Source organism: Phoenix dactylifera, unplaced genomic scaffold (genome assembly GCF_009389715.1).
Source record: "Phoenix dactylifera cultivar Barhee BC4 unplaced genomic scaffold, palm_55x_up_171113_PBpolish2nd_filt_p 000492F, whole genome shotgun sequence".
NCBI lineage: Eukaryota > Viridiplantae > Streptophyta > Magnoliopsida > Arecales > Arecaceae > Phoenix > Phoenix dactylifera.
This window is the reverse complement of record NW_024067912.1, coordinates 1-144,179: the sequence shown is the minus strand read 5'-3', so window position 1 is coordinate 144,179 and position 144,179 is coordinate 1. Positions and strand designations below refer to the sequence as shown.

At 39.4% G+C, this 144,179-nt stretch overlaps 5 protein-coding genes, 3 long non-coding RNA genes and 1 pseudogene across 12 annotated transcripts; 2 read left to right on the top strand and 7 right to left on the bottom strand.

Annotated features, from left to right (window-relative positions):
- Positions 1–5,701: 5,701 nt before the first annotated feature.
- Positions 5,702–15,638, bottom strand: LOC103717717 (probable serine/threonine-protein kinase DDB_G0291350). 2 transcript variants are annotated; one of them, XM_008806205.3, is made up of 6 exons: positions 15,291–15,638; positions 14,193–14,335; positions 11,318–11,458; positions 10,047–10,232; positions 7,617–7,741; positions 5,702–6,123 (listed from the first exon to the last, which is right to left on the bottom strand). In XM_008806205.3, the coding sequence occupies exons 1-6, from the start codon at positions 15,499–15,501 to the stop codon at positions 5,886–5,888; spliced, it is 1,044 nt and encodes a 347-aa protein (XP_008804427.1). In that variant the 5' UTR covers positions 15,502–15,638; the 3' UTR covers positions 5,702–5,885. The 2 variants fall into 2 exon arrangements, with proteins under 2 accessions (XP_008804427.1, XP_008804428.1); XM_008806206.3 differs by having other exon boundaries at positions 14,193–14,332; positions 15,291–15,632.
- A 3,380-nt stretch (positions 15,639–19,018) lies between these two features.
- Positions 19,019–35,862, bottom strand: LOC103717719 (agmatine deiminase). 2 transcript variants are annotated; one of them, XR_605707.4, is made up of 11 exons: positions 35,482–35,862; positions 34,831–34,944; positions 34,661–34,756; positions 34,491–34,575; positions 29,778–29,833; positions 29,589–29,667; positions 26,468–26,602; positions 23,578–23,813; positions 21,909–21,996; positions 19,847–20,005; positions 19,192–19,525 (listed from the first exon to the last, which is right to left on the bottom strand). XR_605707.4 is itself a non-coding variant. In XM_008806207.4 (10 exons), the coding sequence occupies exons 1-10, from the start codon at positions 35,572–35,574 to the stop codon at positions 19,421–19,423; spliced, it is 1,158 nt and encodes a 385-aa protein (XP_008804429.1). In that variant the 5' UTR covers positions 35,575–35,862; the 3' UTR covers positions 19,019–19,420. The 2 variants fall into 2 exon arrangements, 1 of the variants encoding a protein (XP_008804429.1); XM_008806207.4 differs by lacking the exon at positions 21,909–21,996 and having other exon boundaries at positions 19,019–19,525.
- Positions 35,863–41,321: 5,459 nt separating this feature from the next.
- LOC120106224 (peroxidase 11) lies at positions 41,322–43,656 on the top strand. Its single transcript, XM_039119158.1, has 4 exons — positions 41,322–41,595; positions 41,899–42,090; positions 42,324–42,489; positions 43,117–43,656. The coding sequence occupies exons 1-4, from the start codon at positions 41,359–41,361 to the stop codon at positions 43,527–43,529; spliced, it is 1,008 nt and encodes a 335-aa protein (XP_038975086.1). The 5' UTR covers positions 41,322–41,358; the 3' UTR covers positions 43,530–43,656.
- Positions 43,657–50,799: 7,143 nt separating this feature from the next.
- Positions 50,800–55,590, bottom strand: LOC103722410 (protein NSP-INTERACTING KINASE 1-like). Of its 3 annotated transcripts, none has more exons than XM_026810521.2 (11): positions 55,162–55,590; positions 54,917–55,049; positions 54,680–54,751; positions 54,417–54,560; positions 54,247–54,318; positions 54,089–54,148; positions 53,603–53,700; positions 52,985–53,134; positions 52,503–52,844; positions 51,628–51,860; positions 50,800–51,517 (listed from the first exon to the last, which is right to left on the bottom strand). In XM_026810521.2, the coding sequence occupies exons 1-11, from the start codon at positions 55,295–55,297 to the stop codon at positions 51,197–51,199; spliced, it is 1,761 nt and encodes a 586-aa protein (XP_026666322.1). In that variant the 5' UTR covers positions 55,298–55,590; the 3' UTR covers positions 50,800–51,196. The 3 variants fall into 3 exon arrangements, with proteins under 3 accessions (XP_026666322.1, XP_008811184.1, XP_017701987.1); XM_008812962.4 differs by having other exon boundaries at positions 51,628–52,007; positions 55,162–55,587; XM_017846498.3 differs by lacking the exons at positions 54,089–54,148; positions 54,247–54,318 and having other exon boundaries at positions 51,628–52,007; positions 55,162–55,586.
- Positions 55,591–73,559: 17,969 nt separating this feature from the next.
- On the bottom strand, positions 73,560–82,770 carry LOC120106223 (H/ACA ribonucleoprotein complex subunit 2-like protein). Its single transcript, XM_039119157.1, has 4 exons — positions 82,528–82,770; positions 81,999–82,068; positions 74,977–75,082; positions 73,560–74,136 (listed from the first exon to the last, which is right to left on the bottom strand). The coding sequence occupies exons 1-4, from the start codon at positions 82,655–82,657 to the stop codon at positions 73,975–73,977; spliced, it is 468 nt and encodes a 155-aa protein (XP_038975085.1). The 5' UTR covers positions 82,658–82,770; the 3' UTR covers positions 73,560–73,974.
- Positions 82,771–100,957: 18,187 nt separating this feature from the next.
- On the bottom strand, positions 100,958–102,771 carry LOC103722412 (annotated as a pseudogene).
- Positions 102,772–104,372: 1,601 nt separating this feature from the next.
- Positions 104,373–135,400, bottom strand: LOC120106220. The gene is made up of 3 exons (XR_005508415.1): positions 134,800–135,400; positions 105,292–105,454; positions 104,373–105,125 (listed from the first exon to the last, which is right to left on the bottom strand). It is a non-coding gene; the product is annotated as an uncharacterized LOC120106220 (long non-coding RNA).
- Positions 131,620–138,024, top strand: LOC120106222. Its single transcript, XR_005508417.1, has 3 exons — positions 131,620–134,663; positions 136,084–136,117; positions 137,142–138,024. It is a non-coding gene; the product is annotated as an uncharacterized LOC120106222 (long non-coding RNA).
- A 253-nt stretch (positions 138,025–138,277) lies between these two features.
- Positions 138,278–140,153, bottom strand: LOC120106221. Its single transcript, XR_005508416.1, has 2 exons — positions 139,553–140,153; positions 138,278–139,460 (listed from the first exon to the last, which is right to left on the bottom strand). It is a non-coding gene; the product is annotated as an uncharacterized LOC120106221 (long non-coding RNA).
- Between the last annotated feature and the right edge of the window lie 4,026 nt (positions 140,154–144,179).

Sequence of the window (144,179 nt, the reverse complement as noted above, 5' to 3'; positions counted from 1 at the left end):
CCTCCCAGATGGCTGGGGCTCTCTTGCTGTGGAATCCTAGGATCTAGGAGATGGAATTGTTGTTGTATGAAAGCTGGGCCTAACTATTGTTTATGCCTTCTACAATTGTAACCAAGAAGTTGTATTAATCATTTCATAAACTAATGGATCTTCTTTGATTTTGTTTGGAGTGTATGTGACTAATGATTATACAAGAAGGAGAGTGCTATGGGATGAGATCTTCAACTTGACTAGATAGGGGTTTTCCACATTGCTAGCAGGGGACTTCAATTCTATTCTGGGGCCTCATGAGAAGAGGTGTGGTAACACCTATACTTACAAGATTGAGTTGAGGGAGTTTCGAGATTTCATTGATGTGAATGGCTCAGTGGACCTTGGCTTTTCTAGCCTAGGCCATTCTTGGTGTAATAATTGGATGGGAGGAGCCCGTGTTTGGGAGAAGATTGATAGGGCTATGGCTACGATGAGCTGGGTCCAGTGCTTCCCTACCTATCAGGTGCATCATTTCTCCCACATTGCTTCGGACTACTACCCAATGTTGATCAGCATGGAGGTGACCCTGGGCTTTTGGAATCCCTTCCAGTTTGAGAAGCTATGGATTTCAGACCCATAGTCTTGAAATATTGTGCGGTTTCTATCCGGAGGGATGCCATGTACCAAGTGACCCGTAAGTTGGAGCTCGCTAAGCACATGCTACAATGTTGGAAAAGGGAAGTTATGGGCAATATCTGCAGGTGACTTGATGAGATGGAGGCATTTATCATGGAATTGCAGGGGAGAGAGGATCGGGGTGATGGTTTGACTAAAGTGGAGCTAGCTGACCTCTAGGGTAAGCTTGCAGCACACCATGCTCTTTTGCAACACCAAGAAATATTTTGGCACTAGAAGTCGTGGATTCAGTGTATTAAGTGGGGAATAGGAACACCCGTTTCTTTCACTGCTCCACTATTATTAGGAGGTAGGGTAACCTGATCCAGGCGATGAGGGATGCTTCGGAAGATTGGATAGAGAAGATTGATGAGATCCGGCATCTGATCCTTAACTTCTTTAGAGCGCAGTAGTCGGAGAGCCTGGGGAAGTCTACCACACTTTCCATTCCTACCCTAGGTGTGGGGATTAAGGAGGCGGAGAACGCTACTCTCATTGAGCTTGTGTTCGCGATAGAGGTGCGAGAGGCATTTCAGACTATAGCGGATGACAAAGCTCCGAGGCCTAATTGATTTTCTCCGTTCTTTTTCAAAAGGTATTGGTCCATTATAGGATGTGGAGTAGTAGCGACTGTCCAGCTCTTCTTTCGATTTGCGTCGATATCTGATGCTTGAAAGAAGATCTTCATCACCTTGATTTCAAAGAGGCGTGATGCGTCGGAGCCCTGTTATTTCAGGTAGATCGGCCTATGTACTACCCTATACAAGGCTATTGCGAGGATCATGGCTACTAAATTGAAGCCAATTCTATCCAAACTTATCAGCCCCCATTACCCAAGAATTTTTGTTTGATCTACTTAGAGCTCTCTGTCGGCATGGTCTCATGGCAATCGAGCTCGACATGGAGATGGCTTACGACTGTATGAGTTAAAAATTTCTTTGGACCACCCTGGAGGGATTTGGGTTTCACGAGGTTTGGATTTAGTGGATTCTGAGTTGTGTGCAAGGTCCATTCTTCTTCATCCTCATCAACAGTACGCCCACCCCCTTCTTCCGATCTACTACTAGTCTTCGTCAAGGTTGTTCTCTGCTGTCGTATCTCTTTGTCATTTGTGCTGACACACTATCCAAAGCCCTGCAAGCTACGTGTATGCACCGGGATTTGGAGGCCTATGTGCTTGTTGTTGGTGCTCACTTGGTCTCTCACTTGTTCTTTACTGATAATTGCTTATTGTTGGCACATGACACCATGAGGAATGCGGTGGTACTTAAACATATCCTTGAGTACTACTATTTGGCTTCAGGTTAAAGAGTGAACCTGCATAAGTCTATGGTGTGCTTCAGCAAAAAAATCAAGCTGAGGGTGAGGCATGCGATCAGAGAGTGTCTTGGAATCTAGGAGTAGGAGGGCTCGGGACCTACCTCGGTATTCCTATAACTGGATGGAGGCTGCGAAGGATGGAGTGCTCCCACTTAGAGCAGAGCATCCAAGAGCGACTAGAGGGCTGGCAGTCTCTTTCTTTATCCATGATGGGTAGACTCATCCTGGCAAGATCGGTTCTTAGCTCCATATAAGTCTATCTTATGTCCAACACCATCATGTCTAAGACCATACTGAGGAGGATTGAGCAGCTGATGAGGAGCTTTCTGTAGGACTCCTATGGAAGCGGGCATGGTGTGCATCTTATGACATGGAGTGTGATATGTCAGCCCATTCAGGATGGTGGTCTCAGCCTTCAGTCTTTGGTGGCCAGAAGGAAAGTGGTGATTGCTAGACATGCATCAAGATTCGTGCTTGAGCCGGACAATCTATGGAGCATTATGATGTGGGCCAAGTATGACAGTTGGACCCATGGGAGGGATATCCGTGAGGATTGGAGGTGCTCCTTCATGTGGAGGGAGATCTGTGGTTACGCGGTGTTGATGATGGCTAACACAAGGTGGTTGATTGGGGATGGACGGAGTGTTGCAATTCTGGGTGATGCGTGGTTGGACGATCTTCCTCTAAGTCTTTGGCTGACCACTATCAACACTGAGATGGGGGATAGACTATGGGTCTGCAATCTCCTCAGCCCTGGGGGGAGAGGTTGGGACACTGGTCAGATCAGTGCCCTTTTCGGGAGCATCTTACAAAGAGAGTCCTTTCTGTTGCAGTCCTAGAGTCGAGGACTCTGGATGTGCGAGTGTTGCACATCTGGTTGGCGAGAAATGGTTGGATCTTTGGAGAGAGCAACCTACCTTTTAGGCTAGTGGTGAAGAGAGCACGGGCACAGTTTGCTGAGTTTTTCCACCTTCACCACCCGAGAGTTACTTTGATAGCTCGGGGCATCTAGGACTCTACACTTGCTCTTGTAGCATCTCGTTTGGTATTTATTATCTGGGAGCCCCTATCTCCGAGCTTCCTCAAGGTGAACTTCGACGGGTGTGTATTAGAGAGTAAAAGGAGGGGTGGCGTTGGCTTTGTCATTGGGGGCCCTGATTCTAGATTGATTGCAGCGGGTAGGTGCCAGTTAGTCTCTTGTTCTATTTCTAGGATGAAGCTGAGGGTTGCTTGGGCTGGTCTCAGCTATGCGCGGAATTTTCTGAGGGTCGACACCATTATGTTGGAAGGCGACTAGGCAACAGTGATTAGTTGGATCCAGAGATGGGTTGGTGCTGTGGGCTCAAACCCTCTGATTCATGACATTTGATGTTAGGTGGGTGGTTGCTCTACCTTTGTGGAGAAGCATATTTTCAGGGAGGCCAATGGTGCAGCGGACTGGATGGCCTCATTTGTGGCGGATCACTCGAAAGGGCTCCCATAGTCCTCGAAGGCTCATGTCCCCAGAGTCTTTAGGGATGTTATATTTTCTGATTTTGGGTCTGCATTCATATTGGGTCTGTGTAATACATCGTCTTAGTAACAAAAAAAAAAGAAGGAAAATAATTGAGCTAGTTTAAAGTTTAATCAGTTAAGAAAAGTTAAACTACAACCCCTACTACTTTACAAGCTTTAGGTGACTACAGTTGGTTTATCCTAGATAACATTTGAATCAGTCTCGACCGGAGTGCTGAGGGTAACTCATATTTAATTTAAAAGAAAAATTTAAACAACAATTTTTGTTTTATGAAAGTTTTATACTTAGGTTCCATTTTTTTTCCCTAACACATGCATTCACTACATCGCCTCGATGACATTGGCAACCTTGACCTTGATTCACCTCTAAATCTATCTACTTTCCCTTCTTCTTATTTTATCCTCAGTTCTCAAGGAAAGCTAATATTCTCCTCCTACTTAATTTTGATTAATTTGATCAAACATAGATTTATTTTTCTATAAACATGGCTCTAGTACTATTGCCAAAAATTATGAATTTTCACCTTTTCCCTTTAGTTTTCATTGATTTAATGACAATGGCATTCTTCTTTTAATCTTCTTATTTCTTTGTGTTTCTATTTGTTTTATATAACACATATGATAATTTTTTACGATTTTACTAGGTGGTGCATGATTTTTGTTATTTACAGAGGTGATGAAACCTAGAAATTTCCATGGCCATTGCTTTTCATTCGATTGGTTTTCTAGGGGTCCTACCTTTTGTAAATTGCTACATTCTATTTTTTAATATACTTTCCACTTTTCTATAGGAGAATATCATGTGCTAAGAGGATTTGATACATCTATAGCATATCTTCAAAATATATATTTTTTAAAAAATATTTAAAAATTTGTAGATCACATTTAACTTTTTTAGTTGTCATTTTACCACCAAACTTTTCTAACTTTTTTCATTCAATTTTTTTCAACATGAAGGTATCACTGGCCATAAAAATCATATATTAATAAGAGGTCTCCAAAATATATAGTTTTCTTTTATTTTTAGATATTTTAAAATTTACAGATTACATGTGATGCTTTTAACTCTAATTTTATAATCCTCAGCTTTAAATTCAGCACTTTGTGTAGATTCAGAAAGAAATTTCATGCAACCCTAAATCACCATGCATCTTTCCAATTTGAGGAGCTATATCAGAACTGGTCATCAATATCGTAATGTGTAAGAACTATATGGGATCGCTAGATGCATCGTTGTAACAAATCATGGTTCATAAACTTGCTGAGCCGACTCGAAACTCGCTAAGTCAACTCGGATTGGCAAAATCTCGATAATGGAAGGCTTGATTTCTGGATCGGATTTGACTCACTCGACTTGATGAGTAACTTGTGACTTGCTTCAACTTGTTTGACTCAGCTGAGTCTCAAATGACAGATATGTCCACAATTTAGCCAAGTGCTTTTAAAGCCGACACGTTCATCTAATGTTATAAGGGTAATATAATTATATGGGGTTATCATATCATTGAGAAACTAAAGAGATGTGCGCCTGGATCTTTCCAGTCAATGCCCCATCCCAAAAACTTTTCTAGTTCCCATTGTCTTGGGAGCTTCCTCTGCTTAGGCCAGCCACAAGAGGGCCTCTGCTACCTGCGGAAGCTGCCCCAAATCTCTTTTATAACCACGACCATCCCAACAACCACCACATAGAATGAAACTCTAAGCCTCTGAAATTCTTGCCATCAGCCCCAAGCTCAAATCAATCTAGCTAAGTTACTAAAATTTTCCCCCTTCTATGCATTGTCCTCTTCTCCTCTGTTAACTTCATCTCTTGCTGGAGTCCTGTTTTGGCATGACTCTATATCAGTGTTGCTGGGGTTTCAGGAAGGCAAGGACCAGTCCAGGATGGGGCGAGTTATATAATCATCCTTGTATTTTTGCCATGAGGGTTTGGGTTCACCCACGCCTTCCGGTTTCCTTTACTATTTAAACCTTAATGCATTTCCTGAAAACTATATTATTTTAATTTATAATTTATTACCGTCTTCATGTGTAAGGCGTATTAGCTGATTTTTGGATCAAGTTTTAGGATTTTTGAATTATGAAACCAACTTTTTTACCTAAATGTAATGGTTCTAAAATTTAGCTTGAAACTGCAAGGGGAATTTTATCAATCTCTTTCCATGGGGCATTTGGATTTCAACAAGGGAACAAAATTTAGATTTCAGAAGCAGAACACTTGCGTACGTTAAGTAAGATAAACTGAGATATATGTAATTATAATCTGCTGGAACTACAAAAGTAATCAATTTTGCATGTAACAGCATGGTGAAACCACTTTTAAGAGAGATCCACAAATAAATTTACATGTAAAGGGAGCTGCACTATAATTCACATATATTCAATCCAATAAAATAAAAATATTATGCTTTGGCTTGAGGCAAGTATTTTGAAATGAGCTTATCCACATGAATGATGATATCATCAATGTGAGGTCTGACAGCAGGTTGAGGCTGGAGCATCCATACTACAAACTGTCGGAGAGCGTCCGGATAAGGGGGATCAGGACCAGGGGGCCATTTTATCTGTGCATTGATAATGGCCAACTGCAAGCTGCCTCCAGATTCTCCGAGTGCATACTCAAAAGGAGAAACACCATACCTGCAAAGATCAGCAGAAACAAAGTCCACGAGTTTAAAAGGATACCATGCTTTTTGTTGAATCTAATTAATGATATAACCAAGTAACAATGCATTTAGTGAGCCAACTTTGCAAGCTACACATCAAATGTGAAGAATGTCGATCTGATTTCCATCTAAGTATAAGAAATAATATGACCTCGCATTTACCTTTTCTGATCTATAAGAATTACTGATGAAGAAAAATTAGGACATGAAAAGATCTGCTAGAAAAGTTTCTTTTTTTTAAAAAAAAAACAATTGGAGCACCGTCAATCATTCCATAGAAATGATGGAAGCATCTCCCATGTCAAATGACTTGCAGAAAACACCTTGCAAAGTTCGAGCATAGGACTTTCTCCCAATGAAAAATGGAGCTGATCGTTAGTCTGGCCTACGCTCAAGTTTGCAAAATCATCCAAGCGGCAAACAACTAACATATGATATACGTCAATCCGAGTTAAGGATATCTATGCAGTAACATGATTTGACAATTACAATTTGTTTCTTTCGAGGTATTGCATAACCAAGAACGTTCTTATGTATGCTTTACTCAAGTATGATAAGGTTTGATTAAAGTGGTATTTTTCTTCACTTGCACAATCACAGTATTTGTCCTCATAATAAGCAAAGCACTTCAATAGTACCATCAATGGAAGAAAGTTCCCTATCCTTCCTTTAGACATTATTTAATCTCTTTTATTTCTTCCCTTTTCTTTTCAATATTATTTTATTGTCAACCATCATCCCCCCCCCCCAAAAGTTTTACTCCTGTTTGTAACACAATTACCCCTATCAAGATTAGCAAATAGATTTCAACTAGGCAAGTCATTTTTGTTATAGTTTAGAACCTCTAATCATTTATGTAAAATGGTTGATCTTAATATTCTGTAAACTCTTTTTAATGTTTTTGTTCAAATGCACAAGTCCAGTTAAACATTAAAAAAATGGAGAGCATCTAATGATCATTCAAACACTTTGAAAAACAATGTGCCCCTCAAAAATTTGAAAAGATTTATATAGGTTGACAGACAAGTTGTGTTAACTTTCAACTCAGTCAAAGTTAAGTTTAGAATGACAGTGAATGCAATGTGATAGTGTATAAATGCAAATTTCAGATTTTGGAGAGATAGATAGGCATGTTCTAACTTTAGAAGGTTATATATGCAAATAAGAATTTTTTTGGGATGCATATGCAAAATCTCCAGCCGCCCGCCCATGCTACAAAACACCCTTGAAAGGGAAAAAAAGAAGTAGTTGTTATTGGGTCGTCTTTATTTACTGGTGCATGCAGAACATCAACATAATACAGTACAGAAACCATGCAGGACCCCAGAACATAAAAAAGAATAGAAGAAAATAATTTGTAAATAGTAAATAAATAAGAAAATCAAATGAATAAGTGAGTTGAGAAATATAACATACTCAGTGAAAATGTAAATGCTTAGAGAGTTAAGGAATCATAAAAATCCTTACATTATTGCATACAAAGTACATCCTAGTGACCAGATATCCGTCCTCTCATCAATGTCGGTGTAGCTCGGACAATCCCATAACTCAGGAGCTCGGAAAGGTGCAGAACAATGCTCAGCAGCCCATTCCTATACAAGATACAACCAAAAAACTAGTAAATAAACAGGTTAATTAATCAAGTCAATGCTGATTATACATCTCCAATGGGAAACAGATTATCTAGTAAAGTATTAAAGTAAAATCAGAAGCAGAAAATATTTCAAAGGTATCAAACACTGATTAGCTACATAGATTGGCTTTCCAAGTAATATCACTTTCAAATATAGGAAGTCTTGGTTTTGCATGCATGATGAAACCACCTACACATGGTGTGAACTGTGAACCAAACATATCCCCATTGTTCCCTTTTTGCGTGACCACAAAAAGTGCCAACAGGCATTTTATGACAAGAGGCATATCTCTGATGCATGCCAAAGGCAAAACAGTGGTAAATAAGATAATGGAAAAAAGCCGTGACACTTGGCCAACCAGATGAGTAACTGTAAAAGAAAAACATGACTGAAAATAATTAAAACTTAAACTAAAATTAATTAATTTAATCATCAACATGACCATCAGTGAAATATCTAGGAGTGCAAAAAATATTCAAGCAAACATGCTAGATGCAAATATTCAACCCAGCAGCTTAAGAAGGTGATTTGACTAGAAAGAACAACACCAATGCAACACCTCCCATTCCCCTCAAAAAAAAAAAAAAAAGGAAAAAAAAGGAGGAGAAGAAAACAAATGCACAGAAAGAAAGGGAAGGACAAAAAAAAGAAGCATGAATGTTATCAGGCTAATACTAAAATCTGAGGTTACCAGCTAGATGGAACTGGAAAGTGATCAATCATCATAACTGGTTAAAATTTCCTTGAGGTACAACTATCCAAGTTTTGGAACCACCAAAAAGCCAGACACAAATAAGTCCAACCTAAAAATTACTCCACAGATCCATAGTCACATATCAGATTGTCAGTTTTTATTTCAATTTTCTGGCAACCTTCTGATGATCCATTTTGATTTCTGGAAAGCTTCTCAACCACGAATAAAGATCCGGAATTAATTTCTAAACCTGAGATGTTTCCAAAGGAAGATCATATTTTCAGTAATCAAATCAGATTTGTGACAATTTGATGATGCTAACCAAGAAGTGTACCACTCAGAATGCATTTCTCAGTAAAGCACATCCAACTTTAATTTTTGGTAACATATGAGCCTATCATTTCAAGGAAAAGGATCTCTAGTGCTTCTGCAGTGGCCAGAGGATGACCAACTTAGAGCTTTGACAACATGAAATAAAAGCAAGTATTAAATCAATTGTGGAAATGCAAGTAAACCATCAACGAATTTAGAAGCATATATGCAACAAAATTTGCAAATTATTGTCATCCATTTAACATAGACGAGATGCATGACAAAAAAACGTATATAATATAAATCATAGAGGTGTAGTGTTGTGCTTGCCAACAAGAGATTATTCATGGACAAACCAAAAGGGACCAGAATAAGCTAATGGATAAAGTCTTTACACTTTACACAATCATTAAATATCATACTGTCCAACCTAATGCCCAAGAAAAGATATGGAAGGAAGTACAGGAGTGGAACTATCCTTGGTGCTGAATGTTATTTCAAGTAAATGGTTCACTGGATCTATCATACTGTAATGGCACAACATACAGGTACCGGGCAATCTCACCAAAGCAGAAAAGACAAAAAATTGTAAAATTTAGATTTCATGTCCATTACGATCACCCCAATAGTTGAAAGAGTGCTACAGAGAAGTTGATGAAAAAAGCAAATAGAGCTAGACCTTTTAATCTGAAGATGTTGCTCTCGTCAAAACTTGAACTCTTAGCATAAGGAGCAAGAAAGGACAAATTTTCTCTATGGGTTAATAAATAAGCAGGATCCTCTCTCTTTAGCTTTCACATAACTCATCTGTCACATAGGGATCAAAAACTTCTTGGTGCTCTGTTACTCGTATATATGCATTCAATCTCCAAGCAACTTCTGTGGTGAGAAGCTGCATATTTGGTTCACACCCATGTGACTGGGGACTCCCAATCATTGTTTTTCAACATATAAATATCATGAAAAACTCTTCCCAGGTATTTATACCATAAGTTTTAGGTACTAGCACAAGCAGAATAATAGCATTAGTTGTAGCCTTGTATGTAAGAAAAAAACAGGCCAAACAGGCTGTTAGACCAGTACACATCAATACAGCAAAAGTGATAAGTCCTCTTAATAGTCTGGGTGATGGAATAGAAACTTAGGGTGACAAGCAAGATTTGAAGGTGTGAACAATTTGATGGAGAATAACACTTGAATACTGTTCAAATAAAAAAAATATTCTTTTGCTTGAAAAGATAGAGTAAGGGTCCATACCTGCAATTGTAATGCCTCTGAACGAGAACGAATTTCCTTTCTTGCAGGCCGAGCACTTCCGAAATCCATTAAAATTGCAAGAGGTGGTTGTCCTTTTCTATGTGTTATGAGGACATTACCAGGTTTTACATCATTATGAGCATATGGAGGATCAAAACTGTGCATGTGCTTTAGCCCTGCACAAAGCTGTTCAAAAACACTCATTAACTGCCACAAACATCCAGTGGGTGCATGTAGATGCAGCAAGCATAACGACCAACATGCTACTATTGATAGCTCAAAAAGCAGTTTAACTGAAATGCACTATCTAAAAAACAAAGCCAAAAAACAAAATCACAGGTTCAATAGAGAAGAAATAAAATTGCAGTGCACATCAAAAGAAATCACTGTAACCAGTAAAAGCTTGAGATAATAATACCGCATTTTCTATAGATGTATGCATAAAATTTACAGCTGTATAAACTCAACGAAGTTAAAATGCCTTAATTTGAAGCAATGTTTAGGCATGGTGTCTTTTATCAAAATGTAAAACATTAACATGGAAAGATGATGCACTCTTAATTGTGTGATATGAAGTATACCAAGCATCATAAAATTCTATAAAGTGTAACGGACAACATATGTTAAATCTTCAGGTGCCTTGGTAACAACTAAATGTGAATATATTGTCATCTACGTATTACAACTATTCATCTATGTTGACCTTTCTTATCATTTTCTAAGCAAACTTCATTGTTCAAAGACGAGGCACGAATTGCATTAGTTACATCTCAACATGATGATATCCAGATTATCTGGATCAACCTTCTTATCAGAGCAACTTATGATTTTTCACTTTGTCAATCTTTTGATTTGCAATAATTTTACTAATTCAATTTAATTTGAAATTTTTAAGCTCATTAAGCACTTAGTCAATCCTAATTTCAAGCATTTGAAACCATATATGTCAATCACAATGATGTAATCTGCCCTACTTGAGCTTTTGGTTTCTTTATATATAAATTAAAGGTGCGACCATGCTCCAAGACTTGATTGCAGGGCAAATTATACCATGAGCCCACCTAAAATCTTGAAATAGCATACCCTCAAAAACCATGACAAGAAATTTCAATTGTGAAAGATATTTAAAAGATTCACTATTAAATAATAATGGAATATATTGATATGAACAATACATCATGCTGCTAATAATATTTATTCAAATTCTAATGCCAGAATTATGACATCCAAAAATAAATGAACAAATGAAGAAAACAGATATTGGGAGCCACCTGTTGGAAAATTTGCAGAACAGTGACTGTTGACAAGAATTCCTTCTTTGCTTGCATGACTTTAGCATTGTCCAGCAAAGTCCCATCTAAGTGAACTGGGAATAAGAGGTATGCTTCATGGTTCCATCCTCCTTGTGGACCCTAGAAGTATAATTACACACGATTGTTAAATAACTGTATGAAGTGTGTATAAGACAAACAAGATCTGGAGGTAAATTTTGTCCTATCTATGAATTTAGATAACAAGACAGATTCAAACACTGGCAATAATTATTTCTCTTGAATTGCAATGTAGTAGGAACTTAATCATGTAATGTGGATGATTTAAAGGAGCATTCCTTCATATAGAATAAGAAAATTAATCACTATATGGACTGCAAGAATACCATAGATTGGAAAAGAAAAAAAAATAACATAAACAAGGTCATCTAGATCTTTAGAACCATCTAACATGGCACTAACTGTAACATGACCTATTAGTATTGAAACTATATAGATTAGCATCGGGCCCAAGCACCACACGTGCTTAATACAAAAAAAGGGTATTATGGTTGGCTATGATGCCACCCCAGTCTAATCTAGATAGCTTAGTCAAATTTCTTAAAGAGAATAAAATACTCTTGGAGGAATCCACACAAGGAGGGGGTTTTTACATGTCTCGGAAGAAATAAATAAAGTGCATCTTGAGGAGTCCACCTGGAGAGGGGGATTTGCATCTCTCAGGAGAAATAAATAAAGTGCAACTTCACTTGCTCAGGAGCCGGTGAAGCCTGCGCGAAGCCTTTCAAGTTATATATTCGTAGATATTTGTGTGCAGGTCTTTATGTGGATAAATTCTCAATTATTAGTTAGTGAAAACTGGATTTTGCGGCAGCTGATGTCATCATAAAGTATAGCATTTTTTACTTGTACTGTAATGATTATAAAAAACAAATGTGAAACAAATGAGAACCAATTATTATTCAATAAGATGAATATACAGTTTTCCATAATGTTGATATAATAATTTATTAAAGTATAGCCTATCCCATTGATGACATTCATTAATCCAGCTATCTGAAAGTATTATTGAAAATTTAATGTGGAAATTAAACTAGTAAGCTAGACGCCGATACATAAGAATTACAAGGGTCTCTTATATGACAACAGAAAAGAAACAAAGGCCCCATGACTTCTGACTACTCAAGGAAGGGGGAATCGATACAAGTTCCTTCTTTGAAGTAAGTTTAGAAGTTATCTTATTCAAAATCCAAGAAAGATATTAGGGTTTCAGAGAAGCATAATATAATGCCTTCTCCAGAAGAGAAAAATATGATGGATATGCTTCAGAAAATATGATGGATATGCTTCAGTTACTTCAAGAACATATTACTGTTCTGGGGGTTAAGACCACAATATAGAAATTTGGGAGATATGGGAGTGTAGTTGGTGAAACAGGTGAGAAAGCAAAAATTTTTTGCTGATTATCAAACAGCAATTCTAATTTTAAGTAGAAAATAGCACTATTGACATCTTCCAGAAGAATATTTTCCACTAAGTAGCAGCATAAAAGTTGTGGCTAGACTTTCCCAGTGCTGTGTGTTGGCAGTTGTGGTTCTTATAATAATACTAAATTTTTTATTCAGAAAACAAACTAGCAACAAGTCTTGAAACCTTCTAATGATAAGTTGTAATACTGAACTGCTGGAATTTCTAGAACAATATAAAATCATGAGATCCCTGCTGAAAAACACTAGGAAGGCAATTCGAACTGCTTTTAGCAAGAGTAAGCATAGGATATACCTAGTCTCACAACAATGGCAAAGCTGGCAATCATTTTCAATTCTATAAGAATCTCGAAAGGTTGCTCCCCCATATCATAAGATTCCCCTGCAAACCAACTTGCATTCCAGTCTTTACAGCAAGCCGTTCTCTTCTCACAAGTTACTTTAGGGAAGAATTTAGCAACTATCTAAGATGCCGTTCACATCAACTTAAGACAAAAATGCTATACATCAGTACATTCTCAAGCTATGATAGATCAACTATAAAGCTGATTCTTCCAGTCAGTTGTTGACTTCTTAGTGAAAGTTATTGTATCTGAAAGCTTGAGTAAGATGTCTAAAGGACAATCTCTAGTCAGTGCTTAGTTAGTATATGCAGCATATGTAAGACAAAAATAAAACATCTCACATTGATTTTAGTTGTTTCAAATTTGTTAAGGTTGAAGAGTAATTTTTGTGAGATCATGGTGTAGAAAAAGGATATGGAAACTGTCTTAGCTGTTTTTTGGGTTCAAAAGGAAGAAAATACAGTTGGAGTCTTTAGAGGAAAAAATGGACGCTAGAAGATTTAAAAACCAGAAAAAGAAGCTTGTGAATGATCTTCAAGAGAATTATAGAAAAAATTAATTTGAAGATTCAGGTAACTGACAATTTGTTTTCATGTGCCATGCTTCACATGGATACACTGGCTCGAGTTTTTCTTTTTTCTAAAAAAAATGTTTTGTTGCGTAGAGGTAAGGCTTTTATTCCCTCCCTACTAGCAGTCTATCTTAATTTTTTGTTCATTACAACCAAACAGTGAAGGAATGATGTAAGGAAAAATTGTGATATATCAAGTGTGCTACAATCAATATTGCATGAAAGGAAAAAATGTTGAAAAGGTTGAACAACGTCGTGATTGCCAATCAAAAAGATCTTCATTTTATTGTTTAAAAGGAAGCTAAATAAGCCAAAGAACCAGGGATGATATAATAAATAAATGAATAACTTCAGGGTCTGGGTAAACTTCTTGAGAATGTTGTTGGGTTATACTGAACTGCCTATATGTCCCTCCCCCTCCCCCTCAAAAAAAAAAAGAGGACATGCAGAAGAGGACAATTCCGAAGAGTTACCTTAACTGCAATAATGGCATGATCGAGAAGAGGAAGCAGATTTGGATGATTAAAAAGAGAAGAAACATGGATTTCCTCCCTCACCAACTGTAACTGGTCCTCACTTTGAATAAGGACCTTCTTCATAGCATACGTCCCATCTTCTGAAGCAAATGTCAAGAAACTTATAAGAAGAATTCATAAACATTATAGTGGGCAATATTTTGCTGCATACGCAAGTATAAATCTTGAACTACATAGCATAATAAATGGCAATCAACATATGTACACAGATATGCAAATGCAAGCACATAGACAAACACACATAATGGTATTATAGGAAGAATATATATAAATCTAAAGAACAATTCAAAATGTCAAAATGGGATGCGAAGACTAAGAAAAAATTGATATCTGGATTTTTAGTTCCAATGATATTATCAGTTAAAATTATAGACAAGCCTAAATATTAAAAATGCAAATCTCATAATGCCATTACCAGAGAGATAATCTTCATTTTATGAAGGGAAGTTATAATAAGATATATTGTCAGAAAATGATGACCAGCTGGAGAAATTAAAAAAGATTAACTTATAGTTAAAAAAAAAAATTTGAGAGAGGGAACTGCAACTTTTCTGAGATAAATAGTACTGACAGTTGAGCAAGGTTTAAGAAGCCAAGTATATGATTAACTATTTATTTGCACTGAAACCTAAGAAACCCCTGGACTACACCATCTAATCAGCGTGCTCATGGACCAGTATACATCATTACTGTTAAAATTTTCACAAAAATTACACACTAATCATACATAGAGGAAATTAGAAAAACATAAAACATAAAAACATAAAAAAAATCATAATCAGATGCGGCAGCCAAACATCGGAAAACGGCACTGAAACCAACAAAATGATGTTCTTCCTGAAATACCACCAAATTACAACATATAATCACATTAATTAGAGAGAAATGAAACCCAGTTTCTCAAATTACAACTTGAAACAGAAACAATAGTTAAAATCATAAGAACACAATCAAGATTCATGACATCAACGCCAACCTAGCAGCAGAATTCAGCACTATAACCCCGAGAAATAGCAGGGAGACGGAAACCCCGACCTGAGACATGGGAAGGGGGCACGGATTTCTTGGCAGCGAGCCCGCCGCCTGAACGGGCGTCGGCGACGACCTCCTTAACGAGGTAAACGTAGGCGAATCCCCCCTCGCCGATCTGCTTCAGAATCCGGAAGCGGTTCTCGTTGATCCAGACATCGCCGCCCCCATTCACCGCGTTGTAGAGCGCGTTGAGCCCCGAGAAGGAGCATCCCATCTCTTCCCTCCTCCCTCCGATTGCCCGATTCAGCCTCGGTCGAAAGAGAAGATAAAGAAGAAGATCTCCCTCTATCTCCCTCTCTCCCTCTCCCTTCTTCCGCTCCCTGCGCCTGATTCTTCAGTCCCGAATTTTGATAATTTATATTTTTATGAATAATTATAATGAGATTATAGTTTTATTAAATGGATAATTTAAGGAAAACAATAAATATCTTTTTATTATTTTTTTAGGGTCGAGTCAACCCCAAGATTTGACTCTTCAATGCTTGTTCTTTAATTAATACCAAATTGTTATATAGGGAAAAAAGAAAAGGAAGTGCAAGCTGCTTGGATTTTAGTATTCCACCCCATGTGATATGTACCTATTGAGGATATCCTTCTTAAAAAATTTCTCAAATAGGTTTATTTAATTTTTTTAACCTACACAAATATTTAAAAATTTACTAGAATATAATTGATACGAGACTAAATATAATTCTCGTTGAAGAATATAATCATGCCATATGCTTAGGCTGTAGATGAAAAGCAGCATACGTGAATAGCTGCTCTTTTTTTTTTCTATTTAGTAGTTGGGAATATTCCATAATATTATGTGGGATGGCAGTCTTCTAAATGCGACGTAAAGACGAATATTACCTATTATATAGCCTTAATCACTAATAGTGGCGGTCCATCTATATGCGTCCATGTATACATATGGATAAATGGCTATATTGCACTAGTTTAAAAATGGTATGAACTCTACTAAATGTGGGCAATAGGCTTTATGCAAGCTTATATTATTTCTAAATTGCATCCTCATTGTTGGAAGCAACCCCTTGCCCTACACTTTAAGTTGATTGCTTTATCATGTTGCATCTTAGCAGGAGCTTGTTATTCTGTGTGCAACCATGGTGGGTAAAGTTTGTTGCCACTTGGATTGTAGAGATGTGGCAGAACTGAAATGGAAATGAATTGGTGACTTTGGTCTTTTAGAGTCATGCTCCATATGATTGTATTGGAGGAGGAAGATTTCATGATTTCGATGTTGAAGGAAAGACATGACTAAAAGGTACTCTACCCAACACTTGCTCTTCAGTTGTCAACCAAAGTAGCCTTCTCCATTAATTCTATGGTAAGTGAATGTTGCCAATTTATTAGGAAGATAATTAGGTTGCGAACTAGCAGTCAGATAAAGGAGTTCCCAAGTCTACAACTCGATGACTTGAGGATTTTGGAGTGGAAATTCTCCACCTCCCTTTGATGGATGTAGAGTTCAGTTCTTTCTCTAGAATCTAATAGTTTTCTTTAAGTTCTGAATTTGTTGGGAGGCATTGTTGTAGGGGATAAAGAAATGAGCTAGCCACTCCTCGAGAAGAAAAAAGAAAAGATTGAGACCTCAATCATACCAGTTTTTTAATTGATAATTAATATTCTAGATCAAGAAATTATATCATTAATCATAGTTTATTATAAAAGCTATCGGAAAATAGATATATATTTTAAAAGGCTAGTTTTCATCCATTAAATGGATATAAAAGAGAGGTAGCAATAATATTAGTGTGGACAGCTATATACTTAGACGTATTAATTGAAAATTTGATGAGCACGATGTCACAATGGAACACTCTGATCTTTATGCATTCTGGTAGGGTCACGCATCAAAATTTAAATTCGAAAGTGGACCTTATTATTATGGCTGAATTTACTAAACACAAGAATTACAATGGTGTTTTAAATTAACATAGCTCTAATTACTCTAACTAAACATAGAGCATTTTATCTGGGCATGCAAACTATGACCTAGTTTATAGTGTTTTAGTAGTGAAATTCTAACAGGAGTTCCAATCCCAATATAGATCCAATGGCACAGGAGAGATTATAGCAATATTAGACATCAAAAGTGGAAGGAAAAAGTTTAAATTTTCAGTTTTAAGTTGCTCTTACAACTACACCAATTTAATCGAAATAAATAGGTAAATAACTCAAGGGTAGCTAGTTTTGCATTTTGGTTTGGCAGATTATAGGGTATTACAAGAGTTTTGGCTACTAAAAAAATATTAAAATTATATAAGGATTTTTTTGGAAATATTAAAGTTTTTATGAAGAAAAATATTGATGCTTTTATATGTTCTGAAATTATCTCTGAATTCTTTTTTCTCCGGCTTGGTTGTCCCAGATTGATTAAAAAGATTAAAAAAAGAGAGATGGTAGGAATCTGCAACAAGTTAGCTAGGCATGCCGACTTCTAATTGCTGCAAATTATTTTGCTAATTGCCACCTAAAGACAATGCATGACCAACAATGTCATTGGAGCCTGTTTCTTTTATAAACTTTAGTTCACCAATTTATAGATTGAACATCTTATCAATAAAATTTCATTAATGTCAAGAATTCCCTAGGCACTCTTAATTATTGACAAATTTGTATATGAATTTGGTTAATGAATGATACTACTGCTTATCCTTGTACAAAACTTTGGTATGTTCCTAAATCTTGATTAATATCTCTTTACTACCATAAAGAAAGCCTTCGATTTCAAAACTTAAAGCCGTTATTTCAATCATCAAAAATATCCACACTAGGACTTGCATCGCTTGTGCAAGACCTTAATGTATTTATCTATACATATACATATACATACATACATACATATATATATATATATATATATATATATATGAATACATACATACATACATATAAAACAGATCCTATTATAACAGCCAATAGATGTTACTTTAAATCTCTTAAAATGTTAGCTAGTAACGAAAACCTATATAGTGCAAGTTCCAAAGAAAGCAATAAGAGAGCTACTTGCTTGCTTATATAACCTTTTTGTGTTATCTTCTGTGCTGCAATGGCATTGCTCAAGTGCAATTCTTTGCCATGTAACTGTTTCAAGATCAATCAATGAGCAATGCAAGGCTACATAGAGATGTCAAATGAACGAACCGAGTAGATGGAGCTCAGCCTGAGGAAAGCTCGAATCAAGCATGAATTGATCTTAAGTCAAGCTTGAATTAATTTCAGAACAACTTAGAATTATCAAGCTCACCAATTAGGCACATGTTCAGCTCAGTTTGAGATTGAGCTTGAATTGAGCTTAAAACAATGGTAAACAAATTAAACTTGATCCTGAAGTCTAAAACGAAATTAATTTCAAACTAAGCTTAATAAGACCAAAGCTCGATCAAGCTTAGCTCATTTACACCCCTAACTGTACCTTTCATTTCCCGATGAGATCTATTTTGCATATGATATGGTTGTAAATATTTTGAATTATAAATGAGTCATTTCAACTTAAATTGCGAAACAAAGCACCAAACTTTATAGCTGTAAGGAGCCTGCACTAATGGAAAACCTGGGGAAACATAAGAAACTGCCATAATAATCATAGGGCGATGTCCCAAAAACAAAGGTGAAGGCCACATCATGGCTTTCATTATCCAAGCTCAAGTCAGAAATTATTCACAAAATAAAATCTCACATTCACATTGATAACAACAAAAATGATCACATGAATGGACATAAGCTAAAGAGGAACTTATATGCATAGGTTAACTTAGTGAACTTTGATGGTGCGCTAGCGTGTTCACATGTCATGACATACTAAAAAATAAAGTCCCATATGCAACATTCTGCAATTAGTAACGTCCCATATAGATTGCTCGAAAGGAGCTCCAAACTCCATGGAGATCTAACCATCTGCAGAGACCATTTTCAATATAAATTTTAGACGTATATGATTATGATGTCCCTCAAAAACTGCAGCAAACCCTTATTAAATGATCAATGGTGGAGAATCTCTGACACTTCATAATTTTCAAATAAAATGAAAAGTTCTGTTCTTTGCTCATTATCATGCCTGATACATAATGAAGAGAATAACCTTTATTTGGCAAAACGGTAAAATATTTGAATCATCCACTTCAGATCTAATTCTTCACGCCCATGCAAGGAAATGCTGGCTGTTGCTGGGTAATGCAATGAATATTTCCACCTCCGAGACAAATTTCCCTTGAACCTTGAATCGTTACAACCTGGGGGGCCAACCAATTTATAGATTATTTTGAACATATGAACTAAATTTGTAGAAATCAAAAAAATATGAGACTTATGCATCTTCTCAAGGGAACCATAACAATTAATTAAAGGATAGCTAAAGGATCAAAAAAAGATTGAGTGATATCCTTTGGAAAACCATATCCTTTGGTATGTTTTAATTATATGAATAAAACAGCAAAATAAAAAAAACCAAAATCTCCAATAAGACTTATATTACTCATATGAGTTTCTTACCATAGAATCTCTCAGGTCACACAGGAAAATAATAGAACAGCAAAATAGAAATTCTATATTACCTTATGACCTGGAAATGCTGATTTGAGGACATTATAAGCTTCCTGGTCCCTCTTCTCATCACCAAATGCTGGTGCTATAATTCCACCATTGGAAATGTAGAAGTTTACATAAGAAGCCGCCAACCTAGTGCCTGCCAATCTTGCTTTTGCATCCGCCCCCTGTAATGAGTAAACTGTGGATACTCAAATTCCACTAGATTGATGGCTGGAGCATTTAAATGATAAACCTTTCAGAAATAGAAGTAACTGCAGAATAGTACAGTCTGAATTACATATATTTTACACCATCTCCATATACAAGAGTTTGTGCACGAGACAATCTCTCCTTTCCAACTCCCAAGATAATTTAAGTGACTTTAATCTGAAATTAAGTTATTTTTTCTTTCCTCGATGTTTCCTTGAAACAATAGAGGTATCTTATGAATATATCCCCCCAAGAAATGGGATTTATGTTTGAATTCGCCTGGCGGTGCATCATGTAACAACCCAGGACCTCACCTATAATGGCTAGTCGGAAGGTATTAATCGAGTTCCTTAATCCTGTATAAGCACCCCAGTTCTCTTCGGCGAATAACCGATGTGAGACTAAACACACGCCCGCACGGGTCCTCACATACTTTTTCCGTTCAAGCTCTGACGTCCTCGTCAGGCTAATGGTTCAAATCCATTCAAATCTAATCACAAACACCATGATAGGTCCGTGGTCAGCCTCCATGAACCCGGCTGTAGCGTTCCCTAGTCCACATAGGCTATGGGCCGAGTTTGCTCTGATACCATTTGTAACAACCCAGGACCTCCATGAACCCGGCGGTGCATCAGGCCCCCTGCCCCTTGCTCGTAGTCTAAGAAAAAACGGATTATCATTCTCGAAATTAGAAGAGCGCATCTCGGAACTAGCTATCAAGCATTGAACAATAATAAGGGCAATAAATTTAGCAATATCCATACCACAACTATCTTCTCTAAACTACTGGTGTAACAGATCAATCAGGCCCATATCCATTGGTTGGTCATAGCTTCAAAAATAAAAGCCCCATAAAACCTTTTCTAAGCAATTACAGACAGCTTTTCCCTAAATTAATTCAGAATTAGAGAGACATGACTGCAATTACTATCTTGCTCCAAAAGTTGCTAATGAAACAATAGGTTGAGGATACGAAAATTAGAAGTAACTGAGGTTTAAAACATAGGATTTCTGCTGTTCAAAAAACTTTATCTGAACTGAGTGGTTCAGAAAATCTGGAGGAAAAAGAATCAAGACTTGAGGAAATGTTGATTTCTAGAGATGAAAATTTCATTAGCAAGAGATTGGATTTTGTGAAACAAATAATATCAGAATTGAGGGCTAACACAATGCTTTACAGAGTTTCAACAAAAAGATCTAAGACATAAAGAAAAAGGTCTGATAAAGTATAGGTACTCAAGGGTAAGGATTACTAGGAAACAATATACAAAAATATATGGAGCGGATGAAGAGTCTGGTAGGACATTTTGCTGATATCTGCTATGTTTATGAATGAATCCGATATAAGGTTTGACAAATATAGAAACACATGGAAAAGAAAGAAAAATTAGGCTAAGAGAAGTATGAGCCAGAGCTGGAGAAGAAGAAGAGAAAGAGAGAGCGAGAAGGGGAGGAAGGGAAAAGGAGCGGCGGCGGATGCTGGCAGAGGGCCGCAGGGGGCCCGCAGCTTGCCGACTTCGCTTAAAAATTCCAAATTTCTTTCTGCGGCCTCATCCCCTATTCTTTTGAAACAGGGGATACAGCCGCGGCCTCGGCCTCCACCGCCCCCCGTGGCCCTCCATCGGTGTCCGCTGCCGCTCCTCTCTCCCTCCCCCGCTCGCTCTCTTTCTCTTCTCCTTCTCCAGCTCTGGCAAGTTTTCTCTCTCAGTACAGACCCGGCAATGCCCGTACCGACTCATATCGCCGGACAACTAGTACAGTGCCCGGTACCGGCACAGTAGCCTTGCATAATATAGCATATCAAATTACTATATAGCACTTCAAGTCACTGCACTGGCAAGAGTCAAATGAAAGAAGAAATATTAGAAGCATCGATACCTCAAATCACATCTTGTCTTATCAAATACTTGCCGCATACGGAGACTTGTCGGATACTTTTCAGATATATGTTATCAAATATCATATTCTTCAAAACCAAAAAAAAAAAAACACATCAGATAGTTCATGGATACACTCGAGATATTTTCTTGATACATCCAAAAATGAAGAGAAGAACATTTGCTTTCGTTTTTCAATGTTAACCTTGAATTGTGAATGGTCAGTTTTGGAAACTATGATGTCTATAGAATTGAATGATAACTAAATGATGAGCTTGTAGAATTTGATGCTATCAAAAGCATGTTTATGGATGTTTTCACACACGCATAAATGGTCATATATAGTATACATATAGATACACATATGTCTATGTACCAAATATATATGTTTCTTTTACATGTCCTAGCTATATCATGTCCTATGTTTCAAGATTTGCCTTATTAGCATTTCCGTATCTATTGTATCCATATGTGCATCCATGTCCATGCTTCCTAGCTTGCCACAAACCATTCTGTGGACCAAATTTGCCAAAGAAAGAAGCTATAGGCAAAATAGTAGGTCTCTGAAAACACACTAACAACTCAGACAGACATCCCAAAAAAATTGTTTTTCACTATTTAAAGCAATATTGCGAAGGTATTTGCAAAGCAAATAAGAGGAGTTATTAAACGATTTTGTTTCCCCGGTATCTCTCCAAGTGAGTTTGATTAGGTCCTCAGAGTCTAAATATGTGATAAGACCATGTCCTGTTTGATCTATGATTAAGGGAGTCTAATATCGGAACAAGCATGTAACTGTGGAAGGTCTTCTATGAAAATTCAGTATGCATATCAGTATTCTTTATTTCCTACAATTTAAGCAGCTTATATGAACTCTCAGATGGGTTTCACCATGAATTACGAGTGACAGCTCAAAAAGGTGGAGAAGTTGATTACTTCTTATTTCTTAGGCTTGACAAGATGTTCAATACCCAAAAAGTAATAATAAATAAATAAAACAAAAAAAATCAAATGGAATCAAAATCATGCAGGGGGATAAGACATTGATGGTGCTTAACTAAAAGTCGCAAAGAGAAGATAATATATGATGCATAGGAAGTCCTAGTAAAATGCTTGCTCACTTGGTTCAAAAAGCACCTACACTCCAAATATGCCTATGTATAAAAACACATTAGCAGGGTGCATCCTGTGGAGGCTCTATGAACACATGGATACTTTGTGCTCTTCTCAGTATTAATGTGAATATCAGGAGAATCTAGAAAAAAAATTTCTTCCACATGAAGCTTAGGACAAGATAGCCAAGATGAAAACATTCATCACATCATCCTTTTTTTTAAACTAAGTGACATCGTGTACATTCATATAGTTCCTTTTCCATTAATAACTGATATGTGTATCAAGACAGAGATGCCACTAGGTTTCATAATAGAAGGATTAGGCTCAAATCAAAGAGGTAGGAACCCAGGTCAACTCTTGCTTGCCCTTCCAATATGTTCGTGTCTGTGAGTGTAACCTAATTAAGAACAGCAGAACAGATTAAATTCCCTAATGCATCAGCTTCCACTCATATAAACAACTCAAATCAGCTGAAGGCATTTATGACCACTAGCAAGAAATAATTTCAACTTAATACAAAAGCATCGTATATTAGTTAAAACCATCTCACTAACCGAATTATCAACTCCGTTTGCTTCTTTCTCTGTCATATAAAGCGGCCCAGGCACATGGAGTTTGATTACGTCTATTTTTCTACCAATGGCATCAGTAGAGTTGGAGAGAACTGTCAAAGCCTCAACTGACCGTCTGTATTGAGGATCCAACTCATCATCGGTCCATGCCAAAAGCACCACTCCAGGCTTAACAAAACAACACATATTGTCAACATGACCATTGGTATCCTCATCACCTACAAAAGTTATATAAATAAGAGCTTTACAAGGATAATAAAGGCCAAAAGGTTTGTTATACAAGAGAAAATGGAAAAAAGACTTTGTTAACAAATATGTAAACAGAAATGAAATCCAAGCCATGTTTAAAAAAAATCACAGGAAAAAGAAAAAAAAGAGTAAAAGGTAAGAGAAGGAATCATTTTCAGATCATATGAGCAAAAGACATAATATAAAATGTTGTATGGGGGATAAGTTATAGCCATAAACCAGGACATTGAAAGGCTGCATGGTCTGTTATCATTTACAGGTTAACAACATACACGTGGGGAAATTTCAAAAAAAATAGAAGTCATCGACATTGATAGACCTTTAGGGAGAAGGAAAATTTCCGCTAGGTACATGCTTTAACCTATATTCTATATTTCCCTCTTGTTTGATTGATAACATAAAAATGGTAGTGCAAGAATGCATATCACAAAGAGCCCAGGGATCATAACTTGTGAAACCAGATTTAGCACACAATTTCAAACATAAGAACTGAAAACAATGTAAAAAGCATTTAAAGTGAAGACTTCATGCTTGCTTGACTGATAGAACATACCATGAAGATTTCTTGTACTTTAGCAATCATAAGAGAGAGTATGTTGGCAAATATAATCAGCAGTACTATAGTATCAGAAACTATGCAAAACAATAGAGTGAACAAAAAAGCTCATGTTTCTCTTTTTTTTTTTTTTTGGTAGAATGTTTCATTTATTACTACTATTATCCTTTCCCTTTTCCTGACAAGAAATCAGAACTCCTAACATACAGAAGCATATTATCAAGAGCTTGGATATCACAGAGATCTAATAGATAGAGTATCATGTTCTTAGAGTACTTCCATAGATGCTGCCGTTCCTACTTTCACATGTCACTATTTTTATAAATGGAATGCTCTCTGGATTGCGAATTCTCTGGATTTTCGAGCCAAAGAAGCATGCGAAGATAAACTATCACTTGCTTTGTCATAAATATTTACCTACCTATGTTTAGAAGGATATCCTCATTATACTATGCAGCCAGTATCTAAAAGTTAGGAGGGTGGGGTGCTGCAGGACCTCAGATGCAGTGAACTCTAATATCAATGGAGGATTTCTTCTAAATGTGATAGTCAAACCTTCAAGCTAGATCCCACATAGACTTGAAGACTGTGCAACGTCCAGCTGCCTATTTGTAGCTGATGCAAGGTTTTTAATTCAAACCACAGAGATTTGTTAACATTCTGAATCCAACCTCCCTAGGACAAGGATATTCACAGTCTAGGGGCCTTCACATTTGATATTGCAAAAGGAAGATAGACAATAATAGGAACTAGAGAGAGTAGTAAACTAGGCCAAGGAGTAACCTGGAACTACTAATAATTGAAAAGAATATGTGACAAGAAGATTTATTGGATAGTGGACCCATTATTTCTTCCCAACAAAAACCCAAAGGAAAAGACTAGCTAGATTTTATGCTACAAACTAACTGGTCTATGTAAGCAAAAGACTCAAAACTAGAAAAATTAATTACTATAAAAGGAAGAAAAGAGAAAAAGAATCCCCCTAATATGCTGATGTCTGGCCTTCACTCCCTTCAACACTGTTGAGTCTTTTGTATCCTCCAGAGCTGAAGGAAGCTTCAATTATTTGGCCATTCACTTCCCCTGACTTGAGCTTTTTACTAGTATAAGATGAATGACTCAGAAAATTTCTGATGATTTTGGCCCTGGAAGGAGGCGTGTCTTATGGTGTCTTTAGGGTAGGCTGACTAGTTTCATGTCTAATGTGAGATTAAAGAAAACTCGTGGAAAATTTGCAGAAGTGCCAAAAATCACGAAGTCTGATGAAGTTTACCCATTGAAGAGGTTCTGGAAGAAGAACCAGGTGGCAACTAACTAGCTATCCAGTCCAAAGAGAGAGATAATAACCAGCAGTGCAATTAAACATAATCTGATTAGCTGTCTAAATTAAGGCCCTAAACTGGTTGGGGCTTGTCCCGAAAAGTACAGCTACTTAACAACCATCTGATCAAACTGATGGTCATTGGCTAGCCATTAGTTTTCCTGGGGAATGGTGATGCTAGATATCTGTGAATGGTCATGATTTTAAGACATTTGGAATGTCAGGATCCAGTGGTATCATGTAAATCGATGTTTGGCCTCTCTGTGGAGTGTTGAGAGGTGGGATGTCTACAAGTTGTAGGTGGGGAAATCTTATTATAACTGTTAGGAGTATTATGGTATGCATCACCACATTCTTGTGTAATTGGTGAACACTATGCATGGGGCAATTGATTGAATAGCTTTATATACTGGGTCCTCCATCCTCGCCAACCTATTAATGAGTCACCACATCCAACTCATTTTACAACAATAGCACCTAAAATTTCATGGATATGTATGCAGCTTGTAGTTGGAAAATGCAGGTTTAGTCTTTTCATTTCAACGTTTCCAGTTGATCAAGAGTTGAGCAGGATATGTCAAAATTGTTGATCATTTATTTTTTTCTTTCTTTTATTACAAGCTAATGTTTAGCAGAAGCTATTCACAATCTCAATTTTACAGATAACTTGTCAACAATGAGTTTGAACTCAGAAAATTGGAGTTATGAAAAAAGATAAAATATAAAGAATAAATATTTATAGTTACCATAAAGCCCTCTGGGCAGCCAAATGACTTTTCTGACCCCAAGATACATCTTTAGCTCATCTTCTATCTCTTCTCTACTCATATCAGGGTTTCGATTTGGGTTCAATAAACATTCCTCAGTTGTAATACAAGTACCTGTTGAAAGATAAGTAATAGACATAAAACATGAGAGCCTTTCAAATAGAATCTTCACAATATGTGAATAATGCAAGTATAAGGTATATAATCCAGCCTTTGAAGACAGTCCATGACCTAACCAAGACATCAGTTATACCATCTGAAAGGAGTGCTCCTCTAATAAAGAAAAAAAAAAATCATTTCTTGACTGCCTTTTATGTCCTTACACAAGTTCAGTCCTATTCTAAAGGTAAACTCACAACTAAACAAGTAGCAATTTTAGAGTAGAGTAAAAATATTATTGTAATGGATCAAATATTATTTCAAAAGAATGTATATAATGCTCATTTGGGAGCTTCCGATCAAATACCTTTTAATAAAAATTCGTACCATTTTGATAAACTTCTTGGCGAGCCCGACCCCAAATATTTGGGAAAGAACTTGATGATTATGGTATAGTACCATTAGGATAAAATATCCAACTTCAAATTCACCATCAGGGGTGCTAATAGGTAAAAGACCCCTGATAACAATACAACTGGGACCAGCTGCTTAAGCATCTTGATATTATTTTGCAACAGGACCTGACAAGGAAAGGTAAATGCAGAGGGGGGAGCCATTGTGTTGAGTGTTATGCACTTGAAGAACCATGGAGAAGATTGGGAAGTTCAAGTAATCTTCAAAGAAACATAAGAGAGTAGGATATCAGAGAAAGGCCCAGTAAGGAACACACAACAACAAACCCGACAAAGACTACTTGGAGATCAAATAGCGGAACTTAACATCCAGTCCTTTGTTTAATTGCCATTTTATGTTTCACTCCTTTACAGGATTTTATATTTAGCCCTGTACACAGTTAAGCCTGTGTTTTGCATACAATTTGGCTGTTCTATACACAGTTGTCCTGCTTTGTGTGCACACACAAAGAGGCCAGGGATTAAAATAAAATCTCCAACAAAATTAAGGGAAAGCATAAAATTTTCAGTGATTAAACATAAAATAGCAGTCTGACCAAGGGGTGGACCTCAATTACCCCGACCAAATACGCGAAAAGCTCAAATATAGACATTTTTTAAGAGTTATCATTGTATTAGGAGTTTCCCTCAAAAAAAAAAAAATCTGAGTATTTTAGGATCAAGTTGTATGGGCTTTGCATATTTTTAAGATATAGCTCGTTATTCTTGTTTGAGTAGGAGCAGTTTACGTGAGCAATATGGATGGGACCTTCAGAGGCTTGCTCACATTACAAAAGGGTTTAAGAGAAAATATCCTATTAGAAGTATATGCTGTACTTTAAGATTCTCGCATGTCTCGTTAGGTGCTCTGCCTGGTGCTTTAATGTAGCATTGCCACTTATATGGGTCAGATTTGTGTAGTAGATTTGTGTGAGAAATATTCAAAGATGATAATGCATGGGATTGATAGCTGTGAGAACATGGCAGTGCTAGATATATGATCCATGTACACATGCGATTATACACGGACTATGCACAGGCAAGTCATAGACACTGATGCACCCATTAGATTTCTCTCACTCTCCACAGCCTCCCCTCTATCTCCTCTTCACATCTCCAAGCAACTCCACCTCCCCTGTTAAGCCATGCAGACCCGCCTTCCATCACTAATGTTGGCGTCATTCATACCCCGGACCTCTTAGTAGTCATTATCTTGGAACTTCACCACCAGGATGATCTCCCTCCAACCCAATGATAAGGATCTTACCATGTTAATTAATCCATCTACAATGACCACTGCAGGTGCCCATTTGCCCCAACCAGCGAACTCTCTCCCCTTTAATTGCCCTCAAGAGCGTCGATCCCCCTTCCGAACATAAGGCCTTTAGCCTTGGTTAAATTACAGAATTTAGTGATTAAATAATCTCTATCAATATTACAATACTGTTTGTGCTAATATATCAACATATCTTAGTTTATAGCAGCTGAAATAACACTAGACAATATTTTACATGTCTCATCTTGAAAGTGTGTGATCAATATTCAGACCAAGTGAAATCCTTGGAAAGAAGAAAGATGGACGGAGCATAAGTTCAACTAAGCATGAATTTTATAAGCCTATTTGACAAAAGAAAACATTAAAACACTATTTGGAAAGAGACATATCCTATGTTGAATGCGAAAGATGAGAGAAGAAAGAATCAGAACAAAGAAGAGAAGGACGAACCCTTTGTTTGGTACGAAGGATGGATAGGGTAAGAAGGATGGATGAGGGAGAGGATGGATGGAAATGATTCCCTCAGTTTGGCATAGGAATGAAGGATAAGATGGATGATATTTATATGATAATTTTACTAAACCACCCTTTGATAAAAAAGAGTGAAATGTTAAAGTTTTGTCAAAAATATTAATGAGGGGTAATTTTGCCAACGTAGAAACCCACCCCTCACATGCTTCATTCATCCTTCCTTGCATCCTCTCAAATTAGGAGGATGTAAACTGGTGGGCCAGGATGGATGGACAATTCCTCCTTTTCATCCATCCTTTCAAAATTTTTTGAACCAAACAGTTGATGGGGGCCATCTATTCTCCCTCTCATGGCCCCAACCAAACACAGGGTAAAGATCATGACATTATCGAGCTTATGCAGAAGATATATGCCTATTTTTCTCACATGCCAAAAGAAAATCAATTGCCTCTATTTCTGCAAAAGATTAAGCTCATTTCTTTATACCTAGACCAATTGTTTCAATTCTATATAAACCATGGTATGCTGTACCGATCGGTACAGGTCGGTACCGGGCGTACCGTACCCGTACCGATGGATACCAGTATCGGTACGCCAGTGTCGGTACGCCTGACGTACCGCGTACCGTACCGTACCGACATTCGGTACGCTTATACTAGTGCGGCACCGGTACGGGGTTCGGTACCGGTACGGCGAACCTTGATATAAACACAAATGCTTGGGAAAATAAAAGAATAGTAAACAACCACAGCAATATAAAGTTTCCAAAACACCCACATAAATGTCATAAGTAAAAAGTTACCTTCTCCATCTACATGAATGCTTCCACCCTCAAGAACCATACAATGCGGAAATCTAGGGAGCCTCTCCAACTCCAAAATCTAAAAGTAAAATTGTAACAGAAATGAACACCAAATATAGGCAAGCATGCAAAAACAAGTTTATAACTACTATTAGAAACCTTATGCCAAAAGAAAATTGCTTCACTGACCTTCTTGGCAACAAGAATATCAAGGCTCCAATCACTATAACAACCTTCCTCTGCCTCTGGACAAACAAAATAGACCAAATAAATCCTTTTATACTCAATGAGCACACCATAATGATATATGAAGGGCAACTATCGTGGATTTGCAAAATTTAAAATACCAAGTAATCATCAATGGATAATGTAAACTGTAAAGAATGAAACCAATTCTAATGGTGAATTGTAGGTTTCCTTCCATCTCTTAGACAATTTTCCATTTATATTACACAATTTATCTTAATTTTCTTTCGCACATTATATGAAGATAATATGGTTTTTTTCTAGGAAATAAATTTATTAAATTGCCCTAGGCCAAATAAATCCTAGCATGTCCATATGCACATGATCTTGGAGGTGTGTAGGGAAATCATTCAAACAAAAACAAAAATAAAAGAAAAAAATAAGAAAATACGATTCCCTCCCTCCATTAGTGATTCTTATTCCATGCAAGAGTTTAACTAAATACTCAAAAAATGGTTTTAAGTACTCCGAGGAATGGGAATACCAAGTGACGAATAGGGTTTCATAAGAAATCTCCTGATGGAGACGAGAACCCTAGTGAACCTGAGCAAAAATCAACCCTTTTTCTGTATTATGCTACATCACTTCTTTAGTTGGATCCATCGGAAGTGGCAGCAACCGTAGATGATTCAACATCCAAAGAATTTGCCTGAGCCTTGTTAAGACCAATAACCTCCTTAAGCTTGTTAAGCATGGCCTCAAGATTCAACTTGAGAAGAGAATGAGCCGAGGCTGTTTTGATGAGGTAAACTTGTCTGGAGGCATCTAAGCACATTCATTGTAGTGTAGGAGTTGCATCCATGCTCTTACTACCATGGCTTCTTGGTGCAACAGCAGGACCATTGGGCGACAACCACACCTAGAGAGGGAGGGGAGGAGGGAGCAAGGAAAGGAACAGAAGTGGAAGATGGATGGGTTGAAGCTATACTAGAGATTGCAGGCAATGTAAACTAATTAGATAGTGGAGGAAGAGATATTGTCAAGGTTCACAATACCGGTATGTGTTGCCCCATATCAGGCAATAATGTGTTGAATCAATGATGAACTGATACTCAGTATAGGGTTGTAGTAAGTCATGGTATGCTGAATCAATCTCCGTATTAGGTGTACCAACACTATACCAACATGAGATTAGTAATGAGATCTGATACCAAGACTAAAACCTTAGTTAATATGATTTAACGCATAAATCATAAGGTGCAAATATTGAATTATAATATCAAGCAACTAAAGTGGCACAAAAAAATGCTGTAATGAAGTGTTGTTGCCGAACTTAAATTCTAGTTGTGAGCAAAGTACGCACAAGTTAGGTAGAATCTTTCACCATAGTTTTGGAATTAGGATAATCAAGGTATTCATTTCTTAAATACACATGATCTTTTCCATTTGTTTCTCAAAGCTAGTTGTTCTTGTAAAATTAATGTCTTTTTCCACTTGTTCTTTTGTTGTATGGAAGTTGTCCTCAAGTCTCCATGCTAAAATAACTAAAACAATGAGTACAAAAAGAAATAAAATTATCAAAAAACTAAAAAAAATAATGTAATCAATTAATTATAGAAAAACTAACCTACTAATTTTTGATATCATGACAATTGTCCAGCATCAGTCAAGCATTTCACCATGATTAAATAATTCTTCATGAATATTTTGAGGAAATGATCATAACCTTACTTGTACCATGGAACCAATCATTTTATCAAGGTTTGCCGAACTAGTACTGAAGTTTGCATCAGCCAGTGACCAGTTCGGTACAGTGCCGATTTGTATAGTACCAAGCCGAGGTACATCGGAGATGAAAGATCGGGAGAGGAGGGGAGAGGGGGAGAAATCCTAACCCTAGAAGGAAAACCAGGAGAGAGAGAGAGAAGATGAAAGGCATAGAGAGGGAGAGAAGGAGAGAGGGGGGAAGAGGGAGGGAGAGAGGTGTATCGAGGAAGAGGCAATGGTGTCGACGTTGATCAAGTGTGATGGCGTCATCTTCAATGTCGTTTTAGAACGACGAAGAAGGAAAGGGAGGGAGGGAGGGAGGGAGGGAGGGAGTTTATGGAGAGAGGAAAGAAGGAGGAGCAGGAGGAAGAGAGAGAAGGTTGGAGGGAAGGAGAGGGAGGAGAGGAGAGAGGCATACCTCATTGGTGGTAGCAGCCGATAGCCCCAAACCCTAACCCTAACCATTGATTGGAGCTGCAGATGTTGGTGAGGGCTCTCATGGCATTGATCAAGGATGACGACGTCACCTTTGGCATTGTTCAAGGAAGATGGGGTGGGTCGGCGTTGAAGGAGAAAACGAGAGAGAGAGCGAGAGCAGTCAAAGCGGCCGACGGGTCAGGGGGATTTTATAAGCCGAACCAACCTGAACAGTTCGACCATCCCGATTTCGTATCGGTTCAATTTGATACGCGCCAAAACATCCAATTCGGGTTGGTTCGACAAACTCAGCAATAGCATGTAAAAGTGCTCATATATTGAGTGATGTTAATCATTGAGAAATTATCCAGAGACCCATATGTAATTGTTAGTGCCCACTGCATAGTACTCTTGTCACAAACCCCAAGATCAAAGGAAAACATACAATCTTCTTTTTCTTTTAGATATGACATCCATGAAGGATAAAAAGAAAAAGTCGATAGGAACATCTCCTCATCGCTACAATCATCCCATTAAAAACTAAATGGTTCCTCACATGAAAAGCCAGGACTATTAAGAGTGGTTAATAGCTTCAAACACTTATAGGGGCTATTGCAGCCTTGTTACCCAAGGTTAGTTTCCCAAGTGCTGTAGCTATTATTCTATTCAGGTATTTAGTTACATATTAGTAGTAGGTTAACCTAAAGAAGGTTTTCTTAGCAAATAACAGAGTGCAACTAAAGTAGGGCCTAAACTGGACTGCACTGGCAGTCTCCAGTACCAATAATAAGATGCATATGATTATTTCATACTGGTAAAGTTTTGAGCCATGAAAATTACTCTCAGGATTTACACATACAATCCTATGTGCACATATATAAATATACACTGACATGCATACTTAAATAAATATGCACACACAGCTCAATAATCAACATCAATGTATACAACATGCTTCTTTCTCTTCGAGTACAACAAGAGTTGTCAAAGAACACAAAGGAGGTTGTAGTAAAACACTGGTTATAAAATCCAGCTGAGATTAGCATCAAAATAGGCTCTGACCTTGAGAAGAGATGGAAATACAAGAAGAGACTGACTGGTTATCCCTTTAAAGCTATCATAGACTAGCGAGTGATTTGGGGTAAAATTGAAGAGCATTGGCAAGCCAAAGAATGGTGAATGCACATGGCAATAGCATAGTGCAAGCACAAAGAGCACGGACAAAATGGACTCATTGGCAATGGTACATCTAAAAAGGATTACGTTGACTTAAAACTGCTTTCCAGTAGATGATAGTAGGAAGAGCTTCTCTGTCAACATGAAGAAACTTTTAGTTAATGTCCATCAATGTGCTAAAAGTGTGCATATTGATATATATGTTGTGATAACAAGTATCAAAGCCCAAATTGTAGGAAGGGGTCCAAGGTCTTTAAGTCCAAATTGAAATGAAACATGTCATTGCAATTCTGCATGCATCACCACAAGGAATAGTCATATCATTGATACAGAGCAAGAGAATAATGTTATCGTTGGAAACAACACCAAATCAAGGAGCATAATTATCATGTTTGTTTGATAAAAGAATACAAAGGATGATGAGCAAAATGCTTAAACTGGACATTAGAAGTTTACCGAGCCATAGATAGCCCGATGAAGGTGACAACTTTGTGGAAAAGATGCCCAAGGTGAATAGGACATACAGGCTTCACTCAGCTCATTGTCACAAAAAAGTTTCACAACTAATGAAAATAGCAACAAGATCAGTAGCCATGTTCCCAAAAGTGCGAATGCCTCATTGTAGTCAATCTGATACTCCTAAGTCAAAACACAAGACAAGTTTTTATAGAGTTCTAATGGAACAGTAATGCATAGTATACTTTCTAGGCCTACTTGAGGTGTTGGATACTTTTAATGCAAGAAAGGTGATAAAGTCCATGGAATGGTGCAGGGAAGAGCAAAAGTTCTCCATCACCCTCTGCAAGGAAATCTATGTCATGGTAGGTAGAGCTATAGAACAAATGTTTTTCTTTTAAAAAAAAAGAAATAGAAGTATTAGAAAATCCATGAGAAAGGGTTATGTGGGGTAAAATGCAGTCTTCTCTTCTGTCAGTTATCTAAATAGTGAGCCAGCCCCTCCAGAATTCTGTACTTACCGGGCCTAGTCATGATAAAAACAAAAGGAGAAGTTCGTACAGGGAGTTTTTATGGAACAACATCAGGTGGCTATTATCAAGCTTCACTCCACCAGTTTTAAACATGACACATGCAAGTATAGCATGTTTTGTTATTTAACAGCATTTAGCACTGCTTCACAGTAAGTGGTTTTCCATTTTTTTCCTTTTCATTTTCTCACTTAGTTTACTATTTTTTGTTATAATAATGCACTTTTATTTGCCTTCACAGTTATAGGGAATGCGCAGAACACTAAGCACTATAATCATTAACTCCACAGTGAAATCAAAAATGCACGAGGCCAAGAAAAGAATAGTGGATAAAAACATAAAACCAGGGAACATAATCTAAATTCCATACCACCCCAGCAATTAAATGTCCAATCAATGCCTGCAACTTGCTGCTCTTGGGATCCCGAAATTGGTTTCCTGTCTCGTTGAACAAACTAGTGTCCAAGAAATTCAATCTGTGCTGCAGTACTATAACATATATGCAAATAATAAGATCTAAGTGGAAACAAAGGAGCTCACTGTAGGTCCAATATCACGAAACCAGGCATCATTCATGCTCATCTCGACCACCCTGATGTTGTCCTTACCGTGCAGCAACCCGTATGCATTTGTGTACTGAAGCATTAGAAGTATAAGTGATGAAAATGAGAGAAAACCATGATCACTGTTTACGAACTTCATGCACAAACCTGAGCAGCGCTTGCACATACGGTAACCGGCTCAAACTCTGAAATCGCCATGGCCACTGCAGCATACACCCTCTGAGCAGGAACTGCATTATCCCGCCAATTATCCATGCGTTCCTGAAATTCACATGAAACACCAAGACTTCAAAATTTATCAATGAACTAATATGAGTACGTACAGACAGCCGCCGCCATTGCGGGCAATTCCTCTTCTTTTTTTCTTTCTTTAGAGACCACATCAAAGAACTATCCACAGTAAACACAAGTATATCATCAAAAAGACACAATCTTTTCCAGGTTTCTGTTAGGTAAACACATGGTCATCGGGGTACATCAAAGATACTAGACAGACTGACGCAAATTCGGTCTTTTTGGATTCGGATTTCAATGTCCCACGTATATAGCGAATCCAATGGACCGAATTGATGAAGAATCACTATAAGTTCAGGCCTTACTAAAACTAAAAGGGAGAAAAAGAAGATATTAGAGATCAATAAACAAGTTTAAGGCATGGAATCCTAAAATTTCAAGAAAACCTACAAATTCCAACATCAAGAATAGAATCAAAAAAGTCCAGGAGACATCCCAAGGAGGGAGTTTTCGACCTTGAAAAAAGAAACAAGAGGCAAAAGAAAACAAGGGCGGGGTACTCACAGGCCAACCCATCCAGCACTGGTGATGGGGCTCCCACTCGGCGGGCATGTGGAAGCCCAAGAGGGCCGGTTTCCCCTCCAAATCCCTCGCCATCCCCTTCCCTCCCCTTGCCCTTCACCTCTTTAGAGAAACTTTGTTTCCAACCAGGACTCCCTGGAGAAGAAGATCGAGGACTGGAACGAGCACTGCGACACGGGCCCGCCTCGAAGCCTAAAAACAACAACAAAAAAAAAACCACAAAGAACCTTAGAGTAAGGGGATCATCTCAAAAGTAATGATTACTTAAAGAGCGCATTACGCAATAAAAACGGCATCTAATTGTGGACTTAAATCAAAGAACGACGCGACAAAGTGGTAACCTATCCTTTTTCTAACATCACATCTTGGAATGCCAAGGGGAAAGGATGGAATCTTTCCTTCGGGCGGGCGGGTATCTTCTGTCGCCGGAACAAATTAATGATTTCCACATGCACATGCGCATGCACCACAACATAGTGACTACTTTACTATTTTTTACTAAAATTATTATAAAATAATATATAATTTTATTCCGTACCAAGTAGTCGGGCTAATATTTATTAGAAATTTTTTTATTGATACCTTTCTAAATATCAGATTTTGCATGAATACTCTTCCAAATTAATATTTATATGTATACCTCGTAAAATTCTATTATTATACAAATGCCCCTAATATAATGATTATTCTAACAGGATAAAAAAAATCAAATTTATATTAATTAAAAATAAAAAAATTTAAAATTACACTATTGTCTCTATCTTCTTTCGGGGTCGTGATCTATTTGCATGTCTACCCATTAAGGGTATTTTAGTCATTTTAATTTTGAAACAGTTAATTTTTTAACGTTGTTAGATAGCATGGGTACATATGCAAAAACAAAAATAAAAAAAAGCTAGAATAACAAAACAAGTGTTTTACGAGGGTATACATGCAAATATTAATTTTGGAAGAGAATTTATGCAAAATTTAATATTTAGAAGGGCATTCATGAAAAAATCCTATTTATTAATTTAAATTAAAAATATTGCAGATTTTATTTTAAAAAATAAAATCTAAAATCAAGATCTTATTGAAGGCTAAATTACGCTAGCTAGTTAGAGATTTTGAGTCGGTTAAGTTCCCCATTCTTCCTTGATGAAGCATGGGGTGTAATAGTATATTGAGTCCATAATAAGATTGTGAACATGCTCTCAAATCATAAATTGAGTCGGTCAAAAGTTATAAAGATAGATTAAATTTTCGTTTGATCTGGCTTAATATTTTATCTGACCCAAATGTCTATAACAAAGATTCGAAGCCAAACTAACTTAAGAAAATACTTTTGTAATACATGGAGGTAGGTGGTTCATGATTCAGGTATTATATATTTCTTATAGCAACATTTTGTTTTGATTGATTAAATTATTATTTGATCTAGCTCATTCAAAAATCCCACTCAAATTTTTTAATAGAAATTCAAATATGGACTTAACTAATTATTTTTGTAATATGTGGAGATGGGTGCTCCATGATTTGGGTATTAAATATTGCTCATAGTGATTGCAATATGTGGATGGCAGGTGGGTGCAATGGCATCTTAGAACTTTCCACATGCAAATGTACTGTAATATAGTTATTACTTTACCATGTTTCACTAAATTTATTATGAAATAATATATTATCTTATTCGGAGAGAAAATATCAACTAGTTGAGCTGATATTTATTAATTTAAATTAAAAATTAAAAATTTGATTTTTAAAAATAAAATCTAAAATCAAGATCTAGTGGAAGGTTAAACTTGCTAGCTAAGAAGTTGAGTAGGTTAAGTGCGTTGTCCTCTTTGGATGGAGCATGGGCTGGAATACTACGATTGAGTCCTTGATAAGGTCACATATTTGGTCAGGGGTGATTAGATTATTATTTAAGGCAGGATTAATTTAGGCAATATGCTCTCAAATCTTAAATTGAGTTGGTCTAAAATTAGAGAAGATTGATTAAATTTTTGTTTGATCAAACTCAGTATTCGATCTAACCTGAATGTCTATAATAGAGATTCGAACCCAAACTAACTTAACCAAATACTTTTGTAATACATTGAGGTAGATGCTTCATGATTCAGGTAATAAATATTTCTCATAGCAGTATTGTATTTTGATTGACTAAATTTTGATTCGGTCTGGCTCAAATTCAAAGATCCCACTCGAATTTTTATAACAGAGATTCGAATCCGGACTAACTTAACTAATTATTTCCGGAATCCCTGAAGATGGGCGCTCCTATTAAATATTACAAATAGCAATATTTTATTAGTAAAGGAGGAGCGTAAGCCATGTTTTGTGGGCCAATAAATGTAGGCCCAATTGGGGGTTTTCAACATTCTTCTATATAAACAGCATTTGTTCATCACTTAAATAATATAATAAATTTATAAAATAAAAGGATATTTTATGAATAAAAAATAGCCCAATGGAATGCAGTGGGGGTGTGCGACGAAGACAAAGCAACTGCCACGTGTCTCAATTGGAGGGTCCCACCCACCCATATATAGATACAAGGCCTAGCCTGTGAGTTGAACCTGAGTATCATTGGAAGAGATTTCCATCCAAGATGAAGGGCTGGTGATGCGGGGCCAAACCCTTTGATTCAAGATATATGGTATTTTGTTGATGGTTGTTCAGCCTTTGTGACGAGATATGTTTCCCGACGGGCAAATGGTGCGGTGAATTGAATGTGATGCTGGACAACAGGGAGAGAAAGGGGGAGAGAAGAAATAGAAAAGGAGAGAGAGGAGGGAGGAGGAGGACGAAGAACTAGGTTTCACACCTAGCCCCGCTCAGAGTTTCACACGCCAGAGCTTGAAGAAAGAGAATTAATTTTTATTTCATTCATAGCATAATCTTAAACAAATGCATGGACCCATATATATAGGGTCACAAAATAACAAAAAGACTCATACAAAGAAAACAATCCCATAAAAAGTCCTAAAATGACAATATGCAAACAAGCCCCTAAAAAGAAACTAGTCTCACAAAAAACCCTCAAAATAACGAAATACCAAAATAAGCCCTAAAGGCTGTCAAATAACAAAATACCCTAATAAGCTCAAATAACATAAAATGATCACTCCCAAAATAGAATCAAGCTGGCTGGAACTGTGAGGACCCGTGCGGGCGTGTGTTTAGTCCCACATCGGTTATTCGCTGGGTCAATCTTGGGTACTTATATAGGATCAAGGAACCCAAATAATAACTTCTGGCTAGCCATTTTGGGTGAGGTCCTAGGTTGTTACAAATGATATCAAAGCGGACCTGGTGCATAACCTATGTGGACTAGGGAACACTGCAGCATGAATCTATTGGGGCTGACCACGGGCCAATCGTGGTGTTTGTGATTAGATTTGAATAAATTTGATCCCTTAATCTGACGAGGACGTCAGGGCTTGAATGGGGGGAGTATGTGAGGACCCGTGCGGGCGTGTATTTAGTCCCACATCGGTTATTCACTGGGTAGATCTTGGGTACTTATACATGATCAAGGAACCTAAATAATAACTTCTGGCTAACCATTTTGGGTGAGGTCCTGGGTTGTTACAGGAACATCCTCCTGTGGTGACCGTAGATCCGAGTGACGGGTGACCTGGCACTGTGTCCACACCAGAATGGCTTCGTATGTGGTAGATCATTTAGAAATTTTTTTTTAATCTTTTGAGGCTTATGTACTCGTAAAGTTTAGAAATATTTTATTTTCTAATTTTTACAGCTGGATTCATATCAAATTCGTGTAATACGCAGTCTGAGCACAATGAAAAGAGAAAGAAGAAGAAAGGTTTCGACTCTTAAGCTAATGTTCAGATCATGCCACATGTCTATTTTTAACGCAATGGTGCTTTTTCATAACATGCACGGATCTATGTTCAAACGAAGCAGCCCACTTTCTTATGTCATTGCGCATGCTTGAATTATGTCTACATGGGCCAAATGTATGGTTATCCGTGGAAACAAACGGACCAAGAGTTAGTCTTAAAATCAAGATGATAGTAGGGATGTGTATTCTACCATATATAATATAAATTCCCCCAATAACTGTTCATAGGTGTGCCCATCCTTCCATATTTTCAAACTTTTGGTTTGTCTCTTTTCATATATGGTCTATGGGGTTGTAAATAGGTCTGAGTTGGACTGAGGCATGCTTGACCCGATCTAGCTTAGTTTTATATTTGGGTTGTCATTTGGGACCTGGATCCAATTTATTTGTTGATTGAGTCAAATCAACTCAGCTCCATGAAAGGATTTGAGACTTGGAGTCCAACTGAGGTCTACTATGACCTGGTCCCAACTCGAGATGTTTATGTTCGAGTTGGATTGAGTCTATAATTTGAGTCAAAATTCTAATTATTTTTTATATCTAAATATAATAATAGATAATTAAATATAAAAGTACTAAAAAATAAATAAAATCAAAAAGAGCCAATTTAAACTTAAATTTTCATTCAAAATAATTTTAATGTTATTAAAGTAATTGATCTTTTTTAGTCTACAATATGATTTTTTAATATATATATATATATATATATATATATATATATATATATATATATATATATATATATATATATATATATTGATATACTTAGGAGCATTATAAGTAAGAATCCATCAAAATAAATAATGAAATATGAAAGTTTAATATAATTAAGTAGAAAAAGATGAGAGAAAATGTAGTTGTTGAGATGAAAAGGAGGAAATCATTTAAATGAGAATTCATTTAATGAATTGGAAAAGTTATTTAGAGTAAAGAAGAAGAAAGTTTATATGATTTGAATTTTGGGTTGAGTGAGTGATCTGATCAAGGAAAAGCGGCTAACTTCCTCAACCCACTCAATTCGAAACTCTTAAAAAAAATAAAGAAAAAGGTTGAAAAATTGGTGAAAATAGGGTTTAAATTCTCTTTTCTTTCATTGATGATTATAAATTGAGATATATAGTTTCTATTTATAATTGTAATATCCATCCTTACACATTTCCGGTTGGATTTCTAACATAATTCAAACAAGACTAGAATTTTTGAAAATAGACATGACTAATGAAAATAAATACGAAAAGCTAAAATTCTATAAAAGATAGATCTCGACTCTTATATCGGTTTTACCTTCAATCGTCCATTTAATTCATTTCAAATTGAAATATCCGTCTGATCAAAGTATTTTCCGATAAGAAAATTTTTAATTTGATTGGTCCCTTGGAATCCAAAATATGAAAATTTATGTTATTGTACCGTCTACATAGTTTTTATCTGGCGCATATAAAAAAAAGCCAGTGCATCTGAAGATAATTCCAATTGCCCACATTGCACGCACAAGACCGAATGCACTAATGTTGAAGTGAGGCATGATGTATCTAATTAGTGTACAAGACATTCAGTGTAAAATAAAAATAATCAACACAAAGCAACAACATCTTGGCTGACAAGAAAACAAACGAATGTGTTCATGTATGGTTAATTAAGACTTCCAATCTTAGATTGGGCTTTCTAGATTACATTGCGGAACACTAGACAATTTTTTATATAATTAAATGCAACACAAGTGTTCCAACCTGTGCATTACTTCTAAGATTGGTGAACTTAAACCACCAAACGAATCAAAATCTCTCACCTAGTTCGACGAAGATCACGTCAGACGACCGGGGTTCCATAGATTTAGCTAACCTAGTTCCACCAACCTCACTAACGTTAGTTGATCCTCTCTTGACCCGGCTCTCCTCTTCACAAATCCTACTCCACCACGTACTGCCTTCACATCAACATATATAGGGATGCATGAATAGAAACCTTCACATCATCTCTTGCTATCATCCAAAGAGAGGAGAACTAAGGCAATGGCTTGCAATCTCTGCTTCTCCAAACCCCTGCATCTCTTCTTAGCTCTTGTTCTAGGGGCTTTCACTACCTTCTTGGAGGCACAGGATCCTTCCCAATTGAGTTTGGACTACTACCTGAAGACATGCCCAAATGCTGAGCTGATTGTGAGAAAAGAGATGGAGTGTGCAGTGCAAGCCGACCCCCGCAATGGCGCCGCCATCCTTCGTCTCCACTTCCATGATTGTTTTGTTCAGGTATTTAGGACATCTTTGATGGCTAGTAACTAATGATGCCAAAGTAATTGGAGTTGCAGGAGGGACGTGGAATTAATTACATGAAATTCCTAAAGCAATAACTCAGTCGTACTTGAGTGGAACTAAATTTTCATTACATTTAGATTGCCCTGTAGGTTGGACGTACTACATGTGAATTTTTTTTTTTGTTGAAGTTTTAAGCTATCAGGAAGCCACAAGCCCACAATCAACATAGTTTGAGACGAAAAAAGTATGCATTAAAAACCAGAGTAGATGATACGTGAGCTTTTTGCATGGTTGCAGGGCTGCGATGGATCGGTGCTGCTGGACGACACAGTCACGCTGATAGGGGAGAAGCAAGCAGAACAGAACGTGAACTCTCTGAAAGGTTTTGACATTGTCGACAAGATTAAAACCAGACTGGAGGCTGAGTGCCCTGGCGTTGTCTCCTGCGCTGATTTGCTCGCCATAGCAGCAAGAGATGCAGTCATTCTGGTAGTCATTTAATTAACCACTGCTTAACTTGGTCACAATATATTTCAGGTTTTAAAAAGGCTCAAGAACCTTGGCAAAATCCAAGCCACAGATGATAAAAGAGGCTAACTTGTGTTCCGCAGAAAGCCTTCTGAATTGTTTGCTTTTCTTTTTTATGTGGTTCTGAATTGTCTGCATGCATGATGGCCCTTTAATTTGTTCTCCTCCCATTGTTCTTTCTTTAAACTGGGCAGCTTGGAGGGCCCTACTGGGATGTACCGGTGGGCAGGGAGGATTCCAAGACTGCTAGCTTGGAACAAGCAAACACAGACATTCCAACTCCTCAGCAGGGCCTGGTCACACTCATCTCCAAGTTCCTGGCGAAAGGTCTCTCAACAACAGACATGGTGGCCCTTGTAGGTCTGTCCTTTTCTCATCACATCCACTATGGAGACTGTCCTACACTAAGCTATTGATCTACATAGATATCCACAAACCATATATACATCAGTAAAAATGTGAACTCATGGAGAATGAATTGATGAACAATCAGAGAATGTAGGAAAGGGAAAAAAAAAATCAAGAACCATATCTGGAAATTCATTAAATCAAACCGCAGTTTTACTCCCCTAAAAATTAATGCTTCTCCACATTTATCTCATACAAATTCAAACAATGTCAATAATACATTATATACCAGTAATAATTTTAATGATAAAATATATTGCAAACTAATTAGAGAGAGTGGTTCTAACCATTCAGAAAAATTGCAAGTGCAAATTTTGAACTTGACACAAACCATATGGCAAACAATTGAACCAGGAGCCTGCACTACATATTTTTTTCATCAAATTTTTCTCTTCGTTCTACCACTTTGTCAGTATGTTATAACCATTACCCTTCTGAAACACATTTCTTCCTTTGATAATATGCATCGCCAACTTTGTGTTCAAATAATCGACGTGCATGGCCCTTAGCTGACAAATGCATGGCACGAACCTTTATGCGCTGCTAACGATGGCGTCGAACCAAATGAAACAATTGCAGGTGCCCACACCATCGGCGTGTCTCGCTGTGCCAGCTTCCGGGATAGAATCTATGGAGACTTCGAGCTGACAGCAAAGTTTGAAGGAACCTCTCAACTATACCTCAGCAAGCTGAAAGAGGTTTGTCCCGAGGACGGAGGAGACGATAACACTTCTCCCATGGATAGCTTCACCCCCAACCTCTTCGACAACGCCTTCTTCGAGACCCTCCTCAAAGGAACTGGCCTTCTAAACTCCGACCAGGAGATGTATTCAAGCCTGTTAGGATTCCAAACCTCCAGCCTCGTCGAGCTGTACTGGGCGGACCCTATCGCCTTCTTCACGCATTTCTCTGATTCTATGGTGAAAATGGGTAATATCACCAACCCTGAGGGTGGAGAAGTGAGGAAGAGCTGCAGATTTGTGAACAGCTAAGACCTTTGAGCTCGTGTCTACTATTACCATACTGTCTGTTTTTTTCTCTACATACTGTCTGTTTGTGCAATAAGGTTTGTATGAGATTCCAATAAGGAAACAAAGACCTGCCTAGATTGAAAGACAAGTATTTCTTCACTCTAAAATGATTCATTTCTTTCAGAAACCCAAATGAACAAAGAATATTATCAGCTAACATTTGAACTACTGAATCAAACCAAGACTGCTAGCTGCACTCTTTTTACTAAATCTTAGTCGGACACCGGAACGCTGCTCAGCAGCGAGCAGCCATCCGATGCGTCAACGGTGATGGTGAAATCCTCGTCGAACATCGGCACCACCATCCCTACTCAAAGCTCCGCCGGGTTGCCGCCGGACCTAGCTCTAGCTTGATCTTTTTGTTGTCGGGGAGGCCTGCGTTGATTGTGTACGAACAAAATACGAGTCCAAAGGTAGGGTAATAAAGGGTTTAGCTAATGGAGAAATTGACTCTTTCAGGAACCAACCAGTAACACGTAAACCATGTCAAACCAAGACCGATCAATATCCGAACGGAACGGATTCGAACTTCTCCAAGAATAGTTTCCGGTGCAAAATTCAATAATGATGAAAAAGTGTTTTTGGTTGGAGGGGCGGGAAAAGAACCCATTTTCGCTAATCGGTAAAAAGAAAGTAACAAAAAGCGGCCTTTCTTTTCGAAACATGGGCAAACAAAGCAAAAACGAGCAACTATCACTTGCATAGACCAATCTTTGACCTTGATCGAATCCCCCAAGCTCACTCGAAAGCCTTTTTTCGCTCCATTCTGTAAACTTTCGTTTCGGATAAATGCGTATTGAATTGCTTAAGAACATGTATAAGTCGTTTTAATGCGATCTGAGAGGCTTCTCTCTGTCCTTGTTGGGCCAGCCATCTATTACATAATCTAAGTCAGTCCTCCCAGTTGAGAGCTATGAAACAAGTCCGCGGTAGTTCAAAACTGGAATTGGCATAATATCGCGAAGTGGCCGCCTTCGCTCAATTTGGGTCAATAGTAGATAGAATAAGTAGACAGGAGAGAAAGAAGCGACGGAAGAGGGAAGGAAGTCTGTTGAATTTGGACTTCTGCTCTAGTGAGTTGGGTTGTTTTAAAATTGGGTTCAAGTCCGTATTGAAGAGGACATGGTAATGATGGTTCAAAAGGTTAGGACAGGTTCAATAGGCAAGTTCAGGTTTTGGCCGAGTCCAATTTGACGGTTTGATACAATGAATTCAATTGAACTCGGGTGCTAAACTCATTGCAACATAACATGGTGGATTTTGAGATACAAAAGCGATTTCATGAAGACACGCAATGCCACTTCTACTCCAATAGGACTTGGGTTGCATGATTGCAGATCGGATTTAAGAACTTGTGAATTTGTTTTTGTGAGAGGCATTTGACCTAGTATTTTAAAAACAACAAAGATTCTTGAATCCCAAAATGTTCGTCAAGCAAGTTTGCAAGTGAACTTTTGAAGATTTTTACATCTCGATATATTAATTATCTCCGTAAATGTCCAACATCAAGATCAATTGAGATTTTCTTTAGTTCGCAACTGATATTTTCAAGCCAAAATATCAAAATCTTTATCTAAATGATAAATTCAAAATTAATAAAACTCTCTGGTCATCAAATCTCCATAATCAATACATACACCCTAGCCTTGCTGCATGCCAAAACTCCAAAAACCAACAAGAATTCATCCCGAATACTCATTCCCTATATTGATTCTCAGTCATTTGATGATAAAATTCGTAGGGCAAATGGAGATCTCACCGACAAGAGAATGTCACACGATAATACATGGAAAGCATCTTGTTCATAGAGAATAAAGTAGAATATCTATTGGAATATATTCCCTTTTGTCTTTGTTGAGAGAACAAACAGAGAAAACAAGTAGAATCAATGAGTTTATCCAACTCAACTTCACTAAATAAGTGACCACCTCCAGCATGTTCCTATGAATGGAGAGTATTGCTGACCCCCCACTCACAATTCTGGGCAATGAATTCCATGACCCGCAACATGAAAGCAACCAACATTCTGATGAACTGTGATGGTGTTGGTGCGGTCCTCCTTTATATGGGACCCACCTTATGTGAAATTTAAGAAAAAAAAGAAAGGATGAGAGGGCAGTTTGAAACCACTTGGCTTGGGGAGTGCGGTAATCGTGTGAAAATCGAAAGTTTTGGTGGTCTGAAAAAAATAGTGAAGAAAAAAAAAATGTATTACTTTGTCGGATGATCGGATGGTTGCTTTTATCCATATTTGGCTAAAATTTCAGTTTGTTGTTTTCGGTATTGAGAGCTACAAATTGAACGATTTGAATTTTTGAAAAACTTTCTCTATTGATTATTTCAAGTATCAATACTTAGTGAGATCTATACTCTATTTTACTATTTATTGTTGAAATCTGCCATATTGGTGAAGAATATTCTTGTTGTGAAAGCTAAGTGTTAATGTTTGTGCAACCTCTAGTTGAACTAGAGAGGATTTATTGTAATCCCATTATTCTAAATAGTATAAGTTTTTGACCGGACTAAGTTCCATAATTTTTTTCTTCACATCGAATGATTGTTACGTTAAAAAAATTATATTGCCCCTTGTGTGTGGATTGTTTGATTGTTTTGTTTTTTAATTGCTTGAATAGATTGTAGAGATTAATGTTGCTTGGTAAGTGACATCCAATTTAATTACACAAAGAAAAAAAGTTTGCGGCATCATTATTTCTTGATTGCATTTTTCCAAAAAAATGGTATCAGAGCAGGTTGCTAATGGCTGAATTTTTCTTACGTTGATTAAATGAAAGCGCATTCAGGTGGCAATATGGTTAAACTCACATGTTCCAGTTATTCAATTTGGAAGCCCCGAATGGAAGATTTACTATTTTGCAAAGATTTGTATGATCCTATTGAAGAAGATAATGCCAAACCAAGTGACAAAACTCGGCAAGAGTGAGAGAAAATGAATAGGAAGACGATTGGATTAATCAGACAGTATATAGATGATAGTGTTTTGCATCGTGTTGCTATGGAGACTAATGCCCATAGTTTATGGAATAAATTAGAGAGTCTCTATGAGCGGAAGACTGCACAAAATAAGGCATTCATGATCAGAAAACTTGTGAATATAAAGTATAAGGAAGAAAGTTCAATGACCGAGCATTTAAGTAGATTTCAGGATATGGTAAATCGGCTAAATACTATAAAAATGACCGTTGTTGCTCAGCTCTTTGCCTGATAGTTGGAAAACTCTGGTTGTATCACTTAGTAATTCAACTCCTAATGGTATGGTATCATTGGGAATGGAATAAGATAATATGTTTAATGAGGAGATCAGAAGATGAAAATATAGTGTGACTACACAGTCAGAGACATTGGTTTCAGAAAGGCGGGAGAAGAATAAAACTAGAATCTTACAAAATTTTAACAATCATAATAAGTCATGAAGAAGGTCAAAATTCAAAAAAGAGATCAAATATTTTTATTATGGCAAGCCAGGGTACATGAAAAGAGAATACAGAAAATTTGAAAGAAAGCAATCAAGGGAAAGAGATGAAAAAAAGAAAGAAGAAAAAGATACAACAATAGTTGTATCTGATGGTGATGTCGGTATTATTTGTGATGATACTTGTGTAAACCTTACATGCCAGGATTGTACTTGGGTTGTTGACTCAGGTGCCTTTTTTTGTATTACTTCTCGATGGGACTTCTTTACATCCTACACTAGTGATTTTAGTAGTGTGAAGATAAAAAATGATGGAGTAACTAAAATTGTGGGCTTGTAAGATGTTTGCTTGGAAACCGATATTGGGTGTCAACTATTGCTGAAAAATGTGATACATGTTCCAGATATCTACCTCCACTTGATCTCTACTGGAGTACTTGATGATGAAGGTTCGCAGGTTCGCACAACCACTTCGGTGAAGAACAATAGAAGGTTACCAAAGATTTTCTACTGGTAGCAAGAGAAAAGAAATCAAGCACACTTTACATAAGACAAGCAAAATTGTACAAGGAGGAGGTAAATACAGTTGAAGACTCCTCCATTGAATTATGACATAAGCGGCTTGGACACATAAGTGAGAAAGAACTTAATATTCTGGCCCAAAAAAAACTCTTTTCTATAAAAGATACGCTCCTAAAGACTTATACTCATTATTTAGCTGGCAAACAATATAGAGCTACATTTTATAAATCCCCTCCATATAAAAGATCATATGTTTTGGATTTAATTCACACTAATGTTTGCACTATAGATGCTAGAACTCTTTATGGTGTTTTATATTTTGTTACTTTTAGTGATGATCATTCTATAAAAGTATGAGCCTTTGTTTTAAAATTTAAAGACCAGATGCTCGATTCATTCAAACATTTGCATGCTAGTGTTGAAAGAGAAATGAGAAAACATTTGAAGTGTATTCAAGCAGATAATAATGGTCAATACAGAGGTCCATTTGAGAAATATTCTCGAGATCGTGGCATCAGGCTTGAAAAAACCAATTTTATAATACCTCAACATAATAGAATTGCTGAGAGAATGAACCATACTATTTGTGAAAGAATTTGGTCTATGTTTTCTAATGCTAAATTGTTTAAATCCTTTTGGAGTGAAGCAATAAGAACTGCAGTGGATTTAATCAACATTTCTCCTTTAATTCCTCTTAAAGTTGATGTACCAGAAAGAGTGTAGATTCGGAAAGATAAGTCATATGATCACTTGAGAGTGTTTGGCTGCATAACATTTATTCACATTTCTGAAGATGAGAGTTCCAAGCTTGATGGCAAGTCTAAATAGTGTATTTTTCTGGATTATGCACATGAAGAGTTTGGTTACATATTATGGAATTCAATTGATAAGAAAGTTTTTAGAAGCAGAGATGTTGTATTTCTAGAAGCCCAGATGATTGAAGATTTTAAAAAGGTTAAGAAATCAAAGTCTGTCAGCAGAAATTATGTTGATCTAGGTCTAGTGCCTCCAACCATGATGGATGATGACAATAGAAAAAATGCACAGAAAGATGATGGTAACACAGTTGATGAGCCCGCACCTGATAAAGATGTGCTAGATGAGCATGTTGAGCAAGCATCTCAAGAATCACCAGTTGAGCCTCAATTGAGAAAATCTATTAGAGAGCACCAACCTTCTCAGAGATATTCTCCTCATAAGTATGTGATGATCATTGATGGGGGAGAACCAGAATGCTATCAAGAGCCTACAGATCATGAACAAAGGAGAAAATGGTGAAAAGCTATACAGGTGGAGATAAAATCTTTGCATACAAGCCGCACATTTGAATTGATGGAACTACCTAAGGATAAAAGAGCACTCAAGAATAAGTGGTGTTCAAGTTGAAGACTGAAGAGAAAAGCTCACAACCAAGGTATAAGGCACGGTTGGTTGTGAAAGGTTTTAGTCAGAAAAAGAGTAATGACTTTGAAGAAATTTTCTTACCTGTGGTCAAGATATCTTCAATCTAAGTTATTCTTGGTTTATCTGCAAGCATGAATTTAGAGATCGAACAATTTGATGTAAAAATTGCCTTCTTCTATAGTGACTTAGAGGAGAAAATTTATATGGAGCAGCTACAAGGGTTTATAGTTAAAGACAAAAAACATCTCGTGTGACAGAAAGAATAGAAAGCTTTAGTTATCTCAACAGAAATATATCGAAAAGGTGTTAGAAAAATTCAACATGAGCAAGTCCAAACCACTCTGCTCTCCACTTGTAGGTCACTTCAAGTTAGGTTCCAAGCAGTCTCCTACAAGTCAAAAAGATAAAAAAAAAATGAAGAAGATTCTTTATGCATCTGCAGTTGGTAGTTTGATGTATGTCATAGTTTGCACGAGGTCGAATATTGCTCATATAGTTGGTGTTGTAAGTCAGTTTTTTTTTCTAATCTTAATAAGAAACATTGGGCAGCTGTTAAATAGATTCTCAGGTATCTCAGAGGCACTTCTAGAGTCTGTTTATATTTTGCTAATGATAAACCTGTGTTAGATGGCTAGTGATATAGATTTCAGAAAGTCCACATCAGGATACTTGATAATTTTTTTAGGGGGAGTAGTGTCATGGCAATCTAAGTTATAAAAATGTGTTGTTTTGTCCACTATGGAGACCGAGTATATTATAGTTACAGAAGTTTGTAACAAACTTTTGTGGATGAAATTTTTTTTACAAGAGTTGAGTCAAGAACAAGAGAAATATATACTTTATTGTAATAGTCAAAATGTCATCCATTTTTCAAAGAATTCAATATTTTATTCGAGATCCAAGCACATTGATGTGAGATATTATTGGGCTTGGGATGCTTTGGAGATGAAGTTACTATGTCTTGAAAAAATCCATAATGATGATAATGAGTCAAATATGATGACTAAAATCTTGTCCATGACACAATTATTGCTTGTAGAGAGAAAACGGCTTAGTGGAACCCCCCCACATGAATTGGGAGATAGAGATTTGTTAGTGTGGTCCCTCCTCATGTGGGGCCCACCTTATTTGAAATTAGAGAGAGAGAGAGAGAGAGAGAGAGAGGATAAGATGGCCCTTTAAAACCCTATGAAAAATAGTGAAGAAAAAAAAAGGAAAACAAAAAAGAAGACGAAAATGTACTACTTTGTCGGATAATTGGATAATTGATTTTATTCAAATTTGGCTAAAATTTTAGTATCTTATTTCCAATATTGAGAGCTACAAATTGAATGGTTTAGATTTTTGAAAAACATTCTCTATTGATTATTTCAAGCATCAACACTTGATGAGATCCATTATTTATTTTGTTATTTATTGTTGAAATATGCTTTATTGGTGAAAAATATTTTTGTTGCATAAGCCAAGATTCAATCTTGTTGATGTTTATGCAGCCTCTAGTTTAACTAGAGAAGATCTATTATAATTTCATTATTCTAAATATTAAATTTTTTTGGCTGGACTAAGTTCCATAATTTTTTTCTTCACATCGAAAAAATTTTTATGTTAAAAAAATTATGTTGTCTCTTGTGTGTGGATTGCTCGATTATTTTGTTTGTTAGTTGTTTGAGTTGATTGTAGAGATTATTATTGCTTGGTGAGTAATATTCTATTTAATTACATAAAGAGAGAAAAGAAGTTTACAGTATTATTATTTTTTAATTGCATTTTCCCAGCAGATGGTTCTAAATTTTGCTCTTTTTCAGCACTTGCACAGTTTAAACTCTTCAAATAATGAGCTAAACTTACTTTAAACACACCAAACAGCATGCCATCTACAGGATCAGTTATATAATGTTTTCCTCTTGTCGCCAATTCTTGCGTGCCACTTATACAACAAAATCCCATGAACCAAAAAACAACATCAGCCTCCAGCTAAGTTTCTTAAACTTTAGGAGTGAATCATATCGTCTTTTTCACTGTCATGAACCCTTTGGGTTCTTAACTTCAGCATGTCACTTCTATACGAGAAACACTCATTCCATATATGAAGGCTTCATGGCTAAGCAGACACTCCAAAATCACTTCATCACAAAAATCAAAGCTTCTGTAAATCCAACCAAGATTTGCCATCCCAGAATTCTGATTTGCAACTTGATTCCATACAAACTCATCACAATGAAACGGTCGCAACTCTTTTCCAAGTTGCCAAGCCTGTTTATTGCCAGGAAAATTACCTTGGTCCAGAAAGCTCCATCGCTTGGACCAGTAACAACGAGTCATCAGTCAAGTCAGAGGAGCAGTGCTCTGAGGAGAACTCGGGCAGCTTGTTCTTGTGGGCTTCAACTCTCTGCGAGGCTTCCCATCTCTCTGCGAGTCCATCACCTTCAAGCATCCGAACCACCTCGGACATTTTGGGCCGGTGGCCAGGAAGGTACTGGGTGCACAGCAGTGCTACTTGGATCATCTCTTCAAGCTCAATCCTATCATAGTTGTTCCTTAGGTCCTTGTCCACGAGTGTAGCAAGCTTCTTTTCTTGATGGATCTTTTTCACCTGAACGAGAGAAAACAAGTAAATTACAAGGTGCTGATGAATACGATGAACTGGAATTCAGGTTCATTCTGCATTCAGAAGTCCTTTCTGAATGCGAGATGAAGCTTTACCCAATCAAGCATGGCTCCTTTCTGGTTTGCTGCCTTGCCAAATTCTAGAGCAGTCTGACCAGTTATTAGCTCAAGGAGGAGGATTCCAAAGCCAAAGACGTCAGTTTTCTCCGAGGACTGGCCTGTGGAGAGATATTCTGGAGCTATATGCCCGACCGTGCCCCATACTGCTGTAGTCACATGAGAGTCCCCATGATCCAAAAGCTTTGCAAGCCCAAAATCTCCTACTATGGCTTCACAATAATCATCGAGCAATATATTAGCAGCCTTTACATCTCTGTGAATTATCTTAGGATCACACTGCTCATGAAGATACAGAAGACCTCTTGCAGCTCCTAGTGCTATTCTCTTTCTAGTAATCCAATCCAATGGTGGTTTTCCTAAAAAGCAAAGGTTGCATGCATGTAAAACGGAAATCTAAATCATATTAAAAGGAAAAAAAGAAGAAAAATGATCGTAACTTAATCTCATTATCAATTAAGGGTTATTTCTAAAATCCATGAACAGTATTAATTTATGATGTAATCAGTAGTCGGTAGAACTTTTCACTATATGATGCTGCAATTGGACCATATTATACTAATTCTGCAGTTACAAACTCAGGAGGCCATGGTTCTTATAATGACCAAACTCTAATTATTTTTCAATAATTAAAATCCTGATGATAACCAAAGCCTACATTGTAGTCAGTCCATGATACTTGGTTATTCGATAATCGCACTGAATCACCGCTAAGTAATACTAATTGTGATTATTCAGCAGATGCCAAATTAAATTCCAAAAATATTTATTAATTACAATACTACTGTAAATACTATATATCTTTTATGGGAATTTGGAATCCATGCATGAATCAGACAGAATGTATGATTTACCTTTGAGTCGGGAAGCAACACTTCCATTGGACATATAAGGATACACTAGAAGCTTCTCAGTAGCAGTCATACAGAATCCATACAATCCGAGGAGGTTTCTGTGCACTGCCAAGCTTATCATCTCCACTTCAGTCTGAAACTGGATCTCTCCACCCACGGCATTTCCATCCTTGAGCCTTTTTACCGCTACTAAAGTTCCATCAGGGAGCTGACCTTTGTAGACATTTCCGAAGCCACCTTTTCCTAGAATGTTCTTGCTACTGAAGTTATCTGTTGCAATCTGGAGCTCCCTGAACTGAAACCTCTTTAAGTTTCCCAGGCAAACTTCCTCATTATGTGGGTCTGAAGAAACAAAAAGATGGAGAATTTAAGCCAAAGAACTAACAATGTTTAGCTCAGTCATCCGTATTTGGTGCCGTGATTGCTAATCTTAAGAAAGAATGACTTGTAGCTTTTCAACCTATCTTTATTACTTTACTAACCATCAACATCGAAAAGGATCTGTCGGTTATGTTTTTGTCTCCACCAGAAAAATAGCCCAATGCCGAAAACTAGTAAACTGATGCCTCCAATGCAGGACCCAAATGCAACAGCGACTTTATAACGTCTCGGCCTTCCTGCAGTTGGAGTACCTGGATAAAATATCAACAAAATTCAGAATCGAAGCAAGAAATAATAAGGTCAGTCACAGCATAAGGAAAATTAGAAGAAATATCCCATGTCCTATGCATTTAAGAGTTCAAGTAAATCAAATGATACAGGCATTCATAAAAGAAAAGGATCAATTAACTGCTGTTATTTAAGTATAGAATTGTTGTTTGAAAAAAAAAAATAAGTCTAGAATAATTTCATTAAAAAATCCAAGCAGAAAAATTAGTGACTAAGTCTAGGAATATTTCCTAAAATAAAATGTATGGAAGCAAAACAAAAGTTTAACTATCAACACTTGGGAACCAAATGGGAGAAATGTTGAAAGCATGAAGATAGAGGAGAAAAGGGACATGCTAGAATAAGGAAAAGTAATGTTATTTATTTAGAATAATCTCTCAAGTAAAGAAGAGAGAAGATACAATAAGAAATCTTTAGAGGCAAGTAATTACTCTTTGAATTGTTCAAGTTATAGGACAATGGCATGGGCACCATCCCAAAGCAATCTTGCTCTGAACCAGTAGCACAAATCAGAGGATTTCCAACAATGCTGCAGAAAATTTTACAATAGAATAAGTTTCGAGTTCCACTTTTCCTATATCTGTAGTAAGAAAAAGATAAATAAGAAATATTGACACAATACACCACCATAATATTTACTAATAGACATAGTTGCCAGCCCTAGTGCAAAGAAAGGGCCACTTTATATGGTTTGCAAACATTTGGATGTATACCAATTAGATTGGCATTTAATAATATGTTTTGAAATCAATCCACAAAAAATGTTAGGTATCTGAATTTAATGGCCTAATTAATTAATGATGCATTGGCTACACAGTACTGGCACAGTTTCTTGGTCAACTACAATGAACAAGTGTACCAATATTCAAATTAATAACATGCAGAGAAATCAGAAAGGTAAAGACCAGTAGCCTTACTTGAACGTTCTTGCTGGAAATCTAGGGATAGGACCATTCAAATAATTATAAGATAAGTCCCTGAAGCATAAAAGCCAAAATCTCTTCTCCAGTTATCAACCTTCTTCAAAGACAGAAATTAGGTTTCTATGCAACAAGTAAAACCTTGTCAGACTTACAGAAAAGCTAGCTCCGTGAGGTTAGCCAAAGACAGAGGTAATGCTCCAGAAAGGCTGTTATTGTTAAGTCTCCTGATCTCAATCAAATGATTGAACACATATGAAAACCTTGGTATGATTTAAATACAGAGTAATTTCATGAAAGTTCTATTGTGGCACTGTCTACTTACAGGTACTGAAGGCTTTCCAGTTGGCCTATAGAGGTGGGAATTCCACCAGTGAAGTAGTTGTTGGAGAGGTCGAGTGTTTTAAGCTTTGAGAGCTTCCCAATCTCTGGGGGAATTGGTCCTGATATGTTGTTGTTTTGCAAGAGCCTAAAAAAGAAAAAGGAAAAAGCAAACCACCAACCAGTGAGACAAAACACAATTCAGAGAGGGACAGAAAAGCAGAAGAGAGGAGAAGAGGCAATCATATATCAGGGGTGAGAACTTACACAGTCTCAAGGTTTGTCAAATTCCCTATACTTGAAGATAGTGTACCAGATAAGTTTTGGCTGGGAATTCCTCTGCAAATGATGACCTCAAAACAAGTTCATATTACTCCTTACCTCTTAACTTTCAGAAGTTGTACTCCCAAGTACAAAACATTTATTTCTTTCTTATGTCAAGTTGCCAATATAAGGCACATGAAAGCAAGGAACAGATGATTAGTTTGGAGTTGTAGAACTTACAGACTAATGACTAGATTTTCTGGTGAGCATGTAACCATAGCCCAGCTGCATGGATCCACAGAGTCCCTATCCCAGTTCTCAAGAACACTGTGGGGATCCTTCAGAGAGGCTTTGATACCCATCAAAGCTTGCACTGAAACAACAAAAGCCACATATCAGAAGTAGCCCATTTTTCTTCACCTCTTTGGAGAAAAGGAGTTGGAGAGAACAGAGAAAAAAAAAGCCATGAAATATGTCAAGACTACCTTCAAAGTTAACACCTTTAGGGGAGAGAAGACCAGCTGCAGAAGCCAAGGTCCAAAGAAACACCATAAGAAAGAGCCCATTTTTCCTATGATTTGCTCCCATTGAACCAATAAGCTCCCAACAGTGGGCGTGCATATGGGAAGCACAAGCTATGGGTGGTTTGGGCCTTTGAGGGCTCAACAGAGATGGTCAAATGGAGTCAGGGGATCAAATCATTAATGGGTGCTCTGTTTCATCGCCACCTCTGGGTTCTTAGCCTGGCCATTCTGTTCAGAAGCAGCTTGCAGCCTTGCTTTCTCATGCCCCTCTTGGATGTCAGTAGCGATGACAGAGCCCAGAAGACTGGGGCAAGCAGGGAGAAAAGAGAGGGAGGGAACAACCATGCCTGCCACCTGAATACCTGATGTGGCCTGAATTAGGAAAGGGGGATTGGAAAAATCCAAAAACCTAAGCTTTTTGTGGGGGGGAATAGATTAGAGCTTCATTAATTATGGACAGAAAATTCCATGGTGGGGCAGTTGGGACACTTGCTTTGGAAGTGTGCAGAGGAAAAAATATGTTTACCAAAAAAAATTAAAAATATACATGCATAGAAGACCAAAAACTCTTCAATAAAAGGTGTTAATGGGAATTCTTTTAAAAAAATTGTCCCCACCCCATGAGAATAAGTTTATGTATAGTTTCAAAAATTATTATTATTTTGACTCATTGTTTTCATGAATAATTATTTTAAATATAAAATAACTTTTATTATCGTACTTTTAAAAACTTATATTAAAAATATAGCACTTTTCAATATAAACCAAATTTTATATTTTTGATGGAAAGTAGCATAAAAAGATAAAAGTATCAAATCATATTTGGAGAGAGTATCTACAAATATTTGATCAGTTGTGCTGAAAATTACATATATGATAAGTCATCATTACAATGATGTATAGAAAAAAATTAATTTTAAAAATAGACAGTAAGAGAGAAAATCTTTGGCATCATGGAAGATGACAAAAATAAGAAGACAATATTGAAGCAACTAAAAACTTCAAAAAGAGATAAGAAGTGGCTACATATAACATGGAAGAAAAGCTTGTGATGGTGTTCAAAAGGACAAAAACGTCCAATAGCCTTTCAGAGGCCATGTAGCAAGCAGGGGACCCTATTGATTTCCCTAGGGACCATAACCATCTTCCATCTTGGTGGCACCATTGGTTCAAGAGGCCTTTAAGACAAAAATTTGCAGTTGGTATTCGATCATGACAGCATGATCAATGCCTTTCTTTGAGCTGGAACAATTTAAAGACAAATACATGCTTGTGTGGTGCCATCTGATGGATGTGGCTTACTGTTTAAAATTGAGGACTGTGGGAGGAAGCAAGTCAATTCATTGGTTGCTAGAAGAAGCATGCAATTGGAACAAAGATGATTGCCTAAGGCTCTTTGGCCCAAGAAGCCTGATGCAACTCCTAAGGAAGCATTGCCTCAGAACTCAACTTTAATTAGGTGATTGGTGATTCTAATCTACATGCCAAGGTTTCAATGATAACTTAGCTCTACCAAAACTATCATTAACCATTATAACAATTACAACACTTGTTTTTTTCTTCATTTCAAAAAAAAAAAAATAGTTGTTATTTTTTCAAATTGCCTATTTTATATTATTTGAGAATAACATCTCATAATTAGATAATTTGTTATTTGTAGTTAAACTGCAAAATAGTAGTGATAGGTTAAAAAAATAACATCATTGTTTGTGAATTTCATTATTGATTGAACAAAATCTAATAAATTAAAAATATTTAATAAAATGCTTTAGTATTAAATAGTTAACAATATTTTAGGTAGTATTAAGGTAAATATTACTTTGTATTGAATGCAAAGATCGGCTATGGTTAAGGATATGGCCCGGATTCATCATCTTAATCTTATCTGACAACTCAGCTCGCCAACCAAACGACGATAAATATTTAGCAAAATCAACGGCCAATTAAATCTCTAAACAATCAGTATGATTGGTTACAGCTCGGCGTGATCTCAATGCATCCAAAAAATATATCATGATCGACCTACAGATAAGAAATGCGTTCGATCATAGCACATCTAAAAAAGAATATCCTAACCACTATGATCAATGAATATGGAAAAAGCTCAACTGCTTATGTGCAAATCATTTGATCTTAATCACATAAATTTGCATTCTCTTTTCTTTAAATACGAAGCACTGGGACCCTCAAAGTATAGAGTAAAATTGGAATACCATATTCTCATATTTTTCTTTTTTTATTTTTTTTACTTTTTCTTGAACTTCTGTTTGACATAGACATCGAGAATTCCAGCCGGACCTATACAAACGATTCTTTAATTATTTTTTATGGTTGCAGCACTACTCCGGCGTCATTGTACGCTCCTTCAGCTCAACTGAACCGGCATATCCATCGTACCTTAATTCTTAATTGAAAAAAAGTGTAAGCATGATAAAAGTGCATGAGAGAAGAGTTGGCAAAATCAATAAAAGAAGCCATGAGTTGTAAAGCAAAGGCAAGAGGGGGAGTAAATAAAAAAAATGGTAGGCCGTAGGGTTGCATGGCCCCATGGTTATGCTTGGTTATCCCAGCGAGAATCCAACATCCCATAAGTTTGGCCACTCGTTGGTCCTCCTTTTGTTTAGCGGGCCAAGGAGCGTGGTTGGAACCTCGAGATACGTGCTTGCATGTCTTAGTTGGATCGTCCTTTCTGTTTTCCTTCTTTTTATCATATTAAAAGCATTACATATACAGCAGAAGAGAAGAATAGTATCACGTCCGCATGCGTTACATTACGTGGGGCCGTGGCTGCTTTTTGGATTCACCCACACTCCCACGTCCTGCCCGGCTGCACAACTTAGCAGGTTGTGAAAACAAATCAGGAAGAAAAGCAAAAGCAAGCTGAATTTATATATATATATATACACACACACCAACTTTTCACACTAAACGAATATAATTACAACCAACAAAATTAGAAAAAAAAAGCTAACTAAATAAGTAAAAATATCTGTCTGGTTTATCCAAAGAAAGTCTTCAAAGTCATGCGCCGTATAGGAGGCCACCCAGTCAGCGGCTGTATTTGTCTTCTGATAAACATGTGTAGCCCTAAAAGTGTCATAATCCTCGGTCATTCTCTGTATGTTCTGGAACAGAGACAGCTCAAAAGCAAAAATTGCATCCCTTCTACCGTCTCCGAAAAGAAAAAACTCCCCTTGGAGACCTCAATTTTAGGGTGTAGCTTGGTCTGGGTTAACCTAATCCTATCCCAACCCTACCCAAATTTTGAACTAGGTTGGAAGTATCAAAATGGAATTTTGAATTGGGTTGGAGTTATTGGAAATTAATATGCTTTCAAGTTGAGCAATCCGAACCGATCTCAATGCACGTAGATGATTAGATGATCTGGTTCAAGCATAACCTGCATTTGCATAAGCAGCCCCCAACCCAATAGAATCTAGACTTATCTAAATAGTAATGGAAGTTTATGACCAAAGTCAATAACATACTGCTTGAATTGACATGAGCAAGACCGGTTGTTGCTTTTGGATAAAACATTGGTATTTAGTCATAAAAGGTTTGAATAATTCGAATTCATTTTAAACAAATTAGACTTGGCTTTACATCCAAGGTGATCTAGCCTATTCAACTTGCAATCTTCTCTCCATTTTATAATACATATGTATGCTAATAAAATTGTATAACTTATTATTTTGTATGCATTCAACTTGATTAGATAACGCATAACATACGCAAGGCTATTATTCGACATTATAGCTGCTATTCACAAAATAAACATTTCTATGTAATGGAAAGATTAGGGATCACCTACCGGTCACTATTCAATTCTAGTTCGGTATGGAAGCAGATGATTAGTTGAGCAGTACGCAAAATTTCACTAAGATTACTAACCTGCCTGTGTATCGGACCAATCCCTAATTGCCTTATCAGCTAGATGTTGTATGCATGTGTGACTTATATTCTCAAAAGACTTAGTAAGCAAGTGACAGACTTAGTGAACAAGCAATTAACTTTATGGGTAAATAATTGGTAGCTACAAATATGCTCATTAAGAGTATGAGAGATATACATAAAGTGGCAAGGGTGAGAGTGTATTCTTTAGGTTGAGAGAGGGGTATACGAGGATTCTTGGGATTTGGTTTTGGGGATAAAAACTCAATTGTTATATTCTTGTATTAGTTATTCTCTCATAATGAATAACAGGTTTATTCTCTCCATGGACGTAGGCAGGATTTTGTTGCAGAACTGCATGAATATTGTGTATTCACTTGTATTATTTTATCTTTTATTTATTTATTACAATTAAATTCAAGTATTCTTAGTTTATTTATAAACTCTTGGTATTAGTTTGCTTCCGTCTTTTCCTATCATGCCCAACAAAGTGATTTTGGAGCTACAAGGTTTGGTTTGAGATTTACTTTTTGATTGCACACCATAATGGCGAATATCAATCATCAATACTTTGTTGAGCAATTTAATAAAAAAGATAATTCACTCCCGAGAAAAAAAGGGTGAAAGACATCCTTGCTCAATAACACTTGCATTGAAGAGGAGGATGCGGGGTCGAGGATATGGCACTAGTTCTAGACTGCTGCTCCACGATATCCACATGCTCTTAAATGAGTGTGGTCTCTCTCTAGCCACACATGTCTATAGGGAGGCGAATGATGCTGGTGTTGGATGACATCCTTCACGGCTACAATTCTGGAGGCTTCACCTTGGTAAACCACGTGTCGGTGTCTTATCCTCCACGTTTGACTGGAGGCTTCACCTGGGTTTCAGTTGGAACGGGGCTTTGTTTCCAACGGAGTGACCCAGGTTTGAAACGCGTGGGCGTCGGTAAGATGCGGGGACCGGATGTCCCCCATTTGGTTTGTCCGTTGGAAACACTACTGGTTCTCTAGTACTGAGGTGGTGCTGGGGTGACGTAGTCACATGCGGGTTCGCCTGTACTGGTGGGGAGGGTATGGCCCCCAGTGCGGGCTGCTACGTGGGTGGGGTTAATTCCCCCCCCCCCCCCCCCCCCCCCCCTCTTTTTTGTCCAGCAAAAAAGAAAGAAAAAAAAGGAGAATAAACAGAAACTTTGACTCTCAATTCCCCAGCAGCTCTTCTTTTTCATAACACACCAGGTTTCTTGAGGATTTGCTACAATTTTAGTGAAGGGGAACACATAATGCCTTCTGCCATTACCTTTTCTCTGATGACTTCTGGATGGCAACCAGTTGATGTTATTTGTTACTGTTGGGGGAATAAAATTTTTCCCCCCAAGTGACACAAATGCCCCCAAGAAGCCGCACAATCGCCGACCCTGAACAGCCGAAGTCGGCGTCCGACCTCGGAACGCCCGACCTCAAGACATCCGACCTAGGAAAATCTTGATGCTCAAGGTCTACCCTTGTCAGCCACCTACTACGGCCGTACTCCTCCGAGGTCCAACTGAGGACCATACCCTGCCACTGCTTCAGCATTTATTGCGCATGGCCGCTGTAACCCTCCGGTTCACTGTACAATTAATGTGGATCTCCGGCTTACTCCACCATTAATGCGGATCTCCGGCTTACTCGACAATTAATGCGGATCTCCGGCTTACTCCACAATTAATGCGCATGGCTCCTGACATCTACGGATCCTCGGCTCTCCACGGCAAGTTAGCCCAGCAGAGTCAGGTAAACCGACCCCCACCTATAAAAGGGAGCCTTGGCTTCTCAGGAGGGGGTTGGGAAATTCCGTGCCTTACAAGCACTGTTCATCTCCTCCTTACACTATCTGCCCCCTTCCTGACTTGAGCGTCGGAGGGCCGGCGCCGGAAAACCCGGCCACCGGTTTGTTTGCAGGCACACCAAACGGAGGATGCCGCTCGCCGACGGATCGCCGCCCCGCCGTGAGGACCCCCAGCTCCCTCTCTCCGGCCACCCCAGATGGAGGACGCCGCCCGCCGACTGGTCGCCGCCCCGCCGTGGTGACCCGCAGCTCCCTCTCACTCGACCGAAGATTGCCCCCGGGTCCAATTTCCAGCAACAGTTGGCGCTAGAGGAAGGGACCGAGTAGCAGTCATGAAGTTGAGAAGTAAGGGAGCCTCCAACGTCTCCCGGCGTCCCCCGCAAAGTCCTGGACGCTCCGTCCAGAATTCTCCAACTCCGGCTGACCCAATTCCTCAGGTCCAGCCGGAACAGTTCAACGCCTTAGTACAGCAAGTCCAGGCCCTGGCCGCCGCCGTTCAGGGCCTGCGACGCGAGGAAGCTTTACCAACGCTTCCCCCGCGGGCCCAGTTCCCGCCGGTATTTCCTCCCAACGGCCCGGTTCTCCCCGGCCAGAATTTACATGGCTCCTCCAGAGCCAATAACGAGGAGCGGACTTCCCCCCAGAGAGAGCTGCCGGGGGAAGATCTCGACAGAAGACTCCAGCCTTCTGAGGCTGAGTCAGCTCCGGACCGCCGTGAGCCGGTGCAAACCACGGCAACAATTCCGCAGGCAGGGGAGCTCGACCGAAAAGTTGAGCATCTGGAGCGCCAGATCGCGGCACTCCACAGCAAGAAGGCGAGGCAAGAGGGAGACTTTGAGTTCACTACCAAGTCCCCCTTCTCCAGCCGGATCGAGGATGAGCCGGTTCCCGCGAGGTTTAAAATGCCTCAGATGGAGCCCTACAGCGGAATCACCGACCCTCTCGACCACTTGGAGAGCTATCGGGCCCTCATGGCCCTACAAGGGTCCTCGGAGGCCATACTTTGCAAGGCCTTCCCAGCAACCCTCCGAGGGACCGCTCGGCTTTGGTTTTCTGGACTGAAGCCGAACACGATGTCCTCTTTTGAGCAACTCGGCAGGCAGTTCGCCACCAACTTTGCTGCCAGCCGGCGCCAGTGACGGACGTCAGACTCCCTTCTCGACATCAAACAGAAAGAGGGGGAGTCCCTCAAGGAATACCTGGACCGCTTCACCGCCGCCACATGGGAGGTTCGCGAGCTAGACCAGTCGATAGCCATGTCGGCTCTGAAGACTGGGGTTCGCTCCTACCGATTCCTCTTCTCCATCGAGAAGAGCTTCCCGGCCGACTTCACCGAAATGTTGGCCCGGGCCCGGAAGTATGCCAAGGCCGAGGAGGCAGTTGCCTCTAGGCGGGGAGCAATTGAGCCCGCCTCTAAGAAGCAGAAGAAGCGCCGCGAGGAGCGCGACCGACAAAGGAGCCGATCCCCCCGTCGAAAGAAGAATCTCCCCAGACTGAGGAGCCCGCCCCATCAGCAGGGGCGACCTCAGCAGAGGACCCCTCCTCGACCAAGGTCCCCACCACGGCCTCGGACGTACCCGGGGAGGTACGAGAACTATACACCCGTCAACGCCCCCCGGGCCGAGATCCTGATGGAAATCGAGGGTCGGGACTTCTTCCGACCCCCGCCGCCTATGCGAGACACGGGATTTTTCCGTAATCCCAAGAAGTACTGTCGCTTCCACCGAGACTGTGGGCACGACACGGAGGACTGCCTCCAGCTCCGGGACGAGATAGAAGCACTCATCCGTCGAGGAGTACTCAACCGGTTCGTGAGGAACCGACGTGAGGAAAGGAGGCCGGCGGAGAACATCGTACCATCCGAAAATCCGGACGACAACAGGCCCGTTGCCGGCACCATCAACATGATTGGGAGGGCCTCGACAGGAACGGCCGCCCAGAAAGCACCCCCGAAGCGCCCACGCACTGATGAAGTCATCTCGTTCTCGGACAAGGATTTAGAAGGGGTTGAGACCCCTCACGATGACGCTGTGGTCATCTCAATGATTGTAAATAGGTTTGATGTAAAGCGTGTCCTAGTTGACAATGGAAGCTCAGCCAACATTTTGTATTATCATGCCTACCAAAAAATGGGATTGACAGAAGGACATCTCCGGAGGATCAACGCCCCACTGGTCGGGTTCACCGGAGATTCGGTCCCGATCGAAGGTGAGACCAGCTTCCTTGTCACAGTTGGCCTCGCCCCCCGGGAGAGCACTGTGAGGACGGACTTCCTGGTGGTCCGACTGCCCTCGGTCTACAACGCCATCCTTGGGCGGCCAGGGCTGAATGCCCTTCGAGCCGTAGTTTCAACCCACCATCTACTCATGCGGTTCCCCACCGGCCAAGGAGTAGGCGAGGTCCGAGGAGACCAGCTGGTCGCCAAGCAATGCTACACGGCGGCCCACGGAGTAAAGCAACCGACCGAGGCGACAATTCAGCCAACGGGCCCTTCATTGCCCATAGAAACCCTCGATGCGAGGGACACCCTCTGGAAGAAGCAAGTAGAGCCCGGTGAGCTTCTTGTTCAAGTTCCACTAAAAGAAAATTTTCCCGAGCTAACCGTGCAGGTCGGCTCCGGCCTCGGCGCCCGTGAGAGGGATCGCCTCGTCAGCTTCCTGCGGGACAATGCTGACGTCTTCGCCTGGTCGCCTGCGGACGTGCCGGGAATTGACCCTGAGGTCATGGTTCACCGACTCCAGGTGAGGCCAACCAGCAGGCCTGTAAAGCAGAAGAAAAGGGGCTCCGCCCGGAACGGCAACGTGCTGCGGCCGAGGAGGTGGACAAACTCCTCGGAGCCGGCTTCATCCGGGAGGTCTCCTACCCGGACTGGCTCGCCAACGTAGTCCTCGTAAAGAAGGCCAACGAGAAATGGCGTATGTGCGTGGACTACACCGACCTGAACAAGGCCTGCCCGAAAGACAGCTTTTTCCTTCCAAGTATCGACCAGCTCGTCGACTCTACTTCAGAGCACCAACTGCTAACTTTTATGGACGCCTTTTCAGGGTACAATCAAATCCGAATGGCGCCAGAAGACGAGGAGAAGACGGCCTTCATCACCGATAAGGGCACCTACTGCTACAAGGTGATGCCCTTTGGCCTGAAAAACGCTGGGGCCACCTATCAGAGACTGGTCAGCCAAATTTTCAAAGACCAGATCGGCCGAAATATGGAAGTCTACGTGGACGACATGCTGGTGAAAAGCCGAGCGGCGGAACACCACATAGCCGATCTCGACGAGACATTCGCCAAGCTCAGAAGATACAAAATGAAGCTCAACCCGGCGAAATGTGCGTTCGGGGTCACCTCGGGCAAGTTCCTGGGTTTCATAGTGACCCAACGCGGAATTGAAGCCAACCCGGAGAAAATCCGGGCACTGCAAGAGATGTCGCCTCCGAAGACAGTTAAGGAGGTGCAGCGGTTCGCAGGGCGAGTTGCCGCCTTGGGAAGGTTCGTCTCTCGATCAGCCGAGCGCTGCCTTCCTTTCTTCAAGAGCCTCAAACGGCCGAAAGACTTCCGGTGGTCAGAAGAATGCCAGCGAGCCTTTGAAGAGCTCCGGAGCCTTCTGGCCTCTCCCCCGCTGCTCACCAAGCCCCAGAAGGGCGAGGTCCTTTATTTATACTTGTCCGTCTCCCCAGCTGCAGTGAGCTCAGTCCTCGTCCGGGAAGAGGACAAGCTCCAAAAGCCGGTCTATTACACCAGCCGGGTTCTCAGGGATGCTGAGACCCGATATTCTAAACTTGAGAAGACCATCTTCGCTCTCATCATCTCGGCTCGGAGACTCAGGCCTTACTTCCAAGCCCACACAATAGCTATATTGACCGACCAGCCTATGAAGCAAATATTGCAAAGGTCGGATCGTGCGGGGAGGATCGCCAAATGGGCGGTTGAGCTCGAAAAATTTGACCTCGAGTATCGGCCCAGGCCGGCTATCAAGGCCCAAATACTCGCCGACTTCATCGTGGAGTGTACTCTGCCGGACGACCCCGAGTTGCCACCCGTATCCGCGGAGGAAGCTCCGAGGCAGCCATGGATCCTGCACTCGGACGGGTCTTCAACCTCGGGGGGTAGCGGAGCCGGACTCATCCTCACCAGTCCAGACGGAGTAGTGGCCGAGCAAGCCTTGCGCCTCGAATTCCCGGCCTCGAACAATGAGGCCGAGTATGAGGCTCTCATCGCCGGGCTCAAGCTGGCGAAAGAACTGAAAGTGGAAGACCTGACGGCCTTCAGCGACTCCCAGCTGGTAGTGAACCAGATCCAAGGAGGCTTTGAAGCTAAAGAGCCATCCATGCAAAAGTATCTCCAAAAGGTGCGGGAACTTACGTCTGCCCTGAATTCTTTCAATATTCAGTACATTCCCAGGGCGGAAAACTTCAGGGCAGACCAGCTGTCCAAATTGGCAACCTCCCGCATGAGCGAGCTTCCCAAGGGAACAACGCTCGAGTATCTTCAGATCCCCAGCACGGAGGAACCCGAGCCCACCATGTGCATCGACTCCGAGCCAAGCTGGATCGATGGGCTCGTCTGCTACCTCCAAGACGGGACCCTACCTCATGACGAGACGGAGGCTCGCCGAATCAAGCGCCAAGCCCCCCGGTATGTCCTGTACGAGAATAGACTTTATCGTCGATCATTCACTTCTCCCCTTCTCAGATGCCTCCGCCCCTCCGAGGCGGACTATGCCCTCCGAGAGGTCCATGAAGGGATCTGCAGAAATCACATGGGGAGTCGGGCACTGGCCCACAAGATCCTGCGGCAAGGATATTACTGGCCCACACTCCAGAAGGATGCGACGGATTTCGTCCGGAAATGCGATCGGTGCCAGCGAAACGCCAATATCCAGCGCCGACCTTCGGCCCTGCTGACTTCTATCATCGCCTCCTGGCCATTTGCCCAATGGGGGATCGACATCCTGGGGCCCTTTCCCCAAGCCTCCGGACAAAGAAAGTTCCTGGTCGTCTCCATCGACTACTTCACCAAATGGGTCGAGGCCGAACCTGTCGCCCGGATCACCGAGCAAAAGATGCGGGACTTCGTGTGGAAGTCCATAATCTGCAGATTCGGACTACCCCATATCCTTATATCCGACAATGGTCGACAATTTGACAATGTTCATTTCAGGAAATTTTGCTCCGAGCTCGGCATTGATCACCGCTTCACCTCGGTTGCTCACCCCCAGACAAACGGGGAAACTGAGGTAACTAACCGCACTATTTTGCAGGGACTCAAGGCTAGGCTTGATCGGTCCAAAGGACAGTGGGTCGAGGACTTGTACAATGTCCTTTGGGCGTACCGGACCACGTTCCGACTGCCCACGGGAGAGACCCCCTTCAACCTAGCATACGGCACTGAGGCCGTCATCCCGTTGGAGATCGGCCTGCCTTCTCCAAGGGTGGAGCATTATGACCCCGACACCAATTCCTCCCAGCTCAGGAGCAACTTGGACCTCGTCGAAGAGACACGAGAGGTCGCCCGGGTTCATATGGCAAGATACCAACAGCGAACGGCCCAATACTACAACTCCAGAGTCAAGCCCAAGCTTTTCAAAATAGGGGACCTCGTTCTCAGGAGAGCCGAGGCTTCTCAACCGACCGAGCGAGGAAAGCTCGCCCCGAATTGGGAAGGGCCGTATCAAATCGCCCGGGTACAACGACCAGGGGCATACAAATTGAAGTCCCTGGAGGGGACTCCGATCCCGCGAAGCTGGAACTCCGAGAATCTACGAATGTACCACCAATGAAACCCCTAGGGGTTCAAGACAATCAGGACAATGGACTCAGCTTCCTTTTTGCAAATAATTCTCTCATTTTGATGACTGTAATTCTCTTCTAATGTTGGGTCGTCTGTGATTCTCAGATTCCCCAGCCAAAAATCGGGATGCCCCGAGGCTCGACCGTAGAGTCCCAAACTCCCTCGACCTCGAGAAGTATCGCAGGACGACGAAACGTCGACCGGCGCAAGATTCCCTCGACTAAGGTCGGGATGCCCCGAGGGTCGACCGTAGAGTCCCAAACTTTCTCGACCTCGGGACGAAGCCGTGAGGGGTGGAAAGGGTGGTTCCACCCGGGGCGCCACAAAGTGGACCCCCGGGAGCGGTCGACGATCCCCGATCCCCTGACAAACGATTCCTCGACTAAGGTCGCGATGCCCCGAGTGTCGACCGTAGAGAACCAGACTCCCTCGACCTCGGGAAGCGTCGCAGGTTGGTAGAGCGTGCCCAGACCCACCGACCTGACGAACGATCCCTCGACTAAGGTCGGGATGCCCCGAGGGTCGACCGTAGAGTCTCAAACTCCCTCGACCTCGGGACGAATCCGTGAGGGGTGGAAAGGGTGGTTCCACCCGGGGCGCCACAAAGTGGACCCCCGGGAGCGGTCGACGATCCCCGATCCCCTGACAAACGACTCCTCGACTAAGGTCGGGATGCCCCGAGTGTCGACCGTAGAGAACCAGACTCCCTCGACCTCGGGAAGCGTCGCAGGTTGGTAGAGCGTGCCCAGACCCACCGACCTGACGAACGATCCCTCGACTAAGGTCGGGATGCCCCGAGGGTCGACCGTAGAGTCTCAAACTCCCTCGACCTCGGGACGAAGCCGTGAGGGGTGGAAAGGGTGGTTCCACCCGGGGCGCCACAAAGTAGACCCCCGGGAGCGGTCGACGATCCCCGATCCCCTGACAAACGATTCCTCGACTAAGGTCGGGATGCCCCGAGTGTCGACCTTAGAGAACCAGACTCCCTCGACCTCGGGAAGCGTCGCAGGTCGGTAGAGCGTGCCCAGACCCACCGACCTGACGAACGATCCCTCGACTAAGGTCGGGATGCCCCGAGGGTCGACCGCTAAGTTCCAAACTCCCTCGACCCCGGGACGAAGCCGTGAGGGGTGGAAAGGGTGGTTCCACCCGGGGCGCCACAAAGTGGACCCCCGGGAGCGGTCGACGATCCCCGATCCCCTGACAAACGATTCCTCGACTAAGGTCGGGATGCCCCGAAGGTCGACCGTAGAGAACCAGACTCCCTCGACCTCGGGAAGCGTCGCAGGTCGGTAGAGCGTGCCCAGACCCACCGACCTGACGAACGATCCCTCGACTAAGGTCGGGATGCCCCGAGGCTCGACCGTAGAGTCCCAAACTCCCTCGACCTCGGGACGAAGCCGTGAGGGGTGGAAAGGGTGGTTCCACCCGGGGCGCTACAAAGTGGACCCCCGGGAGCGGTCGACGATCCCCGATCCCCGGAGCGGACAATACTTTCTGAAGCAGAGCTCTGCCATTGAACTAGCGCGCACCCTACTTCGGTAGAGCGCCCACAGGCCCGCCGACCTGACACAAGACTCCTCGACTAAGGTTGGGGCGCCCCGGGGTCCGACCAGAGGGTCTCAAGCTCCCTCGACCTCGAAAAGAACTGTAGATCAATAAAGCCTCCCCAGATCCTCTCAACTTCGGTGGGTGTCGTCGGGTCCGTGAGAAGCCCGAGCCCCCTTACAAGTCAAAAATGACTCCGGAGGACGACGAGGAAGGGAAGCAACCTACTCCGCCAGGTGAAACACAACTCCGAGAATGCAAGAGGTACATCTAACTCGATGCCCTCCTTGTCAAATTTTATCTACATACCGCTAATCATCTAACATTGGAGTCCTATCTCGCCCCAAAGTCGGGCTACTCCAATGGGTCGGCTTAAGACCGATCTCCTAACTACATTATGCATGCTCCGTTCGACAAGTCTCCACTCGTCAAGTCTCAACTTGAACAAAGTCTTCGTAAGTTAGGGCCCAACTCGGCCCCCATACATAGACTCCGATGTCTAGCTGAGAAAGCGGTCCCGGCCGCGAGTGCACCAGCCGAACACAGATACTAAGGCGATCTTCAGAGATTCCAGCCTTACTCACTGAAATCTCGGCAGAGTCCGAGAACAATAACTATGAAAACCTTCGGCGATAATTCGACTATTAGCCCGCGCTCCCTACAAAGGACCCGGAAGTCAAGTTCGGAAACCCGACTAGACTCCCCCGAATAGCGGCACGAACAGACCTAGCCCGGTCCTACTCGAAGGGCTAAGGCCCGACCTCAATGCCTTGGGATTTCCCTAAAGGCCGAACGTGACGACTTTCGCGATTCTAAGATCCGAGTTATAGGACTTAGAAAAATTTTCTGGAAACCTAAGCTCGGAGCTCCCTTTGCTCGGAATGACTAAGATCCGAGAAGGCTAAGATATAACTCAGGAAAAGGGCAACTTCGTTAAGTAGCCCGAGAACTAAAATACAGAGTTAGAGGTCGTCGAGGCAGTTAGCTAAAACTCTAGCCTCATTCACGACAAGGAAGGGAAAGACGAGCACAAAATGACAAAAGTATTTTTCATTGACAAAGGGCCGGAAGGCCAATTACAAAATTGGAGGTCGGCCATTCAAGAGCCGACCTCGGATACAATGAAAAAGAAAAAATACGCCAAGTCTTAAGCGGCGGCAGCAACATCCGCGGGGTCGTCCACGGTGATGGCCTCGGGACCTTCAGCCGGCACAGGCTCGGGGTCTTCTCCAACTGGCTTAGCACTTCCCAGATCATGCCATCCCCCTTCCCGTTTCAAGTCAGCACCTTTCTTTCTCCCTGACTTGTCTTACCCACGCTCGCCAGGGCGTCCTCCCGTAGGAGCTCGGTCAGGTCGTAGCCCTTCCCGAGGGCTCGGAGAGAATCCAAGGTCCTCTGCTCCCTCCCCGAGGGCTCGAAGAGCTTGTTAAGGGCCTTCAACCGAGGGTGTCCCCACCTCGGATTAAACCCCCACGGCGCCTCAGACGCCAGAAAGAAAAATTTCCCCTTCCACTCGTGTATAGAGGAAGGGGCCCCGCGGAAGAGCGACATACCGCCTCGGAAGGCAAAGTATAGCCACTCCGCATCCGCCGGGTTCTTCTTCAACAGAAAACACCGGCGGAAAATACTCACTGAAATCGGGACCCCATGCCCAAGGCACAGAGACAGGAACCCGATGATGGTTCTCCACGAGTTCGGAGCGAGCTGTGCTGGGACAAGTTGGTACTCGACCAGCAAGTCGTTCACAAACCTGTGGACAGGGAACCGCAGGCCGGCCCAGAGGGTCTCGCGGTGAATCGCGATCCGACCTGGGGGCGGCCGCGTCACCCTGTCTTCCGGCCCCGCAGTTTCGAGACGAAACCCGGGCTGGAAGAAAAACCGGGAGCGGATTAACTCCAACTCCTCCCCTGACAGGCTGGACCCTACCTCCTCCGGACCAAGACCCATTTTACAGGAGCGAAGTGAAATCGAAAGCAGAGAATGAAAACTGGGGAAGGAAAAGGAAGGGGAACCCTAGCAGTTGCAGGGTCGGAACCTACTAGACATCGCCGGAAATCGCTCCGGGCACCGACGGCGAGGTTCGGTTGAGGAAGGAAGCGAGGGAGAAAGACAACAAAAATAAGAAGCAGCCAAGTAAAGCCCTTAGGGCAAACTCGAGGGGTTTATATAGACCCCCTTGACGGTCCAGATCGGCAGGGTCGGTTCCCATCCCCCGACCGGATTGCGCCACGTGTCGACCTCGGAGACCGAGGCACCGTATTCACTCCGGATCAATAAATCGGGTACGAAATCGAAGCCCTGTCCCATCGGATCTCAGGGCCTCATTATGGGTCCGCAGAATCGAATCGCCTTGAAGAACGAACGGACGGCACCTCCGCTCCCCTCATTTAATAAGGCCCTGGGGCACGTGGAGCCCCGACGTAGCCTTCACCTCGCTGGATCCATGATCCAGTAATACGAGATCGGAAGCGTCCGATCCTAGGTCATGCCGCGTGTCCGTTTTGAACCCCGTAACGGCACACTCATTCATGAGCGGAGAGTCTCGATTACGGGATCGAGGCGTCGCCTCGTCGAGCCCAAGGACCCTCATCATGGGTCCGCCGCACGAAGCGATCTTGGCGATCCAAGAGACGCCACCCCCGTTACACCCGCTCCGAGAAACGTAAAGACACGAGCTCCACCATAAGTTCGCTGAATAAAGCAACCTCGAAACGCCCAAGGGCGCGGGTCTCGCCATAAACACTCCGAGAAACACGAGGGCGCGGACGAGATTCGCCCCCCAACTTTAATGATAGACTTTACTTCCCACGTCCGAGCCCGCAAGCCGCTCGAACTCGGAAGTCGGGGGGTAGTGTTGGGGGAATAAGATTTTTCCCCCCAAGTGACACAAATGCCCCCAAGAAGCCACACAATCGCCGACCCTGAACAGCCGAAGTCGGCGTCCGACCTCGGAACGCCCGACCTCAAGACATCCGACCTAGGAAAATCTTGATGCTCAAGGTCTACCCTTGTCAGCCACCTACTACGGCCGTACTCCTCCGAGGTCCAATTGAGGACCATACCCTGCCACTGCTTCAGCATTTATTGCGCATGGCCGCTGTAACCCTCCGGTTCACTCTACAATTAATGTGGATCTCCGGCTTACTCCACCATTAATGCGGATCTCCGGCTTACTCGACAATTAATGCGGATCTCCGGCTTACTCCACAATTAATGCGCATGGCTCCTGACATCTACGGATCCTCGGCTCTCCACGGCAAGTTAGCCCAGCAGAGTCTGGTCAACCATGATAAGTCTCTGATCTCGGCCATACCTCCGACACCAATGCAATGATTCGCCTGGTAACGTACTGGTTCGGGTCGTACGACGCCCTCACCGCCGACATCAGCACAATGATTCGCCTGACCGTGCGCCGACCTGAGCCACATGCCGAGCCGTACTATGGCCTCGCCCTGTTACATCACAGGTAAACCGACCCCCACCTATAAAAGGGAGCCTTGGCTTCTCAGGAGGGGGTTGGGAAATTCCGTGCCTTACAAGCACTGTTCATCTCCTCCTTACACTATCTGCCCCCTTCCTGACTTGAGCGTCGGAGGGCCGGCGCCGGAAAACCCGGCCACCGGTTTGTTTGCAGGCACACCAAACGGCGGACGCCGCTCGCCGACGGATCGCCGCCCCGCCGTGAGGACCCCCAGCTCCCTCTCTCCGGCCACCCCAGACGGAGGACGCCGCCCGCCGACTGGTCGCCGCCCCGCCGTGGTGACCCGCAGCTCCCTCTCACTCGACCGAAGATTGCCCCCGGGTCCAATTTCCAGCAACAGTTACCATTGTTCTAGCTTCTAACTAATTTATTTTTCAATAGAAGTGGCCTGCAGGCAATGGACTGCAGAGCGAAGGATAACCCTCACCAAAATACCAAGTTTGCCGGTACAACCCCAAAGAAACTTTAACAGATCGGTAAGCAATTTCATTTTACTTATTTATTGCTATTTCTTTAATATGAAGCTGTTGCAGTAGTGCATGGATAAATCGGCAATTAAATCTAGCCTTTTGGTCTAATCATAATTTATTGTACCAGCCCAAACTAAATTGTATAGGATGTATTGTACCGTACCAGTTTGGTACCAGTATAACTGGTACCCGGTATAAGCGGCATACTAATATTTGGTATGCCGAAAAGATCTTGTATCGTATCGTACATCGTACCAACACAGTGTTAGTGTGGCATCGATATGAGATTCGGAACCGAGATGGCAAACCTTGAGTCTAATGCTCTGAATATATCGACATAGAATAGTCTCGATGTAGTAGATGCTATACAAAATTTTACGACCCCAATGATCCAAAGCATAAAAAACATGCAAGATATTAAAACTGTATGCTGAATGCTTGTAGGATGAAGAAAGATCAAAGAAAAATCATAGAACATGTTTTCAGTAATTCTTATAGTTATCCATCAATAACACTATAACCTCAAAGAAAAGATAACCAAAAGCATAACAGTAAAGATAACAAGAAGCAAATGGCAGAGAATGCTGTCTTCAGTGAGCAACGTACATTGATTTTCTCAGAGCATGAAGGAAACATCCTTCTCTTTGCCAACTCTCTTGGCAAATGATAAACCACATAGCAACTTCCCGAAAGCTTTTACCAAGTAAGATCTATATCACTGCTTTTGTTTATTTGTCTCCACTGCCTTAAACAAATAGCAAAGAGAATAAAACAATCGGGATTGGTTTTTCTGCCATAAACTACAAGAGAATGAAAGTGATACATACAACAATTCTGTTTTCTCGTTGAGCCATGTGACCTTCTAATGGTTAGGAAAGACCCAAAAAAAGAAAAAAAAGGTGAGATAAAGAAAACAGCAGATTACTCCAGCCAAGTGTTGCAGGCTGGTGGTGCGGCTTTGCCGTCCCTCTTCTAGGATATTTTGTTTTCCGACTTCTTTGGATGTAGATTAGTATGATTCATCCATCCAATCAAAAAAAAAAAAAAAAAGACAACAATGGAGGCCGGTCCACCAAGAACCAAGACATGGAACAGAAAAGACTGGCCAATGTCTCCCTAAAGGAGATGGAGAGCCCTTCGAGAACATAATGGAAGACCTAATCCCATTCATTTCATCAGTCAGTTTGATATCAGCCATCAACTAAACAATCTTGCCTCCTGTATGCAAGTCCCAAATACTGGTAGATGCTATGGAGCACAAATTATGTATGCGGAAAACTAACAATCCAATTGCAAACAACCAAAATTTAGAAAATTACTCTGTGTTAACCAGAGATCCTACTAGATTCTTCCAAAGATTGCTGATATTTCAGACAAATTTTAGATCATGTAAGAAAACGCCACTCACCAGCATGTCAACACAAAATCACATGCAAAACTGCAAGACGACAATGACGAAACAACTACAATTTCGTCGGTTGCAATGGCTTCATATAAACTCACCGTGTCATATATTGTCCAATAGCCAGCCAAATCGTAGTAACCAAACCAAGTAAAAAACCCCAGCATCCCACTAGCTTATCTCACAGTACAGTGGATGATAGTAACAAAATAGGCTACCCTGCTTGAGGTCCCCAGACAGAAGGAACGTAATACACTTTACTCGGTGTCCGAAATTGACATGTCAGGGAAGATGAAGCCAATAGCAGCAGCAGAATGGCCAAACACATCATGTGAATTTGGATCTTGTTTCACTCGGCTCTTTCAGATAAGGGAGGACGTCAGCTCAGCAACATCTGATACCACTTGGTTGTAATCTGCCTGCAATTTTTCCTTCACCTCTTGCTCCAACTCTCCTTTGGTTGGTTTGGTCAGTATTAAGACACAGCAGGTAGGCCTCTTGGTTGCCCCAGCAGTGGCAAGATCCTAGAAAGGGGGAGAGAAGGGATCCCAAACAAGAAATGTGTCAGCAGAGACTCAACTAAATATTATAACAGTCTTGCATGAAATACTGATAGAATGGTGAGACTCCATAATCAGGGATCACATTGCTTTCTATAGCACTACTTTTTACATGAAAAGGTTAAGGTGGCAGGTACCTCAACAACCAATCAGAGGGAGGAAAGTGCAAAGTTGTTTGGTAATCATGTGACACCCCTAGACAGTTTAGTTAAATTGATTGTGCTTTCTACATCATTAAAAAGAAGATTTTCTGCTGGCTTTAAATTGTATGTCTGTTTTAGGAAGGGCTGTGGAGCTTGTGCTAGTAAATAACCCTGGATAAGTTGTTCAAGCCATTGGGTTGCGGTGACAATGGTGGAGATGAAATCTAGGATATGGAACAAGAATAGAAAGAAACTATTACAATATGAAACAACTATACGCCAGCTAAATGAATGCTCTCTCTGGCGGACCTAAGAAATTGGTAAGAGTGTATATGGAATTTGGAGGTCAGTGTTTTACAAGTTCCTTGTAATGGTATAGGCAAACTGAATTGCCAAATTTTGAGGTTGAATAGAAGTCCTACAGTTTTAACTATCATATTCTACCAAGTTTCTAACAATTTTGCTCTTTCTTGATCCTAACAAACTTTTCTCCAACTTAATAGAAATGCGCTCCTTGTATAAAAAATAGTATAAATAAACCAGAACTCTCATTCACCAAAATGGGAGTTACCCGTACCCCAGTCTTCTTTTGACTCCTTCGCCCATGCATGTTTAATAAAAAAGAAAAAGATCAAAGGACATCAACAAGATAACAACTAACCTCCTTTGAAGGGACATAGAGGTATGGAATATCAGCTTCCTCACATAATATAGGGACATGCGTGATTACATCAATTGGAGAAATGTTTCCTGCAATTATACACAACCTGCACGCACCAAATCAGTTCAGAATGTTAAAAAAGCTGTAAAATCAGTTTGAAGTGTTAGAAAAAGCTGTAAAACAGAACCATAAGAACATATTACACCTTGACAACATCAAAACATAGAAAATTTAAATGCATGTAAATCTATTTAATACATTGACAAATTCAATTAGATCACTGATGCCGATCGACAAGTCATGATATAGGAGTCTGGTATTCTCAGATTGTGTTTCTGCTCATGTATCATACACCATATTGACATGTGCATCATAAAATGCAGTCCAGGTCAGTCTAAAGACGCCATTTCAAACATTGGTCAGAACCTTTGGTGACTTTATAGCTCAGTTTCTATCCTCACTAGTTTCTCGTGAATCTTGGCATATATACCAACAGCCATAGTCAGAATCAGTAGTGTGCACATGCTATTAATTTGTTGCACAACTTGGATGAATTTTGGGTGCATCATGTACAGTACCAGGATGCATAAATTCACTAATTATTCATTTTAGACACCAAAAAGTACCCAAAAATTAATGAAAATAAAAATGGCATCTTAACAAGGTACCAGGACACAACGCTATACCATAAATCGGTATGATATGAACCAGTACCATGCCAGGGCAGTGAAAAACCAGTACCATGGTCAGTACTGGTATTTTTAACCTTAGGCTGCCCCCCAAAAAACATCGCATATTGGTTCTGTGGTAAGAAGACCTCGTATTGAATATTAAGGCAATGGGTCTCCGTAAATAAGTAGCAATAAGGCCAAGGCATCTATGAAATGTGAGCATCGGTCAAGCCCAGGTCAGAATTTTTGTCCAAAAAGAGGAAAAGAGGACATTTTATAACCTATTAATGGGCATGGACTCGAGCTATACAGCAGGAAGAGCTTCTCTCTGCATAAAGATTATGCTTGCATTCAGGCTTTAAGATAAAATTCCATGCTCTTTTAGTTTGATCAGCATCATTGAACACATCCTACAAGCACTTCTACAAATATTCTTTACTACTTTTCCTTGTATTGATTATGGAATATATGAGGGCTTCAACTTTATGTTGTTATATGCTTCTATAATCGTGTTTCTTGGATCCATCTGATTTTTCTGTATATTACACTATAGTCTCTTAGCCGTCATTATTTCGAGTATTGTCTTTGTTAGTTTGTTTATATTGTAGAAATAATTGCATATTTCTACTAAAGATACCAAAACACTGTTCCAGGGGAACAAAGGATTAGAAATTGCGACTAACCAATGCATTTTGAATTTACAAGAAACATGATACCGCCAATCCTATTACAAGATGTATGCAATAGAGTATGCATCAGTGAATTCTTGGTCAAAAATTTGCATCATTTTCCTCCCACGATGCTATGATACCCCCTAGTGATGCAAAATCAAAAGAAGCCACTTCTAATTAATCAACTTACACTATATATGTTTCTTAATAAGCGCCAGGACAATATATATTAAGGCATATATGCAGCATTTACTTTTTTACTAAGGTATATTGTCACTTACGCACTATACTTACAAAAACTCTCTATCCTCTAAATGAGAAGTGAACTTTACAAACCCACCAAGGGTGCATATAGCAAGCATGAGTTCAGCCTTAGGTACCCAAATCGGCTCAGCAATATAGGTATATGAATCATCATGTATACCACTTTTACATGCAGGGATGATAACCGGTATATAACATGATGTGCCATGTCAACTTCCATTGTCCTCCTTTAAAATTTCACTCCTTTGAGTTGAATGGTTTAGGTAATGCAAATTATTCATTTTCCCAAAACAGGAGCAGTTGTGAAAGTGTGCACCTTAGGCTATTTAAATAATAATAATAATAATAATAATAATAATAATAATAAAATACAAAAAATGCTGTGGAAGAGTGTGTCAAAGCAAGATTCTAGCAAGATCTGGAAGCAGATGCAGCATCCTAGGTACAAGATTCTAGCTAAGGAAAATTTAAAGCTTTAAGCACAGTTGTAAAAGCAAAAGGATCATTATCAAATGGTTTTAGACAAACCGGTCAAACATGCTAAAAAAACCTTCTTTTTTTGGTTAGGGGTTGGGGTGGGGGAAAGAAGGGGGCTCTCGTTCATGATAATTTGGTAAAATTTTATAATTTGCAGTTTTCCCATGACCTAGTCCTCAACCTGAACCTTCCATTGAAACTAGTGAGGAGATGTCAACTTCAACCAGAAAATGGAAAAGAAACAAACAATATGATGAATTACCAAGCAATCATACTTCCACCTTTGAATTGATGGTAAATAATCTGAGAAGATATAACACTATCCAACAAATTATTGATATAAAAAAAATGTATAGACCAAGCCAACAGCATGTTGAATCTTGGGATGAATGGCTCATGTAGTATCAGCCATGCAATTCTTTTAATAGACATAACTCAGATTCCACGTGCACATGTCCATGCAGCTGTAGTAGTAAGCACTAAGAAAAAATAAAGGAAAGAAGATAACACCACATTCAACATACAAAAATATTTGTAATTTACTCTAGTGTTGCAATAAATGTTCTAAAATCCGGCTCAAACATCGACCCATTTTAGTGTACAGGTCACATGTCAATAATTTAACTGCAAGTCAACTCATTGACCTGTGACACTATAAATATATAAATATATGAAATACAGACAATAATAATTTAAAAAAAATCTAAAATTATAAAAAAGCATGAAAAATATTATGATAGGGTTCCTATTGTGCAATATAAATGCCATAAAAATGATAGAATCTCTCAACTTATTTTTACTAAAGACTGAAAAGGATATGTATTAGTAACTAATATCACCAACCATACATGTTCTATAAGTAATTTTAGATGGAAATGAAAACAAAGGGACTGGGAACTTGGAATAGCAAATTCTTCCAAGATTAAGATGAACCTTAATTCCAAAGTCTAAAGAGGTAAAAAGGCAGCTTATGTTTTAATATTTTTCCGGCACCCTTAAAGAAGTTAACTAGAGGAACCAAAACCAATTGATCTTGGTGGGTTAGGTGATTAAATTGGTTAATTTGTCAGAGTGCATGGGTTTCTAGAGTATCTAGGCGATTGAACCAACCCATAAAGGTTTCTAAGTCGCAGGTCAAGCAGGTCAGCCCAATTGACTCACCTAGGTCTCCAAACATGGGTTGCTATTCTATAGTAATGTTTGTAATATGGACAGAGTTATAGTGCTCCCACATGAGCAAATGACAAATTAACCCCCATGAATTGCATTAGATAATCTTCTGGATTGTATTATCATCATTTGGCCAGTGCAGCAATCGTTGCGGGAAAAATGGTGCATTATTGGCATGGGCCGAAAGACAAAAATACCTCCATGCATCTAATACTATCTAATGCAATACATGGAAGGTATATTTGGCATTTACTCGTACAACCTACTTTGAGAGTTGCTATGCTGGAAACATTATAACTCTACCCTTTTAGTATGTCTCTAGATTATTTAATACCTTTTTCCAATTCATTCTCCTGTATTTGGTCAATAATCTTTTTCTTTTCACGAAGAAGTTTGCAAATTAAAATCATATATTATATGGAATCTAACCAGACTCTTTTAGGCTTTTGCCTATGTCAAAAAATGTTTCCTTTTTAATGTAGAAACACATGAAATGGTAAGGGAATATCTAGAATGTCATCGTGTCATTACTATGTTAACCTAAAGCCTGAGGGCCATAATCCATACTCAACATATCACTTTTTGGCTTGGTCCTATATCAAATTCAACTTTCTAATCAATGACTTGTTTTATCGCCTTTTATTGCACAAATGAAAAGTTGGAACATTCTTGAAATTCTAATGTAATTCAAGGATGCTATGCACAAGACTATATTATATTGTCCTTTTTATATAGTTCCATTTATATACAACTAGACATGTCAAACTCACGTGAAGGTAGTAACGATGGCCGAGATTCCCTAATCTATTTTTTTTATTATTCACGTTGTACAACAACTACATTCTCTATTTGGAATGTGCATTTTTTTTCTTATTTCTCTCCCTCAAAGTTGGAACTGAATTAAGTAGGTTATTTTTATTTGAGATGGAAAAATTGTAGCAAAAAGGATAAGACATGAAGAAGAAAAATGAAGCCTCCTAAGCATCCTAAGCAGTCTTTGACTTCAATATTAGAATAGACAAAGTGTTGAATAATGTTTATATAATATAATTACCTCACAGAATCCATATGAACACAAAGAAGAATCAAAAAAGAGCATAACGGGCTGCTTTATCTTAAGACAAACCTAAAGATCTATTAGCTTTTTTGGAGAAAGAAACTTGAGGACTAAACCCCAGAAACTTCCACTTATATTACCGTACCAGAAACATTAAGTTTACATTACATAAACCACACAGGTTCAGAAGGGCAGAAAAGATAAGTGGAAACCTGACATGGCACATCATGTCATTGATAGAATGTGGATAAAATGTGCATGACAGTAATTGCTATGCCCAAAAAATTGGACCAATTCAGCCTGTTGCCTAATCCGCATATGTGGTACGCCCAAAAGATATCGAAAACTTGTTTGTTCTTTTCTGTTCAGAAAAGAAAACCAAAGCAATTATAGTTTCTAAAGGATGGTATCTTAAATCAAAAATAAAAAAAATAATCACGGCATTTCAGGTGCAGTAGGCATATGCTTTGATTAGTTGATTATATATAATTATATATATATATAGTAATCTTGCATAGGATATGGACAAACACACACATACATACAAATACATATATATGCGTGTATATGCATATATGACTGTACATGTCAACTAAAATGCTTGATGCCAAAGTGCATCATTGCATTATCTCTTTTATTTTTCTTTAATTTATAAATCACGACAAAAGAGTGTAAAGCTATTAAATAAGTTCATCACTGTATGTTCACATACAGCCATCTTGTTATCAGTGGCATGCATTTCTTGTTATAAAGTTTAAGAAGTCATTGATTTACCACTTAGTTGTATTCCGTCCTAGACATCCTCACTAAAGAGCGGAAACACACAGTTGTATCCACATGCAAACAAATTATCAAAGACAACACTCTACAGCCCTAACACCTAGGAGAGCATGATTTGATACAATGTATAAAAGTACAGATAAGTCAAAGAAATATTATAACAAAAATAATGACATCAAAACCCATAGTTCTCTGTGAATCATCAGAAAAATTTCTCATAATTACTTGTAAGAGACATCAAAGTAAACTAAGCAAGATTAAATGGTACAGTTGTATTTACAATAAAACCATGAAAAATATTATCCATACAAAGTGTACTAGAAATAATCTTTCAATCCATATAGAGAACCTCTATGCGGGCATCAAATTGGAGTACATGCCCAATGACTGATACAATATCCTCCATATTGTTGGACCCAATTCTGCCATAGGCTTCCTTACTCAAGCTAGCCCAACCACAGGCCACAGATTATCAACCTAGCTACCTCCCGGACCAGGATTTTATGGCCATGATATCCAACACAAGGCCTGCTTGCACACATGCATGCATGTATGATTTACATAAATCTACATCTCTGAGTGTTAACTCAATTATAATGCCATGTTATAATATATTTACACACACACGTGCATATGTGTATATGTGTGTGTGTATATATATATATATATATATATATATATATATATATATATATATATATATATATATATATATATATATAACATGTCTTATAAGCCAATGTGAACCAATCTCAACAAGTATATATATATGACTAAATCCCCTAAAACAATTTGTAAATAAAGTGAATTGAAATAGAAAAAAGAAACGGTTGCCTATAACTTGAACTCAGAACTAGTCGGATGGAGTAGATAACTTTTATTTGTTGGGATAGAGAAAAAGATGCCTCCCCAAAACTAGTCAGATAGAGTAGACAACTTTTCTTTGTTGGGATAGATGAAAAAGATCCCTCCCCAAACCATGCTTGCATTTTCCATTGCACACGACTATGTACATAATATATATTTACATATAAGCTGCATAATAGATATTTATATATAAGCTGAATTGCTTCTAAGAGTATTTGACTCCAACTGTTTCCGAATGGAAATCAATGAACAGCCTCTCAAAATGAAAATCCGCACAATTGATTGTGATATAAGATGTATAAAATACTTGAATCTAAAAATTATATATTTTGGAGCTCTCTTGCCTATGCATCTAACCTGGTGAAAAATAAACGGTCGCAATATAGCTAGTGAGCAAAAGCATAGCATAAAATATTTATTTAGCAATTCCAAACAGTTGAACTTGACCTAAATATTTCAAAACATATGCATGTTAAGTTTCAGCTAATATGGATGTTTCTAAGCTATAGATCAAATTAAAACATGATATCCTACCGTTAAAAATGTCAACTTTGTTTTCATCTGATGTATAACTAAACTACTTTAAAAATTCATGATTTTTTGTTTATAACCATTTTATATATCGTAGCTCATGATTAATGGTGATGATTTTCATTTTGAAAGGCCCTTCATTGGTTTCTATTAAAAAGCATCTAGAGCCAAATACTCTTAGAAGCATTTATATACGCGCGTGTATTATACACAAACACACACACGCACACACATATACATCATTTGCATATTTTTGAGCACATGGATATCACAGGTGGTTCGGAAACGTTTGCAATGGATTAAAAGAAACCATTTGTCCTGCTACTACCAAATTATTCAAACACTGACGCATCAAAATTTGTGCTATCACTGCAATGATTCAAGTCTTATAGTTATTATGTTATTATATATACTGCTGTTTAGAATTGCAAATGAAACAAGATTACTTGCAGATAAGAAGGGTTTCAGTAACTCCAGTAGATTTTCAATTTAAGTTTTTTAATTTGATCGGAAGGGAGGAACAAGAAAACCAACCCTTTTTGACCGCGACGAATACTCTTCACCACTTCCTTAACTCCTCTTTTTAGGCATTTCGACTCGGAAGCTGGAAAAAATGGAAACGCACAATGTCAGATGACCGAGAGAGCGAGTCAAAACAAAGTATAGATAACTAAAAACTCACACCCCAATATAACTGAACAGAAACAAATTGAAACCCGATATTCCTCAAACGAAGAAAATTCACTAAGGAACTCCACAACCACAATAAAGAAAATGAAAGAAATTTAATTACAAAAGGCAGCAGCTGAATAACATATGGATGGGGAGAAACTCTTAACGTGATAGTAAAAATTAAGAAAGCCAACATATCCAAATGAGAGGAAAGCAAGAAACGAGATATATATATATAAAATACATATATATATATAATGGATAAGATTAGAGATGAATGCCACAAAATACAAAAAAATAGTAAGAAAATAATAATAAAACATACAAGTGGGCAAACAACGGAGATCATCAGAATCTGATATCAAAGCGATTTGATAGGAATGGATGATACCTCTTCGGACAAGCTTGAGGGTCCGCTTCCGGAGCTTCTTCCCGGCGAGGGGTTTGGCGATGGGGGCAAGCGCTATTAAATTCCTTCTCTCCTTTATCGATGTGCTCTCCGTCTCGCTATCGCTCCCCATCCTGCTTTCTTTCCCACCGTCTCTCTTCCTTGCTTTCTTTCGCTATTTTAGAGGAGCAGGTGGGGTTTTACGAACTAGGGTTTTAGGGTGGAAGGGGGAGCCGCTCAAAAGGTCGTCTTAGTGTCGGGTTCGGTTTTTACTAATAAACCGCGAGCCGGTAATAGTTTCCTGGTCCGTTGGTTCACTCCGTTCGGGTTCAAAAGGCGGCGGCTCAGCCCCTTTCCTCAAAAATAAATAAGTAAATATTCAAATCTAAATGTTTAAAATATTTTTGTGATATATTAATATTTAAAATTACCGACTGTAGAACTATTTTTTATGGATAGATTTACTATATTTGAAAGACAATTAATAATTTTATTAAAAAATGATTAGAACTAGATTTTCTATCCTCTCTTATGCTTTAACTTATGCTTCTTCTGAAAATACTTTCCAAATTTTTGTTTGAAAAGTATTTTTTAATCTAAAATTTATATAAAATTTTATACTTTTTTAGAAGGTTTTATTTTCCAAAAAAGTGGTTAATTAGTTCAATTGGTATCAATGGATGGTATAACAAATTTGGTCAAGTCCAACTTCCACCGTGGTTCATGAACCCAATGAATTATCAAAGAAATTTTTTTTTTTTTGAAATGGCATCAAACACATCCACAAACTAACAAGGAGTAAGAAGGATGCAAGTTTTTTCCCCTTCCAACCCTAAGGGCTCGTTTGGTTCGCGGAAAGCATTTTTCCTCTAAGGAATATGATTCCTGAGAAGCAGATTCTTAGGAAGAGGATGCCTAGGAAAGTACTTTTGGCATGTTTGGTTGACCATGGAAAAGTGACAGGTTTCCAAAGTGTTTATGTTTGGTTGACCATACACTTTCCTGAGAAAGTTATGTATAATTCCTATTATACCCTTAATAAAAATTAAGTCTTTAACGTCTCTTTAATGCTTTTTTAATGCTGGAGGGTCTTTTAGGAAAAAATAAAAATGGAGTGATTTCCACCTGATGGGAAAGTAACTTTTCCATGTTTCCCATGGGAAAGACTTTTCCATGAAATGTGGGAATCATATTCCCATAGAAATACAATTTTTCCATCTCTCTCCTTTGAAAACTCCAACCAAATAAGAGGCATCTCCTTATTTTTTCATTGACCACACTTTCCCCCCTTTTTTTCCCGCGAACCAAACGAGCCCTAAGAGATATACTTTTATGATCATGGCGAGTGATCAATTTTTGACAGTGAAGTGACCTTGATGCACTTAAGATTTGATGTAATTAATGAACTTCTTATTGATTAGTGTCCATGTACGTAAGGATTGACTATTAGTTAGGTCCAAGGAGACCGAGCATATAATGAAACCAACTGTATCAAAGAAGCTTTCTAGGTGATGAGAGACATCGGCATTATCTTTTACTACGATTCAGTATATGCAACGCGTATGCAAGAAGAATCCTATTTGAAGCTTTGGAGATCTTTCACAAGAAGCTAGCTTCTAGGCCTTTCTCATTACAGATTGCCACTCTATCCATTAGCATCGAGCATGCACTGCAGGAGAAAGAAGAGATGGATTGTTGTGACTAGAGAATGAGAGAAAAGATATAGAGGATAATATATTGGACTATTAAGAAGCAAAAATTTAATCAACTCTCTTCTTTTTCTTTCCTTTTCTTTTTACACACTTTCCGTATTTCGGATTAATTTAATTTAGGATTTTTTGCATGGATACCCTCTTAAATATCAAATTTTGTATGAATATCCTTCCAAAATTGATATTTGTATGTATACACTCGTAAAACATTTGTTTTGCTATTTTACCTTTTTTTTATTCTTGTTTTTGCATATTTATCCATACCATCTAACACCATTAAAAAATTAATAGTTTCAAATTAAAATGACTAAAATGCCTTTAATGGATAGATGTGCAAAAAAAATATTTATAAGAGTATACAAGTAGATAGCGATTTTGCAAGGATATTCATACAATTTAGCATATTTAAAAGGATATATATGCAAAAAAGAATCCTAGTAGATGGGGAACAAGCAAAATAAAAATTTATCATTGTAAAGTTCACGTATCCTAGTAGATGGACAAAGTAAGCAAGCAAAAGACCTAAAAGAAAAAACATTATCATTAAAGACAATTTCACACAGTCATACATGTACCTTGTAAGCTACCATACAGAGAATTTAGTGATTAGCTTTATTTTTCTAATGCTTAATTGGTCAATATAAATGGCAGAGGCTACCCAAGAGCATGCATCAACATGCATGCATGCACATACATGAACTAATTTATTCTAAGGCATTCTCGCAGCAAATGAAGCAAGCCTCCTTTTTCTATTTTTTGAAGATAGAGTTGCTTATAACTGATTGTGACCCTGTGGTCTCAAAATGAATTCTTCAACTGGATTTTAAAGCAGCATGAATTAATTTATTCTAGGCAGCCTCACAGCAAATGGAGTAAGTCTCCGTTGTTTTTATTTTTTGAAGAACACAGTAAGAATGCCACCATTTGGGTTCAAACCTAGATACTTTCCCAGCAAGATAGGGGTCTCAACCAGGTGCCTTAAGTCTACTGGGCTAAGTGAGGAGCCACATAAAATTTGATTATATCTTCAAAATAGTTGACAAATGCTTCATAAACATAATGATGATATAATGAAACACTTAACTGAGATGTTATAATATAACTGCATGGGCATTTGTCATCTGATGATTGACGCACCTAACTTGTAAGCGACAGTGTGGAGTGATTGGTTATACCCCTATTTGATTTTGATGAGCTCAAAGCATTTGAGTATATTTCAAGTTGTACTAAAGAATTCAATCTAGTGTTTCAGGCAAATATATGTGAATTTATCTTTAATAGCATCGAGCCTTTGTTCAAAGTCATTTGGCTAAGTATTGAACTAATTTAAGCCAAAGTTTGAAGCTCGAGTCGACTCCGGAAGAGTACGAGTTGACTCTAAGTATTTCAGAGGTTCTGGCACGAGCTCGAGTCGACTCCGGTACACTACGAGTCGACTCTGACCGAGAACAGACAGAAGGACAGAAAGATGAATTTCAGACCCTGTCACCGAGTCGACTCAAACGGTTTCGAGTCGACTCCGATGCTTACCGAGTCGACTCCTGACTGATCTGAGTCGACTCCAAGGAGTAACAAACAGAAGGACAGAGAAGTATATTTTGGACCCTGTTACCGAGTCGACTCCAACGTTTGGCGAGTCGACTCCTAAACAAGCAAGAGTCGACTCTCAGAGGAAAGCAGACTGAAAGACAGAGGATCAGTTTTCAGGCTCTGAGAGCCGAGTCGACTCCAAGATGATCCGAGTCGACTCCAAGGCAGTTCAACTCCAAAGACAGAGGATCAGTTTTCGGGCTCTGAGAGCCGAGTCGACTCCAAGATGATCCGAGTCGACTCGAGAAAGAAATGCAGAAAATTAGATCTCTGGAATCCTGAGAACGAGTCGTCTTCAGAGGGCCGAGTCATCACCGGATACTGGCGAGTCGACTCCAGGTTTGGCCGAGTCGACTCCAGAACGGGACAGCACTTTAATTCAAATCCTGAACAGTGGGCGAGTCATCTCTAGTAAAGCATGAGTCGACTCCAGCAACCGTCGAGTCGACTCTAGATCGAGCGAGTCGACTCCGACCCCAACGGATACATTGTCAGGAGTTGCAGATTGTGCAGAACGGCCACAAATTAGTGTCTAACGGCTAGTTTTCAAAGGGACTGCTTAAATAGCCAGAGTGAACAGTAGTAGACACCAAAAGAGTCACTCCATCTGAGCATTAAGTGTTTTCCATCTACTAAGAGTCTATTAAGAGAAAAGACAAGCAAAAGAAGGAAGAACCGCATTCAATACATAACTAGAAGTCTTCCCTTCGCATTCAAGGCTCTTCCTCTGATTTCAGATCTTCAGTGCATTCAAAGAGGAGACTCAGAGTTCGAGAAGCCCCTTCTTCCTCTTCCAAAATCTGTTTGAGGGCTTCTAACTCTACTCTTTTCATATTGTTTAATATTTGCTTGTTAAGAAGCTTTCTTTGTAATTTTTTCCAAACTATTTTCTTACTTGATTCAATCAGAGGATTGAATCAAGGGTTGTAAGGTTTGTTGGTGAGCCGAAGTTAAAACCAACGGTGTAAGGGTTCGATTGTGATCCCGGGAAAACAATCGGATGGTTCTAGTCGGTGAGCCTGTGAAAACCGACCGAGTTCGTTGTGATCTCGCGAAAACAACAAGTTGGGTTGTGAACTTGTAAAACAACCGGCTGTAATCTGGAGGATTATAGTGAACTCCTAAGTGAAGCTTGGGGAGTGGACGTAGGAGTAAGGGTTAGCTTGGAACTACTATAAATTGGTTTGTATTTGTATTGGTTGCTGTTTTCTCTCTCTCTCTCTTCATTCACTTCATCTAGTAACTTAACTAATTTGCCTGCAATAGATTTAGTTAATTACTAATCATAGTTTTTAATTGGTCGACAGTTAATCCAAACCCAATTCACCCCCACTCCTGGGTTGTCTTCTTGGGCAACAAGTGGTATCAGAGCTGGAGCTCTTATAATAAAAGAGTAAAAGATCAAAATGACAACCCCTTTTAGATCTTCTCTTATTGAGGGGCAATCCACCCATAGGCCTCCATTTTTTAATGGAACCGACTATACCTATTGGAAGGCTAGGATGAGGATATTTATCCAAGCCCAAGACTATGAGGTTTGGAGCATAATAGTTAATGGACCATACATTCCTTCTATTTTTGTAGATAACATTACTATACTCAAGCTTGAAAAAGATTGAGATGACAATGATAGAAGAAAGGCACAACTAAATGCCAAATGATGAATGTACTTTATTGTGCCTTAGACTGTAATGAATTCAATAGAGTCTCTACTTGCAATTCTGCAAAAGAGATATGGAAAAGACTTGAAGTGACCCACGAGGGCACGAATCAAGTCAAGGAATCCAAAATAAACATGCTAGTTCATAAGTATGAACTATTTAAAATGGAATCTAATGAAACTATCACGTACATGTATACTAGATTTACTGATATTGTCAATGGCCTAAAAAGCCTTGGCAAAAGTTATACTAACAGTGATCTTATCAGGAAAGTTCTTCGATCTTTACCAAGGTCATGGAAAGCCAAGATAACGGCGATCCAAGAAGCCAAAGACTTGAACAAGCTGGCACTCGAGGAGCTCCTTGGATCCTTGATGACACATGAGCTCACAATGAAGCAACACAGTGAAGAAGAGTCCACCCACAAGAAAAAGGTAATTGTCCTTAAGTCTACTTCTTCTAACAAGGATCCCTCTTGCAGTAGCTGCAGTGAAGAAGAAGACAATGAGGGAGATGAAGATGAGGCTCTTCTCGTGTGAAAGTTCAGAAAATTCATCAACCGAAAGAAATCTTTTCATCAGAGGAGAGGTTCCTCAAGTTCCTACAACAAGGACAAAGGTAAGGAAAGAGAAAGTGAGGAAATCGGTTGCTATGAATGCAAGAAGCCGGGACATTTCAGAATCGACTGTCCCTTGCTGAAGAAGGGCAGCAAATACAAGAAGAAGAAAGCTCTTGTCTCCACCTTGACAGACTCCGATCAATCATCATCATCATCGGATGAGGAACAAGAGAAAAAAGCAATTTTTTGCTTCATGGCAAATGATAATGAGGTAATATCTGAAACGCATTTAGATTTTACCTTTGATGAATTGTATGATGCTTTTAATGAACTAATGGATGAATATAAGATAATAAACCTTAAAAATAAAGAATTAAAACTAACTAATCAATCTCACTTCCATAAGTACGATAAATTAATTAAGGACAAGGATTCTATCATCCAAGAAAATTTAGAACTTAAAACAAGCAACCAAATGCTAACTCAAAAAACTAATACCTTAATTAAAGATAACGAAAGACTAACTAAGGAAGTTTCAGAATTTAAAAATAGTAAACAAACTATAAAAGATAATTTTACAAAAGACTTAAACTTACTAAAAACAGAAAAACTGAAGTTAACAAAAGAACTTGAAAAATACAAACCTATTGTAGAAAAGTTTACATATAGTTCTGAAAAATTGGAGATGATCCTTAATAATCAACGAGCTGTGTTTAATAGAGCTGGTTTAGGGTATAAGCCTAAGAATATTTAAAAGTTTCTTAAAAACTTTTTTGTAAAAGCTGGAGAAAGTAAAACTAAAAATATAACATGTTTGCTGTGAAAAAGTAGGACATAAAGCTAATGTGTGTGATCATAGGAAAGTAGAAGCTAAAAAAAAAATTAAAAAGGTTTGGGTTCCAAAAGGAACCAACATTACTAACCTTGAAGGATCCAAAAAAACTTGGGTACCTAAAATTGTATGATTTCCTTGTGTAGGAGTGTCTTGCAACCAAAGTCGACAAAAACTGTTGGTACTTGGATAGTGGCTGCTCAAGACACATGACGGGTGACAAGGAGCAATTTTTCACCCTAGAGCCTAAAAAGGAAGGTGCTGTGACTTTTGGAGACGATAACCAAGGTTACATCGTTGGCATAGGTAAAGTACAAATCACCTTTTCAACCTTCATAATGTACGATTTGTAGATGGTCTTAAGCATAACTTACTTAGCGTTAGTCAATTATGTGATAGAGGTTTTGATGTTCTGTTTAAGCCATCTCTATGCATCATTACCAACTCAATTGACAATAGCTTAGTATTCAAAGGAATAAGACGTGGCAATGTTTATGTAGTAGATTTTGAAGATCTCGCCAATAATAGCCATTGCCTAGTAGCTAGTGATTCTAAAGTTGATGATGCAAGTTGGTTATGGCACCGTAAATTAGGTCATGCAAGTATGGATACAATATCAAAATTAGTTAAAAGAGATTCTGTGATTGGTTTGCCACAGCTAAAATTTGAGAAAAATAAATTTGTGAAGCATGTCAATATAGCAAACAATCTAGAAGTTCTTTTAAATCCATAAATTGTGTCTCTACTGCTAGACCCCTTGAACTACTTCACATGGATCTTTTTGGACCAACTAGAACCACAAGCCTTGGTGGAAACAAGTATGGCCTTGTCATTGTAGATGATTTTTCTAGATACACATGGGTCATATTTTTAGCTCATAAAGATGAAGCATTTTCAGTATTTAAGAAATTTCATAAGGAAGTAACTAACTCAAGAAATGCTTCAGTTATAGCTATTAGGAGTGATCATAGAACGAAATTTGAAAATCATCTATTTGATGAATTCTGTAGTAAAAAGGGGATAACTCATAATTTCTCTGCACCTAGGACACCACAACAAAATGGAGTTGTGGAAAGAAAAAATAGAACCCTAGAGAAAATGGCTAGAACCATGTTGTGTGAAAGTAACCTCCCAAAGTATTTTTGGGGAGAAGCCATTAACACGTCATATCATATATTAAATAGAGTTTTATTGAGACCAATTATAAAGAAAACACCTTATGAACTTTGGAGAGATAGAAAGCCCAAAGTAAACTATTTTCATATTTTTGGGTGTAGGTGTTTCATTCATAATAATGGCAAAGATAACTTAGGCAAATTTGATTCTAAATCTGATGAAGGTATCTTTTTGAGATATTCTACATCAAGTAAAACTTATAGAGTCTTCAACAAAAGAACCCTTGTTATTGAAGAGTCTATATATGTTGTTTTTGATGATACTAATGATGTCTCTTCTAGTAAAAGAGTAGCTCTTGATGATGATGCAGGAATACTTGAGAAAAGGATAGATGATATGAAATTACAAGAGAATGTACCGAAGCAAATTGGAGAAACTTCAACAAGCCAAGAGGTAAATGTTGATCATGGGCTTACTAAGGCTTGGAGGTATGCTCATGGTCACCCTAAAGAATTAATTTTAGATGATCCATCTCAACCTGTTAGAACTAGAGCATCTCTAAGGAACTTAAATAATCATCTTGCATTTGTCTCACACTTTGAACCTAAGAACATAGAAAAAGCTGAAAGTGATGTAAATTGGATAAATGCTATGCAAGAGAAACTTAACCAATTTACAAAAAATAAAGTATGGAACTTAGTTGAAAGACCCACTGAATATTCAATAATAGGAACTAATAAAGTATGGAACTTAGAAACAAGGCTAGACTAGTACCAAAGGGCTATAATCAAGAAGAAGGTATAAATTTTGATGAGACTTTTGCTCCTGTAGTTAGACTTGAGGTAATTAGATTGTTACTAGCATTTGCATGCAATAAAGATTTCAAATTATTCCAAATGGATGTAAAAAGTGCTTTCTTTAATGGATATATTAATGAGAAAGTTTATGTAGAACAACCTCCTGGTTTTGAGAATCATCAATACCCCAATCATGTTTATAAACTAAACAAAGCACTTTATGGTCTAAAACAAGCCCCTAGAGCATGGTATGAAAGACTTAGCAAATTTCTATTAGACCATGAATTTTCTAGAGAAAATGTTGATACAACTCTATTTTTGAAAAAGGAAAACAAAAATATGTTTGTAGTGCATATTTATGTAGATGATATTTATTCGGTGCTACTAACAATCGCCTTTGCGAAGAGTTTGCTGAGTTAATGCAGAGTGAATTTGAGATGAGCATGATGGAAGAATTGAACTACTTCCTCGGACTTCAAATCAAACAATCCAAGGAAGGAATTTTCATCAATCAAGCTAAATACATCAAGAAAATGCTAAAGAAGTTTGATATGGATGGAAATAAGGCAATTGGCACCCCCATGAGCTCATCATGCAAACTAGACAAAGATGAATCAGGTAAATCAGTTGATCAAAAGCTGTATAGAGGTATGATAGGATCTTTACTATATCTTACAGCAAGTAGACCTGATATTATGTTTAGTGTATGCATGTGCGCTAGATATCAATCTAATCCTAAAGAATCACACCTAATTGCAGTTAAGAGAATTTTTAAATATCTCATAGGAACAAAAAACATAGGTCTATGGTACTCTAAAGAATCAAGCTTAAATTTAATAAGGTACACTGATTCAGACTTCGCTGGTTGTAAACTTGATAGAAAAAGCACCAGCGGATCTTGTCAATTTTTAGGAGAAAACTTAATTTCGTGGTTTAGCAAGAAACAAAACTCGGTTGCACTATCTACGGCTGAAGCCGAATATGTTGCTGCCGGGAGTTGTTGTGCTCAAATTTTATGGATCAAGCAACAACTTGAAGATTATGGCATTAAACAAGATAAGATTCCCATAAATTGTGATAATACAAGTGCAATAAATCTAACTAAAAATCTAATTCAACACTCAAGAACTAAACATATTAAGATAAGACATCACTTCATAAGAGATCATGTGTTAAATGGTGATGTAATGCTTGAATTTGTTTGCACTGATGATCAACTTGCTGATATCTTCACAAAATCCTTGAGTGAAGATCGATTTTGCATTCTTAGAAGAGGGTTAGGAGTGATTGATCCATTCTTGTGATACTCCTCTCTAAATGATTAATTTTGATGATTAGCTTATGTTAGATATAGGATTTCTTATCTATGGTCATCAAATCTGATCTTAAATCTTAGATATTTCCATAACTCTCTCCTTTGGCACGGTAAAAACAAGTTTGTTTTTGATTATGTGCCAGAGTTCGAGTCGACTCAAATAGATTTTAGAGTCGGCTCGTGGGCGAGTCGACTCGCGCATATTTAGGAGTCGACTCACGCATATTTAGGAGTCGACTTGCGACTTACCAGAGTCGACTCGAGGTCGGAAATTCGATTTTTAACCCTAATCGAAACGTTTATTCCTCACTTCTATTCTCGGCGGCCACTGTTCCAAAACTCTAGAGGCGTCTCCGACCTCGTCTTCGACCCGTTCTAGGTCCTTTCCCTCAGGTTTTTTTCCATTTCTCTTGTCCATCCCTCGATTTTTAGGTTAAAATGCCTAGAAAAGTCGTTGTCTCGAGCCGGAAGAGACCTCTCTCCGCAAGCGGCGCCGAGCGACGGTCCAAGGCGAGAAACGAACCCGTGAGGCCACCACCTCCGGTTTCTTCTCCGCCGAGGATGGTTCCCTCGCAACCGTGTGCCGGAAGGGCAGTCTCTACCGGAAGGAAAGTCAACTTTGACTTTCTCTTCCGGGAAGGGTTCAACCTAGGGCATCATCTTAGAGCCCAAAGTCTAGAATATTTTTGTTCTCTTTACCTCCCCACCTACCCGGGGTTAGTTCGGGAATTTTATGGGACCGTCACAAGGGGTGGCGGTGGTGTCCAAGGAGTAGTAGGCAATGTACCCATTCTCATTTCCGAAGATCTCATTGCTAGGATCCTTCACTTGTCTTGCGATGGGATCGCTCCCACACATCCTACAGATAGGACAGAGGCCCTTACGGCCATTTTAGGGAGACCACCCCAATCTCTCCTCGAGGAGGTGTCTGCAAATCAGCTTACGGTTGAAATGCGACTCCTCCTGAGCATCATATCTAGGACCCTTTTTCCTAAGAATGGTCGGTTTGACTTTGTCTCAGAAAAGGACCTAGCATTGATGTTCTACATCCTACATGACATTCCCATAAACTTCCCAAAGCTAATCTATAGGTATCTCTGTGAACCCTTAGATAAGCCTAGGCTAAGTCTTCCCTATGGTATGCTCTTTACTCTTATTTTTAGAAAATTAGAGATTCCTATCCTTGAGAGAGAACCCACACGCTCCCTTAGGCACACTGATAGTATGGGTGAGGGGACTCTTCACAGGATGGGCTTCCATAAAGTAGAAGGAGTCTGGGTTAGGAGAACCTCTTCATCCACACAATCCGACCCTACCACCCATCATTCACCTAGTCCTGATCATGACCAGGATCACTACATAGCTCCTCCCACTTTTCCTTCCACTTCTGGTCCTTCATTCCCATCCACTTCAGCTGGACCCTCTACTGCACCACCACCTCAGCAGCCCCTGGAAGTCCGGATCAGCTCTGAGCAACTCCAGGAGATGAGAGAGGAGATTGTGAGGGAGCTGAGAGATGACTTGTTGAGAGAGCTCCGAGGTCCCCTGACTGCTTCCTCCACTGACGTCGTTCCCTCCTTAGCAGCCGTGTCCAAGATGGTTGCAGACCTGAAGGAGGAAATCTACAACATCAGAAGCCTAGTCCAAGCTCAATATTGGAATATGAGTGACGTAAAGGATGACACGAGGAAGATGCGAGATAGCATTAGAAATGAGCTTGGTAGCCAAAGTTAGGGTGCAGAAAGGCTAGCACATGCCTTGATCTCCAAACTTGACACCCTCCAAGAAAGTCTGACCCAGTTCACCTCGACATAGTCTAGGGCCACCTCGGAGATCCTCGAACAACTAGGGAACGTCAATGAGGGGTTAAGCATGGTCATCAAACACACTAGACTGAGTACGGGAGCCACATCCTCCACTACGAAGAAAAATTAGTGTATTGTTATCTGTTTTTATGATGTACAGTCCCTTGAGGATTTTTTTTAATATGTAATCATACTTGTACTCAAATTTGAATTTAATACAATGAGTAGAAATTTCCTTTCAAAATTATGCATTCTTGAGTTCTAATACCTTTCTATGTATTATGCCCTTTTTGCTATGATGACAAAAAGGAGGAGAAAATATGAATGGAATTGTAAAGAAAATCCCTAAAAAGAACAACCTTAAAGCAAAACGTAATTTATTCTTAGTGGATTCGATACCTCGAGGCTCATTATCTCTCTGTTGGGGCTCCTCAAGGAGTAATCTCCAGAATCTATTCAAGGGATATTCGGAGATTAGTTGAATCATACTCAAGAACAAATTGTCAGTTCTTCCCTCTGAAAGTAAGAATTTAAGATCAAAAGCTTCGAGACATTAAAAGAAAATTCAGAGAACCCAAACAAAATTGAATGCATATGTTGAGGGGGAGAATCTGGAATCTTAAGAAAGCAAATTCATTAAATACATATAAGCCAAACAATTGATTGCATGATATGAAGGCTTATATAATTTCAAATAAAAGGGGGAGCTTTAACTTCAGGATTTACTGTTTCATACTTTTCAATTTTGGATAAATTAAATGACTAGATATTTGAATTCATTTCAAAACTTTATTATAAATCTTCTTTTGGTTGAGCAATTCACTTTACAAATACTCAATGTTTTGTCATCATAAAAAAGAAGGAGATTGTGGAGTGATTGGTTATATCCCTATTTGATTTTGATGAGCTCAAAGCATTTGAGTATATTTCAAGTTGTACTAATGAATTCAATCTAGTGTTTCAGGCAAATATATGTGAATTTATCTTTAATAGCATCGAGCCTTTGTTCAAAGTCATTTGGCTAGTATTGAACTAATTTAAGCCAAAGTCTGAAGCTCGAGTCGACTCCGGAAGAGTACGAGTCGACTCTAAGTGTTTCAGAAGTTCTGGCACAAGCTCGAGTCGACTCCGGTACACTACGAGTCGACTCCGACTGAGAACAGACAGAAGGACAGAAAGATAAATTTCAGACCCTGTCACCGAGTCGACTCCAACGGTTTCGAGTCGACTCCGATGCTTACCGAGTCGACTCCAAGGAGTAACAGACAGAAGGACAGAGAAGTGTATTCTGGACTCTGTTACCGAGTCGACTCCAGAAGAGTTCGAGTCGACTCCAACGTTTGGCGAGGCGACTCCTAAACAAGCAAGAGTCGACTCTCAGAGGAAAGCAGACTGAAAGACAGAGGATCAATTTTCAGGCTCTGAGAGCCGAGTCGACTCCAAGATGATCCGAGTCGACTCCAAGGCAGTTCAACTCCAAAGATAGAGAATCAGTTTTCGGGCTTTGAGAGCCGAGTCGACTCCAAGATGATCCGAGTCGACTCGAGAAAGAAATGCAGAAAATTAGATCTCTAGAACCCTGAGAACGAGTCGTCTCCAGAGGGCCGAGTCATCATCGGATACTGGCGAGTCGACTCCAAGTTTGGCCGAGTCGACTCCAGAACGGAATTCAAATCCTGAACAGTGGGCGAGTCGTCTCCAGTAAAGCATGAGTCGACTCCAGCAACCGTCGAGTCGACTCCATATCGAGCGAGTCGACTCCGACCCCAATGGATACATTGTCAGGAGTTGCAAACTGTGCAGAACGGCTACAAATTAGTGTCTAACGGCTAGTTTTCAAAGGGGACTGCTTAAATAGCCAGAGTGAACAGTAGTAGACACCAAGAGAGTCACTCCATCTGAGCATTAAGTGTTTTCCATCTACTAAGAGTCTTTAAGAGAAAAGACAAGCAAAAGAAGGAAGAACCGCATTCAATACATAACTAGAAGTCTTCCCTTCGCATTCAAGGCTCTTCCTCTGATTTCAGATCTTCAGTGCATTCAAAGAGGAGACTCAGAGTTCAAGAAGCCCCTTCTTCCTCTTCCAAAATCTGTTTGAGGGCTTCTAACTCTACTCTTTTCATATTGTTTAATATTTGCTTGTTAAGAAGCTTTCTTTGTAATTTTTTCCAAACTATTTCTTACTTGATTCAATCAGGGGATTGAATCAAGGGTTGTAAGGTTTGTTGGTGAACCGAAGTTAAAACCAACGGTGTAAGGGTTCGATTGTGATCCCGGAAAAACAATCGGATGGTTTTAGTGGGTGAGCCTGTGAAAACCAACCGAGTTCGTTGTGATCTCGCGAAAACAACAAGTTGGGTTGTGAACTTGTAAAACAACCGGCTGTAATCCGGGGAATTATAGTGAACTCCTAAGTGAAGCTTGGGGAGTGGACGTAGGAGCAAGGATTAGCTCCGAACCACTATAAATTGGTTTGTGTTTGTATTGGTTGCTGTTTTCTCTCTCTCTCTTCATTCACTTCATCTAGTAACTTAACTAATTTGCCTGCAATAGATTTAGTTAATTACTAATCATAGTTTTTAATTGGTCGACAATTAATTCAAACCCAATTCACCCCCCCTCTTGGGTTGTCTTCTTGGGCAACAGACAGCTTGTCCAGTAAAAGAATAAAACACAAGGCATAACCAGCGTAAGGCAAGTAGGATATAGTACAGCAGAAAATTTTAATATTGCATCCATCCTTGGTTTTACTAAAAGCAAATCTGTTTTTTGAAGAACTCAAGCACCTTCATGATCGCAACTAATAAACTAACCATAAGATGTTTTTAAATCTAAGGCCATAAATTACTTAATGGGTAAGCTACATTGATGGAGTTTATATGTTGTCTCCCCAGAGAAAAGTATCAAAAGCATATATATACAGCAAATAGGGATGGTCCCACTCTCAATTCTGAAATGTGTGAAGCTCTTTCCAATGAATCTACTCTCTATTTCTATGCACTTATAAAGCTAGATTTGTAGTTGCATACTCTCAAAACTAGATTGAACTGTCAAAAAATATTGAGAAAAAATGTCCACAAATAAATAAAAACCAACTAAGACCTCGCTAAGCAAAAAAGGATCAAAGACAGAAGCTTCTTTTCCATGAGATACCGCCTCAATAATGTGGTATAGTGATCAGAGCAATGGTCATATAATGGTCCTCGTTCTTCAAAGAACAACGAATTTCATAGTACTACCCCAGATTAAGTAAAATTTTAGGATATTCCTAAGCCTAGAGGCATAGTAAGGAATAACATGAAATCACATTTGTTAATAACAAGTCATAAATAATGATGAAAACATTGGCTTTGTATTGCATCACAACATACAAAGTTGATGCCTTCAATCTCTCATGCTATAAGATTAACTAGTTTTTTGGATTATACAGATATGCAAGGTTTTCAAGAGCTCAAATATACACTTTTGAGGGTTGAAACAAATCACCATCTTTTTCAGATTGAGGATATCCAGAATTTGCTCCAAAAGGATTCTCTTTAGCCTACATTGAAGTCTCTTTAGCCTACATTGAAGACTGCAGCATCTACCTCATAGTGACACCAGATTCTCAGTTATCATCATTTGTCATCTATTAGAAAATGTTTAGAATACACACTAAATAAATAACTCAACACATAACAGGTGTAAATTGTCATCTGATTATAGGTTAGAGGCAATCCAAAAATTCAATAACTTAATTAATAAAAGCAATCCATTTTGCAAACTATCAAGGCATTTGATTTTGAAAAGGCATGGAACTACAGATAGCGGTTAAGGATTGGGATTGGACATAAGTACATTTCGTGATAATGCCTTCGACGCAGACCATGGAACCAATGAAGGAGGACATGAGATCCCTAGAAGTGAATTTGTGGAACCCAAAAGGCACGCTCAAGCCAACAAGCACACGTTCAAACACCGTAAAAAAATTCCAATTTACACGTTAAATTGGTACCATCGCAGGGTTTTCACAAGATCCAATGAACCAGAGTGCAAAAAAGATTTTAAAAAATAGACTTTTTTGTGCAAAAGGGAATCAAACATAGATATACTAGGGTAAAATGGCATCGATTGAAACGACCGGAGGAAACAAGCAAAGCAATTTTAGAGAAAGATTTAAACAGAGATCTAATAGGGCAGGGAAGGGAAGATTTGACCTTCGGGCGAAGTCGAGGCTGAAGTTACGAAGGTCATCGAAGCCGAGAATGAGGCGGCGGCGCTTGTTCTGGATCATGTCCCTTATAGTTTTCATGTAGAACCCCTTACCCACCTGAATATTTTACGAAATTTGCATAAGAATCACAGAAAGAAGTCATTTTTAGGGTAAATCCAGAGAAGGAAACCTTCGATGCGAGTGATTTTGGCGGGAAAGCACGTTGGGACACCGACGGGATAGTCCGCAGATTTCTACCATCGATGATCGTGTGCAACGCGAGGCTGATGATTGGAAGATCCTGGCCGTCCAAGGAAGGGTTCACATGAATCCCAATGCACCATCGTCAAATATCATAAGTTGAGGCGACCCTAACCCATTTAGTGGTGGAGAGCGTTCAAAAAGATACTTAGTTGATATTATTTGAATTTGTTGGTACTATATAAGTATTCAAGATCTACGTGGTATACAACTGATATACAATAAAGTACACATCTTCATGAATCTTTATACATTTTCTTATTTAAGTCCTACCATTCTTGATAGAGTTTAAATCTAGTCAAATCCAATCACAAATGCTATAAGTTCAATTATAAATGTCACAACCAACTCATGATCAGTCCAAAAGAGCACGTAAAGCAGTATCCCTCTTCACGAGGGCCGCTCTGATACCATTTATTATAATCTATGGTTTCAACAAAAGAGAACGACGAGAAGGTATTTATTTGGATTTTTTGACTGTAGGTAAGTATCCAACATCCACTTAGTGCATACATGTGGGACTATATACACAGCAGTATGGATCCTCACAAGTTCATGCGAAGCATAGATCATTTTATCTTGTGCATTGAGGTTCAATGTATTCTAAAATGGTAAAGGTTATAATTATTTATTTTAAATCTATAAAATCCTATCAAACAATCAACTAATGAGCATGATTTTGGAAAGGCTAGTATTGATGATTCAAAAATCATACTCATTTAGCCAATGTGGTAAAGAATGCTTCAAAATTAATACTCCTGATAACCTACTCCATTGGAAGCAAGATTTTGACATGTTAGTTCCTTTGTTTCCAATCCAATCCTAAACTTCCCCTTTCTTGGAAGAAGACATTACTTGAATTTCGATAGTTGACACAAAATAGTATCGAGGTTGACCCGTGACCCTGATTGAACCTGTATTGAGATTCTCTCTCTTCTCCATCCTTTCTCTCTCTGTAAAGTTTCTCTCTAGTGAACTTTCTCTCTAAGATAGTTGAATCCAGTAAGAACTCCTCATAGTGATATTGGATTGATCCTGGCGAATGGCCTAGTCCATAGTCATCGGGCGGTGTGTCAGCCCCCACCCTGGTCCTTGCCAACACTATTAGATTCGATCACCATCGATCTCTGTTGAACCATCTGTACTCTAGTCCGAGTATGATTTGATGAAATCACCTTGATCAGACCGACCCGGATGTTGGGTACTCCTACTTAATCAGCCCTTTGAGGGTGTCGGAATTTAGAATTTTTATTTTTTAAAATGATTATAATGAAATTCCGATGAAAAGTAAAATTTTGAAATATTAGGCTTTGAGAAGAATTTTCGGAATTAATTGGGTTTATTAGTTGGATTGCATTTGCAAGATAAGTAATGATCGGTCTTTTATAGATTCTTCATTTATATAATATTATTTTGTATCAAATAAATTGTTAATGGATTTATATATGATTTATGAATTCTACGGGATGGTGATTTGAGTGAAAAATCGATATGTAAATTGAAATAATATTTTTTGGACTATTGCTAACTTATTTACTATTTTTACATTGTATATGCAAATTGTGATTGGGTTATGATATATCTATTATTTGATAATAAGAACTTTGATAAGTATCAGATTTGAACTCTTAGACTAACTATGTTTAGGATCCTGGCAATTGGGGATATGCATTGATAATTCTGGCTCCATCACAGGGTATAAATGTGGCATCCTGGCCTACTTTATAGGGTATAAGTGCAGTATTTTGGCCCACTCTGTGGGGTATAAGTGCAGCATTTTGGCCCACTCTATAGGATATAAGCGAGGTTTGTTTCTGGCCTAGCCACATGATATAAAATGGTCGTAGTTAAAAGCTACTGAGTTGAATGTGATTTGTTTCGAATCAGATTTATAATTATATATACGGATATTTGAAAGATACGAATTTCAATGAATTTGTATTTTGAAATGAAATTGATTATGTCTTTATACCAATTCATCGTAATTTGTATTTATATTTGAAGTTATTATAAGAATTATCTAGTTAAAGTATTCATTACTTACTAGGCTATCTAGCTCATTATACGATTTCTTACTATTTTTAGAGATCGGAAGAATTAGCTTAACTGGGGTTTTCAATTTAGGAGAGTGACTAGAAGAATTGCGGCACAAGTTATCTTAGATTATAATTTATTTAAATTGATCTATTATCCTAGACTAATGTTAGAATTGTGAGACATTGTAAGTTGAGTTAGTTGATGAAATAAAGATTGTATATTATTAGTTTAAATTATTCTGCTACATATTTATGATATCATAGTGAAATGCCTTGAATGCTTGCGGGAAAAGTTTTTTATAAGTATATGGTAGTTGCCATGACCCTCAGTTTGTGATTTCGGATCGGCGCATGACAATATTAATAGCGGAAAGTTGAAGCATTCTCTTCGTTAAAGAGAAGGTGATCAACCGAAAGAATCAATAATTGTACTATAGGAACCATTTTGGGCCAATAAGTAAATTCAGGTCTTATATATCTTTAACAAGAAAAGAAAATATATTCTCATAATAAAAAAGGAAGAAAAAATTGGGCTGCAAAAGAACTAACATGTCCAAATTTCGTATTTTAATTGAATGCACCAAAGCCAAATTCTCTCGCACATCAACTACTGCCAAATACATCATCTCAAGTTATTTCTAGCAAGGATCAAGCATGGATCCCTGCAAACCTAATTTCAAACAAAGCATTATTGAATAAATTGAAGCACGACAAACATCTACCAATCCATCTCACTGTATCTCTTGGCCACAAGACAGCTAGCTGATTTCCTGTGCACTGTAAGACCAGCTGCTTCCTCCATGTCGACGTCCTCTGTCCTCATGCCGCTGGGTAATTCCCAGTCGAAACAGTACAAAAGGTTCGCAAGCACAAGCTCCACAAGCAGCAATCCAAGATGCTTCGCAGGGCAAATCCTTCGGCCTTCTCCGAATGGTATAAGCTCGAAATTACCATGTCCTTGGAGCTCAGAGGAGCTGTCCATGAATCTCTCAGGATAGAATTCATTAGGCTTATGCCAAGTATCTGCGTCTCTCCCCATCGCCCATGCGTTGATGAGTACCATTGTTTTGGGTGGAACGTCATAACCATCGATCATAAAATGCTTCATCGTCTCTCTTGGTATTAGTATTGCACCCGCAGGCCGCAGTCTCATCGCCTCCTTCACAACAGACTTGATGTAGTGAAGCTGATGGAGATCACTCTCCTCCACCCTTCCTTTCCTTCCCACGAAACCTCTGACTTCATCTTGCGCCTTCTTCATCGCTTGTGGGTGTCGCATGAGCTCCGCCATTGCCCACTCCACTGTTGCAGAGGATGTGCCCGTTCCAGCTATGAAGATATTCTGCAACAAAAAATAGAAGCTTAATCAACGTATACATCATATATACTTGACAAGAATTTGATGCGGATAGAGTGGTGTAAATACCATTAGTACTCCTTTGATGTGATCTCGAGTTATATAGTTTCCATCCTTTTGGATGCGGAGCAAAGCATCAAGGTGTCTTCATCTTGATCATCTTGTGGCCTCGTTGGATCGATGTGCTCATCAATGAGTTGTTGGTAGAAGTCATCGAGTTCAAGAAATATTTTCTCAAGCCTCGCTCGCATTCCTGTAAGCATGTCGACCCATCCGAAAGTTGGTAGGTAGTCGGCAACAAAGAAGCCACCTAACATGGCTTGGGCTTCTTTAAGGAGTTTGTGAAATCGACCTTCTTCTCCACCATGGTATCCTCTACCGAAGGCAGTTCGACATACGATACTGCTCGAAAGGGAGAATAACACCTTGCTCAGATTGATGGGGTTTAGATCGTTAGAACAAGATGATATTAAGTTCATAGTTCGGTGGATCTCCTCTTCTCTCATCGATCGAAACGAGAGCACCTTCTTGTTGCTAAAGAGTTCGATGATGCAGACCTTTCGAAGCTCCCTCCACTGGTCTCCATACGGTGCAAAGGCAACATCCAAGCAACCATAAGAGAGCTTTGTAAAGGGGAAGAGTGGCGCTCGGCTGCAGCACTCATGGTCGTGGGTCTTCAAGATCTCTCTGGCCATCGAGGGAGATGACACCACAAGGTTGGGTATCTTACCAAGCTTCAGATGCATGAGGGGGCCATGTTGTTGAGATAGTTGCCACAGGGAGTGGTGGGTGTGCTTCCCCAGTTGGTGCAGGTTTCCAATTATGGGAAGCTTGGCTGGGCCTGGTGGGAAATTGGGAGCTGCAGTTTGTCCCTCCCTTTTTCTTGTAAGAAGTAGAAGAAGAGGGAAGAATGAAAGACCAAGGAAAAGAAATGGCAAGGAGGCCATAGTACTGGAAGGAAGAGCCATGAGTCTCTCTGCCGTTGTTGCAATGGAGGCAACTATCAATAGAAGAACATATATATATATATATATATATATATATATATATATATATATACTCCTGATCTGCTGCTGATGACCACAGGCTTGTAACATGAAGCTTTGCTTTTCCAGTGAAATATGTAAGAATGTTACCAAGGACTTGCAAGTCGCTTGCAAACCGCGACTACAGTCTTGGACAATTATTCTCGACCGACAATTGCGTGAAAAACACCAGTGGAAATATAGATATTTGTATAATTTAATAATTTACTTGGTCTTGGTAGATCTTAGACCAAACTAAATTTTAGCACTACAACTTGACCACAACTAGATTGGATTGTCTTGTTCTGATCTAAAGCCAATCCAATTATACTTAAAAATCTGACACGGTTTAAACATTATGGATTATATGACACCCAATTGGTCCTACTATCTTTTTCTGGACCCACCCCCACCCACCCCCACCCACCCCATTTCAAATTTAAGAGGCTAAAATGCTTCCAGCCGTGGCGATCGTCTGCAGTCATGGGATGATGTTACATGTATGATGTTACATGTGTAGCCAATAATGTCTTAAATTTGGAGTTGGAGCTTTTATATTTCCTTACCCTATACAAATGTTGTTTGCTTTCGTTAGGGTTGCAATTGGGTCGGATCAGACATAAACAGATCGGGTCAGATGCGAGTCGGATCAAATGCATGTCGGATCAGGAAATCATAAATCTGAACCCAATCTATTTATTAAACAGGTCAAAAATTACAACCTGAACCTGTAATCCGATTTGATCCGTTTAATCTGCTTAATAAACAAGTATTCTGTTTACCCAATCCGATCTGACCTGTTTAACCTATTTAGCTTGACCTATATATTATTTTTTGGATTAAATTAAAAAAGAGAAAAGATCTTTGTTTTCTTCTCCTGCATACTTCAGCTTCTTCCTTCTTCCTGTTTTCAAATCCTCTTCAAAATTTATTCATGGAGGAAGGGGGAAACGAAGAAGAAGAAGAGGAAGCATAGGAGTCCTCATCGCTGTTGGCCGGCCCCTCTGTGTCGTGCGATGGCAGCGAAAGGAGGCCAAGGCGGCTCGCCCACCACCACTGTGGGTGGGTGTCGTTGCCCCACGGGACATTGAAGCGGACGGATGTCAACACCCCATGGCTCCACCGCGGGCGGACGCTGCTACCACCCACTCAGGGAGTTAGAATGGCTGCCAGCACTACAAGAAAATTGGCCTTTTCCGACGCTTTTTTCCCGACGCTAGGGAGAAGCGTTGGGGAAAAAGGGCTCCCCGCCAAAATTTGCCGACGCTTTAGGTAAGCGTCGGTAATTCTCAAGCAAAAACGATGCTCAAAAGCGTCGTCGTAATGTAATCCTAAGACGACGCTAATAAGCGTCGTCCAAAGCCAAATTAACATCAAAACCAAGCGGCCGGCCCCCTCCTCCTCATTTTGCATCCCGATCGATCAAGCCCTAGCTCCTCTCCTCCTCCCATCTCTCCTCTCCGGCGCCGAGCGACGTCCGACGGCCACCGCCTTTCTCTCTCCCTCGTGATCTTTCCCCCGTCGCGCGGCCTTCATTCCACCGCCTCTCCTCTCTCCGACCACCCAACACCCGCGCCTCCCATCCCCTCTTTCTCTCTTTTCTCATTTTCCGCCTCCTCCTTCCGCTGTCTCCCTCTTCTCCTCCTCTCAACGAGCCTCGTCAGTTGCCGCCTCGTCATCGCTGGTGGGTGCTTTGGAGAAGAAGTAGACGAGGAAAAAGCTAAGTTGTTGAAGCCATCATCAAGGTGAGATCCAATCTTTTCTTTACGTTAGATTTTTGATGTTAGAGGGCTAAATCTTAAAGGTTTAAGGTAATATTTAGTTTCTGAAATTTTGGAAATAGTGGGAAGCCACCGATTAGGGAAGAGGAAGGCTTTTAAGCACCTTTCTATCTACAATGATTTATTTTTTTAATCCTATCATTGTAATGTGCAAACAAGTGAAACTTTTCATGTTGCTTTTGAGCACATTATTTCATTGGGAAGCCAGCAAGGTAAGTACACATATTTTCAGTATTAAAACTTTGAATTGAACGAGATTCTACCATTATAACCAAAAAATGCACAGATGATTGTTTTATAACATTTTGATAAAAATGGGAGGAATACATGAGCTTTACTTATTAGAAAGAATAACATAAAAACAACATATAGCCATTTCGACCCAAAAGGCATATATCTTGATCATTCAATTCAGCTAACTTCCTTGAAAAAATTAAGGAAAAGAACTTCTAGATAACAAGGATCAAAAGGTGCTAGTCATAAAAGCATACCTTCCAGAATATCTGAAACATACAAAGACCCCATTGTTATGAATAGTCAAACCTTGATGGAATTTGAATATCTAAAAAAATATTGAAAAATGAGCAGAAATACATATATATATATATATATATATATATATATATATATATATATATATATATATATATATATATATATATATATATATATATATATAGGTATCAAAATAACTTAGCAATTGAATACAATAGAAAATGATCCCCCACCGCATTGAGTAACTGCTTGAAAACTGCATCTGGAAGATAAGCCAAGGTTGTACCACAGTCAATAATGGCACCTTTATTTGCTCCATCGTCAAATAAATAAGTAGGAAGCCTTAGAAAAGTCCCACCAACCTCAATTCCTGTCAAGTTGACATTGTAATGTTTCCTGTGGAAGTTAAAATTTTGAAACTTTCAAAGCCTTACAGACCACAAGTAGTTGCCACATCCATACCCATTCAAAGTTTAAGCTTCATATCTTACCACAACTTATGAGCCATGAAACAGAAGAAGCTAGTATTGGAGGGCAAGCACTTATCTATATATCACAAAGCCAGCAGATATGCTTATAGGAATTCTGTCTAATAAGCATGACAGCTCACTAGGGATGCATAAATATACAGACTCTATATCTAGTTTACATACAAATTCAAGCAAACAACAGGAGGATCCAAGCTTAGTAACCAAGTACAATTATACCTATAACTGAATGTTGCAATGCAAGATTGCCCAACCTCAGTACATAAAAGAAAAAGGTGAGATTCATATAGTACAACTAAGACAACAATATAAGACCATATATGGAAAGAGCTAGCTTTATAAATAGAATACTTTATAGATATTCTTTAATTTGCCTGTGAAAGAGCTAGCATATATAAAACATAGCGTATTCTAGCTGGATAGTGCCACAGTAGAATGATCAGTGTTAATATTGGTTCCTATGTCGAGTTTGGAGTCTAACTTTCGTTGTAATTTAGTAGAGGTGCTGATTCAATTGCATAAGATGCATCTAACAGTGGCGACAACATGACTTACCATTTTGGTTTACTAATTTCAATCATGTGGCACATGATTCCATTGCTAGTTGTGATATTATCATATGCCATCATTGTTGTATAGTCAAGATTTGGTTCATCAAACTGAGGGATTCATGTATATACTATTAAGGTAGTGGTTTTAATTGTAAATACCATGCAAGCTATCCTGGTTTTTTTGTGCAATGGGCCAGCATACCTGACACTTAGGACAATAGATGTCTCATTTGTCTTGGTCCATTTTTTGACTCATCCCATTCTGAAACATGACATGATGCTAGAGTTGGGCACTGGGCCGGGCCGCCCACGGCCCGGCACGGCCCGGCACGAAGCGGGCCGTGCCTGGCACGGCCCGCTTGCTACAGTGCCGGGCCGTGCCTGGCACGGCCCATTTGAGAGGGCCGTGCTGGGTCACAGGGTACTGGCCCGCGGGCCGAGCCCGGCACGGCCCGCTTCGGGCCTGGGCCGGCACAGCCCGTTCTAGGCCCGCGGGCCAAGCACGGCATGGCCCGCGGGCCAGCCCGGCACGGCCCATAAGGGCCTGGGCCGGGCTGGCCCGCGGGCCTGGCACGGTCCGGGCCTGGGCCCGGCCCGGCCCGATAAAAATTAATGCTTCATAAATTTTCTAAAAAAATTAATAAATATTGAAAACTAAGGATTTATGAATATAAAGCCACCTTAATGGTGGGGGGTTTGGCATAGACCCCTACCAGTTTATTAATTTAAATCAAAATGGTACATGAAGGGAGGTTTGGACCTTGGTCTGACCTCTAGAATACAATAAAAAACTAAGAAAGGGCCGAGGTTTGGACCTTGGTCTGACCTCCAGAATACAATAAAAATGTACAATTATAAAAAATTAAGAAATCTTACTAATCATCAGTGATTCAGTGAATCAGTATTCACTCTTCAGTCTTCAGTCTTCAGTCTTCAGTCTTCAGTAGTGTTTGTATCATCATCATCAGAGGATGTTGTATTATGTCCACCTTTATCTTGAAGTCTTGCCTCAGCATCCAACCAATCCTTGAAGCAGAGAAGCATCTCCACCGTTTCGCCCGTCATCCTACTTCTCTTTTCGTCAAGAACACGCCGACCTGCACTAAAAGCGGATTCCGATGCTACCGTGGACATCGGCACAGCTAAAATATCGCGTGCAATTGCAGACATAACAGGATATTGATTTCTAACACTCTTCCACCAAGATAATACATCTAGATTCTCTATTTGATTTTCATCATATGCAGACTGAAGATCATTTCGTAAATAAAATTCTAGTTCACTACTTAAAGATGAAGAAGATGAAGAGGAACTTGAAGCATGTGTGTGTCTTCTCTGTGCAATGAATGAAAAAATAGATGACGAACGAGAACTACTAGAAGAAGAAATAGAGGTTTGTATTTGTGTTCTAGATCCACGAATTTTTTCATCATATATAGCATAAATATCATAAAGAAGTTGTTTTACCTCATCTTTAGCAGATTCAGAATCTTGATTCATATTTTCAGAATATGCATCAAGTAAAATTAGCACGCCATTTAATTTAACTCTAGGATCAAATACAGCAGCTAAGTTATGCATAGGACATATCTTGTCCCAATACTCATTCCATTTAGATTCCATTAGGTCAATAATAGGCATTAAAACATCATCATATCTATGTTCTGCAAATTTTTGACTAATTATATATGCTTGTTGTAAAAATGAACATGAAGTAGGGTAATAAATACCAGAAAGAACATTGGTAGCATTATAAAAAACTAAGCAAAAAATTTTCCAAAATTTTTCCTTTATTCCAATCAGTTTCAGACAATATAAAGCCTAATCCACGATCATTAATATATGCACTTAATAAGTTTTTATATGGGTATGCATCATGTATCATGCTATATGTGGAGTTCCAACGAGTAATTACATCAAGTTTAAATTTTTTAAAATGTTTACCATGATTTATGCATAATTCCTTAAATTCTTGAAGTCTTGATCTTGAAGCATGAATAAAAGAAACTGCATTTCTAATTTTTGAAATCACATCTTGAATCATGCCCATGCCAGCTTGAACAGAAAGATTTAAGATATGACATGCACATCTAATATGCAGTAAATTTCCATCTAATATGGGATGCAATGAGTCTTTTAATAATGCAACAGCAGAATTATTATTAGATGCATTATCAAAAGTAATAGACATAATTTTATCATTAATATTATATGAACATGCAGTTTGATAAATAATATTTGAAATTTGTTGCCCAGAATGTGGAAAATCAAAAGCACGAAAAGCAAGAATACGTTTATTTAATTGCCAATCATTATCAATATAATGAGCAGTAATGGCAATAAAACAATTACTACCTACAGATGCTGACCAAATATCAGAAGTTAATGAAATTTTTACATTTAAAGTAGAAAGTGTTTCAATTAAATTTTGTTTCATTGCTAAAAAGTTGGTCATAGCTACTCTTCTAAATGTACGCCTACTAGTTCTTTTGTAAGCAGGTTGTAGGTTTAATTGAACATATTCTTCAAAATTAAAAGATTCACATAAACTAAAAGGTAATTCATCCTTAACTATCCATTTTACAAGTGCTTTTCTTTGATTTTCATGATTATATGCAAAATTACCTACAAGTAATCCCCCTTGTATATTAAGGGTACTTTGAGTTTGAGCATGAGAATCATGCATCCTATGACTCTCTTGATGTCTTTTTAAATGCCCTGTTCCCCCACTACTACTACAACTATAAAGTTTGGCACATTTTTTACATCTAGCTTTCCAGACTCCATCAACCATAACTCTATCAAATTCATTCCATACAACACTAGTCCTCTTACGAGAAGAGGTTTGATCTTCACTCGGTTCACCAGTTCTAGAGGAACTAGGAACATGGGGTTGGGGATTAGTTTCTTCTCCCTCAGAAACAGGAATGCCAAACTGACTTTCCTCAAAAGATGACATATCTATGATTAATTCAAAAAATAAAAACTAACCGCAAGGAGGAATTGAGTAGAGGGTCGGAGGGCAGAGGCAGAGCCGAGATTCCGAGCTTCCTCTTGTGCTCTCAACAGAAGCGACCTTCTCTTCTCAACAGGAACCTCCTCTTGTGTAGCACTTGAACAAACTAAAAATTAAATTGCTAGAAGAGCACTTTAGAAGAGAGAAATAATAGCAGTAGAGAAGGAGAGAATGAGAGGTTTGGTGTGGTGAGAATGAGGGAGGAATGGGCTATTTATAGAAGCCCAAAAATTTTTTTTCCCAAAATACCCCTCAATTCAGCCGTTATTGGACTGTTGGGAGGGGTAAAATGGACTTTTTCCCGAAAATAGCCGTTGGAAACGGCTATTTTCCTCCCCCCTCTCCAGACGGGCCGTGCCGGCACGGCCCGTCTGGAGCCGTTGCGGGCCGTGCCAGGCACGGCCCGTTTGAAGCCTGGGCGTGCCGTGCCCGGCCCGGCCCGCCAATAGACGGGCCTGGGGCCGGGCCGGGCTGGCGTTCCGTGCTGGACGGGCCGTGCCAGGCACGGCCCGCTTCATAAGCGGGCCGTGCCTGGCACGGCCCGTTTAGTCCTTTGGCCCGGTGGGCCTGGGCCGGGCCGGCCCGGCACGGCCCGTTGCCCAACACTGCATGATGCCCTGTCCTAACACTCAAAATGGTGGGACACCCTCCTTGTTAAACTAAGCCTTATAAAATACTGTTTCATAACTGTTTCACTTGTATTCCATGGGATAAAAATACTGTAACATTTAGCTTTCATCCCATAGAACAAAAGCTTGATGTAACCCTACAAGTAAATCATGGGATGAAAATCCTAGAGGTTTCCAATCCACACCGCAGAAAAATAAACACGCTCAAGAATTAAGTGGATTTACAAGTACAAACCATGATAAAGTCAAATAAAAGAAACCAAAACCACATTAAAAATATATTAAAAAAATGTTGCCAAGTCGTGAAACCCATCTTTGATATGTTTAACCCCAAACAAATTAAACACAGAAGCAGATCAAAAAAAAAAATTGTGCATGCAGTTTTTTTGAAAAACTAAATGTGCCAATCTCTTTTTATGCCATTTGCCTAAATACGAGATAAAAGAAAAATCCAAAGATGAATTGTGCCAATCTCTCTTTCCAGCAATACGAGATAAGGAGAATTAATAAAAACAAGTGCCAATCTTGTTAACACTATGAATTGTGCCAATCTCTCTTTGTGCCATTTGCCTTATGTCATGTTGGCGATAGAAAGGATATTTGTGATTATAGGATTGCTAGATAACAACATGCCGCGAGAAAAACGATTCAGAGATGTTGAGTTTCAGCACACATCCGTGGGATCTTCTTCCGATCAGTCCTTACGGTCCCAGCAGCCCGATGAGCCCCAGCAGCACGAGTCCCATTCTCAGCATGAGTCCCATACTCAGCACGAGTCTCAGTCTGAGCACGTGCCACCTGCTGATTGTCCGGATATGGATGACGTGCACATCCAGGGTATTTTGATTTACATTTTATATATTAATTTTTCTTATAATCTAATTATATTAAATCATTTGTCTTTAATATTTTAATTAATGGATATTTTATTTTATTTTTATAGATGGACTGGGGAGAGTGAGGAGGACACGAGGACCCACTTGAGCACGGGACGTGTGGAGCCTACGCGAGGATGAGAAGATCGTGGTACATTGCAATAAACTGGGGCAGCCCATCAAGAGGGCTGCAAACATTTTATCGACTTTTCTAGGATCGGTTGCGCGGAAGGGTCAATTGTGTCCGTTCAACTATACGAAATGGAATGAAATGCTTCCTTCGTATAAGGTTGAGCTTCTTAAAGTTATTGAGGTAAAGAATTGAATTTGCTTACTATCACAATTTTAATTTTTGATTTAACATTATTCTAACATTCTTTAATTACTTTGGTGTAGAAAAAGTTTTTGCTTCCTAAAGAGAGCCATTATTGGGTGCTGAAGTCCGTCAATCGCAAGTGGAAAGAATATAGGGCCAAATTAAAGGCGGACTGGAAGCACGATGGTATGACAGAAGAGGAGGTTGCCCGTGTTTGTCCTCCTGATGTAATCCCTCATCAGTGGAGGGAACTTGTCCACTATTGGTTTTCCGAGAAAGCTCAGGTTGTATATATTTTTTCAATACCTTAGATTGTATTTACTAATAATTTAGATTACAAATTTATATTGCTTATTCTTTTTTTGGAAAAACATATTCCAACATTGGTAGAACTGCACGAGCCTCTCAGGCTGTTCCTCATACTTCAACTCGAGGAGTTATGCTCGACGTAGAGCTGAATTTGTAAGTTTTTTTGAAACTCTTTGAAACTATTTTAAATTGTTCTATCATATAGCATGTATCATGATAACTAGCTTGCCAATATACCTTTTGTTGTAGATGGATGATAATGGGAGGGAGCCTGGTAAGGTGGAGTTTTATAAGATGACTCACACCCACCGAGATGGCAGTTTTGTTCGGGATGAGTCAAGAGATATAGTTGTATGTATTCATCTTTGAATCTTTCAACGATATTTTTATTAGTTCTATTATTGGCATACATTAATATGACTTTTTCTTTTGAGAATATAGGACAGGGCAACAACTCTTATTTCAGAGCGCGTCGGAGAGTCATCATCATCCGACGCGACCAGTCATGTCGAAGCTCAGGTGCTCGCTGAATTATTGGGCCCAGAGCGTTATGGTAGAGTGAGGGGTTATAGTGTTGGAGTTACCCCCACTCAGTTGTCTGCAGTGGGCATGTATACAAGAAATGCTGGAGAAGGCAGTAGCAATGCAGAAGTTAGTAGACTTCGGGCAACAATTGAAGATATGAGGATCGCCATCAGGCAGAGTTGGCGGAGTTGAAGCAGAACCAACAAACTTTGCAGTCTCAGCTTGAGCATATTTCATCTATGTTACAGCGATTTCTCCCTCCACAGGTAAATAACTATATGTATTTGATGACTTTACATAATTATCACTTATTTTGCATAAGTTAATGATTTTCATATTCCTAACTTTTAAAGTTTCTTTTTTTGTTGTTGTAGATTCCTGATACTTCAATAGCTCGTAGAGATGATGATGCGCTAAATCCGGTCCCTGATATTTTTTAGACTGTTATTTAAGGAGTTTTATATGTATCTTTTTTATATTTTTCAAAGAATATTGTAATTCTAAACTTATTAATCATATATGACAATATGAATGTTTTGAATGATCTAAATATTTGTGTTGATATAAATGTAATGCAGGTTCATATTGGCGTAAATGTTGATTTATGATATGCATGTGTTTTTCTAATAATTTTTTTTAAAAAAAAATCCCACTTCCGACGCTTTAAAGCGTCGTTAAAAACAAAACTTGGCATGGGTTTCTCCGACGCTTATAAGCGTCGGCAAAAAATCGCAAAAGTGGTAGTCTATGGGACCTACACTGACGCTTTTTAAAGCGTCGGTAAATACAAGGTTTTGCCGACGCTTTCCTTTCACGTCGGCAAAAACCTTTCCCACTCAGGTATCGTCGACGCGTTTACAACGCTTGCTCTGGCGTCGGCGGGGTTTTTGCCGACGCTAATAAGCGTCGATAAAGGCCATGAAAAGCGCCGGTAAAAGTTACTATTCCTATAGTGCAGCCGTCTCGTGGTGCTTATCCGTCCATGATTCTTGCGGGTGGTGCAACCACTCAACTATTTGAAAGCCTATAAAACCTCTCCCCCTCATCCCTCTGAGTGCACCGAGCCCTCTCCTCCCTCTCCTCCTCCGATGGCCTATGTGCCACCCCGACCGAGCACCACCTAAAACTCTGCTCCGAGCTTTGTTCCGAGGTTGCTTCTTCCTCTTCTTCTCCTCCTCCCCCTCCTCGCCCCCGCCGATCTCCCTCGTCCTCCTCCTCTGCCGCCTTCTTCTCTCTTCTAAACTCGGACCGCATTTGGTCCATGGACCCTGCCGCCTGCGATGCTCGGTGGCGCTCCCTCTACGACCTCTCCTATCCTCTCTTCGCGAAACTTCTCGAAGAGTTCCGGCCCCTTCCCCTCCCCCTCCCCGTCAACCATTCCCTCGCCCTTGCCGTCTCCCGCCTCTCCCGCAGCCTCTCCTCCCCTGCACTCAAACCTTAGATTTTTGAGAAGGAAAGAGGTCACTCACGGGGGAAATCCTAATCCTAATTACCGAATAAACGGTTATTTGATCCAACCCGAGCCATATATTAAACGGGTCAAACAGGTCAGATATTTAAAATATGTATCCGACCTAATTAATAAATAGGTTAAACGGGTCAACCTGTTTATGACCCAAACCTGTTTAGGCCAAACCCAAATCTATTTATGGCGGGTTGAACATGGGTCGAGTTGGCGGGTCGGGTCATATTTTGCCACCCCCAGCTTTCATGATATATTCGGATTTCATGATATACTTAGGGTACTTATCTAGTGTTTTATTTTACCAGAGACACTGATAGGAGTTGGAACTCTAGGGCTAAGGTTTAACTATAAATATCTTGTAACACTTGTTATTTTTGAGAGAGAGTGAAATTATAGCCGTTTTGCTCCCGTATACGTAAGCATATTGCCGAACCATATAAAATTTTTGTGTTTAATTTTTTTTCTCTTTCTTATTTAATTTTTTCGTTCTGTTCCTCGTTTAGATCCTACGATTTCACCAACAACTGATACCAGAGTCCATCAAAAAAAAAAAAAAGGTTTTGGGCTGCCGCAGGTGCTATTCTTCGTGTTGGCGTTTCTCTTCACGTTGGGGGCTAGAGCGTGGGTTCTCTCTCGAAGGCCACGAAGAGCCAAGAGAAGAGAAAGGGTCGGGAGGCTTGCTTCACGTGGGGGAATGGACCATCCTTTCCATGAGGGTTCTTTTGTTCTTCACGTGGGTGCTCCGTGCTGATCTTCACGTGGCGCGTTGTCTTTTCCCCAAAAGCCGAAGGAGAAATCTCTTCCCGTGGGTGCAAGTGGGTCCAGCCCACTTTGGGTGGCCCAGAAAGAAAACTAGGGCATCTCCTTTTATGTTTTTTGGCAGAGTCGCATGGGAGTGCGCACGAAGGAAAAGAATACCCGTTAAGAGAGAACAAAAGGGAGGCTTGCGGCTGATGAAAAAAAAAAGACTCAAAAACAGAGGCTGCGGCTGAAAAAAAAAAAAAAAAAGGAAGAAGAGGGAGCAACGACAGAGAAAGAAAAAAAAAAAGCAGATCGCGAGCGAAAATCTAAAGTTTTGTGCGCGCTATACAGAAGAAAAAATGGGTTCTTTTTATGTGATATTAAATTTTTTCTAATTTGTTGAGAACTCAAGTTTTGAGCATAAACTTGAGTATTGTAAACTCTATATTTATTATAGTGGATTGATCGAATTTGTTCTGCAATTTTTTTTCCTCTACTCTGGAGGATTTTTTCATGTAAATTTGGTATGTTTTCTTTTTGCTCTTCAGGTGTTTGATATATTGTTTGTGTGAATATTACTTTTAGTTAGTTTTGGTTTTGGCTTAGTTTATTCTACAGTATTCCTGTTTTTGCTACAACAAGTAGTATCAGAGCCAAGATTGTATGGGTGTAGAGATATTATGGGAGTAGATGTAGAATTCTTCAAGTACCACGATGAAATTTAGTGCTTTTAATTATTCTATTTGGAAACCTATGATGAAGGATATCCTTTATTGTAAGGATTTACATGAGCCCATTGAAGATGCTAATACCAAGCCAAAGAATATTAGTGATAGTGACTGGAAGAAGATACACAGAAAAGCTATTGGGTATATCAGACAATGGATTGATCTCAGTGTGTTCCATTATGTATCTCAAGAGACAGATGTCTACAGTTTTTGGATGAAGTTAGAGGGTCTCTATGAGAGAAAGACATCCCAAAACAAAGCCTTTGCAATTAGGAGGCTTGTGAATTTGAAGCTGAAGGAGGAAAGATCTGTTGCTGAGTATTTAAGTGAGTTCAAAGACTTAGTGAATCAGTTGACCACAATGAAGATAGTGCAATGGTGAGTTGTAGACATTATTACTACTGAGTTCTTTGCCTGACAGTTGGGAGAATTTAATGGTGTCATTTAGCAACTCCGCTCCGATGAGGTGCTGCAATTTACTCTGATGAAAGATAACTTATTTAATAAAGAAACAAGGAGAAGAGATATGGGTAAGGACAGTGCACATGCTCTTGTTATAGAAAATAGGTGAAGAGGTAAGAGCAGAAATTTTAAGGGGCGCGGTGTTTCCAGAAGTCAGGCAGTGCAAGAGGAAAAAACAAGTACTTCTACTGTAATAAAGAGGGTCATATGAAGAAACACTGCAAGGCTTAAAAAAAGAAATTGAAAGAGGAAAAGAATCAGAAGAAGGCCAACAATAAAAACACCACTGCTTGTGTTTCAGATGAAGTAGTGGCAGTTCTTTATGTGGGAGAGGACCAGTGTTGTCATGCTGCAGATCCTAATATGAAGTGGATAATTGACTCAGCATGTTCCTGTCATATCACTCTAAGGAGAGCGCTCTTCACTACTTACAGAGCAGGTAATTTTGGTAGGGTGAAGATGAGAAATGATAGTTATACTGATATTGTGGGAATTGGTGATATCTGTTTTGTTATCAATATTAGATGCTCTTTTACACTCAAAAATGTGCGACATGTTTTAGATATATGTTTGAATCTGATCTCTACTAATGCTCATGATATAGCCGGGTATGAAAATTATTTTGGCAACAAGAGATGGAAACTATCGAGGAGGTTAATAGTATTTGCTATAGAAAAGCTTTGTTGCACATTTTACAAAATACAAGTAAAGTTGTGCGGTGGTACAGTAAAAATGATTGAAGATGATGTTTGACCAGATCTGTGGCACAGACGGGTGGCTCATATGAGCGAGAAGGGATTGCAGATTTTGGAAAGAAAATCCCTCATTCTTTTCCATACATATATGTCATTGAATCCCCATGATTACTATTTACTTGGCAAGCATTATAGAATTTTTTTTCTATACTTGACGAGCAGTGAAGTGGATCTTCAGATACTTGAGAGATAGCTCCAAGATGTGCTTAACTTTTGGGGGCTCAAAACTAATTTACAGATGCAGATATGGCAGGTGACCTTGATGGAAGGAAATCAACTTCACAATATTTGTTTACTTTTGCAGGAGGAGTCGTATCTTGGCAGTCGAAACTGCAGAAGTGTTTTGCCTTATCTACTACTAAGGCTGAGTATATTACAGCTACTGAAGCAGGAAAAGAGATGCTTTGGATGAGACGATTTCTCCAAGATTTGGGTTTGAAGCAAGATGAGTACGTAGTTCATTGTGACAGTCAAAGTGCATTAGACTTGAGCAAGAATGCCACATATCATTCACGCACGAAGCACATAGATGTGAGATACCATTGTGATGACCCAAAGATTGATTTAAAGATTGATTTTGATGATCACAAAACCTTGAAGTATAAATACTAATGTTTGTGTTGCAAGAAGAAAGATTATTTATTTTGCAAGGAACATAGCAAGTTGGAAGAATTCAAGAAGGCCTCCAAAGCTCTCAAGAAAAGTTAGAAGAAAGCCACACCTCATTGGCCCAAGATTCAAGTTCAAAGGCTTCAATTTAGAAGAGCAAGTTTTAAGAAAAAATTCAAAGGAAAGGCACTCGAGTCGACTCCTACAGTTCCGAGTCGACTCCAAGGAGCAACAGACAGCCGGACAGAAAGATTCATCTCAGAACCTGTCAACGAGTCGACTCCTGAAGAGCGCGAGTCGACTCCGATGCTTGCCGAGTCGACTCCTAAGGAAGCAAGAGTCGACTCCCAGAGAAATACAAGGCAGAAAAGTCAGAGAGCAGTTTTCGGGTCTGAGATTCAAGTCGACTCCAGTGGAACGCGAGTCGACTCCGATGGTTGGCAAGTCGACTCCAAAGAAAGTGAGAGTCGACTCTCAGAGGAACACAAGCAAAAAGTCAGAGAGCCAATTTCAGACACTGAGAGCTGAGTCGACTCCCGCAAAATCCGAGTCGACTCCGAGGCAGCGCAACCCCAAAGACAGAAGACTATTTTTTGGATACTGAGGGCCGAGTCGACTCCGAGACAGTTCGAGTCGACTCCGAGACAGCACGAGCCAAAAGACAGAAGCTCGGGAGTTCGGACTCTGAGCACCGAGTCGACTCCCAGAATTTTCGAGTCGACTCGAGTAAGCAAAGTTGAAAAATGCATCCATGGATTCCTTGGGATGAGCCGACTCCAAAAGTGCAAGGTCAGCTCCAGATTTTGGCGAGTCGACTCCGGGTTAAGTCGAGTCGACTCCCAGTCGAGAAGACCACTTTAATTCAAATCTGGAACAGTTGCCGAGCCGACTCCAGAAAAGCATGAGTCGACTCCTGCTACAGCCGAGTCGACTCCAGATCGCGCGAGTCGACTCCGATCCCAACGGAAACTTTGTCAGGAGTTGCAGACTGTGCATAACGGCTCTATTTTTCTCTCTAACGGCTAGATTTCTGGTTCCACGACATGTAAAGCTATAAAATCAAGAGGAGAGCTAGGGAAGACGGTATGGAAGTGGGAGAGAACATTTAGGAAAAAGATTCCAAAGAGATTACATGGAAAATCTCCCATAAGCACAAAAGGGCCATTCAAAGTAAAATAGAGAGAAGAAGAGCATCCAAGTGAATCCCAAAGCTTCCTCTCCATCCGTGTGCTGCCTCGGTGATCTTCTACTTTGGGCAAAATCAGAAGAGGGTCAAGTAAAGAAGAAGCCGAGTTCCTCCATCTACAAATTTGTTTGAGGGCTTCTTTCCTTTACTTTACTTGTTTATATTTGCTATATTCGCTTATTTGAGAAGCTTGTACTTGATTTAAACTCTTGCTCTAAATATCTTGTAACTTGATTCAATCAAGGGATTGAATCAAGGGGTTAAGGTTTGTTGGTGAGCCAAAGGAAAAAACCAACGTTGTAAGGTTGTGGTTGGTGAGCCTTTGGGAAAACCAACTGGGTTGATTGTGAACCCGGAAAACAATCGTTGTAAGGTTGTGGTTGGTGAGCCTTTGGAAAAACCAACTGGGTTGGATTGTGAGCCCGTGAAAACAATCGGGTGGTTCTAGTCGGTGAGCCTGGGAAAACCGACCGAGTTCGTTGTGACCTCGTAAAACAACAAGTTGGGTTGTGAGCTTGTAAAACAACCGGCTGTAATCTGTAGGATTATAGTGAAATTTCCAAGAGGTCTTGGGGAGTGGATGTAGGTGCTGGGGTGCACCGAACCACTATATGTTTGTTGTGTTTGTGATGCTTTTTGTCATTGTCTATCTTGCTCACTTACTTACCTAGATAAATTGCATGCTTAACTCTTATCCGTGCATCCTTTAGTTGCAAGCATATTAAATTTACTTAATCAAGTCTCATTCGATAAATCAACCTATTGCTAAGTTTAAATTCCACTGTGCAACTATACAACTTAGCATAATTAATTTAAAAGTGTTAGAAGTAGCTTAAAAGTTTTATAAGACCCAATTCACCCCCTCTCTTGGGTTGTATCTACTGGGCAACAAGTGGTATCAGAGCAGGTGCTCTATAGTTTCTTGCCTTGTGTTTTTGACCTAACCGTCAAAGAGCCAAAGATCATGACAACTCAAATAGATAGTTTTCTAGGAGAGGGACAATTAATTGATAGACCTCCACTATTTAATGGGATAAACTATACACATTGGAAAGCACGCATGCGCATTTTTATACAATCACTTGATTATAATTTATGGAGCATTATAGTCAATGGAACACACACAAACACTAGTCATAATGAGAAAATGGTTCAACAAAATTCAAAAGCCATGAACCTATTATATTGTGCATTAGATAGGAATGAGTTTAATTGCATATCTTCTTGCAAGACTGCTAAAGAAATATGGAATATGCTTGAAGATAAATATGAATGCACTAACAAATCTAAAACATCATGTGTAGAAGAAGAGCAGTATCATATTGCAAATTCATGTTTCATGGCACATGAGGTACATGCTGAAACTGAAAGCAATTTTACATTTGATGAACTTCACGATGCCTTTTCTGATTTGTATTTAGAATATAAGAAACTTGTTTGTAAGAACAAAAACTTGAAGAATGAAAATCAAATTCTAATAGATGAAAAACTGAAACTAACTAGTAAAACTGAAATCTTAATTAAAGAAAATCAAGAACTAAATCAGAAAAACCAACTTCTCACTGAAAGCCATGATAAACTTAAGAAAAATAATGAATTGCTTTCAGAAGATAACAAAAGATTAACTAAAGAAGTTGACAAATTAAAACCTGTTGTTGAAAGATTTACTTTGAGCTCTGAAAAGTTGAATCTAATGATAAATAATCAAAGAGCTGAATTTGATAATATTGGATTGGGATGTCAACCTTGGTACACCCAAAAATCTTTCAAGAATATATTTGTTAAAACAGTTTCTAATCATTTTAAAATAGATTCTTATAATGCTGATAAACAGGAACAAAGGTTATGCAAAATCTCTTCTGTTCCTAAATCTGTACATTACAAATTTGATAAACCTAAAAGGCAAAAACAGAAAACTGAAGGATTATCTATCACTCATGTTAAATCCATATTTGTTAAATTTAATAAGAAGATGCAGAAATACACTTCTTGTAGTCCAAAAATCTGCAAGCCTATGGACAAAATAGCTATTAAGAAAATATGGGTTCCAAAAGGAACAATAATAGCTAACCTGCAAGGACCCAAAAGAGCTTGGGTTCCTAAGTTAAAAATCTAAATATTTTCTGCAGGTGTGTCTAGCACTCAAGGCTCCAACAAAAGATGTTAAATTGGACATTGGGTGCTCTAGACATATATTAAAGAATAAAACTTAAATGTAATCAAGAAAAATAATTAAAATAGAAGAAATAACTTCAAATTTCTCCATCTTTCTATATTATACTTTACTTATTGTTGGATAAGTTGCTAGATGATTAATCAATTTTTTAAGAATAACTCTATGAATTCTCTATATGCTTGATTGAGAGCTTTTATCCATGGCATTATTGTTTATTGATCATAGATATGAAAATGTGTACTTGGTATGCCTTTGAATATTGCACTATAAATACCAAGATTAAAGAAACCATCTTTGGCATATAATATCAACTCATGCGAGTATGGATTTAATTTCAAAAGACTTTGGCATTGGCTTACTTAGAGTATCTTCTGAAAGGTCAAAGTTTGCTATGCATGTTAACTAAGAAAACAAACAAGAATCAATTTCTAAATCTAAAGATGTTGTTTCCATCACTGAGTTTTCAAAAGCTTACATTGGATTTGTTCTTGGCAAATAAAACTGAAGTATTTTCTGTATTTGCTAAATCCTGTAAAAGTGTTTCAAATGAAAAAGGTTTCCAAACTGTGAAGAGTATCATGACACAGTGTTGAAAACCAAAATCCTGATAAAGTTTATACAGAAATTAATTATTTCAGCACCAAGGACACCTTAAGTAAAATAGGGTTCATAGAATTCTTGAAGAAATGAAAAAGACAATTGTGTATGATAGTCATCTACTTAAATAATTTTTAAAAGCTATCATCACTGCTTGTCATACATATGATTTCTATTAGATCTATTTTTGATGAAAACTCCTTTTGATCTTCTGAAAAATGGAAAATGAACCATTGCATATCTTTCATATTTTTCAGTAGCTTATGATATGCTTGATATGGTCTTTTGAAAATAATGCCAAATCTGATAAAGATATTTCTATCCTTGGATATCATTCATCAAGCAATGCGTATAGAATATTCAATGAAAAGATTCTAGTTGAAGAAATATCAATTCAGTTTATTCTTTATGAGACTAATGATTTATTATCAAAATACTAAAATCAAATTATATATGTATATGGTTAATCTTTTACATATAACAATCTGAAAACTTGTTAATAATCAGAACCAAATTGAGTTTTTCAGAAATGCACTTAATGAAGAAAAATTGATAACTACTAAAAGACTAAATCAAGAAAAGATGAAATAAATCTTGATGAAATTCTTGCATGATTAGAAGTAAAGATCGCCATTATCATTTGATTACTTTATGAGTTTTATATTCTGTCAAATGAATGTGTAGAATGCACTTCTATGTGATTATTTCAGATCTATGTAAAATAACCACCTTATTTGAAAACATTCATTACAAATATGATAAAGCAATTTGTGATTTGGAACAAGCATCAAAAGCATGATAGAATAATTATTTTATCATATACCTAATAGACCAGATTGTGTGATCATTATGTGCCCTTGTGCAAGACTTCAATCTAACTTTAATGAATCATATTTTATTGATAACAAATAAATCATAATCTGAATTTTGATAGAAACAACCATTTAAGATAAGTTGATTAAAACTTAGCTAACATGTCTTATTGATAATTATCTTAAGCAAATAGAATCTAAGCTAAATTGATTCTGAAAATAAAAAATTGATTTGACCTTGATAAATCTTTCTATTGCCTCACATGCTTGTCCTTGAACCATCTTGGTTAATGAAACTATCTCTTTAGTTCAAGTGATATGTGCTTGCTTATATTTAGGCAATCTCTTGAGTAAAGTGACTCAACATGCAACTATTGTCATATCTTATATTGAGTCATCTAGTCAAAAAAATATGTTGGATGAATGTTTTGTATCTTGAAGAAACTAATGACTTTCTTTCAAGAAAGAAAAGGAGTTTGTTAATAATGCATGATCCTTGAGCAAGAAAATGAGAGATCTCAACTTGAAGGATATCTCCATGTAAGATACAATAAACATTTACATGCAAACAAGAGAGAGGACCTTCTTCAGCCAAAAGTTCATACATAAAAAATCTAGTAGGTATTTGACTGAAGAATGCAGAATGAATTGGTAATTCTAGATACTTCTCTCATAAATTAATTGAGCAAAGTCAATAACTTAAATCTTATTATGGCATGATTAAAGTCTTTAATTATAAATTTTTGATATCATGTCTATATATATATATTGATTGACTTATACTTTTAGAAATTGTTTCATGGTTTGCCCAAACTAAAATATATCTTTGCCTATGTCATAACCATGAAATACACAAGTTTATGCTTAAAATTTTGATTTAAAATAACTCGTGAGAAATTATGAATCCTTGAGCACAATGAAAATGTTGTTTGCATGATATACATCTATATGATACATAAGATTATTTCTTTATTCTACTCTTTCATGTAAATTACTTGAGAATAACAAAAAGAGAGAGAGATAAAGAAAAGAAAATGGATATTATTCAAGAGATGTAAAATCTAAGCAAAGGCAAATACTTCAATCTTAAGAAAAAGAAAAACAAGCATAATATATTCGGCACATTTGGAAGGGATAAAATTCGTAATTAATTACACTTAAACAGGGAGAGTTTGAAGTGAACTTTATAAATTTTCTATATTGCTCATCATAGGGATGGTGCCAATGGGGAGGCTAGTGGTAGTACCCGGCACTATTTGACCCAACTATTCGGTGTAGGGTATATTAGGGACGGCACAAGAGGGAGGCTAGTGGTAGTACCTCGTGCCCCTTCCAACTCCACCGGATAGGGAGCAAATAGAGTATAGAGCATAAGAAAGTAAAAAAAAATGAAAGATAAAATAAATGATAGTATATAAGAAGAATCAAGTCATTTTTTTTATCACTTGAAAACACACTTTAAGGATGAAATCAATGCAAGATTATATTTAAATAGGGGGAGTTTATTTAAAAAGAATTGATTTTGATCCTTAACATGCTTGTTCTTAGTATTTTTATGCATGACTTAACACATAATATATTTTGCATGTGGCATGATGTTTTGAATTATGAGTTCTCAATATTTTGTAATGCCCCATGCTTGGATAAGTTGATTGAAATAGGTCTTAACTTGGAATATGTCTTAACTTTGCTCACAAGTCTTTGCTTCACCCTTGCCTCAAACTAACTTGTGTTCCAATGCTTGAATGTTTAAAATACTACATAAAGTTTTTTTTAAGTAATATTAAAAAGAAATTTCAGTTTTATCATTCACGATTAACTTTGAAAGTTAAATAGATTTACAAAAAGAAGAAGAGAAGGATATTTCTATTTAGGCAAAATGAATTGATCTTGATCTATCTTTCTACTTGCCTAACTTGGATACATAATATCCTAATACTTGTTAAAATATCCTCCATTTTGTATCGAAACTCAACATTAAATACAAAGATTCTGAAAGTGCTCTAATGTTATTGAAATATGTGTCTTCAATCATAATGATTTAAGATGAGCTACAATGTGGAAGATACATATCTCAAATTATGACTTTGAAAGTCTCTATTGAAAATCTTTTGAATCTGATTTTATATAAAAGCTTAAACTCAATATGATTGCTAAATAAAATCTTAATGTAAGAAAAACAGAATTAATTTACTTAAAATCTTGATGCCTTGGTTGATTGCTCCGATACGCATCCGAAACATATCATTACTTATCTTTAGAGTGTACCAATATTGGTCTAAATGATGTGTCTTTCAATGATCTTAATTGCAAACAAATATTTTTAAATATATGATTTTATTTTGATATTAAAAAGATTTATTGTGCTTCATGTATACATTGCTGAAAAACTATAATTAAGAAATTGAGTTCTATAAATATATATACTTCAATGATCATCTATATGTTTTTCTCTCCTACATTATTAAAGACTTCCATCAATATATATATATATATATATATATATATATATATATATATATATATATATTATTAAGAGAGTGAATGATCTTAAGTCTAGAAACATTTCAGCTCACTCAAATGATTCTTAAAAGAAAGAAAATGTAAATGCTTTTAAAAGAATTTGAGCTTCAAATGAATCATTTTCTGATTAATATTTCAGTACATTTTCTCAAAGATTAAGAGGAAGCATAACTTGTTCTTGAAAGATTAAAAAGAGTGATTGCTATAAATTTTGAATAATTCTAGATCACTCTACATTCTTGATATCATAAAGTTTCAGTTTTATTCACGTTTATCATTAAAATCTGAAATTCAACAAAAGAAAAGAATGATTAAAGAAGAATGCATCTTTTGAGGGGGAGCTTTAGATATTCAGTATCTTATCCTATAGTTACTTTAATGCATACCTTGAATTTTATGGATTGATTTTGATGAACCTCCTTATATTGCAAGACTTGCTTTAACTATATAATAAGTTTATACCTTGAGATGAGTTCTATAAAGGTTGTCTTATCTCAAACCTTGAGTCTTATGAAAATAAGCTGAAACTTGTAGAAAATATATTTTTTTTTGAGATTGACAATTTTACTGAACATTATCTTCAAATTCTAAACACTTAAATGGAATGATCAATTGAGGGGGAGAAAGAAAATCTTAGAAGGAGAGATCTTATGGAACTTAATCGCATAAATCTATAACTAAAGGAGAGAGAAAGCATACTAAATGAAAAGTGATCCTAATGCTCTCCAATATGTATCATCTGAAATTTAATCTGAAAATCTTTATGATACACCTTGAGGCTTGTTATTTGGTTAATATATCTTATGCATAAATCATGAACCAAATTGCAATTCAAATAGTTGATCTTAAGAGCCTCTAACTTAATGAAAAAGGGGAGAATAACATGTTGAATTTTTTTTTTTTTTGAGTATCTCTTAGAAAATCTATTTTGAAATTCACTAATGAGTCCAAATTGGCTTGCTCTTTAGAACTTAAATTGTGTGCCAATTCATATTTTTTATGTATCAAATTGTGCTTATTTTCTAAAAGAACAAAAGAAAGTCTTTAAAAGAGCTCTGAGATGAATCATAAATTGCATGAATTCATATTTTGGTATTCGTGCCCCAATGCTCTTATTATCATAAAAGAACCTTGAAGTCATTAAGAATTAATGATCCAACATGATGATATGTCTTTCAAATATATAAGTTTTGATCTTTTATTCTGAAAATCAATTAAATTGCTCTCATGTTGATAAAATACTTAATAGATTGGGCAAAAGGTCTTAAATGAACAAGCTTTCATACTTATTAAAGAGAGGTTAGATTTCCACTCATGTGTTTCCTTGAATATCATTTGTGGTACTTCTTGTATTAACCTAAGGAAGATTCCACCTATACTTGATTAGAAAACTATCTGTGGTATCAAACTAGAAAACTTCTTGAAATCACATTCGATGTGTTCTGCTCTGAAATTATCTTAATTAGCTCTGATCTATGCTCATTAATCTGATTCTAATATTATTGCATTGAGTTTTATGATTCATATCCTTGCAATAATTTGACATGCAAATCAGAGTACAATAAGAAAAAGAAATATTTGAGTATTCTTATCTTTGTGCTTAATATTTCACTATCTTTTTGATGTTGTCAAAAAGGGGGAGAAATATCTAAGTATATGCTCATAATGCTTTGTGTTTTGCATTGAACACCAACTCAGCTTAAATTGAAATATGTTGATTGTGTTAAGCTGATTAAATCTAAAGCATTATCATGAAGTATGTTTTTAAATATATATGTTTTCTACTTCATGCAACTTAGCTATGTATTACTTCTAGAACACAATATATTTTATATTGCATATACTCCAAGTTTTGTCATCATCAAAAAGGGGGAGACTGATGACCCAAAGATTGATTTAAAGATTGATTTTGATGATCACAAAACCTTGAAGTATAAATACTAATGTTTGTGTTGCAAGAAGAAAGATTATTTATTTTGTAAGGAACATAGCAAGTTGGAAGAATTCAAGAAGGCCTCCAAAGCTCTCAAGAAAAGTTAGAAGAAAGCCACACCTCATTGGCCCAAGATTCAAGTTCAAAGGCTTCAATTTAGAAGAGCAAGTTTTAAGAAAAAATTCAAAGGAAAGGCACTCGAGTCGACTCCTACAGTTCCGAGTCGACTCCAAGGAGCAACAGACAGCCGGACAGAAAGATTCATCTCAGAACCTGTCAACGAGTCGACTCCTGAAGAGCGCGAGTCGACTCCGATGCTTGCCGAGTCGACTCCTAAGGAAGCAAGAGTCGACTCCCAGAGAAATACAAGGCAGAAAAGTCAGAGAGCAGTTTTCGGGTCTGAGATTCGAGTCGACTCCAGTGGAACGCGAGTCGACTCCGATGGCTGGCAAGTCGACTCCAAAGAAAGTGAGAGTCGACTCTCAGAGGAACACAAGCAAAAAGTCAGAGAGCCAATTTCAGACACTGAGAGCCGAGTCGACTCCCGCAAAATCCGAGTCGACTCCGAGGCAGCGCAACCCCAAAGACAGAAGACTATTTTTTGGATATTGAGGGCCGAGTCGACTCCGAGACAGTTCGAGTCGACTCCGAGACAGCACGAGCCAAAAGACAGAAGCTCGGGAGTTCGGACTCTGAGCACCGAGTCGACTCCCAGAATTTCCGAGTCGACTCGAGTAAGCAAAGTTGAAAAATGCATCCATGGATTCCTTGGGATGAGCCGACTCCAAAAGTGCAAGGTCAGCTCCAGATTTTGGCGAGTCGACTCCGGGTTAAGTCGAGTCAACTCCCAGTCGAGAAGACCACTTTAATTCAAATCTGGAACAGTTGCCGAGCCGACTCCAGAAAAGCATGAGTCGACTCCTGCTACAGCCGAGTCGACTCCAGATCGCGCGAGTCGACTCCGATCCCAACGGAAACTTTGTCAGGAGTTGCAGACTGTGCACAACGGCTCTATTTTTCTCTCTAACGGCTAGATTTCTGGTTCCACGACATGTAAAGCTATAAAATCAAGAGGAGAGCTAGGGAAGACGGTATGGAAGTGGGAGAGAACATTTAGGAAAAAGATTCCAAAGAGATTACACGAAAAATCTCCCATAAGCACAAAAGGGCCATTCAAAGTAAAATAGAGAGAAGAAGAGCATCCAAGTGAATCCCAAAGCTTCCTCTCCATCCGTGTGCTGCCTCGGTGATCTTCTACTTTGGGCAAAATCAGAAGAGGGTCAAGTAAAGAAGAAGCCGAGTTCCTCCATCTACAAATTTGTTTGAGGGCTTCTTCCCTTTACTTTACTTGTTTATATTTGCTATATTCGCTTATTTGAGAAGCTTGTACTTGATTTAAACTCTTGCTCTAAATATCTTGTAACTTGATTCAATCAAGGGATTGAATCAAGGGGTTAAGGTTTGTTGGTGAGCCAAAGAAAAAAACCAACGTTGTAAGGTTGTGGTTGGTGAGCCTTTGGGAAAACCAACTGGGTTGATTGTGAACCCGGAAAACAATCGTTGTAAGGTTGTGGTTGGTAAAGCCTTTGGGAAAACCAACTGGGTTGGATTGTGAGCCCGTGAAAACAATCGGGTGGTTCTAGTCGGTGAGCCTGGGAAAACCGACCGAGTTCGTTGTGACCTCGTAAAACAACAAGTTGGGTTGTGAGCTTGTAAAACAACCGGCTGTAATCTGTAGGATTATAGTGAAATTTCCAAGAGGTCTTGGGGAGTGGATGTAGGTGCTGGGGTGCACCGAACCACTATATGTTTGTTGTGTTTGTGATGCTTTTTGTCATTGTCTATCTTGCTCACTTACTTACCTAGATAAATTGCATGCTTAACTCTTATCCGCGCATCCTTTAGTTGCAAGCATATTAAATTTACTTAATCAAGTCTCATTCGATAAATCAACCTATTGCTAAGTTTAAATTCCACTGTGCAACTATGCAACTTAGCATAATTAATTGAAAAGTGTTAGAAGTAGCTTAAAAGTTTTATAAGACCCAATTCACCCTCCCTCTTGGGTTGTATCTACTGGGCAATACATTGCCTATGCCAGGCAGTTGCAGAGCAGTTAGTACTGTTACAGAAGATTCACACTAATAAGAATCCAGCTGACATGATGATGAAAGTTGTAACCAGAAAGAAGCTGAAACTTTGTGCCCGATTGGCCGGCATGGATTTTAATTAGCAAGTTAAAGTATAGTCTTCTCCCTCTGTAGGCTGGAGGGGGAGATTGTAAGTGGGTCCAACCCACTTTGGGAGACCTAGAAAGCCCACTAGGGCATCTCCTTTTGTTTTTTTGGCAGAATCACACGGGAGTGCCGTGAAGGAAAAGAATACGCATGAAGAGAAAACAAAAGGGAGGCTTGCGGCCGATGAAAAAAAAAAGACTCAAAAACAGAGGCTGCAGGTGGAAAAAAAGAAGAGGGAGCAACGGTAGAGAAAGCAAAAGAAAGGAGAGCGCGAGCAGAAAATCTAAAGTTTTGCACGCACCGTACAGAAGAAGAAACATGCTCTTTTTCTTGTTCCTTTTTTTTGGTGTGGTTTTTCACACAGAGATTTAACAAATTAGGTTTTTATCTAAGAATTGTCTTGGATGCTGTAGAGAGTTGTAGTATTCATTATTAGGGATCTCATTATATTTTTGGGTTCATCACATTGTGCTGGTTTGGGTGAGCTTATTGTTACTCTTAGAAAGGTGATATTGGTGTTTTTTCAATTTATTGATAACTCAAGTTTTGGGCATAAACTTGAGTATTGTAAACTCTATATTTATTATAGTGGATTGATTTTGGATTTGCTCCGTGATTTTTTTCCTCTGCTTTGGAGGGTTTTTTAATGTAAATATGGTATGTTTTTTTTCTGTTCTTTAGGTGTTTGATATATTGCCTATGTAAATATTGCTTCTAATTGGTTTTGATTTTGGCTTAGTTTATTCTGTAATATCTCTGTTTTGGCTACAATAGTGGGTTCCTGTGTTTCTCTGTTTGCGGCGGCTCCCAAGGAAAGAGGAAAAGCCCCCGTGCACTACGCCACTGCCGAAAGCCCCGCCGACGTCATCCAGGACCCGATTCGTGTAGGGCTCGTGTGACGTCTCCGGCGTTCCCATACAGCCCAGACCCTAAGACATCTTCTTCCTTGTGTTCAGCGGATCCTGAGAGTCAGAAAGGGAAAAAACTCCTGAGACAAAACCGACGAAGACCACGCCTATGTCCGTCTGCATCTGCGTTGCCGCTTGCAGCGTCCAGATCTCGTGGAGGAGGACAACTACATGAGTGTTTCCCCACGTCCATGCAACTTTGCCCACTTTTGATCAAGGAGCGTGAGATAAGATGATAGGGGTTTCTTCTGCGAAATTCGATGTGATAAAGTTCGATGGAACTAGAAATTTTGGGCTATAGCAGATGAGGATGACGGATCTAATAGTACTGTAGAGTATGGTGAAAGCCCTGTATGGAAAGAAACCAGATGGCATGGGTGATGCAGAGTGGAAGAAATTGGAGGCTAAGGCTGTTTCAAATATATGGCTTTGTCTGGCTGATGACGTGATGTATCATGTCATAGACGAGGAATCTCCGGCGGCAATTTAGTCAAAATTGGAAAGTCAGTATATATCAAAGTCGTTGATAAACAAGCTTTATCTTAAGTAAAAATTGTACGATCTTAAGATGGCAGAGGGTGCTAATTTAATCTAACATATCAACATGTTAAACCAGAGTATCAGGGATCTGCAGCATGTTGATGTGAAATTCGAAGACGAAGACAAAGCGTTGATGCTATTGCATTTTTTACCCGCTTCTCCTACGTACAAAAATTTAGTTACAACTTTAACATGAGGAAAGGAGACCCTAGAGTTAGAGGACGTCATTGGAGCTTTATTAGGTTTTCATCGGAGGAAGAAAACCAATGTTTAATTGGGGGCATGATGATGAAATTTATGATATTAAAATAGTTGCACCTGACCCGTCTAACTGAAGTGAAATTTTTGAGGCGACAAGAGGTAAGTAATATGTGAGAAACTAGTTTCAGCACCGCACCACCGGTGATTAAAATGGTGGTATTTGGACACCATACTAGCAGTGATAATAGTGGTGTTTGGCACTTTGTGCGACCCATGCCACTGGGTTACGTGGCCATAGCCCGATTTTTGATTGCTGAGTTCTGTTTTTGGCATTTCTTCTGAAAACTATAGTATGTTTCAAAAAAAAATATGCATTATTCGAGAAATGATTTATTTTCCAGCCAATGCCTTGTGCTTTTAACTAAATTATTTGGCATGATTTGACCTTACTTTGGAGTATTATGTTTCTTACTGAACTAGTATAACTTATTATTATGTTTTCTCTATTTTTTCAGATCCGCATGTATATTGCTTGGGACTTAGTGAGTGCGCTAGATCTTGTAGAGACCCACGTTTGAGTTGGGCCGGCCTCTGAGCAAGGGCGGCCCAACTCGTGAAAATGGGGGAGGGAGTCTCCCGATCGTAACGCTCTCCCTTCCCTATTTTCGGAAAGTTTTCCCCCTCCTCACGAATCCACCGGGAAGGAGGATCTTAGGGTGATAAAAACCCTAGCAATCGGGCCGAGACCTCCTCCTCTCCCTAGGGCATCAGCCGAGAGGCTTCCACGCACACAAAAAAAAGAGAGAGAAAGAGATTGGGTTTCTACCGCGGGGAGGATTGGAGCTTTCGCCGTCGAGTCGGTCGGGGGGAGCTCGCCGAAGGCAGGGTGAGCATCTTCTCCTTCATCTTTGGCTATTATTTCCTTGGAAGTGAGGCCGGGAAGCCGCTGGGTTGATGGAGAAGCCGATGCCTTATTCCGCCTTCTCCTCTCTCGTTCCGGCCGGCCGTTGCCGGGCGTGGCACCGCCGGCACCACCACACAGGCCGACGACCAGGGAGCGTCGCCGGCCGTGGGCCGCCTACTGCCGAGCGCTCGAAGAAAGAGAGAGAGAGAGAGAGAGAGAGAGAGAGAGCCAACCCTTTCTTCTTTGATATTTTGTTGACGGGAGGAAGAAAGAGAGAGAGAAAGAACAATTCTTTGTTTTTCTTTCTCTCTAATTGCTCTCTTTTATTGCTTTGTTTTTTTTCTCTTGTTTAATATAGGGAAATCATGGACTGATGGTTAATCCTGGGGTGTTAGATACTGGTGGACCCTTAAGAGGATCCATCGGGAGTCTTGGGTTTTTATATGTCTTGGATAATTTTTAATGATAACTTGGTTTTGTAGGAGAACAATCTATTGGACGAGAGGATGCTGAGCAGAGTCCTGCGCATTCCGGTTCGTAGATCGCCGTGAGGGCGGGTGATTAGTTGTTTGAGTTTTTTTATAAAGGGTAAGAATCCTTGTACGCCAATCCTACATGATATAGATATTTTTGCACTATATATGTTTGATATGCTATGATCCAGACAAAGCAAAATAGTTTTATATTAAATTATATTTTGATCGTGTTAGCTTGTGATTGGTATTATGATGGATGCATGTATGTGTATAACCTATACCTGCATAATTGCATTTATGGATGTGGTGGTATGGACTAATCATGTTATATTGATTGCCTTATCACGGGCCGGAAACGTGACCATGGTTAGTCTAGGCCGAAAATAAAGTGGAAAAGGGAATGGATGTGTGTTTGTGAATTGATTAAATGAACAGGGACTTTGGGCTTATCTCGTTATTATTGATTGCCCCATCACAGGCTGGAAATGTGATATTATCGATTGCCCCGTCACAGGCTGGAAATATGATACTATTGATTGCCCCGTCACAGGCTGAAAATTGTGACACTATCGATTGCCCCATCACAGGCCGGAAATGTGATACTATCGATTGCCCCATCACGGGCCGGAAACGTGACCGGGATGTAGCCCAAAGTCGGAAAGATAATTGATCCGGATCGAGTTAACATAGAATGGAAAGAAAAAGTATTGAAAACAGTCATAATGATTTATAAGCTATTATATACTATATCATTCTTGTGTGGCTGGACTTTCATTGATGTTGGATGTACATAATTATATTGATTATTTGAGTCTTTTGGAAACTGTTTATGATTTCATGAAATGTGCATCGATTTGTCATGGTTCTCAAATTCATATTATTATTGTGTTGGTATGGATGTGTAGAGATTCTTACTGGGCTGTAAAGCTCACCCCCTCTTCTTCTTTTCGTTTTCTCTTTTTAGAGTTGCAGGATGCATAAACATGGATGGGTTGGGCGCGGGGCGCGAGTATCAAAGTCATTAGCTAGTTAGTCAATTTATCTTTCTTTGATGTCGATGTCGATGAACATTTAAAGATCTTGTAATTGAATCAAATTGATTATCTGGACATGTTGAATTTGTCAATTTGAATTAATTAATTAGTTGTGGATTTATTGGATTTTTGTTTATCTTAGGTCTTGCATGATCTTTAGGGCACTGCTCTAGGGCTCATGCGGCCGGTCACGTACCGGACCCGGGTGCTGGGATCGGGGCATGACAGAGTGGTATTAGAGCTTAAGGTTTAGGTTCAGGCGAGTGTGAGTGGGAGAAAAATATCTGATGACTTATTAAAGTACCCTCTAGATACATTTTCTTTACAATCTTAAAATGTTAAAAGTAACTTGTGTAGGTTGATATGGCACGAGGAAGTGGATGTGGGCGTAATAGGAGGCCGACTCACTTTGCTGATGGCTCTGCTGCTTGGACGCCCTCCGAACAACAAGTAGGTGCTCCACCCTCGCCGGCCAGGAGTATGCACCCGCAGGAACACCACGTCAACCCTATTGGTAGTGCTCTGGAAATGGGAACCCCAGAAACTCCAAGGATAGGAACCTCGGGTGAGCCTGGAATTCAGCCTAATGAACCACTGAGTGCTTCTCAGATGATGCAAACAATGATGCAACAACAAGCTACTTTCCGTTCAGACATGATGAGAATGATGGAGATGCAACAACGCTTCATGGAACAACAGCAATAATTTATGCAGCAACAGTTACAACATCAGCAGCAGCAGATGACTCCTCAGTATGTACAGGGGGCTACAAGTCGGCAAGAGCATCATGTTAGTTTGGCAGAATTCAAAAAGTTTGCACCTTCAGCTTCTAAAGGCACTTCTGACCCTTTAGAGGCCGAGACTTGGCTGAATGAAATGGAAAAGGTTTTCAACGCTCTGAGATGCCCTGATGAGGATAGGGTTACTTTTGCTACATTTATGCTGCTGGGAGAAGCGGATATTTGGTGGAATGTGAAAAGAGAAAAGATGGGACAGAATGCTACATCTTTGACTTGGGAAGGATTTAAGGAGCTTTTCCGTGACAAGTATATTCCCCCAAACGTGAGACGGTAGAAATTTCGAGAGTTTACCTAGTTAGAGCAGGGGAATATGACGGTCGGAGAGTATGCTGTAAAGTTTGAAGAACTGGCCAGGTATGCCCCATGACAGGTGGAGAATGAAAGAGAACGAGCTGAGAAGTTTGAAAGTGAACTTAGAGCCCGAATCAGACAACAGGTGTCTACCTTCGAGCTTTCTTCCTATAAGGATGTGGTTAACAAAGCTGTGGTAGTTGAAAGGGGCTTAAATGACACTCAAGAAGAGAGGGAAAGAATTTTGAAAAAAGGAACAAACAAGCTGAGCTACAAAATAAGCATGGCAGAAATACTGAATCCAAGCCCAAGAAACAAACTACTGTGAATGATAAAACTCAGCACAAGGATACTGTAAAATGCTATAGATGTGGCGGCCCCCACTATCGAAGAGACTGTCACTGGTTTAATGGGAATTGTTTTTCATGTGGCCAACAAGGCCATGGGGCAAACACTTGTCCTAATCACAGAGAGCAACAAACTTGACAGGCATCTCAGCCTATTCAGGGAGCTCCAACCAACCAAGCAACTCAGAATGAACAACAATGAGGAGGACAGCAGAGGCCTAGAACTCAGGGGTAAGTCTATGCTTTTACACAACACGATGCTGACGCCTCTAACACCGTGGTGACAGGTACAATTGAAAACTCATCCATGAATGTCTATATTTTGATTGATCCTGGAGCTACTCATTCTTTTGTATCTGTTGATTTTGTCGGAAGAAATAGTACATTAATTTCTTTGCCACTAGAGACTGAATTGTGTGTCTCCATCCCTAATGGAGATGTAATCTTAGTTAACTCTATCTGCAAAGATTGTATCTTGAATATTGAAGGCAGAAAAATGAAAGTAGATTTACTAGTCCTAGAGATGAAGGATTTTGACATGATCCTTGGGATGGACTGGTTGGCAGCATATCATGCCACTATTGACTGCTTCGAGAAAATAGTAAAATTTCAAATTTCTGGTCAGCCAGATAGTGCTTTCGAAAAATTGTTCTCCCAAGTGCAGGAGAATCGCACAAGTAGTATAACTCGAAAGTCCGAGGTCGATTCCTCAGGGAACGATCTATGGGTTATTAGCTTAATTTTAGATTAATTGATTCAATAAACTTGTGGATTAAGATGATGGTTCGCAAATAGAAAGTAAACCAGTCAATAGAGAATCAAAGTTTGGATAGATTAAGATGGTGTAGGGATCCTGTAAATCCCGGCCCATTTGGAAACTTGGGAGGAGAATGGCGGTGGAGATCGACAACTGTTGAGGCGGTTATAACCGCCTGACAGCCACGATCACCACCACTTCTCCCTCCCCGCCGAGCCTATAAGAACCCAGATACTCAGGGATGCTTCATCCCTTACCTCTCACTCTCCCTACTCCTCACCCTCTTCCTTCTGTGTAAGAAGCCGGATCGAGTACAGTGGCGCCGGAGGAGGAGGGAGCTCGTCCCCGCACTGCGTCGTCGGAGCAGATGCATCAGCTCACCGAAAAAGCCCCACAGCTCCTTTCCGGAGCTAGGTGAGTCTTCTGATCACTCTATCCCTCTCATTTCATATTCCGATCTATCCGGATGAGTGATCAAAACAAAAGAGAAATAAAGAAATGAAAAGAAGGAAGAAGAAGAAGAGGAGGATAGAAAGGGAGAAGAGCTTACCGGATGTCCTCGGTCGCGAATCCGGCACGATGAGCTCGGCTGCAGCCGTCGACGGCCGGAGGCTCTTACTCCCCTCTTCCGATCGTGGGGAGATCGTCTACAACTCTTCTTTGGCTGCGGTGAGTTCGATCGCAGCCATAGCCACAGTGGTGGGTTTCTCCCCCACTGTAGTGAGAACGAAGGAGCCGCCGGCTCCGACTGCAGGCTCCGCTGGCCTTCGGCCAGAGCTGTGGTGGGCCAGAGGCCCCTTCTTCTCAAGGGGGTTGGTTCCGACCCCCAAAGAACAGAGAGGGGGCCGGCCGCTGCGGGCGCGGCCACGGGTTCGGCCGTGGGCGCCGCTGGTCGCGACAGACCTCTTCCGTGAGGGGGAGCCGCCCTCCTCCCTTCTGAAGTGAAGAAGGATGAAGAAGAAAGGGGGAATCGACTGCTCCAGACTGAGCCGCGAGTGATGTTGGCCGGCCGCTGGCACCCACGACCTCGGACCGTCTCCCTCCCGAGCGCCCCTTCCGAGCTCGCTTCCTAGTTTCATGGGAGAAGAGGAGAAGAGGAGGAGATCGGGAAGGGAGGAAGAAAGAAGGAGAAGAAAAGAAGAAAAGAAAGAAGAGGGAGGAAGATTCGGGAAGGGAGAAGAGAAGAAAAAGAAAGAAAAGGGAAAAGAAAAAAAAAAAAAAGAAAAAAATAAATAAAAAAATGGTTGTGGGCCGAAAGGGGCCTGATTCCGAAATGGGCCTGATTCCGGAGTGGGCTTCAAATAAACTTGGCTTTAGAAGCCTGAAGCCGGGTTGGGCCCTGATTCAAGCCTAGAGTTCTTAAAACTAAAACTAACTGGGCTTGAAGAGCTCAAATTTTATTATAGGGACTAAATCGAATATAGTTTGAGACTAGGCTCCCTTTTAGATTAATTATAAATTAACTAATTGTGTTTCTGGGCCTGAATACAAATGGGCCCAGTAATTGAATCAGGCCACGGGCCTGATCCAGAAACCAATTAAACTTTGGGCCTGAATGCAAATGGGCCCTGATCTGAACCAGAGAACAATTGGGTCAAACCCGAACCAGAAGGTGAACCAGACCTGAATCAGGAATTTAATCAAATCCGAACCAGGAAGTAGATTAGACCAGAACCAGAAATTGAATTGGGCCATGGGCCTGAACCAGAAATTAAATTGGGCTATGGACCCGAAAATGAAATTGAGTCCTATGGATGGGTTGTAAATGACTTTAAGATTATAAATAAATAGAAATTAAATATGTCAGTGACATGTAATTTAATGATCTTGCTAGGTATTGAAGAATTGGCATTTGATGGGCAAATTATGTAAGTAACTTGTCTTAATCTTATTATGGATCATGTATCACGTTTTATAAGATGAAAAAGTATTATTTATGCAATTGGAATTATGTATAAGAATTGTGAAAAAAGTACCTAATATAATCTTATATTTTATCAAATACTTGTGATTACTTGATTATGAAATTGTATATGATTATTTATGTCTTCACAAAATTAAGATCAAGCATGTGTTAGCAAATGATTACATGATTTTGGATACATAGCATCCATCATTATTATTATTATTATATTATGTACACATGATTATGATGTTATAGAAAGATGCATAGAAAAAAATAAAGTTTTTAGCATGATCATGAATTTTATTCAGCATGATGCCATTATTCACTTTCCAATGTATCGATGAGAAAAGATTTATGAAAAGCATGATATGTTTTAAAGAACTCTCAGATTGCTATGTACGACCCCCGCCAGTGGGTAACAGTAACTAGGCATACGACCCCAGCCAGTGGGTAAAAATAACTCGGCTTTACGACCCCCGCCAGTGGGTAATAGTAACTGGAAGATAGACCCTGCAGTGGTAAAGGCCTTGCCGTGGGAATAAGAGCGGCCATAGCTACACTACCATCTGAGAGTATGAATTTCAAAGTATAGAATAATGGCAAAAGTTTTATGATGCATAATCATATTTATGAAGTTGCATGAATGGACATGCATAGTTTTATGACTGGTTGGATTATTTGAAATGTTTACTTTATTACAAGCACAGATTTCAAAGCATGAATTATAACAGCACATATTTTAAAGCATGATTAATGATGAGTACGGATTTCAAAGCAAGAATAATGATAAGTACGGATTTCAAAGCAGTGAATAAAGACAAAAGGTTTACATCTGGTTTGATTATAGAAAATGCTTTCTTTATTACAATCGTTAGTTTCTTAAAATAATGCATTAGTATGAAAAATATTATGCTTGATCTGTTAAGATTATGCATTGTTACTTACTGAGCTTTATAGCTCATATCCATTTATTTATGTTCTTACAGATGAATAGGAGATGCTAGGAACAAGGAGCGTGACAAGCCTCAGGGTTATGGGAATAATAAAATATTAAATGATGATTTTGTTTTTAGAAGCTATGTATGGATTTTAATACCTGAACATTTAATGACTTTCATGAATATATTTGTTTAGTAATTGAAGTTTTAAAGAGGCTGCGTGTTATTGTATGCTTAACTTGGCAATAGCACGGCCGTGTCATGATCCGAATTTGGGGCGTGACATTTAGTGGTATCAGAGCAATAGGTTTAACCATGATTTAAAACTTTAAAATTAATCATGGGAATGGGTAGCTAAGTCAGCTTTCACATAATTGGAATAATAATAATAATAATAAAATAAATTAAAAAGGAAAATAAAATAATAATATTGGTTTATATTGTCTTAGGTGACAATGAGCAACAAAAAGAAGGAATGTAGGGCTAATACAAGCCATTCTAGGGACGTGATTGTGACAGAAAAACTATCAAAGCGTAGGTTAAGATCATTATGAATTGTGATTGGAAAACTGCTAGAGCTTAAGTTATGATCACATGGGATTGTGACAAAATTAGAATCAAAGAATAAGTTTAAGATCACTAGGGTTTGCAACAGAAATGTATCATAGCTTAAGGTTATGATCACTTGGGACATGACAAAAGTAGTAAAAATTACATTCAGCTTAAGTGAAAGATCACTAAGCATTTTAAGTACCGGGTTTGGTATTCGATAAATACGAAAGTACTGGATAAGATGTTTTGATCATGATGAGAGATGTTTGACCTAAGATAAGTGTAGGAAGGTTAACTATGACATAGCGGTTATACTATGTTCGGATAGTGTATAAATGACTCGAAAGTTTAAAATTGATATAAATTTGGATGTGATTATTAGAGTGTGATTTGTACATGGTCATAGAATTGGAATGAGTCAAGAAGGATTTTATTTTAATATAGTATTATAAAGGATTGTTCTTCAAGGTTAAATCCGTATGTGGATTATAATTGGTTTTGGCATACTTGGATATTGCAAATAGTTGTATTCTATTGGTGGATTAAATTCTTAAGTGCATATTGATTGGGGAATTCTAGTTATTTGAATTTCCATGTTGGATTGGGCTATTAGATCTTTTTCATAATTATTGGACACTTTTGGATGTGTTAGTTTAATCTCAAGTTTAAGTTTATGATTTGACAAGGGATCTTTATTATTGAGTGGAGACTTTGATTTTGGAGATACTTATTGAAATTGAAATGCTTGCTAACTGGGCTCGTAGCCAAAGTGTGGATTAGCTATGTTGGGAGTCCTCTCGGTGGACATTTTAGGTTATGATTAATTGGATTTTGACCAAAATTTAGTGAGAGAGAATTGATCATGGAATATTATCATAGAATGTAATTATTTGTTTATTAGTTAATCATTTTGTGGCAAGTTAGGATCTCTTCATAAGAAATTGTTTAAGTTTTAAGCTATGAAAGATTTTTATGATACCTAATTAAAATACTCTTCGAGGTTTGAACATGTTTGGGGAGTATGAATGAAACTCTTATGTTGAAAAAAAAAAAAAAAAAATCTGGTTATAAGAGTTTGATTTGGAATCATCCAGTTGAATTGATAAGAGAATTAAGATTCAATACATTTTGGGAATTACAGTAACGAGCCCATATGATGATTTTGAATGGAACAATTGACTTGAGAGTTAATCTAGATTAGATGTATTCAAGAATCAGATATTCTTTCTTTTAGGCTTTACTTGGAAAATTGAAAATATGAAACTCTTTAGTTCATAATACAAGTAGTATTTTGATCAAAAGTTATTAGTGAATCCAAAGATTTTAGTGTTTTGAATCAGAGTGCGCAGCAGAAACATAGTAGAATGTTGGATAAAAGACTAAGTAACTTCATTTGTTTAAAAATTAAAGTATGTAAAATTTCGAGGACGAAATTTCTTTTAAGGGGGGGAGAATGTAAATCCCGGCCCATTTGGAAACTTGGGAGGAGAATGGCGGTGGAGATCGACAACTGTTGAGGCGGTTATAACCGCCTGACAGCCACGATCACCACCACTTCTCCCTCCCCGCCGAGCCTATAAGAACCCAGATACTCAGGGATGCTTCATCCCTTACCTCTCACTCTCCCTACTCCTCACCCTCTTCCTTCTGTGTAAGAAGCCGGATCGAGTACAGTGGCGCCGGAGGAGGAGGGAGCTCGTCCCCGCACTGCGTCGTCGGAGCAGATGCATCAGCTCACCGGAAAAGCCCCACAGCTCCTTCCCGGAGCTAGGTGAGTCTTCTGATCACTCTATCCCTCTCATTTCATATTCCGATCTATCCGGATGAGTAATCAAAACAAAAGAGAAATAAAGAAATGAAAAGAAGGAAGAAGAAGAAGAGGAGGATAGAAAGGGAGAAGAGCTTACCGGATGTCCTCGGTCGCGAATCCGGCACGATGAGCTCGGCTGCAGCCGTCGACGGCCGGAGGCTCTTACTCCCCTCTTCCGATCGCGGGGAGATCGTCTACAACTCTTCTTTGGCTGCGGTGAGTTCGATCGCAGCCATAGCCACAGTGGTGGGTTTCTCCCCCACTGTAGTGAGAACGAAGGAGCCGCCGGCTCCGACTGCAGGCTCCGCTGGCCTTCGGCCGGAGCTGTGGTGGGCCGGAGGCCCCTTCTTCTCAAGGGGGTTGGTTCCGACCCCCAAAGAACAGAGAGGGGGCCGGCCGCTGCGGGCGCGGCCACGGGTTCGGCCGTGGGCGCCGCTGGTCGCGACAGACCTCTTCCGTGAGGGGGAGCCGCCCTCCTCCCTTCTGAAGTGAAGAAGGATGAAGAAGAAAGGGGGAATCGACTGCTCCAGACTGAGCCGCGAGTGATGTTGGCCGGCCGCTGGCACCCACGACCTCGGACCGTCTCCCTCCCGAGCGCCCCTTCCGAGCTCGCTTCCTAGTTTCATGGGAGAAGAGGAGAAGAGGAGGAGATCGGGAAGGGAGGAAGAAAGAAGGAGAAGAAAAGAAGAAAAGAAAGAAGAGGGAGGAAGATTCGGGAAGGGAGAAGAGAAGAAAAAGAAAGAAAAGGGAAAAGAAAAGAAAAAAAAAGAAAAAAATAAATAAAAAAATGGTTGTGGGCCGAAAGGGGCCTGATTCCGAAATGGGCCTGATTCCGGAGTGGGCTTCAAATAAACTTGGCTTTAGAAGCCTGAAGCCGGGTTGGGCCCTGATTCAAGCCTAGAGTTCTTAAAACTAAAACTAACTGGGCTTGAAGAGCTCAAATTTTATTATAGGGACTAAATCGAATATAGTTTGAGACTAGGCTCCCTTTTAGATTAATTATAAATTAACTAATTGTGTTTCTGGGCCTGAATACAAATGGGCCCAGTAATTGAATCAGGCCACGGGCCTGATCCAGAAACCAATTAAACTTTGGGCCTGAATGCAAATGGGCCCTGATCTGAACCAGAGAGCAATTGGGTCAAACCCGAACCAGAAGGTGAACCAGACCTGAATCAGGAATTTAATCAAATCCGAACCAGGAAGTAGATTAGACCAGAACCAGAAATTGAATTGGGCCATGGGCCTGAACCAGAAATTAAATTGGGCTATGGACCCGAAAATGAAATTGAGTCCTATGGATGGGTTGTAAATGACTTTAAGATTATAAATAAATAGAAATTAAATATGCCAGTGACATGTAATTTAATGATCTTGCTAGGTATTGAAGAATTGGCATTTGATGGGCAAATTATGTAAGTAACTTGTCTTAATCTTATTATGGATCATGTATCACGTTTTATAAGATGAAAAAGTATTATTTATGCAATTGGAATTATGTATAAGAATTGTGGAAAAAGTACCTAATATAATCTTATATTTTATCAAATACTTGTGATTACTTGATTATGAAATTGTATATGATTATTTATGTCTTCACAAAATTAAGATCAAGCATGTGTTAGCAAATGATTACATGATTTTGGATACATAGCATCCATCATTATTATTATTATTATATTATGTACACATGATTATGATGTTATAGAAAGATGCATAGAAAAAAATAAAGTTTTTAGCATGATCATGAATTTTATTCAGCATGATGCCATTATTCACTTTCCAATGTATCGATGAGAAAAGATTTATGAAAAGCATGATATGTTTTAAAGAACTCTCAGATTGCTATGTACGACCCCCGCCAGTGGGTAACAGTAACTAGGCATACGACCCCAGCCAGTGGGTAAAAATAACTCGGCTTTACGACCCCCGCCAGTGGGTAATAGTAACTGGAAGATAGACCCTGCAGTGGTAAAGGCCTTGCCATGGGAATAAGAGCGGCCATAGCTACACTACCATCTGAGAGTATGAATTTCAAAGTATAGAATAATGGCAAAAGTTTTATGATGCATAATCATATTTATGAAGTTGCATGAATGGACATGCATAGTTTTATGACTGGTTGGATTATTTGAAATGTTTACTTTATTACAAGCACAGATTTCAAAGCATGAATAATAACAGCACATATTTTAAAGCATGATTAATGATGAGTACGGATTTCAAAGCAAGAATAATGATAAGTACGGATTTCAAAGCAGTGAATAAAGACAAAAGGTTTACATCTGGTTTGATTATAGAAAATGCTTTCTTTATTACAATCGTTAGTTTCTTAAAATAATGCATTAGTATGAAAAATATTATGCTTGATCTGTTAAGATTATGCATTGTTACTTACTGAGCTTTATAGCTCATATCCATTTATTTATGTTCTTACAGATGAATAGGAGATGCTAGGAACAAGGAGCGTGACAAGCCTCAGGGTTATGGGAATAATAAAATATTAAATGATGATTTTGTTTTTAGAAGCTATGTATGGATTTTAATACCTGAACATTTAATGACTTTCATGAATATATTTGTTTAGTAATTGAAGTTTTAAAGAGGCTGCGTGTTATTGTATGCTTAACTTGGCAATAGCACGGCCGTGTCATGATCCGAATTTGGGGCGTGACAGATCCAGAATCTCCTTTAATAATATCAAGTTCATGCGATAAATTCTATGATTCTTTTGTTTTCTTTTAAAAATTATAAGCAAATAAAATTTAATTATTGAGTATGTTCTTGATAACATGAATTCTCTTTTTAAGCATTCAACGTGCCTTAGAACGTCTATGATGAATCAAATAATTGAGGAAAACATGTATCAATAAGCATAAATCATAAAAGAATTTTCAACATATAAGAATCATAACATAATCAAAAGATAGATCGTATAAAAAAAAGGATTAGAATTTACATCATGAACTTGGTACACCAAAGGATCTTCCTTCACCCATCACCAGGGACTTTAGCTCATCATCTTCCTCTCTCTCATTCTCACTTTTTTTTTTAATAACAGAAACAGGGCATCCCCTATTTCTCTCTACACTTTTTTTTTCTTTCCACTGCAGCAGCCCAGCTCCACTCTTCCTTCCACCCACCCCCCCCCTCCGTTTCTTCACCCGAATGAATGCTATATAGATGGCGTTTGATCCCTCCTGAGCGCACACGGTGGAGATGGGCGGATGGAGGGGGATCTCGAACGTTGATCGCGGGCGGATCCGGCGCTGATCGATGGCTCACTTCACGGGATGCTGGGAACTTGTGAGATGAACGGGATGATCCGGGAAGAAGTTGGGCGGTGGATCCGGAAGCAAGGGAGCTGATCACGGCCGCTGGGTGGTCGCCGAGATGCTCATGAATGGCTGGAACGGAGGAAGAAGCAGCCGCTGATCTCGGTTTGCTGGATGGCTGCAGGCGGGATCAGCGGGATGGGCGTGGGAGAAGAGCGGGATGCTGGGGGCTTCACGGGTGGCTCGCAGGAGGATAGGCTGCACACGGTCGCTGTGAAGGAGGAGGGCGTTGAAGGATGAGGAGCTGAGCTGGGATTGGCTTGGACCATGGACGAGGCGGTGATCGCATGGACGGCTGCTGGAGCATGGGAGCGAAGGCTGGCTTGATTCGCGGAGAGGATTGGGCGCGGAAGGATGAGGAGCTGAGCTGGGATTGGCTTGGACTGTGGACGAGGCGGTGAGATGCGTGGGAGGACGAGGACCGGATGCCGTGGATGAAGCAGACGCTGGGACTGGGAGGTTGAGAACGCGGTCAAGACGGGAAGGTAGCTGATCACCGGTGCGGATGGAATCAGGATGCTAGGAGGATTGGGTGCGGGAGATCAGATCACAGATCCTGGCTCACGGACGACTGGAAGCTTGGGTTGCATTGCGGAATTTGGGGGGTTGCATTGCGGAATTTGGGGAGTCGCTTGGGTGCGTGGAAAAAGAGTCATAGACTCTGTTCTGCAGTTGGGAGGATGCATCCTTTTTAGATGAATTTATATAAAATAATATTAAAAATTATAATAAGTGTTAAGGATAAAATATTAATCATTCAAATGTTAACATCTATTATTTATCATTATTTTGCTAGCATTAGGCTAAGTTAATTGGTACTTAGATCGCACTTTGTGCTCTCATCACCAGAGTTTACTTTTAGTGGCAACAGAGTGTTACCTCCGCCAAAAGTAATCTCAGCCATACAGGCCAAGCGACTCCTTCAGAAAAGTGATGAAGGATTCTTAGCCATGGTAGTGGGCACCCAGCTGGAAGAACTCAAACTAGAAGACATTCCTATTGTGAGGAAATTTCCAGATGTCTTTCCAGAGGATTTGCCAGGATTACCTCCTGATAGAGAGGTTGAATTCTCCATTGATTTGATTCCTGGCACTGGACCGAATTCTAAGGCCCATACCGAATGGCTCCAGCTGAATTAAAAGTGCTAAGGAATAACTACAGGAGCTGTTGGACAAAGGTTTCGTTAGGCCTAGTGTTTCTCTTGGGGTGCTCCTGTACTATTTGTGAAAAAGAAAGATGGCACTTTTCGGCTTTGCATAGATTATCGAGAAATAAATGGAGTAATGGTGCGGAACAAATACCCTTTACGAGAATTGATGATTTGCTCGACCAGCTGCAAGGGGCACAAATCTTCTCAAAACTTGATCTACGCTCCGGATATCACCAGTT

Excerpts from the sequence above, each read along its gene's own strand:
- LOC103717717 (XM_008806205.3), bottom strand. The coding sequence starts at position 15,501 with ATGGGATGCTCCTTCTCGGGGCTCAACGCGCTCTACAACGCGGTGAAT. Across the intron at positions 7,742-10,046 it reads CAGAGGCATTACAATTGCAG|GAATGGGCTGCTGAGCATTG; the intron begins GTATGGACCCTT and ends TATCTTGTATAG. Across the intron at positions 6,124-7,616 it reads TGTACTTTGTATGCAATAAT|GTATGGTGTTTCTCCTTTTG; the intron begins GTAAGGATTTTT and ends TGATCTTTGCAG.
- LOC103717719 (XM_008806207.4), bottom strand. The coding sequence starts at position 35,574 with ATGGCGAGGGATTTGGAGGGGAAACCGGCCCTCTTGGGCTTCCACATG. Across the intron at positions 34,757-34,830 it reads TATGTGCAAGCGCTGCTCAG|TACACAAATGCATACGGGTT; the intron begins GTTTGTGCATGA and ends CTAATGCTTCAG. Across the intron at positions 20,006-23,577 it reads CAAACGGAGTTGATAATTCG|GGGGCGGATGCAAAAGCAAG; the intron begins GTTAGTGAGATG and ends TACTCATTACAG.
- LOC120106224 (XM_039119158.1), top strand. The coding sequence starts at position 41,359 with ATGGCTTGCAATCTCTGCTTCTCCAAACCCCTGCATCTCTTCTTAGCT. Across the intron at positions 42,091-42,323 it reads CAAGAGATGCAGTCATTCTG|CTTGGAGGGCCCTACTGGGA; the intron begins GTAGTCATTTAA and ends TAAACTGGGCAG. Across the intron at positions 42,490-43,116 it reads AGACATGGTGGCCCTTGTAG|GTGCCCACACCATCGGCGTG; the intron begins GTCTGTCCTTTT and ends AAACAATTGCAG.
- LOC103722410 (XM_008812962.4), bottom strand. The coding sequence starts at position 55,297 with ATGCACGCCCACTGTTGGGAGCTTATTGGTTCAATGGGAGCAAATCAT. Across the intron at positions 53,701-54,088 it reads TTTCCAGCAAGAACGTTCAA|CATTGTTGGAAATCCTCTGA; the intron begins GTAAGGCTACTG and ends AATTTTCTGCAG. Across the intron at positions 51,518-51,627 it reads AAGGAGCCATGCTTGATTGG|GTGAAAAAGATCCATCAAGA; the intron begins GTAAAGCTTCAT and ends TCTCTCGTTCAG.
- LOC120106223 (XM_039119157.1), bottom strand. The coding sequence starts at position 82,657 with ATGGGGAGCGATAGCGAGACGGAGAGCACATCGATAAAGGAGAGAAGG. Across the intron at positions 75,083-81,998 it reads ATTCGTCGCGGTCAAAAAGG|GTTGTGTATAATTGCAGGAA; the intron begins GTTGGTTTTCTT and ends TGGTGCGTGCAG. Across the intron at positions 74,137-74,976 it reads TCTATGTCCCTTCAAAGGAG|GATCTTGCCACTGCTGGGGC; the intron begins GTTAGTTGTTAT and ends CCCCCTTTCTAG.